Source organism: Chaetodon auriga, chromosome 22 (genome assembly GCF_051107435.1).
Source record: "Chaetodon auriga isolate fChaAug3 chromosome 22, fChaAug3.hap1, whole genome shotgun sequence".
NCBI lineage: Eukaryota > Metazoa > Chordata > Actinopteri > Chaetodontiformes > Chaetodontidae > Chaetodon > Chaetodon auriga.
Genome location: NC_135095.1, coordinates 6,925,966 through 7,040,657, shown reverse-complemented (window position 1 = coordinate 7,040,657; position 114,692 = coordinate 6,925,966). Strand labels below are relative to the sequence as shown.

General features: G+C 42.4%; 5 protein-coding genes and 2 non-coding genes across 8 annotated transcripts; 5 read left to right on the top strand and 2 right to left on the bottom strand.

Annotated features, from left to right (window-relative positions):
- Positions 1–874: 874 nt before the first annotated feature.
- mapk12b (mitogen-activated protein kinase 12b) lies at positions 875–4,709 on the top strand. Its single transcript, XM_076722054.1, has 12 exons — positions 875–1,096; positions 1,802–1,931; positions 2,025–2,083; positions 2,161–2,272; positions 2,446–2,475; positions 3,043–3,090; positions 3,183–3,297; positions 3,391–3,462; positions 3,720–3,799; positions 3,902–3,980; positions 4,072–4,245; positions 4,583–4,709. Exons 1-12 carry the CDS (start codon positions 978–980, stop codon positions 4,645–4,647), a joined length of 1,083 nt encoding a protein of 360 aa, XP_076578169.1. The 5' UTR covers positions 875–977; the 3' UTR covers positions 4,648–4,709.
- A 12,448-nt stretch (positions 4,710–17,157) lies between these two features.
- Positions 17,158–22,453, bottom strand: rpap3 (RNA polymerase II associated protein 3). The gene is made up of 17 exons (XM_076722910.1): positions 22,317–22,453; positions 21,939–22,099; positions 21,680–21,844; positions 21,480–21,590; positions 21,262–21,389; positions 21,025–21,146; positions 20,874–20,944; positions 20,652–20,786; positions 20,364–20,491; positions 20,152–20,273; positions 19,917–19,987; positions 19,672–19,764; positions 19,013–19,212; positions 18,722–18,902; positions 18,268–18,365; positions 18,068–18,168; positions 17,158–17,979 (listed from the first exon to the last, which is right to left on the bottom strand). Exons 2-17 carry the CDS (start codon positions 22,089–22,091, stop codon positions 17,894–17,896), a joined length of 1,965 nt encoding a protein of 654 aa, XP_076579025.1. The 5' UTR covers positions 22,092–22,099; positions 22,317–22,453; the 3' UTR covers positions 17,158–17,893.
- Positions 22,454–23,095: 642 nt separating this feature from the next.
- On the top strand, positions 23,096–26,191 carry atp23 (ATP23 metallopeptidase and ATP synthase assembly factor homolog). Of its 2 annotated transcripts, none has more exons than XM_076721723.1 (6): positions 23,096–23,351; positions 24,028–24,335; positions 24,936–25,017; positions 25,117–25,254; positions 25,343–25,426; positions 25,512–26,191. In XM_076721723.1, the coding sequence occupies exons 2-6, from the start codon at positions 24,319–24,321 to the stop codon at positions 25,713–25,715; spliced, it is 525 nt and encodes a 174-aa protein (XP_076577838.1). In that variant the 5' UTR covers positions 23,096–23,351; positions 24,028–24,318; the 3' UTR covers positions 25,716–26,191. The 2 variants fall into 2 exon arrangements, with proteins under 2 accessions (XP_076577838.1, XP_076577837.1); XM_076721722.1 differs by having other exon boundaries at positions 23,111–23,347; positions 24,290–24,335.
- A 23,398-nt stretch (positions 26,192–49,589) lies between these two features.
- On the bottom strand, positions 49,590–70,764 carry lrig3 (leucine-rich repeats and immunoglobulin-like domains 3). Its single transcript, XM_076721719.1, has 19 exons — positions 70,336–70,764; positions 65,826–65,897; positions 65,646–65,720; positions 58,536–58,670; positions 58,121–58,264; positions 57,812–57,955; positions 57,550–57,693; positions 56,432–56,575; positions 54,347–54,427; positions 54,189–54,260; positions 53,607–53,678; positions 52,995–53,158; positions 52,254–52,589; positions 51,871–52,152; positions 51,226–51,702; positions 50,976–51,134; positions 50,745–50,882; positions 50,316–50,570; positions 49,590–50,228 (listed from the first exon to the last, which is right to left on the bottom strand). The coding sequence occupies exons 1-19, from the start codon at positions 70,524–70,526 to the stop codon at positions 49,984–49,986; spliced, it is 3,330 nt and encodes a 1,109-aa protein (XP_076577834.1). The 5' UTR covers positions 70,527–70,764; the 3' UTR covers positions 49,590–49,983.
- An 11,830-nt stretch (positions 70,765–82,594) lies between these two features.
- trnak-cuu (transfer RNA lysine (anticodon CUU)) lies at positions 82,595–82,667 on the top strand. Its single transcript has one exon. It is a non-coding gene; the product is annotated as a tRNA-Lys (tRNA).
- A 378-nt stretch (positions 82,668–83,045) lies between these two features.
- On the top strand, positions 83,046–83,118 carry trnak-cuu (transfer RNA lysine (anticodon CUU)). Its single transcript has one exon. It is a non-coding gene; the product is annotated as a tRNA-Lys (tRNA).
- A 3,009-nt stretch (positions 83,119–86,127) lies between these two features.
- On the top strand, positions 86,128–109,962 carry LOC143314838 (monocarboxylate transporter 2). The gene is made up of 5 exons (XM_076722067.1): positions 86,128–86,370; positions 95,846–96,091; positions 102,654–102,797; positions 103,292–104,095; positions 104,383–109,962. The coding sequence occupies exons 2-5, from the start codon at positions 95,875–95,877 to the stop codon at positions 104,661–104,663; spliced, it is 1,446 nt and encodes a 481-aa protein (XP_076578182.1). The 5' UTR covers positions 86,128–86,370; positions 95,846–95,874; the 3' UTR covers positions 104,664–109,962.
- Positions 109,963–114,692: the final 4,730 nt, after the last annotated feature.

Sequence of the window (114,692 nt, the reverse complement as noted above, 5' to 3'; positions counted from 1 at the left end):
TAGAAAAGAAAAGCACAATATAGAATAGAAAGGTAGCATAGTACAGTAGCATAGTATAGTATTACAGAGTAGATTAGATTAGATTAGATTCAACTTTATTATCATTGTCAGAGTGCAACACAGAGACAACGAAATGCAGATTAGCATCTAACCAGAAGTGCAAATAGTCATAATATCCAAAAAATATAAATACAAGTAAGTAGTGCAAGTGGCATGAAGTAAAACCAGTATAAACAGTATGAGGTAGGTGCAGGTAGTGCAAGTAATTTCTATGAAACCAGAAAAACAAGCAGTATAGTCAAGCATTGTATACTATGGTCTAAAATAGTAAATTGTAGTATAGTGTAGTATAGAAAGTAGCATAGTACAGTACTATAGTATAGTTTAGATAGAATAGCATAGTCTAATAGTAAATTATAGTAGTATAATATGGAAAGATAGAACAGTACACTGTAGTACAGCATATCACACTACAAACCAGAATAGTATAGTGTAGAATAGACGAGTGTAGTACAACATAGCATAGTCTAATAGTGTGGCAACATTGGAATGACACCAAAGGACAGTAAAACAAATATGATACTGAAGATCAATATAAAAAAAACTTTTTATGATGACCATTCAGTAAAAGATAGAGGAAACTACAGGAACTTTAAAGGCATAGCATGAGTGTTAAAGGGCTAAAAGCTCAGGATGGGCAGATGTTTTGCAGCTTTTCCCCCCACATTGTAGACACACCCATAGACTGCCCTGGGCGACCACGACCCACGCCTAACAATGTGTGTGTGTTTGGGAGTGTGTTGGGGGGGTGGACCCGGCGACCCTGCAAAGCGCTCAAGTGGTCCGCTGGTTCATCTGGAGGAATTTCCGCGACAAAACACACGGACTGCGCGTCGTCAAATAACGCCTCAGTGTGTTCACATGAGAGGACGAAGCGGACCCTCATCCTGACCTCAGCCCCGTCGAGTCGGTGCGGTATGGCTGTGCGGTCCAGGACGGGATTCTACCGGCAGGAGGTCAACAGAACCGCGTGGGAGGTTCCAGAGAGATACCGGGACCTGAAGCAGGTCGGAACAGGAGCCTACGGGACAGTGTGGTGAGTTGGGACGGAAAACATCACCTTTACAGCTCAGGGAGGAATTTACTGAATGTTGTGATCAGCTGATTGAGAGCCAGGATCAGATGCATTCTCATCCAAAACCACTTCTTCATGTCTGTGAGAGATAAACAGCTCAGAGCACAAAACCAGCAAAGAAGATACTCTCCTTTGTGTTTGCAGTATTTTAATTTGCATCCACTAACAATGAGCCAGTGTGATCATATTTTACTCAGGGAAATTTTCCCTCTGCTTGAGAATCTACTGCAATATTCCTGCAGCAGCAGACGCGCTTGTGTGGGGTATTTTGGTCTGGTCCCTGCACAGCTGGCTCTGCAGGGCCTCTCATTGCATTGTGTTGTGTGGATGAGGGTCAACAAAGAAACCCACCCCCCCAGTCTCATTGTTGGAAGAAGTCAAAGACCCTGAGTTAAGTGCATAGAATGCGCCACTACTTTGTCTTCAGGAATAGAGCAGACACAGTGGCTTGTCATAGCAGGACAGGCTCAGGTGTAATTAATATCACTAATGAGGCACTGTTCCAGTTAGGTGTCCCAGATGCTTTAAATTACACCTGTGGGTTTTCTAATAGACACGTTAAAATGCCTGCTGCAAAAAATGGCTGCAGGGATGAAAGTTTTGCTCCAAAAAGAGTGTTTTTTAGATTATGCTTAAATAATACACCTATGTATCTGTCTATTTCAGTTCAGCATGGGATCGCCGGGCGGGGATGCAGGTGGCCATCAAGAAACTTCATCGGCCCTTCCAGTCCAAACTTTTTGCCAAAAGGGCTTACAGAGAGCTGCGACTCCTCAAACACATGAAGCACGAGAATGTAAGAACGCTCTCGACAGACAAAAGAGAAAAGATGGAAACGAAAGCTGCACAATGTCTGTGATCTTTATTTTTGTGTGTTTCTCCCCTTTAGGTAATTGGGCTCCTGGACGTTTTCACTGCTGAAATCTCATTGGACCGCTTACGTGACTTGTAAGTTGCCATCCTCTCCTGAATTCTGACTGTAAAACCTGTTTTTGTCCCACTGGAGTGACTCCTTTTGTCCACAGTTACCTGGTGATGCCGTTCATGGGCACTGACCTCGGCAAGCTGATGAAGCTGGAGAGACTAACAGAAGACAGAATACAGTTCCTTGTCTATCAGATGCTGAAAGGACTCAAGGTGATAACAAACACGCATATATGCATGTTAGTCATTACCAGCATCCATACAGTACCTGTTAGAGTGGTGTCACAAGTAATGTGATTACAGTTTGTACTATGTTCCCGCACCGTCCACTTGTTTGAGAGTTCAGCTGAAGACGGTGATGTTGTCTGTATCTCCTCTCTCCTCAGTATATCCACTCTGCAGGGATCATCCACAGGGTGCGTGACCTTTGACCTTTCAGCCTATGAGCTTTGGGGGTGGGGTTCGTACTGGTTTTCACACTTGATCCCATTCATCCAGATTCCCACACTGGGAGCCATCTAAAGACAGAATGATGTGCTGTCTATTCAACTTTGTGATTGAAATGTTCCACATCTGTTTACATCTTTCATTGACGTTACCCACCGAGTTAATGAATTATTGCAAAGATAAGGTTTTAGAATTTGAAATACTAAAGAGATTGTATGAAATAAGTCTAATATATATACTGAATGGCTGGATTTCACTCATTGTTGCCAGCCCTGCAGGAGGCAGCAGCCTTTTAGTCAAAGTTCAGGGATCCAAAGTTCCCATATACCCTTAAAATGTGTCTCAGGAAGCAAAAATCTTAATTAACATGATTAAATTTAAGTATTTCATCATAAAATTATGTTTCCATATACTTAGATACTAAAATATAACTGATTCTTTCTTTAAAACATGAGAAAATTACAAACGTGTTCTGATGACACATCACCTACTGTATAACGATTATCTTCTTTGTCTCACATTTCTGTATCCCCCAGGACCTTAAACCTGGAAATTTAGCCATTAACCCGGACTGTGAGCTTAAGGTACTCTTAACTTTACAGAAAGCCATTTTAATATGAACATCCCATACATCTATGCATTTTAATGCTACATTTCTGCTTTTTCTCTGCTTCAGATTCTTGATTTTGGCCTGGCGAGGCAGGCTGACTCAGAAATGACCGGTTATGTCGTGACACGCTGGTACCGAGCGCCAGAGGTTATCCTCAACTGGATGCACTACACACAAACTGGTAAACTCTCACCCAGGAGTGCAGAGAAAGGCACAGAGACCTGTTTCATAACCCTGATTCGACAAGAAAGCTGACGTTTGTTCTCTGTTGCAGTGGATATCTGGTCGGCGGGTTGTATTATGGCCGAGATGCTGCTGGGAAAGCCGCTGTTCAAAGGAAGTGATCGTATCCTTAACTGTCATCAATGCCGGCTTGGTTTTATCTTGCGCAGACTGAGCCAAACCTGCAAGAAGTAACTGGCTGGATGCTGGCCAGCTGGCCTTTTAAACTAACCAATGAAATCCTTCCATAATAAAGAGAAGTAGCTATAATTTAATTTTCTACTATCAGCATTATAAACTGAATAGAAAGCTTGTATTTGGTTTAAAAAAAAAAAAAAAAAAAATCCATGCATGATGATACTTGACCATAGCTACTGCCAGACCTGGACCAGCTCAGAGAAATCATGAAGATTACAGGAACCCCAGCTGCTGACTTTGTTGTGAAGCTGCAGAGCCAAGATGTAAGTCATACCCTGAGATTCAACTCACATATCAAAGATACACTCAATCAGTTTGCTCACAAAAGCCTTTGTCATCCCTCATCCCACTTCCTCTCTCAACAGGCCAAAAACTACATCAGAAGTCTGCCAAAAGTGCCAAAAAAAGACTTGCATTCTATTTTCTCCAAAGCTAGCTCAAATGGTACGTATAGATCTCTGCTCTTCAGTTTATCCAGGTGTTGATGCACTGAACCCTGTCATTGCTAACATTGATATGTGCATCTGTAACACAGCAGTGAGTGTCTTAGAAAAGATGCTGCTTCTGGACCCTGAGCAGAGGGTGAGCGCTTCGGAGGCGCTCGACCTGCCCTTTTTCAGTGAGTTCAGAGATGCAGAGGAGGAGACTGAAGCGCTGCCTTACGATCAGACCATGGACAACACGGACCTGCCGCTGGACCAGTGGAAACGTAAGAGAGCAGAGAGGCCGAATTTAGATCTAAAGCTGCCCTCGCCAATATTTTTGGCCGCAGAAGCCTGCAGAACATTAGCACCAGAGGTCTTCTTTCAGTGTTACCATACCTGCTGTTTGCCAGAGGAGGTCACTGAAGATCTCACTCTGTGCTGCTTTGAACTCTTAATAATACACAGAAGGTGCCATTTTCTACAGGTGCGACAGGAGAGGTGACAGAACAAACAACAGTTTTGTCGGAGAAAAGGTGGAGGGGTGGAAGCTGGATCTGAAAGTAGGACACTGACATGATTTGGAATGGCTGATGCATAATCCTCCCTTCTGTGTTTGTGCAGGTCACACTTTCACAGAAATACTGACCTTCAGGCCGCCAAGGGACTCCAGAGAGACGTCACTTTAAGAGCACACACACACAAATTGTGCACACATACCCCAGCACACTTTCTCACACACACATACACACCTGCACCCAAAAATATTATTTTCTTGAAGACTTTGTTTTGTTCTTGTAGGAGTATTGGATATTATTAGATTGTTTGCTTTCAATAAATGTGATTTTTCTCAAATATTGAGAGGCTCAGTTGTCATTTGTTTTGTGTGCCACATTATTTTGTCCATCATCCACAAACATGTTTAGATTCACGCTAACTGCTCCAGCTTCCTTAAAGTCAGAGTTTCATTGTGTGGCAGTTCTGACTGTTTGCATTTTGATCATTTATTCTGATAATGTATTTCTGGAGCTAAGGGCAGTGTGGCCTATTGTACAGGACCAAGGTGAATGCTGGGATTGTAGAAGTGAATAATGTGGTCACACACATCATATTAATCGCTGCAGTTTTGTAGCATGTTCACTTTTACAGTGAGCAGACCTGTGGCATTCCCCTATTTGGGCCACTCTCCAAACAATTACACCATCCTACAATCTCCAAAGCAGTCCCTGAGCCAGACACCCAAAGAATGGAGCACTGCTGCACAGTCGTCCTCCACTCTGACTGCACAAGCGAGCTCTCCCATAGGCTCCCTCCTGGAAAACCAGGAATCACTAGCAAATAAAGATAAATCGAAATCCATTAGATGCTGAAGGCAAACGGCAAAAAGTCAGGGTGAAACCTTTCTAAGACCAGTGTGAATCACATTCGACAGAGTTTGATCTGCCATCATCTAAAAGTAATGGATTTTCCATTCGAGTGACTAACAAGGCAGATATGTTTCAGTTCCAGCTTTCCCTGATAAGAGCTCGTTCCCTGCTGGTGTTGACTGACTGTGCATTGCCAGTTGTCTATTTCCTGGTGGCTGCACACTTCAGAGTCTTTCGGGACAATGGATAATATCTATCTATCTAAACACAACGGAGGACACTCAGATCTCAGCAGACTTTTGTTGCTGCTGTTTCTGGCAGGTAATACAAGAATTTTCCTTTTGAAAAACAAAAATACCAGTCAAGTTTTAGTTGTGGTGCTTTGGAACAGCGTTTGAATGCTGCCAAACTGATTCTAATGGCTGCTGGGAAAACTCCTCTCACTGTGTTTCGAGGAAAAATTACCTATAAATGTGATAGATCATAAACTTCAGTACAATTTCATTATACTTCTGCTTTCCTTGAGTTTTTCCATTTCAAGTGACTTAAAGCTTCTAGTCCTTTCCACTTACTGAAGTACTTTATCCTCCACAACACATATTTGAAAGCTGCTGTTCTTAGTTTCTTTGCAGCTACAACAGAAAATGTGACTTCCGCCAGTAATTCAATATATGCTACACACTGCATAATGAGTGCTATTAGTTTTGATGCATAAAGTAGACTATATATAATAACATTACTGTATTCTTTCACTAAGATTTTGAATGCTGGATTTTGCATTGTTCCCATTGCAAGATTGCGTAGCATTAACTTACCAGTGGCCAGTATAGCCACAAGGGACAATTATGAGATGATGATAAATGCTAAAACATATTTCACTGGTGGCATGAATATAAAAGAGTCTTAAAGTTAGCAATTGACTCAAAAATGTTTGCTAGCTATCATTAAAATATGGTGGACCAAGGATGTACAGCAGCAAAATGACTGAGTATATTAAAGTGAGCAAAGGTGCAAAGGCGTTTATGTATTTAACTTTTCATTGGTGTCAGTTAAGCCTGGCTTAATAATTAATCAAAAGTGTGTTTCGAAGGCAAAGAACAAACCTTGATGCCTATTACCAGATAGTGTTTTAGAAAACAATAAAATACTGTTTTCATTGACTGTGTAGGCCTTCAGCCTGTACTCTCAACAGATGGAGAGACCCCTGGACTCGATTACAGTGAAACGAGTGAGTGATTTGAAAGTTATATTCCAAATCAAACTTATATTAAAGGTGCTATTGGTGTAACTGTAAAGACCCATTGGTTTCAGAAGGACTGGGCTACAGCTGTACAGTTAACAGCCCAGACTACGTGACTGTCGGCGTGCCGAGCAGCGCCGCGTGTAACTGCAGCTGCCCTATGTGCACCTATTCTATATCGCTGGATGGACAGAGCGCCCAGGGTCAGGGCGATGTGCTGGCCTTCACTGTTAAAAAGTGGATGGAGGCTTTAACGGTGACGTGTACAGCCACAGATGATGCTACACAGCAGACTGTCACGGCAACAAAGCAACTGCAAGTGTTAGGTAAGGGACAGAATAATTCACATTGTCTGTGCTCTGCGAATGTCTTTCCCTTCTAAAGACTCATATATTTGTGTTTCCCACCTTAGCTGGACCTGCCAATGTTTCCATCATAGGCCCTGATTTGATGAACCCGGCAGTGAGCCACACCTACAGCTGCCACGCCTACTGTCGGCCATCTTGTGTCTACATCTGGAGCACAAATACAGACCCATGGATTGGCGGTCAAGGCAATGTTATTTCTATCACCCCTCAGGAGAGGGACAGCTTCAAAATGCTCACCTGCAAAGCCATCAATAGCGTGTCTAGGTTGTTTGTCTCTGCGACTCGAAACCTGTCTGTGACATGTAAGTGAAGAGCTGCACGACGGCGGCCACACAGCCCTGCATGCTGATGTTTAATCAAGTACAGCTGACGAGCATTTTCTCAGTAACGATCTGTCCTAACTTTCTTTCTTTCAGCCGGTCCATCAGAGATTCAGATCAAAGGCCCCGACGTAATAGATATTGCCCAACACTATAAGTTTGTGTGCACGTCTGAATGTCTGCCTTCTTGTCGCTACGTGTCGTCCGTGAACAGTCAGACTGTGAGGGGCAATGTGATTGAGATGAGAGTGGATCGTCCGCTTAAATCTGTCACTCTCAAGTGCGAGGCACAAAACACTGCTTCGAGGAAGACAGCGGCAGCTGTAAAAACTGTCCAGATAACAGGTAGATAAGCCAGAAAATGGTTTAATGAATTTTGATCTTACAACGTCACAAAAAAAAAAAAAAAAACTTTGAAATGGGATCCCTGAGGAAAATAACAGACCTCAGATCTGCCATCATCTGCTGCTGGTTTATTGGAGGTTTCCAGCAACAGCCAAAAGAAAATTGGGGATGACCTTTGTCTAATACGCCCAAAAGCTTTGGAACACCTACAGATATCAGGAAAGCAGCTCGCTGAGTATTTTAACTTTCCTCTTCACTTTAGCCTTTAACTAACAGCCTTTAACTTCCTGATACAGGCCTGAAACCTCTGTGCTTTGCCTCACATTGATGCACTGCTGCACTTGATTCTATTCCTTCTGTGTACTCATTTTATTCTGTGGTTTTATTTTACATCTCATGTTATGCATTGTCTTCATTTTTATTGATTCCATCTTACTTTTTTTTTTTTTATCTTTATCAAGTAGGTTTTACTCTCCATCTTATTTCACATTCATTTTTTAAATCCCCGTTTTTATGTCCATTCTGTCTTTTCTATGTGAAGCACTAACCCCTTCTTTTTTCTAACTAATTTCTTTGTTGTAAAGCACTTCGAGCTGCAATTCCTGTTTGAAAGGTGCTATAAAAATAAAGTTTATTATTGTTATTGTCATATGAACTCTGTCTGCTGTTATTTGACCTGCGTTTGTTTCTTTTTTCTTGTGTTCAGGGTCAGATTCTAACCTGTCAACTCGTCCTGAAGAGACTTCAGCTCTGCTGCTGCTGGCCTTCATCATTTCTGCTGCTTACTGCTGTAGGGCTCACTTACTGTAGCATGTAGCATGTAGCCTGTAGCACTTATGACCCCAGAAACATGCTTCTTTTATTTGTTTTTTAATCGTATTCTTCATTTATGTCACTGTTATCAGTATTTTTTTTCATCATCTGGTGCAGATAGTGTTGCTGGGATAGCAGGTACAGGTTCATTGTTCTTGGCATCCTAAAAATCATTTCCCTCTTTGTCTCTCTGTCTCTGTCAGGTCTTTCCACATGAATTTGTGATGAGGAACGGCAGCTGAGTTGTGGAGAAGTAATGACTCATGTGCCAGTGATCTCATGCTGCGTTTGTTTCACATGTTGACAGTGGGCTGAACTCTGTTTGCACTTTTTAGTAGGCGTGGAGGAGCCATTACACATCAACGTGTGCAGGAGAGAGTGCGCACATGTAATGTCAGAGGTTCTTCCACGCTCCTACATTTGAAATGGTGAAAATTTGATGCCTACACGTAAATAAAATGCACTGATGACTCTTAACTGCGTGACTCGCTTTTTCTTCCGTTGCCAAATGTGTACAAATCACACCTTCTCACACTCATGTCAGTGTAGTGTTTTCCACATGGGTCTTGGAGCATTAGCCAATCACTTGAATGGGTCAAATAATGACAATAGGACCAGTTTAATAAGAAAATGACGTATGCTAGCATGTTGCCATCAAAGATTTGAAAGTAGATAGAAGCCAATGCCTGCCATGTCTTACTGTTCGAGATGGCAGCCACAATGACACTTTGCTGTCTGTGAGACGATTAGTCCTGAAACCATTTACAGGACTCAGAGTCAGAAGCAGTCTCACAAAGCCTCTGTGGGAGCGCAGCATGATCAACGGCATCAAATGCTTTTGTTAAATCTACAAATAGGGCAGCACAATTTCCCTTTGTCAGGAGCAGATACAATATCATTTGGAACCAAAGCAATAGCAGTGACAGTACTATGTTTAGCTCTGAAAACAAGTTGGTGTGGACTTGACACAGAATTTCTTGGGAGAAATTAGTTGAGCTGATTATTAACAAATGACTCCAGTGCTGTGATTGAATAGTGTTTTTTTGCTTCAGAAGGTTCCTTACTGAGTGAAATGACCCAGAAGTATCCAAGTGGCAGCTGTTCAAATAGCCTAAATGCTCAGGAAAGGTGTTTCAGTGCTTCCCGTCATATCTCCTCTATCGTAAGATACACAGGTCTATCCTTTATGAAGGGAAAGCAGATAATACTGTTCCACAATTCATTGAGGAGGCAACATTTAAAGTGGCCCACCATTCGGCTGTTCACAAAAACAAACCATCAACATGTCACATTACACATCCACAGAGTGTATGAGCCATAACATCTTCAAAGCACAATCAAGTCAACATTTCAAGGTGTTTGCTGAGTGGTGGTTCTTAGGCTGTTAATCAGATCATAATCAGCATATCAGCCATAACACAGAAGCCTGTCTGTCATTAAAAAGGCCATATGAGATGTTTGTAGCCAGATGATGCCTTTAAATCCACCATTAAATCCACAATTATTCTAATAAAATCATACTAATTTGTTAAACTTGATCACCAACATTCTGGATGTCAGAGCAGCCACGCAGTCAACAACATTGAACTAATGCATGAGAACCTGTAGCGGCTGGAATTGTGACCCCTGACTGGTTCATCACAGTGAGGATACAGGACGCATAGAGAAGGCAAGCAAAGCTGGATCTGTCTGTTTATCACTGTTAATACTCTACAGTGAGGTTCATAGGCTTCACTGCTAAACCACAGATCTGTAGAGTAACATTCAGCCTCACGATCAAAGAAAGTTTTTATATCGTCTGTCTGTGCCACACTTTTTTTTTTAACTTTTTTTTTTTTTTTTTTTTTAGCAGTTGAGGCTTTTTATAAAGCCTGGTGTGAGAGGGTGCTGCAGCCACCTCACCAGCCAATGGGCTGCTTCGCCAGTACGCCTCTCTGGAGCTCAGGCTTTGTCCCTTGCCTTGAACCAGATTGATAATTCTGTGGAGAACTATGGGCTTGAACTATCGATTTAACCCTCAGCTTTTTTAAAAGGTGCATGTCTACCAATGAAAGCAAGGGATCGCTTGAGGGCTTGAGAACTAAATGCAGTTGTTTTCAGTTAGACTTCTGCTCAGGCTGTCGGGTGAGGCTATGCTGGAAAAGACCAAAGATCATTAAATCTAATGAACCAATAAAAACCATAAAGCTGTCTTTAGATCCACTATAACAAGCGTGATTAAATGGGCATGTGTAGGGGCTTTACACTCCTCCAGAAGTCTTGTGAGGACATAAAATTGATCTGGTGGTCTTGATTCAGCCTTGGCTCCACCTGCAGGTTGGATGGTGATGGTGCACCCCTGAGGATCTGTATTTAAGTGGTGTGATGCCGAGGATTATACATCATGTCGCATGTTTGCTGTAATCTTATGTCGGCAAATAGCACTGACAGTTAAAGGACACACCCAGGGTTCATATCAGTTCATTGACAAACACTTTCTGAGAAATGTTTCAGTGTGGCATGAACTCCTTTTTGCACTGATGAAAAAAAAAAAAAAGAAAAAAAGATGGCCCCCAGAGATGTTATTCTAAGCTTTAATTCATCACTGGCACTACATCTGTTGATATATGATAGTAGAGATGGACAGACTCTCAAGAATGTTTGAGAAAAATGAAAAAAATCTTTTTCAACAGAATATAAAGAACAGTTCAGACAAAATTAATCCAACCTGTAGCTTCATGAAAAATCTAAAGCTCACAAACAAGCAAACAGGTGAGAGTATGAAAACAAAGAAAAAAAAGTGCTTGTTATACTCCTTTATTTGAGGTGACAACACACAAATATTGACATTCAATTTACTATTAGCTTAGCTTTGACTTCCCGCAGAGGCAGCACGCAGCAGAGGTATTAATAAAAAGGTAAATACATTAACAGAATCCCAAAGGTAACACCAAAAACATATCAGATCTTGCGGACAGCTGGAGTTGTATTCTATCAAGATGCTGTGATAAATTCTGTTTAAAGTCTTACATCTGTAACCACCGACAGATATGAAAAAGAGAGAGAGCGTCATTATCTGCCCTGGATTAACACTACAGGTACAAAAGAAACAACCACAACCCACAGAAGACAAAACCACGCAGCGCACCGGCTGCTTGCATGCACACCCTCTGCAGAGAATAAACCCAGCTGATAACTGTGCTGCACTCCGTCACCAGGAACACTGGGTCTTTTATTGTCTGTGTTTTGCATAAGTGGGTGATAACAGTGGGCAAGGCCTTTTCCCCCACGCATTATAAGAGTGCGGATAGTTACATGAGTGTGTATAGTTGTTCAGAGTGTCTGCGGCACCATGGTTCATCACATTGCCTGCCTGCTGCTGATCACCTGCCTGGCAGGTAAGAGGCTTCTGGCTCATCGTGCACTTGCGTCATTCGGTATTTTAACACATTTTTAGTCTTTATTATACTGATGTGGGTCATCTATCTAATACTTTCCAAGGTTTTTCTGCCGGTGAAATGGGGAAGCATGTAACCATGTTGGAAACCACATGTAAGATCCTTTTAATTCTGATGACCTTCTAGTGTTGCTCATAGGCTTCACTTCCTTTTTGTGAGTTGAATAATTGGAAAAACTTCTATCTGTCCCTGCAGACGGGCCGTCCTCAGTGGTGATCAATGGGGTCGATGTAGTGACAGTTGGAATCTCTTATGGCTTCCAGTGCTCGGCCAGTTGCTCCCCTGGCTGCCAGTATAGCTGGAGCAGGGGTAATGTGACCTCTCAGGGGCCCACGCTGAGACTGCAGCTCCAGCACATCGTGCCAACACAGACACTGACCTGCACCGTGGTCAACCCTGCAACAGGGAAGTCAGTCACTGTCCAGAAGATGCTGCAAGTGACGGGTATGAAAGACCAGAGTGAATTCAAACTCATGACTTCCATCGGCAACGCTACCTTCAACCAAATCTATCTCCAACCTTTTCAGCTGGGCCATCAAACCTACAGATCAGCGGTCCACCCATGCTCACTGTCGGCGCTGCAGCCACCTACACCTGCTCGGCTGACTGCTACCCCTCCTGCACTTTCTCCTGGAAAGTCATCTTGGATGAGGAGACGTTCAGCACCGCGCAAGGCAACACAATCTCTGTCACTCCGCCTGCAAGTACTGTCACCTCGGAAGCTCTGATCTGCGAGGCTCAGGACACCGTCTCACACCTCTACGTCTCTTCGACTCTGTTTCTGTGGGTGCCAAGTATGTAAACGACCTTAACCTCAAATGAGAATAAACAAGCAGTAAGTTTAACAGAAAGCAACAAACATTCAGTTAAGTCAGCTCCATTGGGTATATTGGATGAGAGACGTGTGTGACTGCTGTTAAAGCAGTTTGGTTATACATGATAGAAGCGAGTGAGAAATGTATTGGTTGATTCATATTTCATCTCTGTGGCTGGTGCATTGGTTGCTGATGAAGACTGAGATGTAATAAGCTTCCATACTTGGGCAAATTGCACCTTAGCACGAGGTCGATTCAAGCTTCTTGTTTCATTCATGGATAATAATATTTAATAATGTTTTTTTATATGTCCCTCTTTAGGTTTATCCAATATCGTCATTGGTGGTGATAGCACAGTGGTAATGGGCAACCAGTACACGTTCGTATGCTCTGCCATATGCATTCCATCCTGTGTGTTCACTTGGACGTACATGGGCAAGACTTTTAATGGTGACCAAATCCAGATTCCTATCCTGACACAGGAGGACAAGCCAAAGTTTGCCAGTCACTTTGAGATCACTTTCAGTGACTACTCTCAAATTCAGCCTCTGACCTGTGAGGCATCAAACACTCTATCTCACGCGTTTCTCACCACCACCATGGACCTCACTGTCCTTGGTGAGTCTGTGATATTGCTCCCACCGTTTGAATGAAAATTGCTATCAAGAAACTAATCACATCATGTCTTTCATGTTCATGCTTGGTATTTTGAATGTTCTCCCTGCACAGACCCCATCTCAGTGCATCCCAGCTCCCAGGCCCTGCCAGTGTCAGGCAAGCCTTTCTCTCTGCAATGTGTCGGCTCTCAGAACCAAGCATCCATAAGATGGCGGAAGAACCAACTCCCAATGCCAGTGTCTGAAAGAGTGTATTTATCTCCTGACAACATCACCATGACCTTCAGTCCTGTCCTGCAGGCAGAAGATGGTTTATACCAATGTGTGGTGGCAGAGGGGGGAGCCTCCATCCAGTCTGTTGGCTACTATATGCAAGTAAACTGTGAGTATACGAGGATCATCGCAGTGATGTCACTATACAGTAAGACAGTGATGTCAGACATGTTAAAGAAGTGGGCCGAGAAGTGAGGTGGTTACAAAAAAGTTTGAACAAGGAAAGAAAGAAAGAAATATTTTCTGCTTTGTTATTAACTAACATGGTAGTGCCCTTAAGCACAGCGGCACTCAGCCACGGTTTTATGAGTATCCTTACACCTGTCCCTCACCATAAAGAGCTCTGGAAAAAGAAGAGACTCCTTATTTGGGAGTTATATTTTACAGCAGTGCTACATATGGAATGGAGTCCAATTATATCTACTGACCTCCCACATTAGCTCTAGCTTCTTCACATTAATGTAAACTTGTGCGCAACTGACTCATGATTAATGGCTTTCATTCAAACTTGTCACTACTTATTGGCAAAAGATTTCTCCTTGTTGAATAAAAAAATTATCTGTTTATCTATCAACCTCCAACTGCAGACGGGCCATCCTCAGTGGTGATCAGTGGGGTCGACATAGTGACAGTGGGAGTACTGTATGGTTTCCAGTGCTCGGCCAGTTGCTACCCAACATGCCAGTTCACCTGGACCAGGGGTAATATCATTTCTCAGGGTCCAGAGCTGAGCTTGAAGCCAAAGGAGCTACAGCCAACACTAAACCTGATCTGCACAGCAGTCAATCCTGCTACAGGAGCATCAGTCGCTGTCCAGAAGATGCTGCAAATGACAGGTAATAAGGAAAACAATTAATTTGAGTTCATACGTTTTTTTTTTCTAGGAGCAATAGCTTCAACCAAATCTATTTCCAACATTTCAGCTGGACCATCAAATATGCAGATCAGTGGTCCAGCCTTTCTGACTGCAGGAGTCGCATCCAACTTCACCTGCTCAGCTGACTGCTACCCCTCTTGCATCTACACCTGGACTGTTGTTTCAGACAAGGGGACGTACAGCACGACACAAGATGACACCATTTCAGTTTCTCTACCTGCTGGTGCTGAAACTCTGATCTGTGAGGCTGAGGACACTGTCTCACATCTCAACATCTCCAAGTCTCTGGTTGTGCGGGTGTCAGGTATGTGAACGAAATGACCTCTGAGTTGTATTCAGTAGAGTTGTGATGTGGGATGAACTATTTCCAACACCCCTGATTCCAGAAATAAACAATGTTGTTTGACCCACAGTTGGAGCATTTCTATGCCTTTAACACAATGATGAAACGCTCATCAGACTTTGATACAAAGTCAAAGGTAGAAGCCTGTACATACAAATATTTTGAGATAACTACGACTCACAAGGTGGATTTTGGCAAGAAACATCCAATCACTGAGCTTAAAATGCTGCACCATTAATGCAGATCTTTGTGTTGACAACTGACAACAGAATCTGCACCTTGCATCAATTCACTTTTAAATTCTGGGTCAATTGTGGGTAAATTCAGCATCTGTGACACCATGTTTTGTTCAGAAATTCAAATGTCTTTTTATATGTCCCTCTTTAGGTCTATCCAACATCATGATCACTGGTGACAGTGCAGTGGTAATGGGCAAACAGTACACATACACATGCTCTGCCACATGCATTCCATCCTGTACATTCACATGGAAGTCCATGGGCAGGACTTTCCAGGGTGACCAAGTGCAGACATCCACTGTGCATCAGGGGGACGGGTCAAAGTTTGCCAGTCGTCTGGAGATCACTTTTAGTGATTACTCTCAAATTGAACTTCTGACCTGCGAGGTCACTAACATGGTATCTAACGCCACTATCGCTGTCACTAAGAACATCACTGCCATCGGTGAGTTTTGCTCCCAAATGATGTTGAACAAATTTTGCATTGGTTTCATGTGTTATGGTGTAGGAGCCTTGTATGCTCATCAGTTTTGATGTCACTTGGTTTTTTTCTTCACAGATCCATTCTCAGTGCGTCCCGCCTCACGGACCCTGCCAATTGCAGGTGGGTCTTTCTCTCTGCGGTGTGTTGGCCTTGAGGACCCAGCCTCCATTACATGGCTCAAGAACAAACAGCCAATTGTGGCATCTAAAAGAGTGCATTTCTCCCCTGACAACACCTCAGTGACCTTCAGTCCTCTCTTGCAAGCGGACGGAGGGGTGTACCAGTGTTCGGTACTGCAGAGTTCAAACCATACACTCTACTACAACTCATTAGTAGATGATGGTGGTAGTCCCATCACGTCTGTTGGCTACCTGATGCAAGTAAACTGTGAGTAGACCATGTCTTAGTCTAAAATGGCAAGCTATAAGGCTGGTAATTTAAAGTCCTAACAACCAATCAGAGCTGAGTATCCAAACAAGGTGTCTTACATTTTCCAGACGGCCCAGATGAGGTGCTTATTGTGAAACCCAACAAAGGGCCTGTGGGTGAGCAGACGTTCGCTCTGCCTGGATCTACCACAGAGCTACAGTGTCTGGCTGACTGCTTCCCTGTCTGCTCCATCACCTGGTTTTACCACAGCACGCTTCTGGCTACCAGTCCCTCCATCCTCTTCACACCTGTAACACCTCCGTACGAGGCCAACCTCACCTGTGTGGCTTTTAACTCAGTGACAAAGAAGAACAGAACAGCTGAGACCACAGTGGTGGTGCCTGGTAAGCCAATATCAGGGGTTAAAGGAAGGAATGATGCCTCTTACCACCTGTTTGAGTTTTAGTGGGTTGTATTTGTGCTGCTTCTCCTGCAGATGGGCCAAAGAATGTGATCATCTCAGGACCAGATGCCCTTGAAATAGGGGTCACGGCGAGCTTTACGTGCTCGGCTGAGTGCAGTCCTCCCTGCAGCTTCACATGGACCTTGTATGGGAAAACAGTGACGGGTAGCGTGATTGACATCACCGTGAACCGCTACCTCTCCAAAGACTCCTTCAGCTGCCAAGCTGAGAACACATTCACCGGACAGACGGCGATGGTCAGCGAGACACTGAGTGTCTCAGGTATGCTGCTGTCAGAGTGTATTTAGACACAGGTCATAGCTATTATCTGTCTTAACTCTAATTTATGTGCCGCAGATCCAAACTGGTGTGGATGTTGAGACCCTGGGAGAACCTGACCTACAAACACTCTGGTAATCTTTTTACTAATGACACTTAACTGTATGTGTAGGGCTGTATTTGCTCAGGCATTGCGTGCACTGTGATGGACTGGTGACCTGAAAAGGGTGTTTCCCTGCCTTTAGTGCAGTGCACTCTGGGACAGGTTCCTACTTCTTTGTGACCCTGAGCAAGATTAAAGATGTATAGAAAAAGGACTTATGGATTGTATGTTTAAGTAAAACATTTTTGGGCTTTAAGAAAATCCTTCCATGACATATTCCCATTTGTCTTGGCACACAATATACACTATTATACTTAATAAACAATGAGCTGCTGCATGCTTACTGATTACAGTGTTAATTCATCACCCCTGTGACACATTTGAGTTATAAACAATCTCCTTCTGTTGTTACTGAGTCAACAACAACTGAGTCAGCACACACGCAAGTTACAAAATACACCTTTATTTGCATTTAAGCATCTGGAAAAAGACCAAGCATCGCTCACAGTTTTCTATTGTCTAATCTGGTTTGGCCAACGCAGTGTCGGGATTTATTTGGTAGGCTTAAGAATGGGAGGAACTCTCAAACAGGGCAAAGTACTCACAGAGACTAATCCATACCTTTATGCTGCATTCAAGATGAATTGGAAAGTTGGTAATTCACACTTTCCTCTCATAGACCATTCCGTCTGGTGAAGGTTCTCTCTCAACTAAGCAGCATATTTGTGATGTTCAAACGTCACTTAGTACCAAGTGCAACATCTGTCTCTCATTGCATGTTCATATATTTATGCGAACAGTTGTGCAGTAAATGGTTAAACATACACATTTACACAGGAAGTATTTATGACGTTAGCTGTTGCACAAAGAACAGGATGCCACACTGGAAGTCTCTCTTTTCATCATCTCAACCACTAAAATGCACCAAGGTCAGAATCACAATCAACAATTTGTGAATTTCCAACTTCCAGCTTCCAATAAACAGTGTGATGACAAGAAAAAGACGCTGACATTGCATTTCCACAGGTGAAGGGCCGTAACACAGCAGTCCAATTTACTGAAAATCAATTGAAGTTTATTCGGTATTATACTGTAACTTAATTGTTTTGTTGGCTTTGAAAACAATGCAGCACTGCGTGTTGAAAAGTCCATTAAACTTGTAGATTTTCTTTCAATCCAAGCGTCACAGCCCGTACTTCTTCTGTAAGGCTGTGACAGACGATTCTTCCAGCTCGGCTTGGTGGAGGAAGTCAAACACTTCTTTCAGCACTGGGGGACAGAAAAGTCACACAATTATCAACATGATGGAGAGAGTGTTTGAAAAGTCATCTGCTTCAGCACATTAAAGTGACTCAACCTTTCTTCTCCGGGGACGACATGAACATGACGGCCATGTCGAAGCGCCTCACGCTTGCAACGCTCTTGAGGACCTCCATTGTGACGCCCGGTGCTTCATTCCTGCACAAGGCTGACGTTAATGTACAGTACAACACTAAACATGTGACCATGCTGAACAGAACACTGGATTCTTTCCTCTGAGAATCTTTAAAAACTCACTTGATGTAGAAACCATGGAGAGTCCTCAAGACCTGATTGAGAATGTCAGGTTCAAGGGAGTTGTGGAAAATGTTTGCGTACGCGTCAGGCTTGATTTGCTGCAAGACGAGAACAAAAACAAGGCTTCAGTTGAAACAAAGGGGTAATCTTGATATTCAGGTGGTTCTCCAATTCATTGGAGATACTGAATTTTGTAAAAGTCTCTCAGAAATCAAGAAATTCAATCTAGCTTCTCCATCAGATTTCAGATTTGCTGGTGATTGAAAATGAGATTCAAGTGACGTCTTTGGAAATCAGTGCAGGCTGACATGGCAGTGAGAAAACACATTGTGAAAAATCAGAAACAAATCAACAATAAATGTTCTTTGTCCATTCCACAGCAGTGCTGACAGCATATAATTACACTGTCTGAACACACAAATACGATCTTGTCACCAGTAATCAGTCAGCTCACACTCAGATATCTGTAAATGACTTCGGGCTGGTTTCCTATCTTGCGGAGGTCGGCCTCCAGCTGGAAGCTGTTAGCGGGTGGAGGAGGCAGGTCTGTTACGGTCGGGGAGGGGTCAGTTGACGGTTCGGGAGGATGAGTGACTTCCTGCACTGGTTGTTTGCTCTGTCTGCTAGAAGGAACCCTTGGAAACAGAGGCAGAACATGTGTTTATTAAGTGAGAATAACAGATAGCACATTCTACACATGAATGCAGCATTTAGTGCATGAAATAGAAGATTTAACGCCACTAACTGCTCAGAGGAGGGTGAAGGGACCTCTGCTATCTCTTCGATCTTGATCATTTTGGCGCTGGGTGATGTGGACAGCGGAGAGGACTCGTCCTCAGCCTCCCTCGCCACTTCCTGGACGAAGGACTTGGACCCACCTGACTCCACCTCAGACACCGACACCTTCCCACTCACCTCTTCGATATCAATCCTCCTCAGTGGTTTCTGAAGAGCGACAGATGTTCAGCATCAGTCAATGCGACGGCAAAGTTTGTCGATCTTTTTACAAAAAGCATCAGATGGTTGATTGAATTGAATTCTAATAAAGATTAATCATCAGTCATGCCTATCCTGCCACCTGCTGGAAAAATGATGTTAACGCATGATGAAGAAGAAGAAGCACGATTTGTATGTTACTTGAATTAATTTATCTGCTTTTCACAAGTACAAATTGTATAAAGATAAAAAAGTCACTCTGACATTACTTTTATTGTTACATGTGTTTATGTTAATTATTTAATCTTTTAACCTCTAAAACACTTGTGCAAAGTCTTCAAATATGCTATGTTTACTGCACTTTTAATTCATTAACACAGTGACAAAAATACCGACTAGACTGTCTTCGGTGTAGCAAAGTTCAGAGACAGTGTTTTCATCAAAAAGACAAAACAACAAAACACTTACAGTTGAGCGCAGATGTGCTGGTTTGTCTATTGGCTGAACTGTTCTCCTCTGTGTGCTGTCTGGTGCTTGAAGCAGGCCGCTGGAGCCCAAGGCCTAACACGAGACATTGACATTAACAAGAGGCGAGTGAGGTCTGTGGAAAGTCGAAGCTGAAGAAGTCTGATGTGTCCATTAGTCATCTGTACATTAGGATGGATTATACTAGCTCAGTTCACTTGAACTAATAACTGAATTTTGGAACATACAATCTGGAGTTTCTGCAGCTCATTCAGTGCCTGCTTGTTCCCCGGTTCCAGTTTCAGCACCTCCTGGAAATCTGTAACACACACAAACCCACACACAAACAATATCAGTGCAATTTCATTTTCATTTCATCACTTATGACCCACGAGCAGTGTGTGCTGGTGTATTTATCTGCAGAGACCCTGCTCTCATTGATTTCATTGCTGCTGTTTGTTCCAGTGTTGCTCTATACATCACCTTGTTTGGCCTTCTGCAGTTCCCCTAAAGCCACTCTGGCTGTGGCACGACGGGCGAAAGCCTTGGAGTACGTCTTGTCCAGAGAAATGGCTTTGGTGCAGTCCTCCTCTGCCTCCTTATACCTGCAGCACATGTTTTATCTTTTTTTAAACAGACCCCTTTGCCGCTCTCAAAAAAAGAAAAAGTGCTGGATATATAAATGTTATGATTACCTCTCCAGCTTGAGGAAGGCCATGGCTCTGTTGGCAGGCAGTAGGACATTCATGCTGTCCGCCTCCATGCCTCTGCTGTAGCACTCAACAGCCGCTTCATACTTCCCCTCTTTGAAATAAGCATTCCCCTGAAAGGCACATTCAGAAAATGTCACAGCTTAGGAAAACCGCTTCCAAATAAACACGGCTTGAACTCTTCAGGGAACATCAGGATCTGAAAATGTCCCTGTGTGCCAAACAGTGCTGCAACTTGCCTTTAGGAGATCTATCTGGCTGCTTCTCACTTACTCTGTCTTTCTGTATCGCCGCCTCCTGTCGTCTCTGCTGCTCCTCCATCAGTCTCTGCTGCTCAGGGTCCGCTGGGGGAGCCTCCTGTGCCTGTGTGGCTTCAGTTGAGGGGGTTGGGGCCTCATGTTCGAGGCTCTGAAACCAACCAGGAAAAGAGAGTAAATAAAAAGGAAGAAGACTTGAGAAATGAGGCTCATCCCAGAATGATAGTTTCACTCTTACCTCTTTGATTTTTTTGACTTCGTTCTGTGCTTCCACGTTCCCCGGGTCAAGCTTGAGAACCATCTCATAATCTGTTCAGAAACAGATTCATATTGTCATCTCACTGCTCTGAAGTTAAACAGCTAATCTCATCCTTTTAAGAGTTTATCACCTTCTAATGCAGACTGATATTTCTTCAGTGCAAACCGTGCCGCTCCTCTTCGCGCATACGCTTTGAAGTAGTTGCTGTCCAGAGCAATCGCCAAGTTGCAGTCAGACTCTGCCACAGCATACCTGCAGAGATCAAAGTGGCAGTGATTTACAGGGGAACAAAGCCAACACAGTAAGACGTCATTCACATCCACTGAAAAATCCTTTAAACTGCAGTGATATGATACATGCTCTTTACTTTTTGAGTCTGAAGAAGGAGGTGGCTCGGTTTGTGGGGAGCACGGGGTTGTAAGGATCTGCACCCATCCCTTTTGTGTAACACTCAACAGCTTCGTTGTACTTCCCATCTTTGAAAAATGCGTTGCCCTAAAATCAAAAGTATAATCTGCTTTAGCAAAAGGCAAATCCTTCGTCTCTTCTGTGCATTTCTTGCATCACTTGCCACACAGTATTTACCTTTTCCTTCTCAGTCAACGCTTTCTCCTTATCGACCACAGCTTCCTCAGAGTCGGACTCATTTGACTCTGCGAGACTTTCCTCCTTATCCATCTCTGACAGAACCTTGTCCTGCGAGCAAGGAAGCATTTCTCTTCAATCAACTACTCTATGAAGCCACCAATCCTATTAAGTAGAATTTATAAGAAAACAATAGCTACCGCGTCAAATTTGTCCCATGCACGGTAGTCATAGGCTTTTATCCTCGAGGCTTGCGTGCACTCAGCTCTCTTTGCGTCTCCATTGCCTGTTGGCTCCTTCTTCTTCTTCTTCTTTTCCCTCATCTTTGTTTTGTAGTCTTTGTTGCGCACAGGTGGGAGCGTCGTCTGCAACACAGAGACAACAAGCTGTTGACGCCCGAAGATCCTACAGTACATTACCTGTTACTGAGATGGATGCTTATCCACAGTAGGGACAAACCTGGACCTCCTGAAGTCCTCCCGTCCTCAGCTCCTCGTCCTTCTTCTTTATGTCTCTCTCCCAGTTCTCCAGCTCCTTCATGAAGCCATGCATATCCTCGGCATTTTGCCGCATTTGAAGCTGTAACTCAATGGCTTTGTTTCCCCCGGACATGCTATTTCCTGTGAAACAGACATTTGTTTTGGACAATTTCTCAACAGTTGTTGTAGCAGTTGTTGTCTTGAGGTTGGTGCTGCAGCCAAGAGGAAAGCACGAGAATCACGCTGTCATGCTTTTGCGGCTAGCAGCTAACTAGGTAGTTAGCAGAAATACCAAACATTAAAGGAAAATAAAGTTAGCGTAAGTGACTATTGTAGCTATTTAATTTTTGTAAAGTACCTGGCACTTCTTTTTCCGACTGATAATTACAGTTAAAGTGCAGCTCCAGTTAATATGGCTAAATACTTCAAATGTTTCGTTATTCAAGGGTTTCTGTTTATGTTCGGAGCCATGACAGCCGAGTACCAGCAGCCTTTGCGCTGCTGAGTATGCGTTGTGCGTAACCAAAGATCGTCTATGCTACGACAGATATCTTCCTCCAAAAAACTCAAACCTTTCTTGACTTGCAAATTCGTGAAAGCCCGCAAATAACACATCTATAAAAGAAACTAGACATCGCACAAGACTTGACAAATTTGTTCTTTTACAACCCACAGGGTTCTCTGATGTCGTTACTAATTACAACCTATGCGTTTGTAAAGAAGTGGGCTGTCTATCTCCTACAAAACAAACAAGAAAATACAACAAACTATATGCAAAATATAAACTAAAATGTCTACATAAAAGGTGTCTGCTGGGTCCGTTTGCCTTGTCCTATAAAAAATGTTACGCACACAGCTGGCTGTTAGTGAAATTGCACTGGTAACTGTCTCTCTCTGTTTGGTTTTGGTCCACACATCGCTGTCCGAGTTGGCGACTTCCCTTTACATTATGAATAGACGATCTATACAGTACACTTATCTCTTACAAAACGCATTTCATAGATTTTCAATATATGTATATATATGAACGTTATATTAAAGAGAACTGTATTTGTTGACTGTTTTTTAGAAGAACGATGTCAATCCAATTACAAAACAATTACAAATAAAAATCCCTGTTCATTACCTCTGACCTATGGCTACCACGTGATCCACAAAACAGTATGACCTCTCTTGCTAGCTAGCGGTATTTTACCAGGAGAACTTATGCCAACATTTCCAAATCGTAGACAACATTTGATTCAATGGGCCAGACTAAACAAGAGGAGGAATATGGATACAACTTATTCCCGGAGAGGAAAAAGGGAACGCTCAGGAATTCAATCGAGCAGAGCTTGTTCACTTTCAACCACAAGTGTCAGGTCATGTTGCAGTTTGCAATGGAAACTAGTGAGTATGGGTCGACAGACGGGGACTCCCAACTGAGTTCGCTCACGGACGCGTAGCCCCAGGTGGTTTAGACGATCTATCCCGCCGGATTATATTTCACGTATTATCATATATATACACTGCCCCCTGATTATATTTCACGTATTCGTGTCATTTATAGCATATATTATGTATTGGCACACGTATTATTTCTTAACACACCACTCCAGTAAGATTTCACGTATTATCATAGCATTGTATTTGGGAATACTTTTAGATGTATCTTTGCCCATCCCTGATTACTAGGCCTACAACAACAACAACAACTACTACTACTACTACAACTACTACCACAGATACTGAACGAAGGATACAGTACATCGTACTACCAAACCAGAGGCATGGCGAACTCAAGAGTATCTGTGATGTGACGTTAACTGACCGGAAACGGAAAGAGGATTTATCCACCACTTGTTAAAACGTAACGACAAAGTCAATTCATAGGCTAATGGTCATACTGTAGGTGTATTTGAAACAATATGTCACTAATTATATGTCAAATACACTTGTACGTAACAAAAAACTAACATAAAAAAGATAACTAGCTCCGTTATATGTCGGTGGGCTCGATAGTCTGGCTAGCGGGAGAGTGCCGACCGGGGATAGTCCCGCGTTGGGGTCGACAATCAGGGAATCGTGAGTATGCTAGCTAGCTAGTGTTAGTTGCCTTAATAAATGGAATGGCATCTCCACAGCGAAGACTGGATATCTTGTTTGATTATGATTTCTCTCAGATGTGTTTGTTCTTTAGCTACCGTTAACGTTAACGTTAAGGTTAACGTTGTAACCTCGCTGTCACAGTAGCAGCATGCAGCGTTAGCTAACTTAGCTAGCAGTAGCTCCTGTCAGTGAATGCTAACGACTGTGTATTCAGCTCCACTTGGTTTCTGTGCTTCCTCCCAGGTCCGTACGCCAAACTCCTCCTCAGTGCCATGAAAAGTTCAGGATGGTACGTATCATTTTAAGACAAAACCACTCTCACATTGCTGCAAACAACCTTGGACTGGTTATTTGTTTACATTGAACAGATGACAGTTTTTCAAATGCTACTACTGCTAGTTCTACTTCATAATAAGTATCCGGATACCTACATTAACAGTTTTTAAAAGAAACAAAAGTATTGACCTGAATTTATCAAAAGAGTTTATTGAAGCACAGCCTTGATATTGCTTTTTGGATTGTGCAAATGCGCTTCATCTCAAATTGAATGTGTCCTTTTATTGTTTGCTAGTATAGGCATTCTGCAAAATGAAAATTTCTAGTTAACATTCCAGTTGCCCAAATATTTCTGTGCCATGTCTCTAATGTTGTGACCATTTCAAGCTGTTCTTCCTTCCACTGCTTCATTGGCACTTAATAATGTTAGTATCTGTGGGTTATCATCTTGGGCTTTGGAAGACACTGCTCCACATTTTTCATCATTTTCTGACATTTTTTAGGCCAAACTAACTGCTTAACTGAGAAAGTAATTGACAGATTAATCGATGATGAAATAATCAGTAGTTGCAGCCCTCCTTTAGCATCACTTTACTTTCTCCTCTCAACCCAGCAAAGTGTTTAAAGACCGACATTTCTCCTGTGAAGACTGTGATGGGACGGTCAGCGGTGGCTTTGATGCGACTACTTCTCAAGTAAGGAAGCGATCTCGGCAGTAACAAAGACAAAGCAGGTTTGGATGGCTTAAAAGAATTTGACTGTTCAGCATTAATGAGATTTGCATGTGTTTGCAGATCGTTTTGTGTCAGAACAACATCCACCAGCAGTCCCATATGAACCGGGTGGTCACACATGAGCTCATTCATGCCTTTGACCACTGTCGGGCCCATGTGGACTGGTTTAATAACTACAGACATCTGGCTTGTTCTGAGGTGAGTCCAAGTGTATTATCAATCATGCTTTTGAGTTAAGTCTTGTCTCTGAAGCTTTTGCAGCCTTTTTTGTCCTTTTTTTTTTTAGATTCGGGCAGCTAACCTCAGTGGAGACTGCTCCTTTACCAATGAAGCCACCAGATTTAACTTTGGCCTGAAGCAGCATCATCAGGTACCTTTGTGGGGATAAATCTGACTTTCACTGACAGGCTTCAGGTTTGTGTCGCTCACACTTAGATCCTCTCTTTCCCGGACAGGAGTGTGTCAGAGGCCGCGCCCTTCGCTCCATCCTGGCCGTGAGGAACATTAGCCGGAAGGAGGCGGAGAAAATAGTGGATGAGGTCTTCGACACGTGTTTCAACGACCACGCACCGTTTGGACGCATTCCGCACAGCAAGAAGGATGCTAAGTTTGCCTACAGAGATTATGAGAGCAGAGATCGATATTATGCAAACCTTTAGTGTCATTGCATTCTCATTTAACTCAAGGGTGCTGGGAGTGGCGGTGACGCTGACAAGAGCTTGGCAGCGTCAGCGCAAACGCCTCCACAGAATGACAGTGTGTCGACAATGATCGTACCCCTTCAGGAGGGATTTTAAGAGAATGATTCGTCCTTGGAGCAGCAAAGCAAAGGAAGGAGCTACAGGATGTGTTATTTTCTTCCTTTTGGACAATGATTCTGTATAAAGGGATTGTCAGGAGTGATTTTGCTGTGGAAGTAAGCATTAGATGAGGCCTCAGTGATTTATTTGTCATTTGTTTTTAGGTGATCTATGGGTGCTTTTAAGGAAATACAGGATTTCCTTTTTGACTTTCTGCTCGTCATCTTGTTGCCACATTGACCTCCACTAATGTCTTGTAAATAGAGCTGATTGTGCTTAAATTAAACAGAATCAACTTGTGTTTGAATTAAAGTTGGATTCCTCTGAAAAAGTAAGAGTTGTTAGTGGTTTGTGAGGAAAAGAGCAGGTGACACGTCCGACCTTGACGCGAAATGTTTGAATGAATGGCTTTCTAAAGAAGCACAAATAAGCGCATTGCTGCTTATGACACGTTCATGATTAAAAATCCCAAGAGAGGATTCTTCAAATTAACATGTGTGACAAGGAATGTGAGTAAAGTGAGAAAAGTTCTCCCACAACAACACAGCAAACTTTGTTCACATCTGTGCCGCCACTGTAAAATGTCACTGCTGACATCTTTATTGGACATTAGCATTTAAAGAATCTCGTATCCCTCCGCAGAGATTAATGAGGAGAAAGTTATAAGGGAATTAGCCTCATAATCCCCCCTCCCCCTTCCCCCTCCTCCTCCACATGCTGCCTATCTCAAAGACAACACCCTCTGCATCATAATCACAAACTCACTTGTCTGCTGTTTGAGTGTAATATGCCACTTATCTCAACATTCTGCTCCTAGAAAAAAAGACGAGATGAGCGAGTGGGCTCGAACAACAGGGCGAGTGGGCGGGATGGGACGAGCAAAGAAGATTAGGTTAATTTTAGAAGCTTAACAGAGAAAATGATGAAAACCGCTTCAAGGCAGTGGGATTAATGTGAGACAAAACACAAGAAACAAAAGAAGGGAATGATATTTGGATTTGTGCAATGTCATACACGCAAGGAGGCTAAATAAAGAAATCATGCGAGACAATAGAATTACTGCTGGAATTGTGCACATATCAAATGCCAGCTAATAAACACATTTGATACAATTAGACATGCAGAACAAGGTTATGAATTTATAAATGGACTTATTCATGCTCTAGTACTGAGTTCAGGACCGTAGCCAGGATTTAAGAAATACTGAGGTCATGAGTCAAAGTCCTCACAACCAATGCAGACCCACATGCAAGTCTGATATCCAGTCTAAAAAATAGCTTCCGTCTGCACCAACTCCCGAGAAAAGTATTTGGCCCTTGTGTTGCACAGTGTTAACCAGCTTTGCTAACTTTGTCTGCCATTTGGTGCTGATCAGGTAGCAGTTTATTTTCACTCAAAACAGGCGCTTGCTGTCTTGAGAAACACATTTAATGAGAGCGTTAAAAATGAACCAAAAGCGTCAACCAAGAAGCTGAGAGGTGATAAGGGGCTTCAGAGAGCAGAGGGGAACTCCAACCAGGTCATCACTCTCTGTGGGTTTCACATCATATGCAATCAGTTGATTAATCTTTAACAAAAATTTATTGATTAGTGCAAATTTAAAGTCAAATAAAAATGCATTAATGCTTTATGCAGATATTGTTGAGAAAGAAACAGCATGTGCTTGTAGGAGGAAACACATTAGAAGCATTTCTGTGTTTGTTCAAGCAGAGAATTGTAGCTACAGTGAAGCTGTTGCAATATTTCTCTGCAACATCCATTTCACAACATGACCAATGCCCCAGGTGCTCCTTTGTGGTCATTTTGTGTAGAGTTGCAGCAATAATCTAATCTCAAACCCTCAATCATGCCTGCAGTACTATGTCACACCTTTAGATGGCAGTTTTGCCCTCTAATCCTCATCATCAGAGCAAGTCCAATCCACATTTCACAAGTGCTGTTGTATTGACGCACTGAATCCATTTTCACTGAGCGCTGTTCCAGGTGAATGTTGATCCTTTTCCTGAGCAGAGATACGGCGCGGTAATCAAGTTGCCACTGCGAAGAGTGACGACTTTCATTATTCCATCTGTTTAAGCAGGCAGCACCCACTGTGATCCAATTAGGATGCTCCAGCAACACTGGAGCAATCCCTCCACTAATCTGCTGTAGGACAACACATTAACCCTGAGAGCACTAATGAACTTGTCTCATTAATTAGAATAATGCCAGATTTGGTTGTACCGCGGAGAGGCGATGGAGTGTGAGGACACCCACATGCCTTTGTGAAGTTTTGAGGTGTCTGCTCTTCAGGGGGTGGAGTTGATAATGAGAGACTGCTTAATTATTTAGCTGAGAGTACTGCGATATTGGTATTTCTGGCCTTTTTTTTACGAGACAACACGTGTTTCTGCATATTATATCTTTTTAAAATGTGTAATGAGCTTTAGGGAAATAATGTTTGACACACACACATCTGCATCTCTTGACTTTGAAATGAACCCGACAGGAAATAAGGAAGCAGAGGACAGACCGGGGGAAATGTTGGTCGATGTGGCATCCTTTGGCCGAGATGGTCATATTTCTGTCCCGTCTCCAGCACTCTGGGGAAACACTTGAACAAAGAAAATATATTGAGTCCAGTCACCTGCTCTTTAGCCTGAGGAGAACAATCATATTCAGCTGATTGAGGACAAGAGTGCATATCTAAAGATGGCCGCCGTGAACCTGGTATTATGAGCTGACATCATCATATCTTTCCCTGTTTTCAGTCTTTATGCTAAGCTAAGATAACTGGCTGCTGGTGAGATGTGAGTCGTGTAAAGTTTCTTATGTAACAAGGCTAGAGAGCAAACAAGTATACAGTATATTCCAAACATTTATTTATTGTCCTTCCTAATTTACATGGTAGAAGCTGTAGCGTTAGCCTTATTCATGGTAGTAATAACACAAAGAGTGGCAGCAGAGGTATTGCAGTAATGGCAGAGGTAATATCTGTATTGTTAATTTGAAGTGGTGCCAGCTCTTAGTGTAGAAATATGAAATATGAAACTATATCCCCATTTACATGATAAAGCATTTTCCTTGTTATACTTTATAACAAAGATGACTATGGCCATCCATTACTGGCAACAGCCTTGATACAGTATATATGGTACCTTGGGATGTAATATAATTCATTAGGCAGTTAACAGGCAACACAGACAGTGAAGGAAAAAGAGGAAATCATTATAATTCACAGCACAAATTCTCTGGAGGTGAACCGTCTAACCTGACAATTAACTTCCCCAGCGGGGAAGCACTGTTTGAGCCTGCAGTGGTGGTGGTGGGGGGACAGGCATGTATATCAATTAATTATGTGTGCAAGTTGAGGATTAATTAAGGAGATGTTTAAAGTTGGCAGAGATCATCTTTGTATGACTACAGTTTTATGTAATTGGAACACAACTTCCTGCCACGACTCTCTCAAAGCAAGGCCGTCGCCTGAATTAATGGTTGGTTGACCCCATTCTGATCCACAAATCTTAATACTTTTCCTTGGAACTACTTTTTACCAAAGAAATACTAAAACTTAAAAGTAGAAGTTTTTTTTTTTTTTTTGTTCAACCTTTTTGCAAGTTACAAAATAAGTCTCACTTCTTGAAAGTCCAGAGTTGTGTCCTGAGTCCCAAGACCTACACTTTGAACAAGTCCCAAAAAGGTGAACATGCACCCTTCCAATTAGGCAAAGGTTCTCTGAACAGGGAAAAGTTAGCCACAATACTATATTAATAAAATAATTTATATCTGCTCTGACTAGATTCGTTTTGTGTATTTCCTTCATTTAATTTATTTAATGGTGTAATAGTGAGGAAATGACCTTGCCTTGCATAAAAATATAGGCCACATATGTACATACATATGTTTGATAGGATCAAATTTATGGATGCAAAATAAACAGCTCAGAAGTAGAGTTGTTTATTTTAGTGAAAGAAAAAAGATCTTAGCATCAATTATTTATTATTAATTGTTTACAGTGATAAAAGAAAATAACATAAAATGCTTGACAAACACGTCCTTCCGCGTGGTCCCTAAACGCAACATGCACGTGACAGATACGCTAATGTCACATGACATGTATCATGGAGACTGTCAACAAAAATAACTGCAGAGTGTCGCACTTTTCTATCGAAAAAACGATATATATTTTTTGTTGTTGACATAAAAGGCAAACTAGTGTGTCTCACTTTGCGGGGACGCGCTGGCAATGATGAAAAGGCCAATATGGAGCATCGTTACGACTCAAAACATGCTAAAGTGAGCTATAAGGACAGATGTGCTTGGATAAAGTTAACACTCTTTGGCGGAGTTGCGGTGCCCAACAAGCAGCTTTCTCAAGACCATATTCTGAAAGAGACCTTTTTATGCAGGCAAATGTTGTGCGAAGCAAGTTAATAGCCAAGAAGCTGAAACCTCATTCAGACGAATTTGTGAATGAGTGCCTTGTTGCTGTCGTGGAACTGCTAGCTACCAGCTGCTAGCTGCTAGCCACTATCAGAAAAGTTGTGCAAAACTCCTTCAGGCTTTTGGCAGGACATGAAAAGTAAACAAATGGAACTGAACATACTTTCTGTGCCATTTAATGTGGAACCAGCTGATGTGCCTGACAACCAACAACATGGAATCGATGAGATCCTAAACAAGAGCAAGCTCAAAGCTAAGTACAACAACCTCCCTCTGCTCGAGCTTTATAAACTGAATGTACCTGAGGATTTTCCTATTCTGAGGAGACATGCACTGAAGTTGCATCTCAGTTTGGGATGACCACTGACCAATCCAAACCAGCTCATCATCATCATCATCATCATCATCATCATCATCATCACCGCCGTCCTCTGTCATCAGATGCCTCGACAAAGAGAAGCAGCTCCAGCCATCGCGTTAGAGGTTAGTGTGATATATGTGTTCGGTAATTCATTGTGGCCCTCAAAGGATATTCTAAAAACATGGCCCTTCAAAAAGAGAAAGGTCGATCTGCAATATGCCTGCATGCAGTACAGAGTTACTAATAAAATCAGTAAATCTGTGATTAGTTAAGTATTTACAAAATCATTGCTCTATAGAAAATATAAAAGTTATGAGATTTCAAGGTTTCTGTTGCCAGCCTGAGAGTCTTGTGTGGCCGTCATATTTTCTGTCTTTTAAAGTCGAACACAAAAGGAAGGAGGTGGTGAGTTAGTTAAGTGGCCTTTTCCCATGTTATCTCAAAAACAACAATAAGTCGAGGGATTTGAGGCACACTGAATGAGGTTTATTAGGAATGAAAGGACTGGAGATTATATCAGGAAATCCCCCTGAACCACACACTCAGACACACATGCACGCACACACACACACACACACACACACACACAGAGTAGATCATCTTGACACTCCTAAACATCCTGAATAAGAGCAAAGTACAGGTTTTGATGGACAGCCAAGCAGCAAAAGCACCGCAATGTACATGAAATCTCTGAAACACATGTACTACAAAGCTGCTCTCTTTGTTATAAAATATATATGTTTTCTCCTGGTCCTGTCCATTATTTATGATAGCTTATACATCGTGTTATTTTCTTATTTTCTAGCATAGATGAGAGGGGTTCAAAAAAATTAGCAGTAGGCAGTTAACATTCACTGCAGAAATATAGATGACTTCTACAACGGTAATTAACGCATGCTGGCATTTGGATCTTCATTTTGCTAATGATATGCATGGTATTAATTAGGCCTAAGTGATTAACATAACAACCGCTGGACAATGTCCTGGGGTAAGAGCAAGGCTGTTTTTCCTTTTATTAATTCTCCCCAAAGCCACAGGCTCGTTAATGAATCCTAACAGCCAGCTCTGCTAACCTTGACAAGTATTGAGAGTCATGTTGAAAGTAATTTAGTAAACTCTGTCGACTGAATTGAAAGTTGAGGAATGACCAAGAAAGTGAGGACACAACAGAAGAAAAGAGCATTTTAACAACAAAACTGAAACAAATGATGCTAAAAAACCGTCGAGTTGAGGGGAAAATGCAGCGTTTTGGGGAGAATTTTCTGTGGGTTTCATAGATCAGCACAGATCTGTTCTAAAACCGCAACCTTTCTTCTAAGAATGAGCTCGGTCATGTGCTGAGTTTGCCGATGCCGTAGCGCGAGTCCAAGCAACACCAGAAGCTAATTACATTCGAGATGAAAGAGTCTTGAAGTTCAATGAAGATGTTGTTTTGTCTGCAAGTCATTTCTGTACTAAACCCAGCAACAAACATCAAATTTTGACTGTGATTGCGGTTGGGGAAAAACGAACCACACATCGCAAGAATGAACTTGTTCTTGATTGTCCGAGAAGAGCTCTGTAGCCCTGTGAAGTGAGCTAAGACAGAAGTCTCTTCTGCCCTTGAATTCTTTGTCATTCCAAACACCAAGGACATTGACAGATCACCTCGTTTTCCTATTCGCCCCATTTGTGAGATGTGGTCGGCCCTCTCAGAGCCAAGCGGGTGGCCGCAGGGACTTCCAATTCATTGAAGGGAGGAGCAGGAGATTGCCTGAAGGGTCGACTCCCCTCTCTGGTGAGCCAATTTAGTTTGACCTCTTGTATCGTCTCCTGTGTCGCGAGTCCAGATAACTGTCCCCCAATCTGGGGGCTTTGTCACGGTTGAGCTCTGGCAGCGGCGGAGCAGCTGAACCTGAACATCCACAACCTGAGGGATTACCGTGTCTCCAGTGAGGACCTGTGTGAGGATTGACACCTTTTTTGTTAACATTTGCCTGTCTCTGAAATAGCAGGGAAGAATTGGGGCAGCGCAGTGTGCTTGAGAGTGGAGATACTCTCAATGGATGCCTACTGTCCTGTAACTGGGAGGTCATGGGTTTGATCCCTTGCACTTTGATTTTCTCTTGTCAAAACCAATCTGGGAACATTTAATTTGCTGCATTTTTGGTTCTTTCAGGTTGCCCACTCATAAACAGACCAGGGGTTATATACAAAGGTCACATGACTCAAAGCACTTGATTAACTAGACTGAATAGAGATTTTGATCAAGCCATATTTAATTCCCAGAACAAATGTTTGGGTCTTGAGGAAAGCAAGAACATTAAACAAGTGCCGCAGCGTTGCCATTGATCATCACAGCAACTTGAAATCTAAATGAGAGCACGTCTTGGACTCTTGCAACATTCTGTCTAATTATCATTTGCCTGAGTTAACCTGCGCCGGCTGCACCTCAGCATGGGGTTCATTATTCAGAAGGGTAAAGATGGCTCTGACCCCCGTATCTCCACCGCATATCACTGTCATTAGTCACCGTCGGGTGAGGCAGGATCAGCCCGCTATCCTGCTTTTAACATTGCACCCGACGCTATTCATCAGCTGCAGGCTCGGGCACTTTTCACCGCCAGAGCCAGCACGCAATTAAAGAGTAAACACACACAGAATTTAACGTGAACACACTTTGGTTATCTCACATAGTCAAGAAGGAGATCTATCAATGACTTGACTAAAGAGAAGAATCAAAGAGAAGTGAGTTATTTGCAAAGATGACAGAAGCATTCAGTTCAACCAGACTTTTTTCAAATCACCAAATTCACCACTATAAATATGCACAAACGTGTATGGTAATCCGTTTGCTGCAGACCAGTAAAACACCTTTCTGTTGTGTATTTTTGCCAGTGCAGGTCGTTGCAGCTGTACCTCAAAGCTTAATATTCTGTGACTAGAATTAAAATAAATACCTTTTAAGCCTCCTATATGAAGCAGAAATATTGGTCTTTTATTAGATAAGTAATAATGATAATCATGTCAATACAAAGACTTTTTTCTATGCAATAACAAATAGAATCTGTAAAATCCAGCAATAAAACTGGATTTTTAGACATACATTTCCTTAATTTGTAGTTTAATGAAGTTTAATTTGATTTGTGAAGTCAACTGAACTATTGCACCCTTGAACATGGTTAATTTTACAAATGCTGAAATCAGTAGATATTTGTTACCAGTCTTGTTGTTTAACTATACACTCAAAAAACCCCTCTGCATTCTTAAATTCCAGCTGTGATCGTGTCCATGAGAGTGACTTTGGTTGCTCAAGGGCAGCTCAACAATATCTAATGAAAAAGGGGAAAACATTTTGATTTTCCCCTTTGATGATACAATCACACAAAAACTGTCAGGCTTTCAGCAGTTACAGTGATGCATCAAATTTTTTTTCATTAGTTCTGTTTAGTTAGTCTGAGTTTAATTAGATTTAATTTGACGAGCTTAGAAAATATATTGCATTTTTTCAGTGAACAACATGCTTCGTGGCATGCCAAGAAAACTGAACTTTGGCATGTTAACACAGTGTCTGTCACAGCAGATTTTTCATGTGAGATTTGGCTTGCTTTGGTGCTTTACATTGGAAAAACTTCCTGTCTCTAAATCCAAATTGGATGTGTACATGGAACCACTAGATGTCGCTCTGATGCTGCTTCCTGTTCCACACAAGGAGCCCTCTGGATAAAACTTCAATGTAAACTGGCCTTAATTCAGTTTATTAACCTGTGAATTAACCTCGGGAACAGTATCACAATACAAATACACATTCAATCCTGTATTTACATACGTGTGCATGTGTGAATACACACACAGTATGGTGGAGGTACGGCAGCACATTAGAATGAATGATATACGGTGTTTTTTCTCTTTAAATCCCTGCATTAAGTGAACAAGTTTAAAGCTGAACCTGAAGTCAGAACAAGGCACATTTCTCACCAAAAAGTCATTCCTTTAATGTGAGTTTAAGTGACTCATCTCACAGTTCATTAGTTAAGAAAACACTCTGATTGGGTTTTGCCTCACAGGCCATGGTGACCTTCTTCAAGTTGTCTCCACCAGCAGTAAATCTTAGTCTACGTGATTCAAGACTTTGTTGCTAATAAACTTGTGCATGCACCGTACCGCCGAGTACGAGGCACATCTCGCTTTTATCTGCGGCCCTGCCCCCTAATCCCCCTGATTCTGACTCTCCCCTCTCCCCCCCTCTGGAAGACAGGAAAAAAAAAAAAACACATCTCCAGAAACCACTTCTGATGGAAAACGCAGCTGTTTGCAAGTTTGCTCGCTGAGAGAGCATGGAAACGGCTTGTAAGGCACGCTCCGACAGTACTGTAGGCCTCCTGGCAGACTAACACAAGGGGCACAGAGCTGTGGTTTCACATGGTTCAACATGCTGCATGAGTCACTGACCAGAAACATGTCTCTCCCATACAGCATGGTGAGGGTGGGTGACTTACACTATGGTGGGTGAAGGCCAAAGACAATAAGCCAGGGGCTGAACAATAACATATGTGAATTATGCCCTGCAAAAAAAAATGCATGTCAAATCCATGTGAATACCAGGAAAATCCCTCCACAAACTTTATAAGGGATGAAACGGCGAATGTTAAAGTGACAGTCTTCTACTGCTGTGTGGTAGCACTTTCCTGTTGCACAGGAAGTGATTAGTTTCACATTTTCTGTTCTGTTTGCAAAAAACAAAGCAAAAAGCCGATTCGGGTCGCCAGCAAATCCAAAAACAGTACTGGATTTTGGTGTTTCTAAACATGATATTAATGTTGAAGAAGAAGAGAAGAAGAAGAAGAATCGGGGGGAGACATTCCCCACACATGGTCGGAAACACGGCACACGGAGGTGAAATTTGACTTCCGCTTTTGACCCATCCTGGTCGTCCCTCCTCCGCGGCAGACCAGGAGCGGTGGGCAGCCAGACCGGCGCCCGGGGACCCATTCTGTTGCGTCAACATTGGTCAGGTGATGATCTTCTTGTATGTTTTTAGTGGGGGTATATTTTTACGGAGGATACCCCAGGTGAACACGGGGAGAACATGCAAACTCCACACAGAAAGGCCCTCCTCGAGCAGCAGGCACCGAAGCATGGTGGAGGACACACCCGGTGTGCCGTGTTTTCGACCATGTGTGTGTGAGCAAGATGGCCACCGTGCCACCGTGCCACCTGAAGAAGAGCAAATTTTTTTAAATGTCTGTGGGGAACCAGAAGGAGGCTAGTTGGCGAAGCAAGAAAATTACTCTAATGTTCATTCTTTATTATGCGGAAGCCTGGAAAACAGTTATGGTTTATATGTCTGGTGAGCAACTTAAATGGATGGTAGTTAGCATTGAAGGAAACATCACAGTCCTGCCCCCACCGTTTGATTGACAGGAGACATGTCACACAGAAACACCACCAGACTGTTTACAGATTAACAGAGGTTGAAAACCATTTATGTCTGAGAATGCAGAGGGTGTTTTCTCATTTCATAGAACAATAAGAGCTGCTGACTGTCATTTGGGCCTTTTCTTTGAAGAATGTATTTTTTAATATCCCACTTTTCCTCTTTCAGTCATTTAGCTCTAAGCTATTTTGTGGGTGTCAAAGCCATCGCTGGAGCCATGGCGAGGTGATTAAAATCAGGTGTTACTGTATGATTGATGCAGTATGCGCCACATATGTGCTGCTTACACACTGGTAATTACAACACTTTCAAAAGATGTGGAATTCGCCTTTTGATGTATGTTCGCCTGCGAGGACTTTAAAGAACTCAGTGAAGGACCATCTGGGACTGAGAAGAAAGTCGCTAGTGGGAAAAAAGGAGGAACTAATGTCTGAGAAAGGAATGCAGCATGCAGCAAGTACCTTGAAGAGGAAGCGTTTCTGAATGAAGATGGTGGATGAGGCTGTGCTGGGTGACCACTGTATAGTCCTGTGGGCTAACTGCTAGGAAATACCCACACTGAACATTTCTCTGGCCTTTTCATGAAGGAATTATCACAGCAGTTTGTTTAATTCCATTTAAAGGCAAACATTTTCACAACAAAATTGGCATCATAACTATTCCACCAGTTGACTTTTTGTTTGCTGAAAGCAAAAACGTGATTAAAGCCGCGCTAATCAATGTTCAATGGCTCAAATGACTATGTGTTCCCTCCTCTCAAACCAACTCAACAGTTCCTCACAGCTTTATGGAGCATTTTAGCATCTTTCAGCTCATTTTTCTGGATTCTTGCTAATCGCTATCATCTGCGTTGTTTTTGGCCACAGCGGGCAGCTGTTTCCAGTGAATTAAGATCTCAGAAACCCACTGTACACTTTTAAAGTTAGCCATTAGCTTGTGAACATAGGGGGGCATTTATATATTTATTAGGCAATAATATGACAGTGTTTACAGCTTGCTCCGCTGCTCCCAAGTGGCAGAATACATCACTTGATTAAACTTTAATATATTTATCCACTCTGAATTTGACAGTTGTTAACAAATTTGCTGTTAGACTGATTTTGTTCATTTTTCGGTCTGACATGAGTTAAGCCTTTAAAGTGAGAATGCATTGCAGTTATTTATTTTGTGTATTTAGTGGCATCTAGCTGTGAGGTTGCACATTGCAAACAACTGAATAACCCTCGACCAACAGACGACAGTGGACAGTCTGTTCTCACTCCCAACGCATCCAATTCATTTGTATAAAGAGAGAAAAGTCCACATTTTGAGTGAGGTACTTTCACCCAGGACATCAGGGTTTGCCTCCCACGTCCAGCCAAAGTTAAAGTTTGATTTCTTTCGTAGCTAATTACATAGCTTAATATATGTAACTAACACTTATTTTAGGTGAAACCATGATCTTAAATCAAACCATTTAGTTTTATTTCCTAAACCCAAACAAGAGGTTTTGTTGCCTAAACCTAACCAAAGTGTGACCATTTCATGACGTTGGGCATGTGTTCATTATTGTTCTCGGCAAGCTTTATTTTGAAAGTGTATCTGGTCTTTGCTAACTGGACATTGTGTATTTATTATTGCAGACTTCACTGCAGATCCCTACATGTTGATTCCCTGAAAGAGGATCTGATCCCTCTGTACGTATAAAGAGCTCATTGTAAGGTAACAAAAACACAAAATTCTTAAATTCAGGTAACTTTACACTAATGAAAATATAATTATTAATATGATATTCCATTTCTGCCAATAGATCCCCCTAAATCCAACACACTTGTCCTTTTACACCATATAATATCATACATATCACACAAATAACAGTAGTTCTTTTTCATGCAGATCAGAGTAAAGTTAGTGTGTTTTTTCAATACATTTTTCTTATTAACATAATAACTGGCCAATCAAAGTAATAACCAAATATTTCCGGCAGCCTGAGGTCGATTGTGGAAAAGGATTCATTAATCGTGAACATAGACATTGAATGTCGCTACCTTGGAATCAAAACTGAAGGCTTCTCTCTAAACCCACCAAATTGCAGATTTTATGCAATCATGCAGTGACAAATGTATTGCAGAAGAAGCACAGAGGCCAATTTGTACAACTGCGGTCACATAAAATGGACTAAAACGCAGTGAAAGTGGAATTCTGAGTGAGGAGGCGTGACAGTAAGCTTTTTCTTTTTAACTTGAAATCTTCCTCTGCTGATGTGTGTAGTGCAGCTGTTATCATTTTCTCCTCCTCCTCCTTAAACTGCTGAAAACGTCAAGTCCAGACATGTTCTCTGGGGGGGGTAGTTTCAGGGTATTCTGGGAAATGTAGGAACACTTCAAGCAAAGTACACAGGCATGTTGAGGATGATAAAAAGGCAATACTTTATTAGAAAAAGTGGAATCCTTCACTGTTCCCAGCAAAACAATAAACCGTTTTTTCCCATTATTTCATGAATTAGATTAGTTGACTGAGATATAATTTGCTTGTAGCTTAAATAGAGAAATATCATCCTACTTCTTACCTAACAATGAAAATCGTCTCACAACGCCAAACTAAGTTGAATCAACTCTGCGAGTTGCTGTCATGAAGCCGCCTAGGAATCCCAGACTTAAAGCAACATCTGGCCAGTTTTAAGAGTCATGGACAGTTTGCCGCAGGTGGTGTTGGGCGGGGGTTCATATGGGTTATATGGACCGTGGAAGTTTAAAAGGGTCAATACATGTGGATACAACACAACTCTGGCTCATGTGGAGAACGGCGGGAAGGGGAAAATGCCAGATTTTCAAGAAAAGCCTGCATTCCTTCCATATTCCTTGAAATGAAAGATCTTAAACTATTCTGTTGTAGATTTCAGAAAAATACAGTGCAGGTATATTATCAGACTTTTACTGTAGAAGACAAAGTTGAGGTTTTACGGGACAGCGACATTTAACAGACCTTTTTTGTGCTTAAAAATGTGGCTTTGTTGATCATAGTTTGGTGAGCACAATGGCCACAAATGCCAACAGTTGGACTGCAAGAGGGAAACATCCTGTTTGAAGCCTGGATGGTGGAAATGATTATGTTCCCTTCGCTATTGTGGAAAGTAGTGCTCGGCAGCAATTTGTCCACCTGCACCTCTGAACAGCGGGCTTGGTAACAATTACTGGTCCAGGAAAGAAAACATTACAGAGTCATTACAATAATGATAGTAATTCAGGCCAGGAGAGACGTAGCCTCTACAGGCCTTCTCTCCTCCTTCTCTTTCTGCCCCTCTTTCCCTTTCCCACCTATACTTTCCATCTTTTTACATTAATTTCTCCTTTTGCCCTCCTGTAAAGTTAACATTTAAAATCACTATTCATTTCCCTTTGAGTGTCTCTTTTATGCTCTGCAATCATGCATGTATTGGATGACCCTTTTCATTAATGCATTGCTGTGATTGGAGTTTGTAGCCGCATGAATGACTGGCTGTCAGTCTGCACAGAAATATCATAGGAATATTATCTGCCCATAAGGCTCAGCTTTAAAACTTTAAATGAAGCCACACCTTCGAAATATCTGCCCATTTTCAGCAAAGAACGGTATGTAAATGCGTTCTGACCAAGGGAGGGGGCACCATAGACGACAGAGGAGGAGGCCTGCTGGAGCCCCCGCCTGCCAGCCAGAGCTTATAACGACCTTATTTATGTTTCAGACTGAACTGATGGTGCCAAGACGTTATCCAAGACGCTGATGGAGTCGCCACACAGCGGCTGCTGCCATCCAGTCTGGAAAACATTTGAAAATCTTTGTTTTGAATAGAGCGCAAAGATGCCCATCCTCGCGCTGGCGGAGGGATGGCTCCGTTTTCCATCTGGGGCTCGCTGAGTCAGTGTGGGAGGAGGACGTGTGCACGTTTTCAGCACAACCGAGCAGATGATAAAATAGCTCACGAAAAAAGACAAATGGCTGCAGCCACCCTTCTGGGTGGGCCCGCGAGCGCATGACATATTAAGCCTGTGAGGGATTATTTTTGTATTTCTCAGCAGTTTTTTGTAGTCGAGTTAGACTGATATATAGGGCCATTAAATATCAGCCATGATGTTCTGCTTTGATATGAGGTTTCTCTATGCCTGAAGTCTTTATTAGTTTGTGCATTTATTTCAACTGTTTTCAATCATGTGCGCTTAAGAAGTGGAATTCATCCCAACTGTCCAACGACTGAGTGTATGCACACGTTATTTGTGTCTTTTGCTTTCCTCAAATAGTATTCTTCATGCTGTTTTGTAGATGCGGAAATGTGATTTGAAAAGAAATGAATCTCATGAGATGAAACTGAATTGCATTCAAACAGGTGGCACTCGAAACTTGGTGACTACACGCAGGGGTAGCTGGCGAAGTGGTTGATGAGCTAACCGCTAACAGCCTAGCCAGCTGGAAAGGTGCAAGGGCTTGTCAATCACAGTTCTCTGAGCTAGCTGGCTAAGCTTGCTTACCAGCAGTAACATTACGTGCACACAGTTTATTCAAAAAAGTTTTATTTACTCCCATCTAATTGTCTGTGAACTATGTGTCTTATGTGGAGCCGTTTATAATCTTACATTGGGAGGTTAAATAAAAGTGGATGGTATAACACAGCTAATAACCTACAATAACTCCCTCTGTTGGACTCTCCAGCACTTGCTACAAGTTGAGTCCATTAATGAGCAAGTATTATTTCATCAGCCTGATCCCTGTCGAGACATTAGTGTCCAGTCATCATCTAAATGGTGTTTCATAGGCTTTACCAGTCTGACAAGAACAAAACTCTGGCAATAAAACTCTTGTAAAGCTCAAAATATCAGCTATCAGCAAGTCCAAAATATCAGGATAGCGTTCAAAAGCCTGTTACAGTCAAACCATTTTCTTTATGGTTGAGTTTCAAAGAGAATAAGCCAAAGACAAAGTATCCTTCAACACGCCGGCAGTCTTTCTGGACAGATCTGTGCAGTGATCAGGCTCAGACGGCGCTGGTCTGAGAAAGTGGGAAATCCCCCCCTCGCTGAGCTGTTACTATACCACCAACTGATGTCGTAATTTCGCAGTGAAACCTTAACCAAACAATAAATATTCAGCAGCTCAGTTGTTCTAAAAAGCAGTGCTGTTGGCACAACACTGCTTGCCGGAACATGCTCGCAGGGCTCACAGTGTGCGATGATGTTGGGTTTTGATAGTCAGACACCAGGTCAGAAATGCAGAAGCCTATAGACTACTTTTTACTTCCAGTAATGCAGAACGTGGCGTTGTCATTGCTAATAAACACACAAAATGCCTTTACGTTTACACATGACCATTTTCATGTCTGTCTCCAACTTGGTTGGAGTCGAAATCGCCAGAATCCTGGATCCACATGAGGAAAAAGCACAAGCCATCAAGCCAAGACTGAATTCACTGCATGTGGAAGGGACTGGCCATATTGTACTCATTAATGACTGGCACACATGAAGAAAGTATGGAAGTATGAGTTAATTGCTCTGACATTCCAGCCAACATATAAACTCTGGCGGTCCAAACGTTCCTTCCCAAAAAAAAAAAAGTTATTGAAAATCCACTTGGGATGAAACCGTTGTTTGGACGTGTTGGTGTCCTCAGTGAGACTAAATGTAGCGCGGCAGGTTTCACAAACACCATTTGGCGGCTCTGGGTCTCAGTAAACAGTGGAGAGGTTAACTTATGAAAACACTCACACCCTGTTATCAGATTAGGTTCCTACAAAGAGCTCTCAGCATCAACAAAGGGGGAAGATATTTCTTCTTTTTAAAGAAAGAGGCTCGATTAGTGCTGTGTCACGTTAGTCTTTCTCTTCTTCTCCACGCCCCCCCCCCACCGCCCTCCTGTTCCCATTCCTTTATTTGCTTTCATTTGTTCGAGCTGTCGACAGCAGGCTTGGCCTGAAATTAAAAACCTTTCGTGTTTGTTTGCTCGTTGTCAGCGCGAGGCTTTTCCCATCATTCTCAGGGACGGCATCACTCAAGCCTTTTTGAAACTGCATTTGGTGGGATGAGCCGGGGGGTGGCCGGTAGGCGGGGAGCTCCAGAAATTCAAAAAATGCATCAAAATCCTTTTTAACCCTTGAACAGACGCTAAATTTTCACTTTGATTTGTAAAATAATGCATCAGGCTTTTTGATAATCTGGTTTCATCTTTCGTGTTCTAAAAGCCTTGAAAGGTTATTTTCTGTCTATTTTTGACATGAAAAGGATGAAATCTACAAGAGAAAACAGTTTATGGTTGCACCCTGGTACAAATAAAGACAGCTTTGTGTTTGTTTGTGGGTGTGTGTCATTTGGCCCATAGTCAGGGGTCAAGCACACACTCGGCCGCTGTGCTTGACCCAGGAGTGTCTGAAGTGTTGATTCTCCAAGAGGTCAAAGGTCAGATGGAGACTGATGACTGAGTCTAATAGCTTTTTTTAGGCTGGTTTTAAAAATCTGGCTGTTGTGAAAGGTGCATTTTTAAACTTTTTCATACTTTACATGTGTCGCCTTCTCATCAGTGCAGTTTGTGCAAACTTCTGAATCCAGCTTTCACCAGCTGCTGCCAGAAATGTGGAATATCTGTTGATATTGGCTGTGAGTCATTTACTAAAAGCTACTTCTTTGGATTAAATGAAGAAAAACAACATTTAAAGTGACCGTGTAAGTTTTAAATAAAATAGAGAACACATTTTAAGGAAGTTTAGGTGGATATTTCTGTAAAGCTCACCTTAAAGTGCCACTTTGGTGACTTTATCAGTCGCTACTTGCACTTTTGTTACACATTGTTTACCATTATCCCACAACTGTCAAGTGGTAACACACTTTACACAGCACATCGGTGTCTCTTGTTGATAGCACTAAACTATTGCACACCTTTAACAAATTCATTTGCAGGTAGAAAGTTGCTGCTGTATAGCACAATGATCCACATTTTTGAAGGTGCATCAGTGATCTGGTTACAACAACTTAGCGGTGAAGCTGCTCTGATATTACACAAGTTTTCAGGGTGAGGAAATCATCAGGGGTTGACCCAGTTTTTTTTAGTTTTTTTTTAGCTTTTTTAGAGCAGAGAGCAGCTATCAGGTGAACCCACCAATCAAATGCAAATTTCCTGTAGCCAATAAGAGAAATGAGAGACCATGACGGCCAATCAGTATACAGCACAGGGAGTGCAGAGAGAGCAAGATGTAGATTTGAGTCACAGTGCAGGTTTTGGACATGTTTAGACAGAGCACTTTGCATTAGTGAAAATAAAATGAAGTTCATAGTCATTCACACTTCTGTCTACCTGTCTGTTTGCATGTAATATATTTTCACTCGTGTTTTCATAATTCACTGATCTGTGCATGTCTTTATTCATCTCCTCTGACAGGGCTTTCCAGACACTGCCAACAGGCTCAAACAAAGTGAAAAGATAATTGCAGGCTGCCAGCAGCAACAGCCACCAGCCACCGTGTCACAGCTCTCTTTGGATACAGTGAAGGAATGCAACAAGGCTGCAGCATCAGGTAGTGTTGACAGGATGAGCGGAAACCACCTGGAGTTTAAACCAAACTCGCAAGGTCACCTTTCCTCATTTTTCTCCTCCCGTGGCTCGTAAAAAATCCTCAGGGGTCAACCCTCCACCAGCCTGGACTCATCCAGGCCGAGTGTTTCACTGGTGCTCAACACAGACAACAAATACTGCCTCATTGGCAATTTGTTTGGGATTATTTTTGAAGTATTTGGTTCTCTAGATTTAGCTTTAATGTCACTGCTGTACTGTCAAAAACAGGTATTGGCTACATCATCAGATTTTTAATTTTCAGGTAGTTCTGGACCAACTTGCCAGTTTGTTCTTTCACCTAGGATATACTCTGATCTGTAATCAAAATACATTCTTTTAGTGAGTTTGTATTCAAGGAAAACAAATTAAGAACAATATCCTTGATGGTTTGCTATGTAGCATACATTGTGCTGCTCCCAGCTCTCATTAGTATGCATTCCTGAAAATAAGTATAAGACTAGTAAGTAGAACTGTAACCATAAAACAAAGAATGGCTAAGTTCCCCAGGTGCAGGGAAGCAGCTTAGCCTCTGGCAGTTTGTTGTCTGTGCTCATAAATCTCTACTGTCATCACTACAAGCCCTCACACCTAACTCATACCCTTCAACATACACACACAAACACACACGCACACACAGAAAATGTGTATGTATCAGTATGAACTCAGTATGTATGTACCCTCGACACTCTCCACGTGGTTAGACAGCATTGTTAAAGCTGTGCAGATCATTTTTATGATGACCAGTTGGTTCAGATGACACACGTGAAAATGGGGTTTAGTGGGGACAAATACAGAGCGGCTGAAAAGGACAGGGATATATTGAACTTACATTTGTCTGCTGGCCAGAAACACATCTCTATATAAATGCTTATGTTGCTGCTGAATTTGTAAATAGGCAGCTATTCTTGTTAGCCAAATCAACGTTAAAGGTGGTATTAGTGTTGTGTTGATAGATTGTTTTTGCTCAAGATTGCAGGTCCTTCCAGTTCGACACTAGAGGTAGCTTAGCTTAGCATAAAGAGTGAACACGGGTAAACAGCTAGCCTGACCTTGTCCAAAGTTTAAAAAAATCACTAATTTTTGCACATTTCTTGTTTGTTTAATTTGGCCACAAACTGTAAAGTTAAACAGGTACATTTATATATCCCCTACATACTGAATACAAGGTTTTTGCCGCTCATTTACCCATTCATGCACAGTCTTGCAAAACCAATGGCAGCAAGCTACCGTGCAGGATGCTGGCCTGACCATCGGGAGCATCTTGGGGTTCAGGATATTTTGACATGGCGACAGAAGGGAGTGGGGCTCAAACCACCAACTCTGTGATCATTGGATGGTCCACTCTACCTCCTCAGCCGCAGCCTTTTAAAATGACAACTTGTGTTAATTACTGAGCTTAAGAGGTGCCATTTTCTTTTTAAAGTTTCTTTTTAAACTTTGGATGAGCCAGGCAAGCTACGGTCCAGCTCTAATTGGCTTTACCTCTTCACACTATCAGTGTAAAACCTAAAAATAGCAGGATGGGGTGAATATTTGAGCTTTGAAACCGCCTACAGAAAGCATCTTTCTCCAACGCCTCAGAGACTGTGATTCACAGCTAGCTCTCCCTCTCAGTCATTATGGTTGTGTCTTTTACAGGCGAGGGGGTGTCGGTTACTGCCGTCCACAGCCACATAGACAGCCTGACTGATTTAGCTCTTTAGATTTGTGTGGAATTAGTCACAGTGGAGGGCTGGCTGGGACAGCGGGGAGTTTAAGACATTGTTGGGAAAGAGAAAGCCTTGAGTGGGCGGCCTTTTTTTCTTTCTGGTTTTACGACCCCTCAGGTTTCCACCTGTGCTGACATGGCTGAGACTTTACAATAGTCCTGAAAGAGTTACAAGCAGCCGGGTAGAAATTCCAGGCTTTTTTTTTCTTTCTCTTTTACCCCCTTTTTTTTCTCTTTTACTGGAAGGGTGGGGTGGGGGCCACAGTTATTGTGGAACATTTGTCAAGCAGCCAGTTGCAGAGGCAGGGCCAACCGGTGATTTATGGCAACATCTGCAAGATGCAAAGCCCTTGTATATGCTTTTAATCATACAAAGAGCCCTGGCTGGACTGGAGATTGAAAAGAGATGGTCTGATGGGGTCTGATGGGGTTTTATGGCGTCCGTGCTGGGATTCACACTGATGGCAACTTGTACGAACATATTATATGACCGTGGGATTTCTGCAGCTCAGTGTTTCCAAGCTGAAGTTGGCTTGAGCTGGTGTTTGCACCAAGCGAATGCTGTTTCTGTGATTCGATATGGTCAAAAGATTCTCACCAAGCCTGAAGATAATCTGCGAATGATCGAAATGTTTCGTCACATAAGAGGGAAACCCAAACCATCAGCCAGGGAGAGCGAAAACCATCCGTGAAAGCAACACAACACAAATCTTGCTGGATTTGTCTGTCAGCACTTGGAAAGCCGGATCCAAAGTGAGTGTGACCTCACATACCAAAAGCTGGGGTCTCCTCATTTTTTAAATCTGTGTTCGTACTGACAAAGCATATCTAATGTTAAAACTAGCTCCGTGGTCACAAAAGTCAGACAGAAATCCTTCAGCAGATTTCCTGAGCTTCATAACAGAGGAATAATAATTTCTGCGAGCCGCCTTTAGCTATTTAATATAATAAACATCTGTCTGCATGTCACCACATCTGGGAATAATGAAAGCAAATTAGCTACAAAATTCTGAGTGTCTGGCAATGAGATAAGGCCGTGGCATGCTAATTCATTTTCTTGGCTCAGTCTCTGGGGTGTGGAGAGCAGAGATAGCCTGAGGAGCTGACCCTGGATCAGTGTTGTCAGTGTGTAACATGAACACTGCCGGGTCAGAGAATGGAGATCAGATCAGATCTGAGACCAGGGGGTAGAGGGCTCCATCAGTCGTCTGCCAGTCATTGGTGGTCTGGAGGAATAGTCAACTTCCTGTCTCATTTCTCTGGACGCAGAATCAAAGAGGGGAAATTATTCTGCAATCTGGCCGGTGTTTTCTTTTTCCCCCCGGCTGGAAATGTGAAGGTTGTCGCTGGCTGCAGACTCTGCAGGAGATCCACAGTGCCTTTTAAAAGTGGAAACCTTCAAGGCCTCACTCACTTGTTATGCCGCAAATTGTTTTTTGGTTGAAGCAATTTCAGAGACTTTCCTTTAGGAGTAAATAAACCATTCTGAGGGGAATTACATCCACCCGCTTAATTGTAACATGCATAGTTTAGTGAAGTGTAAAACCTTGCGTATAAGGAGGGGGTCACGTTTTGTCGAGAAGAGGGTTTGAACCAGACCAGCTGCTAAACTCTGAAAGGGGAGGAAACTCTCTTCCCACAGTTGCTATTACGTGACCTTGAGCATGGCAGTTCAAGGCAAAATCCCACTTAGATCCTCTTATATGGTTAAAAATCACCTATGGCTGTAGAAAGCGTAATACTGTGTAACAATGAATGTTGAGTTGATAAAGAGCAGCAGCCTACACTCAAAAATGCATAATAATCTATAAAAAATAAAAGAGCCTTTTGTCTTTGATTCTGCTCTACTAATATTCCAACCTAATGTACTTTTTGAATGCTTAATGTGCCAGTTTGTAGGATTTAGGAGGATCTAGTGGCAGAGTATGGCAGAAATCAAATATAATATTTTGAAATTTGTTTTCATTAGTCATTTCATTTAGTCACCTAAAAAAATGAATCATGTTTTCATTACCTTAGAATGAGCTCTTTATATCTACAGAGGTAGAAGGCCATGTTGCAGCGCCTTGTTAGCCCAGAAGAGAATATTATGCCTACATTCATCAGATGCTCATCTGTGACTCAAACTAGACTTCCTGGATCCTATTTCATGAATCAGTAAACCCCCCACCAAAACAGCCCCTTGCGTTGTATTAATGTCATTGTCCATGTTCATTCAGTCATCAGCAGGGACAAGTAATTCCACAAAACTAAATGCAAAATACATGGCCAAAGAGTGTTTCAGCTATTTCAGGTTGGCTTCCTCTTTAAATGCCCACCACTGCTCCAGTAGAGGCCAAACGCTGCGACCACAACTACTAAAAGTTGCCCTTTTTGTTCTGATCTGACATCTGTTTATACACGTCTTAAAACATCACCAGCTCATCATACATCATGCTGCCCACACGAAGGTTTGAAGATTTACTTCCAAACAATACAACGTGTCAGTCCTATAAACATAATCACATTGTGTTCAGCAAGAAGAACAATCGGAGTCCACTGAGTTTATCATTAATCACTCCAAGGCCTCACTTATCCACCCTGATGGATCAGGTTTGGTGTAGACACAGTTTCTGCTCTAACCTGACACGACTTCGCACTGAGATAAGGTTATTAGCCAGAAGTGGACTGGTCTTTGAATGTTGCCTCAGCAGCAGCAGCTGTTCCCCAGGTGTTTGGATGTGTGTGGCTCCACCATCTTGTCTTAATCGCAGCCTCCTCAAAGAACTGGCAAGACTTCCAACAAACCCCCTCATTCCTTTACAGTGGGGTAAAGCATAGAAACCAGCGCAGCATAGCCAACAGCCAGGTGTACTTAAACATTAGTCAGCCAAAAGGATGGGAGCGAAATAACATATCCAATGAAAGCAAATCTCATCATCAGCATTTCCATACACGGACCGAGTGAGAGTGAGAATCCAAACACAGGCGTTTCGGGTGCATTTGATTTCAACAAAAAGAAGTCCATTTTACTACTTTTCACTCCAGTTCTTTTCACACTGCCAGATGAAACGGAAGATTGAAACAACTGCCCTTGAATAGGGGATCTGACTAAATCCCCCTCCAAACTGCTGGCACCACCATTGTGAATCTGCCATTTCGTAAACACAACTCCACTGTGGCAGGCCGGGAGCCGCAAGACACTTTCCAAGTGCAAGTTTCAACAGCTAGCCTGGTGCACAAGCACACCTTTTTCCCTCATGTTGAAGAGGAGAGGCCTGAAACAACAAACCGCCAAGCGAGAAGGGATGGGGGATGAGGGTGGGAGGGAGGCAGATGGGATGAGTCACCCAGCAAACAGAGTCTAGTTTAGGTTAAGCTATACTGTGCCATACTGTCCTAACAGCGATTTGTAGATTTAACGTAAATGACAAATTATTATTTTAAACAGTAATTAATTATGAGCAGAATTATTAATACAGTCATTATTAATGAAAGTGGTTGCAGCAAAAAATGCATTATGAAGTTGCACATGTCTTTCATACATTTTGCTACGAAGCCATTACTGCAAGTCCACTGTGAACAGGAGGAATGTGACCAGTAATTCTTTCGCTGTTCAAATGGGCATGAGAGCACAGTGTTAAGACAGACCTGAAAAAATGCTAAATGACTTGCTCTTAAACTCAATCAGTTGTAGTAATAGTAAAATGAATAGTACCAGTATTAGTAATGGCAGCAGTAGCAATAGTAGCAGTATACTGGATCAGTTAGCTTATATGCTAACAGTTCATTCCTGGACCTCTAGCTGAGGCTCACCACGACATTCTATCAAAGACCAAAATAGATTGAACTATAGTGGAGCCAGGCCATATGGTTGATACATTGTCAGAGTATTATTATCATTATGTTATTATATATGTATTTATGTTGTTAGGCTTTCAGGTACGTATTTAAATTACAAATTGGAGTCTTCCTCTTGCTGAAATCATTCATTTAGACAACAGTAAATTTGTAGAACAATAATCATATCATTACAGCATTTCCACTGAAAGTCGATAATCTGTTATTTGTACTGATCTCCCAGCCTTACGTGAAGTCAGGTTGTGATACCAAATAGTTAAACAACCTCTCTGTCTCTGTCTCTCACTTGGTGGTGGGGCTGACTGATGACAGACCTGAGGCGTCCTTGGCGGTCTGTGGTTCTGCTCTAAAAGGCCAGCCACGTCCTCTAAATCTCTAATACATGTTTGGCACGATAAAGACAGCAACAACTCTGAAGACTTGTAGCACTTCAGTGAATGTAGCAGCACACATCAAGGTGTTTTTTATTGTATACATATGTGCAAAACACTGCTTCATTCAAAGCTGGAATAACTGAATAGGCAGGGCTGCAAAATTCTCATACACAAAAGGTAAGCAAAAATAATGGAATCTGTTTATATACAATTTACAAAATATAATAAACTTTATATAAAAATGTATATAATCATCTATATTATTTAACTGAAGCTGTGTCCTTAAAGAACAGCCGCTAATATGCTCCTTTTTCTTTTCTCTAGGAACATTAAATTGTCCTTTACATTCACTTGTTGCACATTTGAGGAGTCCTTTATTGCAAAAGTGTCCATTCAGTGAGGTAGAAATGTTCATTTTTGGGTCTTCCTCTTCATGAAAAACAAGAGTCACTCAGCTAAGTGCTCGTTCTGCGCTGTGTGATGGGATCAGTCCTGCTGCCGTCAAACGGCTGTTCATAAACACTGTTGCTCTGCTCTGACTCAGAGTCCTTGGTGAGACCATTCTCTTCCTGGTCTGACTCGATGTCAGGAGCGGCGTATGGATTCTCGTGCAGAGTTATTCCGTTATGTGTCACTGACGGTAGGCCGAAGTCTGTGTACAGGTCCTTATGTGGCCTCCAGGGAGCTTTCCCAAATGTTCCTGAGTGAGAAAGGTGCGAGAAGAGGTCAGACCAACTTACAGACAAAATCGGTACAAGTTTGGAAAACTGGTCATCTTAAAACCTACCCATGAAGGTGTTGCAGGGGGAAAGACACTCATGAGCTCTCCCATAGTCATTGGCTTCTCCCTCCTCCATGGGTGGTCGGTGGTCACTCTGCTGTTGGGAGGGGCCATGATGGAGACTCGCATTGGGAAGCTGCATCAAGACAGTGGAGGAGCAGAGGTCATAATGCTCTGACAGGAAGTAGTCCCTCCTTTTAGAGTTCGTGAGGCTGCCGCTGTAGGAGTCAATGCATATGGGCCTTTGGTCGATGGAACAACCTGAAGGTGAAAAAAATGGGAATTACTGATTCCACGTGAGTCTGAAAGACAAATTCCAGAGATACTGAATGTACTTCAGGAATACTTGGACATAATGTTCCTGACCAACAACAGTCTTGTTGTAGGATAATGATCTAAAGAATCTTTTCCATTTGACTGACAAGTTGTACACACCTGTGAAGACTTCTGATGGGTCAGTGGAGTACATATCTCGGCGAAGCAGTGAGCTGATTGGACCTTGATAATGACAGAGTAGAGGGTCGATGGCTGCCTCCATATCTGCTTCACTTCCTGTATCCAGCTGACAAAGACCTGCGTGGGTAAAGCAACAGTATTGTTTAGGAACAATGTGATGCTGCAGAAGGATTCAATTTTAGGACAAAGAAGAAAAGGCAGGTGTATTACCATTCATGTCTTTCGGCTGCAGGTAGAAGCCGCTAATTGACGAAGCCATGTACTGATGGCTGCTGCCGCTCTCTGAGGGGATGTAGCCGTCCTGTCGGTCCGCAAGTGTGCCCTGGGAGGACAGGTAGCTGGGAATGTCGGCAGGCAGGTTGGTCTCATCTGAAGCACAAAGACATCATGTTATACACTTCCAGTTTTACTTTAAGGATCAAAGTAAAATTCGAACCGCGAAGAGGTGCCATTAACCAACCTGTGTTGGTGACGCTGCAGTCCTCGTTGCGTCGCCGAGTGTGGTAGATGATGACCACCCAAACCAGTGATGTGCCCACCACGCAGCACACCACAGCTATGATGACGATTCCCACTGTGGTCCATCCATCATCGTCCGACCCTGCCCCGCCCACCATGCCGACTCCCACGCCGCCTTGCACTCCAGAATCACAGTTGGGATTTGGTATGACTGCCAGCCTAACGTTACCCCTTTCGGTGCCAAGTGCGTTTGACATCTCGCAAGTGTACTTCCCAGCGTCAGCCTCTGCAGCATCAACGATGATGAGAAGCTGGTTGGCAGCTGCGAAGAAGTGGCGCTCGGTCACTAGCAGTGGGCTGTCATCTTTGGTCCAGTTTAGCCTTGGGGGAGGGCTGCCACCAGCTATGCACTGGAGGACAGCGGTTTCGCCCTTTGCCACAGTGCGATCCATAAGGGGCCGCAAGAACGAGGGTGTTTCTGTAGAAGGTTTACAGCAGTAGAATAGGTTAGAATGACAAGGAAGCAACAATGTTGGAGTGATTCATCAGTGTGAAGTTTGTCTATCCTTCATACAAGCCTCTGAACTGAAAACTGGGGCTCTAAATGTGGAGTGTGACTTTCTGCTCCAACAATGCTGTTTCTCACCTAGAACAGTTAGTGTAGCATTTGCTGAAATGGCTCCAGCTGTGTTCTGAGCAGTGCAGCTATAAACGCCTATGTCCTCAGTCTTGACGTCCACTATGAAAAACACATCATCCTCCGGCATGACGTGCATACGGCGTTCACGGGCAGCGGGGAAGTCAGTGCCTCCATCTTTCTGCCAGGCTATCTGAGGGGAAGGGTGACCGATGGCAGCACATTCCAGTCTGGCTGTTGCTCCAGCACGAATACTCAGGTCCATCGGCATCTTGGTGAAGGAAGGTAACACTGGAAATGACAAAAAAGATTTGGATCATTTAAGACTTTCACATGCACCTTGTGGATTGAGACACATCCTAAACAATTGGTTAATCCCATCTCAAACTTACTGTTGACAGTGAGCCTGGCCTTGGTGGAATAGGACGATCCAAAGTGGTTGGAGATGACGCATTGGTACTTTCCCTCACTGGAAAACTCCACATTACGCAGCTGCAGGGTGGTCGTATACTCTGTCACCTCTGTCTCGCCTCCTGCGCCTCCCTGCACACGTAGGTGGGCCTGGTTGTGGATCTCTGCGTCATTGAGGACCTCGTTGTCTTTCTTCCAGGCGAAGGTCATAGGCGAGTCACTGGAGCTGGCCGCCGAGCAGACAAACGTCACGTTGGTGCCCTTGAGGGCTGACTGGGTCTCCGGCTGCACTGTGATTTGAGGCTTTGGGAAGTCATCTGGGAAGAAAACAAAAAGGAGAATTTGAAATTGCCATTTAACAATTTCTAAGAGTGGGTCTGGAATATTTAGAGATGTTTTGTACATTCTTTGGCATTTTGGTGGCAGATGAGGGTCTGAAAGGGGAAAAACTGAACTCAAATATTTCCTCAGTCATTGGTATCTCAGTGTCTGATGGTAACCAGGAAAGCTGACACATTAGTAAATTTCCGTACCAGTCCCTTCATGACACTCATTAGCTTGTCCACGAGTTGAGGAGGAAAATATTGAACAATCTGGGTCAGTTTGTAAATGGAAAACCTGCATGGATAAATGGCTGTTTTTAAGGCATTACAGTGTGTGTGTGTGTGTGTGTGTGTGTGTGTGTGTGTAAAGGTGTAACACTGAGTGAATGCATCACTCACCGCATACAAACTCCTCCTGGCTGACAGCGAACACGCTCCTGCCCTTCAGCATTTGTGGGTGGGCGCAGCTGGCGTTGACGCAGGGCAGGAAGGTTTGTTCTGCCACCCAGACGGGAAGCCACTTCAGCTGGCAGTCGCACAGCAGGCTGGAGGTGTTCAGACGTCTGCCAGGAGAGAAGATACCCAAAAAAATTCACATTGCAGTAACATTTTAAATGTTTTCTGTGATTTTTCTCTTGCATAGTTTGTGAAAAATGCTTGAAGCAATACACAAGTAAAGTGTATACAACGCACATGACAGTGTAATACGACATTTTAATGCTGCTTTGCTTACTGGCAGGATTACTAAATAGACTGCTTTTTTTTAAAACTGTGTGAGAAATTTGTCCAACATCCATTAAATCACAATAACAAAAATGAAAAATTCCCTTGCACAGTTTTTACTGGAAGTTATGGGGGAAGGAGACAAAGGAAAATGTGGGCCTGGTATTAACATTGAAGTAAGCACTGTTTGCTGCTGACTTTCCCAGCACACCATAATGAGTTTCACCTGGTGTTCTGTCCCACATCAACACTGAAACACTAACAAAAGCCGCCCGTGATCATACTCACAGCTCCTGCAGGTTCTTCATCTGAGAAAAGGCGTTTGCTTGGACAGACATGATAGCGTTATTACTCAAATCTCTGTGGAGAAAAGAGAAAAGAAATTAAGACTGGTGAGATCCTCACAGAAAGAGGGCAGCATTTTCGGCCAACATCAGCCGCACAGAGTGAAAGCTACAAAAACTTCAATCGAGGGGAGAAAAAAGTCTGGGCTCCAGAACAATAAAACTCTGGGCAGCAGTTTGCTGTGTTAATCAAGAGAGGCCCAACTCTGGGCTGCTTTGAGCTCTGGCAACGGCTGGGAAAAAACTCTAATTAGAATCAAATGCAGCTGTTGTACACTCATACACACACATCCACAGACACACAGAGTTCCCTCCACTTGCCTCGGTGATCGATATAGTCTGGCGCACATGTAAAGATACTAATGGCAGAGTTTTTTCTCGATTCCACATCAAAGTGGAGGAATGGGAGAAGACAGTATGGGTGTACAGCTCTAACAAACAGCCTCTGTGTCTCAGTGTGATTCACCCTGCTTAGTTTACAGCTCAGGCTTTTGGAAACAATCAGTGAAACACGAGGCCGACTCACAGGTGCTGCAGTGCGTCCAGGCCCGAGAAAGACTTCTTGGTCACTGAGCGGATCTGGTTCCCCTGCAGAAATCTGGGAAAATGACAAACTGATCAGTTTCACACCTCACTTTTACTCACTGGCCTTAATGTGTTCTATGATTTCCACCATGAACTCACAGTTTCTTCAGCTTGTCCAATGCAGAAAAAGGACCGTTCATGTCTTCAATGGTCCAAGAGATTTCATTCTTTTGGAGATCCCTTTCCGAGGAAACAAAGACAGACCGCATTGTAAAAAATCCACACCCAGAAAACAACTGCAGTGGCGATGTTAATAAAACTTTATGCGGCTTTACATTTCGTGTGAGGGGGAAAATGTTTGAGACTTTAAATTATATTCAAAGTGGCTCCATGCCTTACAGGAAGTTCCTTCCCGGCCTTTGCGGCACTTTTAAAAGTCTGGAATGGCTTTTCTGTGTTGTATAGAAAAAGAAGTTTTACAAGGAAGCAGTGCAGTATAATGTGTGCTACATTGTAAACATTCAAGGGCATAAATATACTCTGCATGCATTGCAAATATCTGTGCAACTCAGCCTCAAAGGAAATGTTGCCACATCTCCATCCACCATTAAATACATTGTGGGTTTATGATATTTAACACATTCTGTGGGTTCATCTGTGACCAACACTTTTATTTTTGTTTCGCAAAACCCTGTCAGAAGCCGAAGTGCCTGTTAGCTGTGTTGCATTCAGGAGCTGCTGCACCAGCTGGTCATAAGCCCAAATTAGCCTCGTTATATCTTAACTGTTAATAGTGTAACTGTATATATTTTTCCCACTCATCAAAATAACTCTGAAACACAATATTTCTCCACACATGCATATTTGATTTTGTGGCCCTAACCAACATTAATTAATGTTGTCTAACATCTTTTTTGGGGGAATTTATATCATCATTAAACTGATCAAGTGTCAGACCAGATGTGTCAGCCAAATGCCATCAACTCTTTTTCTCTTCAATCTATGCCAAACTACTAACAAACTAACGTTTGTTAGTTGGTTCAGTTAGCTACATAATGGTCACATCTGGAAGACAAACTGTGGTGCAAACTGTTTTAATTCAGAGTTGTGTAAATCTCCACTTTGTAAATACTTACATTATAACGAGGCAAAGTTTAAAGTTAAGAATAGCTGCTGTAACCGGCTTCTGGTCTAGTTCCCACTGCTGTGGGTACAGAAATTGGTCTCTTTGCCTTCACTTCAATGGATTTCTCCTTGTATGATCTCTGAACTTCAGGGCAAAATACAAAGCTCAGCAAAAAAAAAAAAAAAAAGCCCATGCTCTTTGATTCTGAGGGAATGACACCAAAATCTGACGATTAACGTTAATGTTCCCTAAAACATTTTCTGCTATCAAACTGGAACTGTGACAGCTGAAAAAATACCCACAGAGAGAAAAAAACACCAAACAACTACATACGCAGCATTAGAGTACGAATATCACTAAAAGCTAAGATTTTGCCAGAGAAATTGCCTCCTTTGATGCCTCAGCTCCTCTAATGCTTTCAAACTGTTATTTTCCTCCTCAACGTGTCTGGTTATGGCTGATTGAGATTAAGGAAGGGTGTGTGTGTGTGTGTGTGTGTGTGTGTGTGTGTGTGTGTGAATGGGAGGGGGCGGCAGATTTGAAGCCCTGAAGCAATCCATGTCCACCTAGCTGCACACCTGCCCTACAGTGACCTCAGCAGCACAACTCACATTTGGTTCCAGTTAAAAAAAACCTCAACCAAGGGAAATGTTACGGAGCCACTCTGTGGGAAAGGGGGGAAGGGTGGATGTTGATGTGGGGAGGGGTCGGGTGGAGGAAGGGAAGAGGTGGGGGGGTTGTTGAGGTCGGGTTTAGCCTCTTGGAGGGTTTTATGTGTGTGGAGAGACCTCAACACAGTAATCTATTTCACATCCCCAAAACAAATCAGGCAGGATATTTCCACTCAGGCAGAGAATTGATGGTGGAGGTGGGTTTTAACGAGGGTGGGGGGGGCAGCATGTGAAGTGTTTTTAGGGACCTGTGCATATATTTAATGTTCGTGTTAGCTGAAACACCGAATCACACACCGTACTATCGACTTAAAGGGAAGGTTTGACACTTTGGAAATAGCACTTCTTCCCTTTTCAAATCAGTGATATTCTGATCGCATAGCCTACACAAGATCACATTTTGAGGAAACTTTTGTGTTTTGTTTAAGATTTTTGAGTTTAACTCACAGCATCTGCAGGTTGGAGAGGCCACGAAAAGCTCCGTCCGCTATAAAGCTCACACGGTTGTTTCCGATGTGCAGCTCGTCCAGCAGGCTGAGGCCTACGAAGCTGGACTCCTCCAGTCTGGACAGATGATTGGAGGAGAGGTTGCTGTGGGACAGACGACAAAAACAACATGAGAACAAGAAAACTGGCTCATAGAACAAAAAACAATAATCTTTTGTTATAGTTTCCCTTTAATTTATGACATTTTGCATATGCATCACTTGGTTTGTCTTGAACCTGTTCCAGGATCATCCCACATGATTTGGCAGGTGTGGCAATAACTAAATTATCTGTTATATTTCCTTGAGTTACCTACAGTCAAAAATATTTTAATTCAATTTCACGATCATTTTCATTCTGTATGAGCAAGAGGAGACCAAATCAGAAAACTTGAAACAAATAATTCTGAGAGGCCAGTTTTTAAGTAAACTCAGATGAGGACAGATCAGATAGCCGGGCACGTTCCCAGCCAGCAGGCGACTTGTTTACTCCCAGGTTCAAGCGATAAGAGCGAGAGAAGCGGGGGGGGTGAAGAACAACAACCTATCTGTGAAAAAGGCTCCAGACACGGCAAACACTGAAATGACCGCTGCTGTAAACAAACAGCCACAAAAAAAGGAAATTCAGTCTGCTTCCAGGAATGTGTGTTGATGAGTGGGAAATCACTCAAGGTTGTGGGTAATGTAGTACTTCCCCAGCAAAGAAACTGCAACTAATAATGGACTTCGATAGGAGGAATAAGTGGGACTTCCGGAGGGTGATGTTTTTGGCTGAAGCAACAGCAGAACAGAGAAGAGGCAGAGGGGTGTGTAATATGCTGGCAGTGCTTTAATGTTGGCACTGGCTGGCGGAGCATAAGAGACGCTGCTTTGTCTGTGTGTGTGTTGGTGTGTGTGTGTGTACGTGGGGCTTGGCGACGGGAGGAACTGGAGTGTGAGGAAGGGCAGACAGGAGGGCCAGAGAGGAGGAGAGGGCAACACAGAGAAGTGTTGGGAGTTCAGAGTGTGAGTGGAAAGTGAGGAGGGAATAACGAGAGGGAGGGGGGGGAAGAAGAGAAAAAAAAAAAAAGGTGGACTCACAGCTCGCTGAGTTTCTGGCAGAACTCCCAGGCGTCAGGTCGGATCCTGCTGATGGCGTTGTGGCCAAGGTGGAGCTGCTGCAGAGTCAGCAGGCCGTACAGCCAGCCCTTGCTCACCTCCGTCAGGTTGTTGTAGTCCAGCTGCCTGCGGGCCCACACACACACACACACACACACACACACACACAATGAGACTTTATACTGCGTTTAACTCATGATGGAGAAGCAAGACCTTAATGCAGATCTCTTGGAAATTTGCTTACAGGACTTCCATGTTGCTGAGGCCCCAGAAGGCTCCGTCCATCAGGCGGCTGAGGCCATTCCTCTGCATCTTCAAGGAGCGAAGAGCATGCAGACCGTGGAACGTCAGGCCCTCCACCCTGCGAACCCGGTTCCTGCTCAGCTCCCTGAAACACACACAGAGGTATTTTGCAACTTATTTTTAAGCGTTACAGTTGCCTAAAGTGGCTCACTTTTTCAGTTATTCAATGTTTTCTGTTGAACTGTACTGAGTTCAGGGTGGAAAGGTCTCAAAAACCATCTCACAATCCCAATGGTCACCAAAAGCTTACAGATGCTGGAGGTGGGGCAGCTGGAAGATCTTAGCTGGGATGGTGGAGAGACGGTTGCGGTTCAGCCGCAGAACCTGCAGACTGTTAGACAGGTTGGTGAAGCAGCCTGTCTCCAGCGACGAGATCCGATTGTTGTTCAGGAACCTGAAAGAGAAAGATTTCAAAACAAGGCTTGGTTAAAATGCAAAAATATGGATGAAAAACTGTTTTACAACAGAAACACAGGCTTGGTTTTTCACATACCCTGCAGAAATTACACATTTTGGGCTTTTCCCAGAATTTAGTGAAAATACTACTGTATAATATGATTTCACTGGCGCATTAGGACCCACTAATATATTCTGATTTAAATTAAACATTTCCCTCAGCGGCATGAAATACACAATCAGACATTAACAGGACTGGTGACACTCACAGGTTCTTGAGAGGCAGAGCGGGGAAGGAGCTGGCCTTTACATCCACAATGTTGTTGTTGCTGAGATCGAGCGTTTCCAGGGCGAGGAAGGGCCTGAGCTGCTCCACAGAGATCCTGGTGATCCTGTTGTTTGCTCTGAAAATACAGACACCATCGCTCCAATAAATGACAAAAATACTGTGTATTTGACTAGTGGCGCACACCAGTTTCATGTTTCCTGACACACAAACAGTCAAGTCCCTCAATTAGCTTGTGGTATTAAAAAATGACAAACTCTCACACTTGAAAAGCAAAAACTTACCACCCAACATGAGACGCTGTCATAGTTTTTTGGGGTTTTTTTTGCCGATGTTGCATGCCTGCAGTATTTGAAGCATGCCAACAAATTGCTCAGTATGATCAATGGCTGCTGCTCTTCATGCCAGCTCCAAGCAACCTTTGGGTTTATTGATGTGTTATTTTGTTTATAAGGTAATTACCAACAAGGTATTTAAAAAAGTAACCTGCCAATTACTTGGCTGATGAATACCATTCCCTCAGTGAAAGCATGCCTCGGCAGAGGCCAGCAATTTCCTGAGCTGCACGCCTCCTAAATTGCAGTGCAGGGACTGCTTAGTTATAAACAGAGCCTGTACAGTGCCCTCTTTGTGTATGAGACCCGGCACTAGAGAGAGAGTGAGGGGGGGAAGCAGGAATTCCCTCCAATGCACCAGACTACAGGCCTCGTTTTCAGTATTCATTGCGATGGTTACAGTCCCCCCTCCAGCTACACCTTACTGACCAGAGAGCTGTTGGTTTTTCTGCTTTTTTCCAACAGCCCTCGAAAAAATAAAATTTATGATGTCGGTTTAATTTGGGATGTTGGGTGATTAATATTTAATTTTTGAATCTGTCATTCAGTTGGCTCACGGCACAGACTGCTCGGTGAGACGGGCTGCTGCTGAATAGAGCTGAAACTTTCAGATGATTAATTGATTAGTTGATTGATAGATTATTTATGGTCAGCTATTTCATTAATCTCTCATGCAAAAAGATGCCCAAGTTTCAGCTTCTCAGCTGCGCTCGCCTTACGGCTGGAAGACATGGGGCACAGACACGACGCATTAGGTAGGCGGGAGTAGCGTTTTTTTTTTTTTTTACTTGCTACACAGACTCTGTCTTTGTAGCATGTGGTTGCGTGCCAGCTGTGTTTTCTGAGCAGAATTAAAGTGACTCTACCCTCACCTGATAATCGTGGCCAAGGCGGCTTCACTGTGTGCATACAGAGTTTTGCGAAGTCATACTGCAGTTGGTTAGGCGGGGTTTGGAAGCACAAACTATATTAGGCAATATCAACTGCTGCTGAAGTAATTAACTAGATCATTTTAACTATAGCATCATGGATACGCTTTGATTTGATGGATTTTAATATGCAATGTAAACACCCACAAAGATGCTCTGCTGCGTCACATTGCCTCTGCTACAATTAGGTATTTATTTCAATCATATTTAAAAGAGAAAAAATAATGTAAATAGACCAGCTGCGTAAAAATAGAGGTGAGCAGTGCGATGTCTGTGCAGGTGCAGACAGCTTCCATCATCAGTGCAGCAGCTTCAGTTAGGCAAATTGAGAAAACCATGGCCAGATTAATTAAGAAGGAAAATAATCATCAGATGCAGCTCTGGTCACAAAAGTGCCTCCATCACTTTGTCACAGGTGCAAGGAAAAAGATGCATGTAACACTCGGGCTGCAAATCAGGTATTATGGCCTGTCTGTTCTCACCCTGCTCGCCCGGACCCTGCTGGTTAGTCTAATCTTGATCTCAGATTTTATTCTCATTTCGTCCACCTCAGGCAGAGAGACAGTGTGGCACCACGCTGCTGTGAAACTGAGATATCGCACCGATTGAAAACACTGTGTGGTAACACTGGGAGAACTCTGACCTATTTTCCACATGTGTTGATGTTGATATTTCCATGGAAACAGGGTTCTCCATCTGGAAAGTGTAGCACCTTTCGGATATCTTATGATTCAAATACACAGAAGGGAGGACTCGACCGTCAACAAAGATTCAAGATGGATGGCAGCCCGGACTGTGAGACATTGCTGGAATAAAAGCTGCCAGACCTGACTGCTTGAGTCAACCCTGGTCCTGTGGCAGGGACAGACTGAAGGCTGGGCGCGGGGGGGGGGGCAGAAACTGCTATAAGCAGCAACACACAAAAACGACTTTATGATGCTCTGAAACTGCTGAAAGAAGTTAAATCAAATCATTGCTGGCTTTAAATTGTTATAGTTTGGTGCATGAACGCATGCCAGCAAGCATGCCTGTGCACAATGGAAAGCGGAAGGCCAACGTGAAACTTTCTTCACATCATTCTGAAAATAAATCACTGGCCTTCACTCAGAGGTTCTTTTGGTTTCACTCAGGTTTGTGCGTGAACCCACTCACTCCTGTCTGTCCCCAGAATTAAAGAGCTGGCTGCAGACCTCCTCCCTATGGAATAACCTCCCTGCTAACATCATCGGATTTTAAAACCCCTTTCAGGCGAATTTGTGATATAGAATTGACCTGACTTGTTTGTAACAGCCTAAACTGTCACAAATGGTTTCTGATGTGCAGCAACTACACGGCTGTAGTGAAATACAGATCATTGTCTGCCATAAAAGCGGCACAGGCAGCTCTTTTGTTTGGAGATTTGCAGTGGGCTTTCCACGCACCACGGCCCCCCGGTCCCAAACAAAAGTGCCGCACACCACCTGTGTCTCAGTTTTCATGTTCCCCTGACTGGTCGCTGAGAGAAGGAGGGCCGCCTAGTGAGAAAGAACCAGTCTTTCCAGTTTCTCTCAGGGGGGAAAGTAGAGCTATGGAGAGGGGCTGGAGCACGCTTCAAGAGGACAAGAAGATGGACCCTCAAGGAGTAGAAATCTGGCTTATTATTTCATATATATAACCCTATTCAGACTCTGTGTGATTGCACGGCTGGACAGTCGTGCTTGCACGCAGCAAACAATGCTGTTTTCCTTTTCAGTTTCAACATCAGCACTGCCACTCAATGAGCACTCCTCCGTCTTCTCCGCACACAAACAAGCCGAGCATTGTACGCTTTAATTACACACCCATCAAATTTGTTCATCCACTTTGCTGTCAGATAACATGATTATAGAGCCATTACAACTGCGGTTGCAGGGCTTTGCTGCTGTCAGTGGAAGTCGATAGAAGGCCAGCCTCGTGTCAATAAGAGCTCGCGGAATCTTGAGTATTGATCAAATATGCAGCCGTTATTAAACCGAGGCGAGCGGCAGATAAGAGCAGCACTACATCGATGCTGCAGTGCCACTGCGATTACAACCACACAAAGTGTTTACTATGCATATAAAGTCAGTACAACACTTTTCTGGATAACTTTAACAAATATGGTCCCAGAATCTTCATCTGCACATGCTTCAAGGCTTTCCAAACCGTGTGAGACACGCGAGGGTTAGAAGTGTGGGTAAAGCCCGTTTTATTATAGGCTTGTCACACCAGCACGATGTGGGTTTCACACAAGCATATACCTGCCAGCACGCTTGACGAAACCCCATAGTATTTTTGGCCTCCGCCACCATCAAACTGACCACATTTACTCACTGAAAAGTTATGTAAAATTCAAGGGTCCTTGATGAAGGGTTTTTTGCTGTTGTTGTTGTTGTTGTTGTTGATTTGTGCTTCAACAAAGCTTTGTCCACTGAGTGGCAGCTAATTCTTTTAATGGGGGAAGCCATTTGAATGGAAAGTCGCTTTTTTCTAAAACCATCTCACTTGTAGTGTGTGTGTGTGTGTGTGTGTGTGTGTGTGTGTGTGTGTGTGTGTGGTATTTCCTATTGGAAAAAGAACAGAGTTTTGAGAAGCCATCTGATGACTCCCTCTCTCTGCAGTGGCGCCTGTAATGAAAACCAGGGCTGCGTTTGCTGTTGAGACGGCATATTAAACTCTGCACATATCTCATTCAGATGGCTGATCATCTTAACACGTCGGCTCCCAGTCGGAGTGGAGGGAAACAGGGATCGTATTAACATGTGAACCGAAGGACTTTTACATAAGATGACAGGGGAGCTGTAAAATTCTTAATGTAGGAATGCATTTCTCCATTGCCTGCAGGACTAAAAAAAACCCAAATTAAACATGTAACATAGGTTTGTGAATGCATTATTAAGATTGTAAAACTTTTCATTAGTTGCAGCCCAAGTAGAATCCCTATTGCTTGTATATATTATGAAACTGTCATGGATTATTACTATAATCGCTACTGTTTTGGTTTGTAAATCTCATCCTCAACAAGGTTCCTCATTTCCATGGACATACCAGGAGGTTCACCTAATCAGACCTGGAATCTCCAGGTCATTTGTTGAACCCCCCCTGAACAGGCAGAGGGATTTAGTGGCAGTGGGGTTTACCCCCTCCATAAATTCCTGGGAAATTGTTCAATTAATTAAGATGATCACGACTCAATTACTACCAGCTGCAGGGTTATTGCCGTTTGTTTTTACTCGGAGCTGCGAGGTCAAAGAAGTCGGCGAGAGCTGCCGCTATGTCTGACTGGCTGTTTGAATAAGTGGTATCCGATACCCCGGGGTCTTTACTACCCTCCCAGCTCGGAGAAACTGAAGGAGGAAGAAAAATTCTGGAAAATCACCTAATCTGACGGAGGAGGGCGACAGCCAACACAGGCAGAGCGAGTGTGAGAGCAAGTGTGAAGCTCAGTTTCTTCTTGCTCTTCTTGTTCTTCATCTTCTTCTTCTTCTGTGCGTGCTCTCGTTCTCCCTATTGTTTTTGACAAATTTGAAATGACTTATGGTCCTGACGGCAACAGTTTAATGGATTCACAATGTGGTGTCTTTTTTGGGGGTTGACAAATGACGGAGTTTTTGAGGCAAACATATTAAAACCAAAGCAGATAATAACCATCTCTCTTTATATTTGCATTTGATCTTTTTAATGCAAAACAGGCCGTGTTGACTATGGCATTAGCGGTTTTGTTGGGTTAGCATGATATACTGTAGCTTAGTAGCTTGTAGCTATTAGCTAAAATTAGCATTAGCTACGAAGCAAACCACTAGGATTCCTGCTATTATCTACCTCTTGTATGTCCTGTTTTGTTTTGTTTTTTTTTGTTACCTGCTCAAACCTATGTGTTTTTAGCTCTAAAAGCATAAAATGCATCAGAAAAAAGTTCAGTTTTAATTCTTGAGGTATTTTGTTTATTCACACGAGATAAAAACTGCATCCTTCCTTAGTTCAGTACACTCAGAGGTTTTGCTGCTACTATTGTACTTTGTCTGGTATGACCAGTGGTTAATGGTGGCTAATGTTAGCTAATTTTAGTAACGTTTAGGTAGATACTTCTGTATAATTTACATTACTGGGCCACATGTTACGGGTCTTCTCTACTTGTCTAATGACATGCATTATGATTATACTGCTTAGGATTCCGAGCTAATAAAAATTCAGGAACAACAGGTAGCAAATGTAAATTAGCATTGGCTATGACCTACTTCCTCGTACAGCCCGCTTCAAGTCTTTTCCACTGAGCATTAGTGTCACTTGGTCAGATATGTGAATGTAAATGTAGTTCATGAGCTACATAAAGCAACACATTTCTCTGATTAATGCTTGTAATACGTATACCACTCATTTATGTTAAAATAAGAGGTCTTATTTTAAGATAAATCTCTGTGTCTCATATTATTCTTTAACTCTTTTTAGTTTTCTATTTTAAAAAATAGAATATTAAAAGAAAATCTGAAGCTGTTGAATTTATCTGGAATCAATAAAGGCATGGATGACATGACATTGGGTAAACCAAACTGAACAACATCCTCAAATCAAATAAAGAAATTATGGTTTGGACAAAGTCTGGAATTTTTAAAGTGACTCTGTGCAGGAACTCTGCACTTTCATCCAGAGCTGCTCATGGGTACTTGGACAGCAAACACAGCAGATGAACCTGCGACCTCTTTCTAACCATTAAGGAAACAATGCAGCCAGTCACACCAGGTGGTGTTTGTATGTGAAACAAATATTCAGGACAGCAAATCCATTTAGAATCAAATCCAAATCTGATTTAGGAGGAAATCTCGCAAAAATCCCCCTCAAATAATGCAGTGAAATGTGACATCTTAGGTGTAAAGAGTTCGCCTTAAACAAAAAAAAAACACCCCGCCTGTCTTCCTCTGCTGAAACTTATAGCTGGAGGGGACGCTCCTGCGCTAAACGTGCAAACAAATTGTCGATGGCTGACAGCTGAACACCCTGCGGCTGCCGCAGAGCATCGTGTTGGGGCTTGATGAGGAATACGCCTCATCAAGCCTGGAGACAGATACATTCTTCCACAATAACTTCACGTCGGTTGGTTTTGGAGAGACATGCCACAGAAAGCAAATAAAATTGTTGAGGTTTCACACACTAATATCTGGTGTTCTTTTGAAAGCACGTATTGCACAACAATATTCCAAAGGATCCTCTGGTTTAAGTCTGAACAGGATTAAATCTGACAAGTCAAATGCATTTTCATTGAATGCATCAGCGGGAGTGTGCTCAGTCTCACAGTATCAGTCTCACACTTTAAGGCACTGTTGGTTTATGCTGCATACATAAAACTGTGATTAATTGACTAATTTTCAGACACTCAGCGAACTGTCTTGTTTCCAAATAAACCAAAATTCATTTCCCATAACAGGCCACACAGAAACATGTAATACACCCACTGAAACTTAAACATAAAAATCCCCAAATTTGTCATTTTCACATGACAGATTTTCTTTCTTTCCAGCGTCACGTCACTGCCTCCAGGTTAAAAATACACCAACAGCAGCAACAGCCACCAGACAAAACATTTCCATTTCTGTTGATGGCATTTGTCTTCCACCACGTGACCCGTCTAGGGCTGGGTGCCATGTCTCCGACTGCCCCGTCTGGGAACTGGCTCAGCCAAAAAGGTTGCTCTCTAGAGGGAAGGCGAGGGGGAGGAACCACTTCCCAGCTCAGTCTTTAACCAGAAATGGCAACTCTGGCAGAGAATTACCCTCCAGGCCAGAGCGAAGTGAGAGCACAGAGGTGTTTAATGCTTAAAGAAAAAGTTTTACTTACAGAGTGAGTGTTGTGATGTTTGAAGCATAAGGGCCCAGATCAGGTATTGCCTCCCATTCATTGTGGTTCAGCTTTCTGTGGAGAAAAAGAATAGTTTTTCACAAGCAGGCCAGTGATGGAGGCTGTTTGGAAAATCCTGTGCTTACACGAGAAAGTGCTGAGAACACAACTCATACTTACATTTCACTTAGATGTTGTAGTTTGGAAAACAAAGTGCTGTCAAGCACCTGCAATTTGTTATGGCTCAGGTCCCTGTGAAGGCAAAAAGGCAAAAAATTAAGGGAAAAGTATACACCATGAGCAGTGTTTCTCAGCTGCTGCAGTCTGCACAGCAAACATAATTACACACAAATTCTCTGCGTTATTGTGCCTAAACACTGTGAACAGAGGAAATGGATCAAAGGAGAGTCACTGTAATTAAACTGTATGAAGGTGCAAAAGTGACTGACTGAAAAATACGAAAGAACAAGATGTACTGCTTCTCATTCAGACTCTCCAAAAAAAGGCTTACGAGTCAGAGGCCTCGCGTTGGCTATTCATTCCTTCTTTACAACAGAGGAGAACATCCATGCCAAAACAGCTCACTTCATATCCAGGCCTCTGCTGAGAGGCAGAGCCAAAACAGACAAGCTGATAAGTTATTGAGGAAAGACATTCTGTTTGTGCTGAAAAGGAGGCCGAAACCTAGTGAGAGAAGTCAATAAAATGCTGGAGTCGAGGTTTCAGTGCTGGCTGAGGCTTGGTCCAAACCTCTGTTCTGGTGTCTGGACTAGTGTTAACCACATTCCTATTTTGACTTTAATGTTTAGAAACCTTCAAACCAAATCTAACACTATTCTCATTGATACTTGGTTTATTTTCTGCCTTGCGCCTTGCATGTTTTAGAGCAAGTTCACCTGGAGAAGCCAGAGTGTGGACAGGGCCCCAAACCTCGAGCGTGTGTGGACTGATTAGTCAGGGTTTATATCAGAACTCCACTAGAATTTTGCACGTTTTTGGAAAGTTCTTTATTGTTGTTTGTACACGAAGAAGGGTGTGTACATCGGTTGCTTCTTGCCTATTGTAGTCTTGGGTTGTGCTCGATTAGCTCTGGTTTATGTCTTGATTTTGTCTGAACCCCCTTTGGATCTGGGCCTGGCACAAACCCGACTGAGCCTGGTCTTGGACTCAGCTGAAGCAGTCTTGGCTGCAGCTCACTGGGGGTGAGACTCTTGTTTTTGCTGCCTGTTTTGAAAAGGAGCCTGAAAACCAGCTCAAGGAGTCTGGCAAGCGGAGCCTCGTGCACCATAAAGTGGTGGAGTTATTGACGCTGCTGCGCACGATCAACGCTGTGGTGCCAGACACTTTTTTTTTTACACCCCCTCACCCTCCACCCCTCCTCACCTCCCTCATCTGGAATCCATCAAGGAGCTCTGGGAGGAGGGGAAGAACCTATCAACTGGTAATGTATTCACAATGCCGGGAAAAGCGAGAGGGACGCCTTTCAAATGTCTGAAACACCCCTGTTGAATTTTCTGGGGCCTGTTTTTGTTCTTTGGTGGAAAGTTTCACGAACCACTCAACCAGAGTTTTACTTGCCTCGCTTAAGCTAGCCCCCCCAATCCTCCTCCTTTTCTTTCCAAGCATGCAGTTGTATGTTGTTGTTGTTGTTGTAGTTCCAGTGCTGGGGGCCATATGGGAAAGGTGTCCTATCATACTCCCTAGATAAACCTTAAGTAGCACTGACACTTCCACTTCCCTCACAAAGCAGGCTCTGAGCAGAGCAAGATAACGCTCAGTGCTGCGTACAGGCTTCGGCCTGTATCTGCTGGTCTGCTGAAAATGTACTGCACCACGTTCTTATCAAAGGCTGCGGTGATTAAATGAGCCTCTCTTTAAGTTCCAAGAGCTGCCAGTAATGTTTTAGATCACAAGAATGGGATATAGCGGCAGATTTCTAATTTAGTTCCATAAATGTTTCTAGGAGGCAGAAAAGCTCTCATTGGTTGGGTTACACCTTTGTGGATGAATCCAAAGTCGACTTCTTCCTCTTTCCGTTGCTCCCCATTAGGGGTTGCTGCTGTGGATCATCTGTTCCCATCTAGCTGGCCTTGGCCGATATGGTATGGAAATCTGATTTTTATGATTTGCATGTTTGATTTGGCATTGGTTTTTATGTCAGGCCTTCCTGATGCAGCCCTCCCCATTTATCCAGACTTTGGACTGGCACTTGGGAATGGACTGGCCTGTGCATCTCCAGCGACTGGGGAGCAATTTGGGGTTCAGTGTCTTGCCCAGGGACACTTCAACATGTGGACAGGAGAGGGAGGTGGGGATCAAACCACCAACTCTGTGATCAGTAGACGATTCCTTTACCTCCTGAGCCACAGGTTAAGATGAAGACATAAGCTTTTAAAGACCACATGTTAGCCAAACAGCAAATCTGAATGCCAGACCTTGGTGAAAATAATTGTAAGTGATGGTTGTTTGTTTGTTTGCTGTTTTTTTCATTAATTACCATGGTATTATTGTTTTTTTTTTTGGTCAGTATGGTATCTTACTAGCTTACAGCTATTAGCTAGACTAGCTGGTTAAAGTGGTGAAGTAGGTAATTTGGCATTCATTGGTACTGATGATGTTATCCACTGCCTCTTGTGCTTCTTGTATGTCTCCCAGGCCATTAGTGTTACCAGGCCAAATAAATGACCCTTGTGGGAGTTCTTATACTCCTCCAGGGGTGTATGCTTTAACTTATAATAGGACATTTCGTGTCATTCTGTGACTCGGGATTCTCTATTTATTAAAAAATTACATGGGGTAGAATTTTGCCCTTAATGCACATATTGTTTAATGACACTGGGATTCCTAATTCCTTGGATCAATAGCTAGTTCAAAGTCAGGAACAATAGGAGAGTAGCTAATGTCCTGGTAAGTTAGCATTAGCTATGACACAGACCTCATCGACCTCCTCATGTGTGTCTTGGCTGTATTGTTACCTGACCAAACAAATGAAGCTCCTTTGCTCCAAAAACCATCAGATTCCTCTGATAAATGTTTGTAAAGCTCTCATGGGAGTCTCCCATCCTGAGAAAAATTGGTATTTCATGTCATTCTGTGACTCAAGAGTTCTCCATATATTCAAACTTTAAATGGCAGTTTGGCCTTAATGCACATTTTGCTTTCAAGTTGAAAGAATGTTGTGCCCTTTATGAAGACTAAGGCTTTAAATCTGGAGCCTATTTCCCCCCCAACAACCTCGCAGATATTCGTGGCTTAATCCTACTTCTTCATGCTCTTCTCCTCTGCTCCCTCCTACTTTCTCCCTCCCCCCTTTTCTTTCTGCGAGTTTGTTTCAAACTAATCCTACACGCTCCTCCTTAATCAGTACCATCGCTGGCTCTGGAGCTGCTAATTCAGCAGAAATAATGGGGTGCTGGAAAACAAAGGGTCGGTCGGTTTAAGGGGTTTAAGATGTGCTGGAGAGCCACTCGTAAATTAGCATGCCAGAGTGAAAAGAATTTTTCCCCCCATGTGGAACTTTTTTTTTTTTTTTCTCATTTTCTTTGGAAGGCCGGCCTTGGTTATGAGGCTCAGGCTGGGTCTGTTTTCTCTGGCAACGTCAAGTTTCCAGAGCAGCACATTTTAGACAGAGAAAAACTAAATTCAACAGCAGGGCATCAGCCTCGCACAGGAGAGTAAAAATCAAGCACTGCAGCTGAACGCAGGGCGGTAAAATCCCAGTAAGAATAATTATCTGTAAAACAGCATTAAGGTTGTGTTTGGTACTCGGGCTCCAGCAGGCTTCAGGCCGAGCTCAGCCTCGTCTCAACTTCTGGAGCCAGCGGACAAACAGGAGAGTAATGGAGGTATTGCTTTAGGAAGCAGTCCAGGGCTGCACACACACACACACTGTAGCTGATTTATGCTCTTACGGCTTTGAAGGCCCTCGAGGTCTGTGAAGCTGAAACCTGAAGACTGACCCAACACTGAAACACACACCAATCGCTGCAAACAAAAAGGTGGATGCTGTCAGACCACGATAAACATTACGGACGGCTTTGAATTGTATGTGCTGGTGGGAGATTGGAGTCTAACAACTACTAACAGTACAACTGCTTTCACCCTGTAATGATACACCAGAAAGGCTGATTTTAAAACACTGCCTGCAAGCATTGAGACGACTTGTTCTCAGTTATTTACACTTCAATTAAGAGGATTGGAGGGCCTGACAATAGCACATTGATGTGTAAAAACGCACTAAAGTCTGCATGTGCTTCCCTGCTGGCCTCCAGCAGCCCAGTGTGCTGCTGTGAGGGCCAAAACATTAAATAAAACCCATTGAGACCCATAGATCAATGACTAGACTGGACAACGTCTGAGGTGAAGCTTGTTGCCAGAAAAGTTTGCAGAAAGTTTTACTGACAGAACCAGATGTGGACTAAAATAAGAGCCAGCTTCGGTCAAATTAAAGCAAAGTCACCCAAGTGATTTTCCTCTGCAACACCAGATTCTTTTTGTGGTTTACAACCCATTCTGTTTTCACTCCAGCAGGAATGTGGATCATCCCATCGCTGCTGGAGGAAAAAAAAAACCCCAAACCTATTTAGAGCGAATGTGTGAAAAGATGTTAAAATAATTAACCAGTGAGTGGAAATCAAATAAGTATCCGTGTCAGTAATAAGCCACACAAAGGCTCTTTAACTGGACTCACAGTTGAACTGTCCATTCCGGGATCGTGTCTGGAATTTGGCCCCTTTTCAGCCGACTGCAGTCCAAGAGCTCCCCAGAACACGCACAGGGAGGGGGACACGTCCGAGCGTCAGATCCACGCTGCAGCCTCAAAAACACGAGAAAAAACACGGCAAACCCCGCAAAACTGCGAGGCTGCGAGGACGACCGCATTTTCTCTGGCCACACGAGAGAGCAACCCTCTAACTGGAGCTTTCTTCAGAAGAAGCGCAACCAATCCAAAGAGCGACAAATCACCAACCAGAATAAGAAAATCCCAAATCTGGTGCTGATCCTTAAATCCAATCCCGCGTGGACGTGAAATGGAAAAGAAAAGCGTTCTTCTGAAACTTGGCCATTCCTGTGGAGAAACTTTTGTGCCGTGCGCCTCTCTGCCGCTGCTGCTGCTGCTGTGCAGGATCCCCACAGCGCCGCGTGAGCGCACACCAGAGGTATGCGGGGGGAGGGACCGCGGGGGCGCCTGGGAGATGTAGTCCGCCCTGCTGCTCCCACGACGCATGTTTGCATCAGGCAGGACAACTTTAATGAAAAAAAAAAGAGGGTTTTTTTTTGTGTGTGTTTGTTCCTTAAGTGTGTATCCTCCTTTATTTGGGCCCAGTGTGTGTGTTTCGTTTGTTTTGTGTGTGTCGGACATCATAATACAGTAGTTATACTACTAGTAGTTATAACTACTGTAGTAATATAGTTATTATTACTATATATGACTGTACCATTATTACTATGTATATTATAATATTGTTGTCTTGGTATTAATGGTAAAGTTATATTATTAGTATTAGCAGTAGTATTCTATTATTCTTGATACTTTGTTATACAACAGGTATATTTCTATAGACGTCATTATTTATAGTAGTATAATACACACAGTGTACATATTTACATATTTTATGTTGTTTGTTGTTTATGGTTGGTTTATATTGTTGTATAGTGTACATATGTTTACATTTTTCATACATGTTTCTACATCCCCTAAGATATTTCGTAGTTCCTTTTTCTGTTTTATCACTGTTGTACAGTGAGAGCAACTGACCCAGTTCAGGGATTAGTAAATTATTCTGGTTCTGATTCTGATTACTGCAAGTCATGCGATCCTACAGAGCAGTTCCCAACACCTGTAGACTTCCTCAATGTTTCAAAAACCACATGTGGACGTTCAGTTAATATAACAAGTGTGACTTATTCCTTCAACCTTTGCAGTTTTACAGATGTGGGAAGTTCCTTGACTCGAGTATAAAATGTTGTACTTTTAACTCTGGGACATTTAGATGATGGCTGAAGTTACAGTTTTCTTTCCAGATTCAGATTTGACACTAAACATGACATGAGCTCATCCATATTGTGAAATATTGAAACAGTGTGACTTATGGCAACTTTCCTTACATGTGTTCAGAATCAGCTTCAGCATTGTTTGTTTAAATACGCCACTACTCTATGTCACTTTCATGCATTTTTTTTTTTTATTTTTTATAACACTTGAGGTATAAATAATCTGAGAACTCCTTCCATCACTGGTCTTGTTTGTCTGTTTTGGTTGTTGTTCCAGACTTCTTGGTGCGTTGATTAATTAAACCCAGCAGGGACATTTGTATGTATGTTTATTTAAAATAGACAAACTTCAGAGGAAGTCCAGAAAGTGGCTGAAACAAAAAGCTTTTGCATGTCATAATAGATTAATAGGATAATAGTTTAAGTGATCTTTCCCTCACACCAGGAATCAGTGTGCACATAATTCATGGAAAGTGCTAATTAGATAGAGGGCCAGTTTTCACCTTGTTGCAGGACACAAAGCAACCTTAAAGGGAAAGTCACTAACAAAGGCTTTCATTAACATTTTACACTTGAAAGCCAGCTGATATTTTCTCATTTGCAATTTAAAAAGGTGTGTGTTCTTTTTTTCATTTCCACATTAAAAGGCCCTTCATGGGATATTCATGCCCGGGCAGATGTGTTAGGTTCCCCTCAGGCAAAGTGTTCAACAGTTTCCTGTTGACCAAGGTCATACTTTCAGTGTCCGCTGGCACTTCCTCTGCTTAGTGAGGACACAAGCTCATTCATCTGTTGACACGCAGATGAAAGTCGGACTGATCTGGATGATAACTGAATAAAAAATAAATGTCAGTGAGTCACTCTGTGGGCCATGTTTGAGAGATGCAAAGTGTACTTTAATAGAACAGGGAGCGTGTGCTGAAAACAACAAAGGGCTTAATCTTATGTTTAATATTCACCTTAAAAGATGGGATTCTGCCTCTTTCTCTGCAGCAGGTAAACATCAATCAGTGATTTGGATGGTTTACTAAATTGGGTCGTTAAAGACTTTTGGTATCATCATCTATGTCATGCACCATCCATCAGTACCAGGCATCACTTTGAGTAAATAGTCTCCAGTGGACTGAATTGTTTTGGCATGAGGTTGTTTTTTGCTCTTACAGCGCAGATGATTGGTGATAAGCAATTCTATTGTTTATGTGAAGGTTGGCTCATGAATGGTTTATTGCATCTGTAACAGCTGCTCAAAGGTGTGAGACTCATCCTTTGGTCAGGTAGCCGACTCCTTTGTATTCAAAAAGGGACAAATGGGGCAGCTACAAAAGGAGAAACCCCCACAAAAGCATTTGATGTAATAATGTCATCACGTGTTTATGTATTTTAATGTTGTTTATGCCCATTCCTTCAACAATTTTAGCAAATCATTGCATGCAACTATTCCTTCTGCTCCATTTACTTCTGTCTTTAGTCATTTTTAATTAAAAATTGTCAATAAATTGGATTGTACCAGAAAAAAAAACCCTGTTGGGCAGGGTATTGATTCTATACTTACTGTAAATCGCCACTGAAAATGAATGAAAACTTTAAATGCACTTACTGTTATAGTTTGTTACATCGCCAATATAAACGTATTCAAGCAAAGATTCAATCTGAACAAATGACTCAGTTTAACACAAAGAGCCTCGTTTTGTGATTACAACTGCTTCATTTCATATAAACTGACTGAAACGTAATGAAATCAAACCCTCATCTGCAGCTGAAGGACTCACCGTAGACAAATGTCCCACTAGACTCAGTTGATCAACACTACTGATAATAACTCACTTCTCCTCAAGGAATCTGCTGTTTTTTCCTCGCCTCGGTGTGCTGACTTCTCAGCGGGGAAAAAATCAAACAAAAACACAAACCTAGGCAGGAATGGCATGCTGGAATATTTTGCCCACTCAAAGTGATTGATTAGATCCCTGCAGACTCCTGCAGGATTTTGGTGAGAGCAGAGGGGGGATCGCACCGTCCCAACAGGCCCACTCATCGATGGGCTGATTGCTTCCTCATGGTCTCCTCTTGCTGAGGCCTCACACTGGTAACCAACACCAGACAGCAACAACACCTCCCTCCAGCTTGACAAGTCATTGAGAATAGAGCCTGAGGAGAAAATCTTACTTCTTCTTGAAGTTCGTGCCAAAAAAGCAGCAGCATTTTAAGATAATTTCACTTTTTTTTTCAGCGTCAAATGTGTTCATTACTTCTCTACCTTGAAAGTGGTGAACAACCTGAAATGCCACATCAAAGAGATATCTGTCCAGACCCCCCCCAAGCATGTGCAGGCTTTAGGCCCCGAGAATCATCCCCTGGGCCGACAGCACTGATCGTACCCTCTTTCTGCACAGCTCACAGCAGCCTCGCAGCCTCGCTTCAGCTCTCACATTCCTCTCCTGGTGAAATCATATTTTCTAGCCGCTGCTGATTTGTTTGGTCGCAGCGGCGCCTGCATGATAGATGTTTTTCTGGCCGTGAAGCACCTCCCGTGCCCCTCACTGCACACCCCCCCCCCACCCTCAGACAGTTTGGAGGTATGTGGAGCTGTGGGTCCGTCCATCAGTGGAGTGACGGTGCCAGAACCTCTGCAGTCTGTGTGAAGCTCGTACAGATGTTGGCAGTCGGCTCGCCGAGCTGCTAATGCTGCGTGTGGCTGGCGGCCAGACATTATACTCAGAATAGTAACGGTGCTGAAAAATGCCTACCCAGCATGCCTAGCTCCAGGTATCGCTCTGTGCCAGCAACAACATACAGTAAAGGAATGGAATGGCAGGGAAGGTATGTCTGTGAGTGCATATGTGTTTGCAATGGATAAAGCTTATGTGAAAAGGCAGAATAGGAGACATTTTATGCATCAGATTAAAAATACTGTTACTTTCTAGAGGTGGTGCTCTTGAACTATAACTGTTAAAGCTGCTCTAAGCAGTATTTTATATTAACAATGGATCAAAAAACTATGTATAACATGAGACAGGTCATTTATAGTAACAATCCCACAAAAAAATAATCTCACCTGACTCAGCTTTATGGAGGGTTTTAGCGCCTCTTAGCTTATTGTTTTGGTTTTACAGCCCACAGCTTTACTGTTCGGTTCAGCCCCACAACTCGCATCAACTTCATGTTACAGGCACAGCCGGCAGCCGCTGTCAGCGACAAACCTCTGATAAAGCCACTGTACACGGCCTGCGCGGCACCACATAACAGACGGACTAAGTTAGCAACTGGAGTGGAACATGGAGCAGCTAAACAGCCAGATATTTAGATTTATTGGCTGTGCGCAGCCAGTTCAAAACAGAGAAACACACAAGCACACAACACAGTTTGTTCCATGCTGCAGTGGCAGAGGGGACACGAAAGTGAGCTCTCCTCCCGCAAAAATGGAGTCAATATTGGACTTACTTTGGTTGGATGACCAGAAACACTGCTCCAAAACAATGTCAATGTTGTTCTGTCTCTGGTGGATGTGTAAATAAGCAACTTTTTCGCTAACACATTCAACTTATCAACCAAAAAATCAGGTAACTGTCAGGTCAATTTGTTCCACTAATCACATGTGTTCTGTCTGCTGCTACACCAGCATCACAGAGGAGGTCTAGAGAAAATCCTGTCAAGGAATTTGGTCAATGAGACCTCTGGGACTTCTGGGGTGGCCATTTTGTTGTCAGCAAGTATGAGAGCAGCACCACTGGCTGTTTTTTTTTTTTTTTTTTTTTTTGGTTGCAAAACTTCTGTTGCATCATTTCATTATAACAATCTGCTGTCGCTGCTTTTTTCCCCCCATAACTGACTGTTGAATTTCTCCAAAGCTCCATATGTTAAGGGTGTTGGCCATTAATTTAAAACAAACAAGACACATAAAAAACCATCACCTAACTTGCAGGAGGTCAGATAAGCTCCCAGGCTCAACATCAGTGTCACACCACAGCAGTCATTCATTTATTTGCATGAAAACATTTCAGGTTGCTACTTTAAGTGCATGCACATCATGTCTGATGAGGAGAGGATCTTTGGACCGTGCTGCATTAAGTCTCATTCCAGGTGTCGAGCCATGTCGCCCAACACAGCAGCATTTAAACATCAGAACAGTGTATGTGTTGTCAAGGCCGAGCCTGTGTGAGGTTGATGTAGACGGGTGGCTGAGAGGCTCCAAAGTGGCCCGTGTTAAGGTCTGCGTTGTGTGGCCGCCGCCAATTACAAGTCTCAGAGCTTGAAACAAAATGTCTGCTGTGTAAACTGGTCAGCGGGGACAAATGAGGCAGTGTGTGGAGCTCGGTAAGGATGCCTGCCCCTTCTAATTAATGGGATGACTGACTTTTGCATGGAGTGTGGTGGCCCAGACTGATGGCCATTTGATTTGTCAACATGCGTCCTTTCACCTCATAATCCCCCCCCCCCCCCCAAAAAAAAACAAAAAAACAAAAAAAAAAACACGCACACTGTTTTTCTAGACAGCTTTGCCTCTGAGCACGTTCGTGATCTAAACTTGACTGTCTTGCTCTTGACAGCAGCATAAAGGAAATTTCTCCCCTAATATGGACATCATTACTGATATTTACTGATATCAATATCAGTTAACTAAATGTGAAAAACACCAGCAAGCGCAGCACAGATGCGTTCACCTTGGACTCAAGGTTAGAGCATATAGGACTTTTGCCTGAGGTTAGAATTGACTGTAATTATCTTTCACCCTGAGGTGAAATTGCACCTCGTTTGTAACCCAATTTTCATGTATTTGTTCGCTCTTGTTAGACTGCCGTGCTTTTTATCCAATAATAACCCAGCCGCACGCAGACACACTGACCGAAATGCGGACGAGTCAGTTCAATATCCAATTTAACTCCCCAATCAACCTTTTGCACTTTCCCTCACTGACATTTACTTCACAACGTACTGTGGTGCTCGACTTAATTAGTGTGCATGCGTGTTTCACATGTTGATACACGCGAACAGATGTGCTAAACGGGCCAGGCGCACTGCAGTAGATGACAACAAAAGGCTGCAAACTTCATTTTACTATGTATACACAGTGGACTCCTGTTAACCTTGGTTTCTGTGAGGTGGTTTTGTTTTCCACCTTCCTAAATGGTCCACTTGAGTGATTCTTTGTCTTGCTCAAGGAGACTAAATCAGATCCTCTAGTCGAAGATGGCATGCTTTTGTGTCTCTTGTCACATTTTTCTATTTCCACCTATTATATCTCAGGCATTTCTGCTGTCTTAGCATCACGATTATCAAGCTGCTGCAGACCTGATCTCTTGAGACAGACACATAACGCTTCTTTAATCGGACTCTTGCAGGACTGGAAGCCTCTCTCTTGACTCCGGCTGTGTTCTGCCAGACAAGGCAGTAGTCACACCAGATGCCCTCCCTGCTGAGAGCCGCCAACCCCGGGACCCCCCACCTTCACATGCTCACCTCACTTACCCCTCCCACCAGGAAGAATCAGCGGTGGGTCCACAACAGTGATAAAGAAAGCTCAGCTGTTCAAACAGTTGGAGGGAACACAGTGGGGGCGGTTGGAGGGATACATCAGCATATTTACTTTATAGAAATCAAACTCCATCCACATCAACACAGCAGCAAAGGAGCAGAGCACAAACCAAATGTCAGGGATAAGACAGTCGAAATTAAAAGTGGAAAATTCTGCAGTGAAACTGGATTGTTAGCTGCTCGTGAGCCTTTATGTATTTTATTCCCAAAACACTTTTTTATCTACCAAACTCTGATAACATATTTAGACATATTTATTTATTTAGCAAATGTTTTAAAAATCAATGGAAATATGTTCGACCTCGGTACTGCAAACACGAGATAAGGCCCTAAAACTTTCATTAAAAGAGGCACATATTAGATTGCATAAATATTGATTAGATCTTTATTTACACAAGTTAATTGAAGCATAGCTGCAGTGAAGAAGGCACTGAAGGGAGGCTGACTTAAAATGAGGTTTTGTTTGATAGATATTGCACAAGAAAGAAGCTAATTCTGCTTTGGGCTAAGACAAACTTCATCTTTGAAAGAAGAAATCCATCATGACCAAACCAAAAGTTGAATAAATCAAACATGAATGCAGGTTTTTAAGCCTGCTGGGTGTAGCTGTGATCGGTAGGGAAACCTCTACCTGACCAATGTCAGCCTGGTGACTAAAAGTCAACAAAATACTCCAAAAGTCTGATCCTCTTCACCTGCTGGCTGGAGCAGAAAGAGGAACAGACGTACGCTTTGGTATGAATGTGCTGACAGGACTATGATGTTTGTGCATATGTGGGGGGGGGGCATCACATTTACATTTCAAAGAGCACTGTTAGATTAAAGCGCATAGCTGTCAGGTCAGTGATGGGTTAAAGGGGTCATTGCTCAAAACAATGTACTGTTAATAGGTGACTCATTTTTGAATAGACTAGAGGAAGTGAACATATCTGATAGGAGATAACGCCTGCAGGGAAATGTGTTTTCAGTTAGAGCGTGAACTGAACGCCGTCTGAATGTCACCACACGGCCTATTATTTTAATTCAGGCAAATCATGCTACTTTTACTTTACTTTAAAAAGCGACACAAACATCAATTGGTTGAGATTATCAGTTGTGATTGGGTAACTCCCTCCAACTATCAGCCTGATTATTTGTGGTGTTTGCTCAGGAGGGGAACAAAGCACCTTCACAGAACCTCAGGGACTCTGAAGGCTCAACCCAGCCCCCTACCCAACTTTTATCCTCCACTCACCTCCCGCTGCTCATGTACCTGAGTACATGCTCTCCTCTGTTTCTCCATCCTGACCTATTGTTTGGTGACTGCCGATGCATGGCATGCAGGCCTTATAACATCATAAACAGATGTTTTACTCTTTCTAGTGCTGAAAAATATGGGCGCAGTATGGAGGCAAGATGAAAACAAGGGAGACTTTCCGGGCAACACAACCCATCACGTTGTATTTTAGCCTCATCACGCATCTTGTATATTGCCGCATCAAGGCTATTCAGCACATCAAGCTGTCTACATTTTTTCCAAAGTACCTGCCAAACTTGTTTCTGCAGCTCCCACATACATAACCACTTTTAACCTGACAGAATACACCAAACAAAATGTCATGTTTACTAAACCAAAATAGCCCAAATGAAGCATGGCATGTGACTTTGACCTTTAAAGTTTGTGCAAAATTACTCAGCACAACTCATATTTGCATATGGCCCCATTAACCCATCATTAGCTGGTTTCAGCTATTTTATATCAATGCAAATACTTACCAATACCAATGGTTCCCCACTACTTTGCCTGCCATACCACAGCCCGATCAAATATCCTTTCATTGACACCAAACAGTTTGAAGAGACTGCTCTTGGTTGCAACCGCTGTGAACACACCCAAGTCATGTCACATGGTAGTACATGGAGGTTGGATGACATTACACCGAAGTGACAGAAACTCCAAATAGAATTAGAATAGCAGTTGAAGGGTGCAAAAAGTATTGAAATTGCTGCTACAGAGAGAACAGAGAAGAAGTGCTGCAGTATTCCCTTTGCTCAAAAGGTGGAAATCCTACAACAACCAGAATGCACTGCACTCGTTGCCCTCCACGGCCTCTCCCAGACTGCTCCTATTGGATAGGCTTAACCTGAGTTTCCAGACCACACCACACCATCACCTTCAACATAATAACACAAAGCATAATTAGAATAACAATATTAAAACAGAGCATTATAATAAGGCAACTCAGACTTCCACAGAGAGGAACATGTTAGTACGGAGCTCAGTCCTTTGCTGTCAGAGCAGCTGGATTATCACAGAAAATGTCCCGGAAAAAACCTGGAAAATGATCTCTAGAAAAGAGTGGGAGCTCTCAGATTAGATGTGTTTTGTCTTGTGCTAAGAATCTGTAGTCAGCTACTGTTTCCAAGGCAAAGGATTCACTTTCTCTTGTCTTGCGTGGAGCAATTGACACTTTTATGGAAAGAGGACTCAATAACAGACTGAATGACTCGTTAAACAGAGATTTGTGGCAGCGATGCAAAAAGCAGCATGAGACAGGTGGAGGGTGTCTCTGGATACAGCTGTTGGATGTCTCCTAACCCCTTCACTCCCACTGCAGAGGGAGGTGTTGAGGTGAGAATGTAGCCCTTCCCAGCTGTAGTCTCTCTGACCCAAACAGTCGGGGTCCTTGCTGCCTTTGTGGAAACAAGCTGACAGGAAAGGTAAACACCAAGGTGTGGAAAGATCCTCTTCCTTCGGTGGTCTCGTCAGTCACACAACCCTGCATGGTTTAAACGCACCTTTAAATCAGGACCACGGGCTGTAAACGTCAGCCGGCAGAGCTGAAAAATTACGACGTTAGAGGAGATGTGTTGATCTGAGAGCTGCTCTTCTTGTTGTGAGATTTCTGGTGCACAGTGACCTCTAGAGGCAGAGATGATTGTGAGGAATGGGATGGCTCACCCTGAGCTTAATGAGTGTCCCTGAAAAGTAGCACATGCACTGCAGATCTCTGAGAAAAATGAATGTGTCAGTGGTTTTAATTGAGGTTCCATCAACAGAGAGGTGGACCCAAACAAGTTTCCAGCATGCAGTGATTTAAGGCTTCTAGATTAGAATTTTTTCAAATAGCATGCTAAAAAATATCCAAATTTGTCCCAATTTCACAGAAAAGAAGGAAAAGACTAAAACAAAAAAACAAAAAAAAAGTTTTTTGGCTTTTTTTTTCCATTTATTTTCATTTCGTGCTGCAGTTATTTTGCAGCACGCTCCCACAAGCACCCTCAAAAATACTTTCTTTGCAATATTAAGGCATATTAATAATAATTTTAATGCACATGATATTATTCAATGATATTCAAACAAAAGCAAGGTGAGGTTCAGATCTGATGGGAGAGTCTGCTTGGAAATCCAAGATGAGCAGGCGACTATTTTACTCTCTGACTCCAAAGAAAAGAAAGCAGATAAGTACAGCCATGAGAATGAGCTGACGCAGAGGAAGGATCTCAGAAAGACCAGCATGATGCTGTGGAAAGCTCAGAGTGACCTTGAGCGGCAGACTTCTAAGAGTCAAACTGGAGGAAGAATGAGGTACTGCAAAATCAAATGGATGCAATGGCTGGAGCTGATTCACAGCGAAGACACAGTAAAGCTTGAGCTCTCTCAAAAGCACAACAGTTGGAGGAACATCTTTTATTTGAGAGGGCTCAAGCTCAGAAGAAACTGAGCAAGATGGAGGAAGCGCTTCCAGCGAGAGAAAACCTCCCTGCTGAAAGAGATGGAGAAATCCAGAGCTTTCTATGGTCTGCATGGTGAGCTGACACACTGCTCAAGTACACACATTTGAGGCAATTTACTATTTCCATTTTATGCTTTACAGTTGTACTTCATTTGACAGCCATAGCTATAGCCAGTGTTGTGCAAGTAACAGAAAATTGACAATTAGTTACTGTAATTAGGAATAAAAATAATTAGTTACAAGGGAAAGTAACTCTTACAATGCTTAGTTATCTTATTAATGCAGACATAGCTGTTTTTTTAGCATTGCTGTGGCACAGTGTGGGACAAGTCAACTGTCTTCATCATGTCCCCATTATGACTGCTGTGATAGGAGTTATTAATACTCCCAACCACTAGAGGGCAGCAACTACAAGTGTTCCTACCTGTAAGGTACACTTGCATTGTCATGGTGAGACACTACGATTTGGGAGAAGAACACTGGGGAATAGGCTGCGTTTGTCTGCTGTCCTCTGTAGTAGTAGGACAAAAGTCTTTGTAATTCCATTCTGTATTTATTATTATTATTCCAGCTTGAGAGATATTCAAGCGATTTTTGTTTAGTAGTTTTCTGATGATTTTGAAGAAGCTGGGAAGAAGTGTGAAAAAAGAAACACAAATGTTCATACAAAAAATAGCAACGTGTGGATTCTAATACATTTTTATTTTCTCTCGTGGATCATGTTCACTCTACATGCTCCCTCCCTCTCCTCTCAACTACACACCCTTTTTTCTTGGCTTCCCCTGCGAGCCACACCTTTACCTCAACAGCGAACGCTTGTCTGAAATTTCTGTTTGGCTTTTGGGAGCGCCATGCTTCCATAATCTGAACCCTTGTGTTTGTATTTTTATCCATGACCTGAACGCTTATTATTTACACTTTCAAACAGTGAGGATCATGTGAATTCTCTCAGACTACAGCACATGGTTTTGTTGAGATGACAGCACCAACTTGAAGGCAGGGCTTTGTAGCCCAAATGGCTTCATTTGGTACTGGAGAACTTGTACTGTATTTGTACTGTGTATTGAAAGTAGTCATTAGACAGAGGGTTATATTCCCTTTACACCACCTACTTTCAGTACAACTGGGAATTTTACAAAAAAAAGCATGGCTGTTTCATGGGCTCGCCACTATCTCCCATTGTGGCCAATCTCTACATGCAAGAAGCAAAAGGCAGAGCCATGAACTGCTTCATAGGAACATCACAGAGACACTGGTTTAAATACTTATGTGGGATGGTGTAAAAGCTAATTAAACTCTACCTATGAAGTCCTTGAAGCCTGACTGTAAACTGCATTTTTGTGGCGGCAATACTTGTTTTACAATTTTATAACGTCAGGGTGCAGTCCTTGCCATGTTGAACTCAATGGACTGTTTGGTATGATAAGTGGGTTACAGGTTACACAATCCTCAAAACAGTTGCTGCCACCTTGAAAATGAAAAACATTACGTATAGTCCCATATCAATTAGAAGCATAGTAGATGATGGTTATGTGTCACTCGAACAAATAAACTGTGAATAAAAGAGTAGATACCAAAATTCAATTCAGCTCTTCTATTAATCTCTTATTTTACTTTGAACCTCATGTTGGCTGACGGTGTTTTGGACTGCCCTGTCCGCTCAGAGTTGACGTGGCCCTGAAATCTGACCCACTTTTGTTGCCTTGTGCAGCCCGGCTAGCTCAGTCGGTAGAGCATGAGACTCTTAATCTCAGGGTCGTGGGTTCGAGCCCCACGTTGGGCGATGGTGTTTTGGACTACCCTGTCCACTCATCCTCTCACTTTCCCTCACATGTGTTGGACAAATGATGGAACCATGATGGACACTGGACATTTGTGGTTGTTCTTAACTGAACTCTAGCTTTCTGTTGTCAGGATGGCTTAGTGGTCTAAAAGCACCAGACTTAAGGATGGACACCTTCCTGAGCAAAGGAACTTCCCCCAGTCTCCAGTCAGTTGAGCACAAGACTCTTAATCTCATGGTCATGATTTGAGCCCCACATTGGTCTGCTGTAGTCTTCGTAATCTATACATTTATGGTCTGTGGTATGAGAGAAGGCCGATCCAGATCCAACAGAGCCGACGCAGCCATGAAATCTGACCAACTTTTTTGCCTTATGTGGCCCGGCTAGCTCAGTCGGTAGAGCATGAGACTCTTAATCTCAGGGTCGTGGGTTCGAGCCCCACGTTGGGCGATGGTGTTTTGGACTTCTCTGTCCACTAATCATATGACTCATGATGGATGGACAGAATGGTTAAAGCACACCATCGCTGTGAATGCTACTTAAACCCAAGTGGTTGTTGTCTGTGAATTAGCATAATTAACTACACAGTGTGAAATTCGATCTTGACCGTCATCATTCAGTTAGTGCAGCCCTGAAATCCAACCTTTTTTCCCTCACCCAATCTGTCCAGCTGAGCTGATAAGAGCATGAAACGCTCAGTCTCAGGGTTGTGGGTTCAAGCCACACATTGGTGACGTGGCTTTGGACAGCTCTGTCCACTCATCAGATAACTTTACCATGGATGTCTTTGACTTGTGATGGATGGACACACTTACGGCTCCTCTCATTTGTCTGCTTGTGCCTCCTCAACTCCTCCTTCCTCCTGCCTAGGACCCAGAAATCAATAATTGGTGTGCCATCTTGAAGAATGCCTCATTTCCTAAAAAGCATCTTGAGGAGAGAGGAGGATTCCTTTGCAGAAGTCTTTTCGACACCCGTGATGTATAAACACACAGCTGGACTACACAAACCATGGCAGGAGCAGGACCCTACAAATGTGAGTGTTTTGCTTTTAGAGCCCCCACATGCGGCACTGCTTACTGAACTACGCACTCAGTCTTTAGCTACTTTAAAATCTCCCCTTAAAACCTTTCTTTTTCTGAAATCTTTTGGAAATGTTTGATACATTTTTATTCATACTGATCTCAGTAGAATACATGCTGTAAGTGAATTGAGAAAATGTACAAAGAGAGCATCACCCCCAAGTTCTATTCAGAAACTTTGCTCCTGAAAATGAAATGACTGAACTGAAAATGATGTCATTCACCACAGATGCCTGAAAATGACCCCTAAACACACGGTATTATGGGTAAAAGAGGCAAACACAAAGAAGCCAGCAGCCAAACAACACAACAGTGTTCAGACTGAGCCCCTGCCACAGTTACAGGAAGGACAATCACAGTTATTTCGTCTATAAGATCCTGAACCTACACAAGCTTACAGACAAAATAACTGTGGCCATCTAGAAAACTGTCAGCAATGCAAGAAGCAGCAGCTTATGTGGGCTTTATTCTGCTGGATGTCAGTTTTTGCTCTTGATCCAGGCTTACACAAACAGCAGACTGCTGCATGAGATTGAAAACAGGGAAATGAAGAAATGACTCAGCGACTGTTTGGCTGATTATCTTGCAAATCCTCCAGAAAAATGAATTATCATTGTTATCAGTGACATGAGTGAGTCACTCCCCAAACAGGACTCAACCTCAGAGCAAAGACGAAGCGCAGTGGTGGAGGAAGATCCAAGTAAAAGTAGAGAGAGGATGCTCTGAAAATCCTCCAGTACAAGAAAAAGTCCTGAATTCATAATGTATTATCAGCAAATCAATATTCATTTTTAGCATGTGCATCCATTATATAAGCATATCGTGTGTCTTATATAAAAAGAAGCCAGTAACTTTAAGTGTTAAATAAATATTTCCCTCTGAAATGTAATGGAGCAGAAGTATAAAGCAGCACATAATGAAAATACTCTGAATCGTAGGCTACCTCAGCACAGTCGTTCGGTTCATGTACTTCAGTTCTACTCCCAACACATGATGCTGGTGTTCCTCAGAGAAAGAGCTTTGTTCTGGTGACTTCTGCCAGAGGGATGATGAGTCGAATCATCCTGTTAAAGAAATCCTTCATGGATCTTCAGAAATGTATTTTCAAGGCTAATGAAGCACAGATTAACAGTAGCCTCATTGGCAAAAAGTGTTCGCTTTAAATCAAATTATTCAACACTTAATCTCTTTAATTCCTGTTTCTATCACTATGTTGTTGCTTTAAAATAACAGATAAGGCTACGACATTGCTACCGAATGTCTGTTTCTTCATCTAAGTGCTTTTGTCATGATCAGTTGTTCTTAAATGTCGTCTTCACATTTGGCAAGTGACTCTCACCATATGCACAGGCTTCACTGTGACCCATTCGCATTAATCCAGCGGATTGAGCTCAAATGACCCAGATTGAGTTTGCCGCTTGTGATGCCAGCAGCTTTATGCACGCGAACAACATTTAGGAGAAGGACTACATCCAAAATAACGTTGAAGAAAGGTCGGCCGGCAGAAAATCAATGTACAGGTGCTTTCATCTCCTGCTCGGCTCACACTTTGACTGCTTTTATCGCTCAGTTCAACTGCTTTTAGGCGTTAAATGTTTATCTGAGTCGTCGTTCACTATTTAAATGGCAGTTCAACTCCTTCCTTTCAGTTCTTAAAACTCAACCAAAGGAGCTTCCTCTCAGTGCTATTGTTATTTTAAGTATGTTTGATGTGTACTTTTAAAAAGTGCACTACATTACAAATACTTTTAAGCGTAGGAACGTGTACTTATGAGGAGTATACTTATTTTCAAGTCCTTTTTCATGCACTTTTTTGTGTACTTTGATTTCACTTCATTGAAAGAATACTTAAGTATATTTCCAACACATTGGTGATAGAACTGCAACTGAACTGAACTGAACTGAACTGCGGGTGTTTTGAACGCTCATGAATCCTGATTTTCACCTGCGTACTTCAGTACACTTAAAGTCTAAAAAGTTGTGTCAATTTAGCAACTATTTGCACTTCAAGTATACTCAAGGATTACTACCACTGCTCTTCTTAAGTATACATGAAGGCGACAAAAATAATTATTCAGATAATAATCATACAAAATTAAATAACTATTGTTTTCCCTTTTTTTCAAGCAAAAATATCAAACATGTCGTTGTTTAAGCTGCTCACTTGCTGTTCTGTCTCTCTCTCATATACCTGAAATATCTTTGACTTCTGGGAAATTGAGCCGTTTGGCATCAGTTTTTGACCTGTCATGAACCAGACTATTAACTGAGAGAGGGAACAATCACACAGGTGCAGCCCTCGTGAGTTCCCCCTGCTCCATCAGCTCTTCTCAGGTAACTCCCAGCGTCTTCCCCTGCCTGCGTGGCCCATCGGAGCGCAGAGACGGAGGAGCGGTGGATGTGAAGGCTGATGAATGGCTGAGTCAATCCTCTGCTCCAAATAGAAACGGAGGCAGGCAGCGCCGCCCTCTGCAGCCCGTGGCAGCTCCACGTCAGGCAGCGGCTCACTCAGGAAATTTAAACACGGAGCCGATCACTACACAGACACACGCACCTTTCCGCTCCAAGGTCACCGAGCCGGCAGCCTGCACGGACACACACGCACCTCCATCCCCGAAAGGTAAAGTAACATTTCATGCCTGTTTATCGCTGACGGACGCTGAAAGACGAGCTGCCGGTGATCGGGGGGGAGGATTAAGCGAGCTCTCGGCGTGTTTCGGGACGCTATGCAGAGATGAGCATGTGCCGCGATGAATGAGAAACATGAAGAGCAAAAGGTCTAGGATGCGTGAGTGGATGTTTGAGTGCATTTTGTGATGCGTTCGGGAGCATTTGGAGAGAAGTGGAAAGCGCAGCTACGCGGTCGGTGCCTGTAGGGAAATGATGAGGATAAAACCTTTTTTTTCTTTTTTTCTTTGAGCTACTTTGACTCAGAGCGCCTGCTTTAGTCCATGCAGGCCCTGGGCATTTAGACTGGCTTTATCCGGTCCCTATCCTTACATCAGCAGCATCATACGATTAGGCTGCAGTGCTGAGGAATCGTCCTGCTGTTGCATCACCCTGCGAGCTCCACTTTTCCCGAGCCAACGTTTACAGGTTTTCTCAGAATGACAGATCACAGAGAGGCTATTCTTATCCAGGGCTGTGATGAGTTTTTCCCTCAGTAGGTTTGGCACAAGAAGAGGACATTTTTGTCCTGGTCAGCTGGTGAGCTGTAAAAATAACTTCACTGTCACATTGTGCTGGTTTCCTCTGGGAAGTGCATCACCAGGCTTTTTTTTATTTACACCAGGCAGTTCAACACCAAGCAGGCCCGTGCTCGGAGTCAGATGCTGGATTTGACAGTGAAATGAACCCTCAGTTTGTATTTTCCTCTCTTGCAACCAGTTTGTTGTGGAGGAGCATCACAATCATGCAACATAAAGGCCTGCAGGCTGAGTGTGAGAGGCTACAATGCTCAAATATAGTGTAGAGAAGAGGCATAACGTCAGAGAGCTGACTCAGTAGTGTCAGTTAAACAGTGCGACCTGCCTAACATCAGCCTCCATAGTCTAATAGTCATACCAGACCAGAGGGCTGTGTCAGCAAAAACCCCTCGAGTGGATTGAACGAGTCAGGGTTTGTTTGACTTCCTAGGAATTTAGCTTTTCATTTGAAAGAGGAAGATTTTTTTTCTTAAAACTTTCTGTACATAGTCCCACTTTAAAAGAAGTCTGAACACTTATTTCTCTTTCATCATTCTAAACGTGAGTTCATTTATTCTCAGTTGTAGTAGTTGTAAAGGAACTTCATAAACAATAAAGGCTCGCGAGAAGCTTTATTTGAAGAGAAACTGATGTAGAGGCCGGTTGGTTGGGATGGAGAGACTGTTTTCTACTCTAATCACATTGCAATTGAAAAAATGGTTTGGCATTTTTGGAAATACTCTCATTATATCTAAGTATAAATATTTCTAGCTAGCAACACCTAAGCTCACAGATGCTGCTTTTACAGCAAAATTAGAGCACATATGCAGGTTTTTACACCGTGTGCAACCTGCTGGTATGTCACGTTCAATGACACGCACACACCAAAAAACAGGCAACAGTAGCAGCAGCACGGAGGCCAGTGACAATGCTATGATGGTTACTTTTTATGTCATTTTCGAAATGATGATGATGAGATGGAAACAGAGTGTGACGAGTTGACAGCTCTTTGATATCAGGCAATATGTGCATGCCAATGTCCGGCACATACCTGTCAACATTATGATTTGAAAATAAGGAACATTTTCCAGCACCCCGCTGTGGGCCTGGAGGGGAATGTAGCAAACGCGGCTAACACATCACATGTGGGAGATTTACGGGAAAATATTTGAATGGGAGGACAGTAGGAAAGAAGGGCAAAATACATAAATTCCTGGGAAAACAGTAGTGTTGACAGGTCTGGTGTGGAGCTTCCATACATGTCATCATCAGAAAAGGGGTGAAAGGTGTTTCCACCACTGCTGATCAGAGCTGGAGCTGATAAATACGCCAAACTACTGCAGAGTCATTTGACCTGGGAATGAATGCCAATTGTAACTTTTCCCACTGAAGATAAAAGCCAGATAGCGGGTGTTAGTGGGTTTTTTGTCCAGCGTGGAAAAGGCATAATGAACACATTATATCTCATTTATTTAATTTGCACACATACTGAACTATATAAACATCACTTTGTGGTTTTGTGGAGGGGGGTGTGCCGGACTATTTCTTGTTCAGGTGCAGTCACTTCCTGGAGCTAAGCCTGCCTGTGGCTAGTGGAGGCTTATATTTACCGTACAAACATGGGAGGTATATCAATCTTTTCATCTGACTCTCAGCAAGAAAGTGAATCAGCATAGCTTCCATAAACTTCAACTATTCCTTTAAAATATAATCATTTGTAGGATCAACACAGAGTTTGTATGAGCCTTCTATTAAAGTGAACATCTGCTCTTAACAGGTCCAAAAGTGCAAAAGTTACCCCATTATCTAACTTCCTTCAGTGATCTGGTGGGAGTGTTCTTGTTAGAATGATAGAGTGTGTCCTAGGACATAGGTTTGTCATTGCTGAGGACAGTGTAGAAGATATATTACATGATTCTGTTGGTATTTGAAGACTTTGCTCTAGAACCACAGATGAAGCAGCGTTTGGTGGCTGTGTCAACCCTGATTCTTGGTTTTGTGTTGCTTTCTAGCAAAAGTTAGCATTGGCCTACAGTTTTTCTGGTTCCTTCCCTTTGGCTGAAAGGTGAGATGCTTTGCCTTTTTCCCCTGTTTTGTTTCAGTCTCTATGTTTTTTCACATGTAGCTTCAGTCTGTAGGTAACCTAAACATTCTTTAGTTGTCATTGTCCACACTGTTTGTTTCCCTCAAAAGCAGTGGCCTCTCAGATGCAGGCAGGAACATTGCTGTCAACATTTTCTGGACTGTCATTGTTTCATTATGACTAATGGTTGACATCATAATTAACTGCTGGTGAGGTTGTGCCCAGACTTGTTTATATGACCCTCACGGCTGACTGACAGGGTCATGCTCCTGTGTTGCTTGAGGACATGAATACATTTCTGTAGGTGTTTTGTAGGTTTGGATCAGGTTTCAAGATCAGGAGCTCTTTCCATGTTCTCCGGGGACGTTTATTGTGGACACAAACCTGCTGTGTGCAAACAATACCACCTGATACAGACCAAGGCATTGTACTCCGTTGTCCAGGGTTGGAATGATTCGCAACCTTTAGTACACCCACACAGGTTTTACTACAAACTGTGTAATTTGTTTGTTCTGGAAGAACAGCACCGTCTTCCTGTGTAAAGATGTATTCAACAGATTTCCCTCCAGGTCTGACCTCAATTTGAGCAAGGATAATAAATCAAATAAAATAAGTAAATACAGAAACTGATAGAAGCTGCTCAATGGATTAAGTTTATTTTTTTTTTATCATTAAACTAATGTCTTAAAATAGAGATGTTTGAACAGGATAATTATTATGATGAGGGTGCTGTAAATCTGTCAGCATATCGGGGATTTCCAAGGATGAGTAGTTAAACCTGAAATTTCTCCTGTATCTCCTGTTTTAAATTAGGTCATGTAGAAATAGTGTCATCATCACACTGCACCAGTGAGACCTGACAAGTTGATTTTGATGTATCTATCACCCAAAAGAATCAGATTAAAAAACATAACATACTGTCAAGGTGTAATGAGAAATCATGATTATTGTGAAAAATTATAAATCAAACCACTTTAAAAACAGGGGGAAGTTGCTAATTAGTACTTGACAGGGTTTTAATTAAGTACTTTACCATCCAGAGATCACATGTCAATCAAACCGTGTGGGTGAATTTAAGAAGTCGTCTTCCTTGGAATGAGCTGCTGCCTATGTTTTCTGGCAGGAGGTAAAATTACATCTATTCCTAAGCCTAATTCTAAAAATCAAAGCATCGGTGTCACTCATTTTGTTCTGCATATACTGACTTTATAACCTGGCTGCAGCTGGATGGCTGTTACTGGTTGTGCCATTCAGCACTTTGATATAATCCCCACAGTCTGAAGATGCTCTGTCAAATGCTATTCCCTAAATAAGCAGTTGCCCGTGCTTTTTGTCTGAATGAAAGCTGAAGGCTCAAACTGTTGAAACAAAGAGGTAACAGACATCAGTGTCTCTGACCTCCATGGCATGTTAAAGGTGTGGCGCAGAGCGGCAGCGTTGGATTGGATGCTGAATGTGGGCGTTGGCAGCCCACATGGAAAGGTGAAATGGAAGGATTTCCCAGCATGATGTTGTGTCCACAGAAGTGTGTGCAGGTGATGACTGACTGATCCTGTCATGCTGCAATGGTCCTTTTTACAAATGGCATGTCTTGATGTCAGACTGCCAACAGAACTTCATACATGTGCTTTTCCTTTGACAGTTTTTAACCAAGGTTCATCCTCCTGAATTTGCTTGAGGGCTTCAAAGTGCTAAGGCTGGCATTTGGGTTCTAGTTCAAGTACTGTATATTTTTTGGGCAGACGCCCCTGGCCTGTTGGCCTTTTTTGACGAGAAAGCCACTTTCAGAAGGACGCCATTGTTTGTGTGGTATTTCTCCCATTTGTAGGTGCACAAGACCAAGGGCAAGTGCATTTACTGCATCGTGTTTTGAGATTAGATGTCAAGGTGATAAGAGGAATGAAATGTGTGGTTCAGTCAACATTTAGAGAGTTGCTGACTGGGTTAATGATGAACTATTTCTAAAACAGAGTAGTCTTACTCGAAGGTTACCTTTGAGCTAATCTTGCGTTGACACAACTGTAAGTCCCATGATACTTGGGTGGGGGAAGGTGTGGTGAGGATCACGCTTGCAGCCACTGACTATGGAGGTGAAGTTTCTTTGAGTTTGACAGGACTGACAGCACCTAATTATCTGAATGACATTTAACAGAAACTACTGAATACTTAAGGTTTCATCAAATTAGTATGCTTTAGAAACAGATCCTGTATTTTCAAAGATATACATTGTTTATCTTTTAAAGGGCATGTAGGAATGTCTTCTTGCCCCCTAACTCTGATATAGTCATGTTACCACCGGCACCTCAATCAGCTAACCTTATGATGTCCTTCACGGTAGTTCAAGTCCTACAGCGCTTCAGAAAAGCCCACATTCAGAAACCATTATTAAGTGATTGCTGCCTGACCTTTGACTATCAGTGAAAGCAGAATAAAGTAATCATTCTTCCTCTGAATGGTACCTTTGCAGTTCTTTTCTTCCTGTTTTAATGACCACTGAAGGCTGGTTTCCAGAAAGTTTTTACTGTATTGAATTCTGTCTAAAATTCCCAGTTTCTCTCAAAGTTATCTTCCCACCCCTAGAATTTATAATTAACCATCATATAAAAATTATAATTAAATTTACAAATGTATGTGTTTGAGAACGATTGCTTCAGTGAAAGAAATATTGAGGCTAGTTAAAGTGTATTTTTACTGTATTTAAACCTGGACCCTAACTTTATACATTTTGTGGTTTAAATGATGAAGAGGTACAAAAAGTTTTGGAACTGGTCCAATAGATTGGACAGAATCATGACTCCAAATGAATGCCAGTGTTGCTCCGCGTCTGCTGGGTATGGAAACAAGAAAGTGTTTGCCAACATGTTCACCATGTCAACATTATAAGATGCTAAAATGTCAGAGTTCTGTTTACAATTTGTTGTTCAGCCCCTAAGTTGCCATAAAAATCAACTAATGCAGTATTAAAGCCTTAAGTGCAACACACACCAGCTGTGTTGCATAGCGCCATGTGCTTGTAGCACACACAGGAAGTGTCGTACAACTCCTGTCGTACAGGAGCCAACTAAAGTAGCTGGGATGTACCAATTCAGGGAACAGAGAAATAGCATTAGCGAGTTTATTCTGAGGCAAGTTTCCCAAACCTACCAGTCTCTACACGCAGGAGTTGTGGTTGCCTCGAGCCTCTCACCTTGATAACCACACCCACCCACCTTCTTCCCTGAACCTCAGCTGAAATACAACACTGGGGTCTCAGCTTGGCTTTCTTTGTGAATTAAACCTGAGACCCTGTGTCTGTCCATGCTACAAAGAAGGCAGTCTTTAAGGCTTTCTGCCAGGGTACAAAGTAAGGTCCTTGAGGACATACAGAAACACACACACACACACACACGCACACACACACACACACACACACACACACACACACACAGTTGCACTCTTGCACTCAGGTACTATGTAACCCAATCTGATGAGCTTTTGCCAGTTGGATGTTTTGATTATAGAAACAGTCTTTTGGTTTCTGAACTCCCATTTTCTCTTTGTTGCTCACTTATTCATGCCTATTCAAACAAAATAGGCGCACCAAGGTGAAGGCAACAACCCATCTCAAGTGCATGCAGGGGACAGTGAGCAAAACACATTGTGTTTGTGTGAGTGTGTCTCCATGGTTCACGTGGTTTGAACTGTGGTTAAACGATTCCCCCCAGCTTCTAAAATAGGATGATTTTGTGCTCTTCTTCGTTCAGTGAATTACCGTTGGTCAGACCTGACTTTGTATTCTTGTTAAAAGAGACTGAAATTACAACTGCTAAGCGTCAGCATGTTAGCATTGTCATTGTGAGCATGTCAGCATGCTTATGCTAGCATTTAACTCAAAGCACAGTCAAGCTGAAGTGCAGCCTCTCAGATCTTATTGTTTCATGAAGTGTAGTTTCATGCTTCAACTCTGTTTTCTCCCACATGTAGCTACAGTGATTGTGTATTGGACTCTGCCAAAACGCAGGTGACCTACAGTCAGCATTGCGCCTGAAGGCATCCTGTGTAGACACAGATGGAGCACTGAGGCTGTGGCTGCTGCTCTGCTAATGCTGTGTAGACACTGTGTAAGATGGAAAAATAGAATCAAGGCTTAATATCTTTAATTACATTTTCTGATGAAAATGGAAAGCTGGCCCTTTTTAATTATTGCAGGAAGTGACACACCAGCTACCTACTGGTCAATGAGGGATGGAAATAAAGGTATGCCGGCATGTAGCTGCTGACCTTTAACCATCACGTGGAGACAAAGAAGACAAACCAACAAACCAAACCACAGATGGACCTTCAAGGTCAATTGACTTGGTCCTCACCTGTGCTTTAATAGCTGCTGAGAACACGTCGGCTGTCAGTGCAGCCTGTCAGTCACTCCTCTGTCAGCTGCTCTTTAGTCAGTGGAGTCAAGTGAAGGACACAGCAGAGACGGCACATAATGAGGATCTGGGCTTCTAAAGCAAAGAGGAAGTGTTGACATTGTAGTGACTCAGCAGTGACTTTGCTTTGTTTGACTTCTTATGTACTTAAATGGCTGATCGTAAACCAAATTCATCAAGTTTGTTTGAAACTCTGCTTTTTTCCCCTCTCATTAGCTGCTCCTTTATGGTCAGTCAGTTTGGAGCTTCATATTCGAACCCATCAACTTAAGCTGCTTACGGATTCTGAGGCTCGTTCGTGCATTGTCATCACGTTCAATCAATCAAAACCAGTATCTGCATTGAGTGCTGCTGCGGACAGCCTGTAATCTGATTAGTGTGGATTAGATCCACTGTATGGAACTCTGGAAAAAAAAGGCGTAATCTCTAACTTTGATTAATGGGGACAATACAAGGGATATACACATAGGATTACTGTATATTTCCATTCAGCAGGCCGGTTTTAGCAGTCAAATTAGAGATGTTTTGTCAGTATTCAGTCATCCACCTGCTTGAAATCAAGTGTAACTGCCAATACTAACACTCCAGTGCTCCACCTATAATGTACAGGCAAGCACTATTGAAATGAAAGACCCGAATAATCAGAGTCAGAATCATCAATTGTCTTTATTGATTTAACTCAGCCAATCTGATATATTTCATATTGCCACCATAAGTATAATAGGATTAGCACTTAGAGTACACACACGGAAATAAACAGAATTGTTAAAAAGTGATCAGAATCATCAGTAAAGTAAGTGAGTAACAATGAATTTTTGATTCAAACTCACAAACAAACGACACTCTCTGGCCCCCACACAGGCCAGCAGCTACTCCTTATTTTGTGCATTTCTTCAACCTGTGTAAAACTCTCTGGTGACAAAGTAATTTATGTTTTGAAAAACTTGGCAAGTATTCTTAGCAGCAAAACAGTGACTCATCTCACTAATGGTTTGCTGTTGACACTTAGCGTACAACTCAGCATGTGTGAGCGTCTACAACACCGCAACCTGATCTGGCGAGAGCGGCAACCAGGGAAGAGCGTGACATCATTTATTGATGTTGGTAGCTGATGTTCATGTGTCATCCACAGGCACTCTGAAAAGTGACGTGTCCATTTCCCTGTAAGGATGTGGCCCAGAAAAGGAGCTGAGTTATGGCTGGCACAGAGATGCTACTGAATGCAGTTGCAGTGGGAGAGGCTGGGTTTTTTTTTTATATAGTTTTATTAGTGGGACAGTGTTGTAAACGAGGCTGTCAGAGCTGTCCAGAGCATTATTGGAGCACATGAATGGCAGGGCCACAGAATATATTCTACTATACTGTATTTACTGTTTTTATAGCCTGGGTAATAAACCACATGGCGTTTCCCTTTGACTCGTCTCTGTTCTAGTGGCTGTTGCAATCACTGGTGGGAATTATTTCACAGCCACTGGGTGAACCACGTCTAGCTTGGTTAATCTGAAATAATAGCTGCAATGCAAACATGAGGAAACATGTTGATTCTTCCTGATTTCTGTGAAACCAAAGTGGCTGCCGTCATCTCTTTATGCCCCGCGTTAGATTATTCCTGCCTGATTAGAAAGGTGAAGCTAATGAGGTCAGACAGAGTTACCACATGCAGCTGCCGAGTGTGCGTTTTGATGCGTCTGTGAACGTGTGTGTGTGTGTTTCTCCGTGTCAGTCGGTGTAAAACATCAACAGAGTGAAGTGTGGTTGCAGACGAATGCCGCTCTTGAGTTAGGTGGTATGAGGGCGTGTTTGCTTTGCACACCAGCAGCACCTGGTTTTACTACTATGCTTTTCTCAGATGACAGCCTTCGCTCTGTTTCTTTAATGCGTGAGGGCTGGGCTCAAGGTGAGTACTGGGTGGGACAGATCTGGTAACTCAGGAAGAGTGAGTGCATGCCTTCTGAATGTTTGATTGACACTGTGTGTATATGTTTGTGTTGCACACGTCTTCTCCAGGATATAAAGCTCTTGTATGTCCTCCATCACGTGTCACATTACTGCTGGCAATTGTTCATGCAGATGATGGAGAGGACAAAACTTTTGACCTCCTTTCTAATCCCACAGCCGTCTGTATACTGTCAATAAGAGCCAGAGCTGGTGGTCTGATTTATGTATATATTGTCAGTAATGATCTGTGACATTTTCCGATAAACAACTGCTCAGGTTCAGGTTAATTTATTTCTCACTTCAAAGTCCTGAAGGACTTCAGAGGGAAGAGGAAAGAGCCTGCAGAGATCTGACTAATCAATAATCAATCACAGGACAAAATGAAGCAGAAAAACAGGGAGGGAAAATAGCCACAGAGCACTGGTGGTAAGTTTTCTCTGCTGAATTTAAATTCCCTCTCTCCCCTCTTTTCTGTCTTTGCAGTGAGTAGTCAGCGTTGAGGTGGGCCAGCGATGCCACCCCCAGCCACAAGTCCCCCCGCCGTGCCCCCACCGGACGGCGGTTGGGGGTGGCCTGTGGTGTTCGGATCTTTCATCTCCATCGGCTTCTCGTACGCTTTCCCCAAGGCCATCACCGTCTACTTCAAAGACATCCAGGTCATCTTCGGCGCCTCCTACAGTCAGATTGCGTGGATCTCCTCCATCATGCTTGCGGTCATGTATGCTGCAGGTGAGTCATTGGTGGATTTGACCTCTATCTCAATTTAAGCACACACTCATATTTGAATTCTCTGTACCTCTTGTTGAAGGAAATCCAAAGTATAATGCAATAGTAATAATAAGTTTGTATCACATGAGTCGAGCCACCAATGGAATCGAATTCTGCAAATAGTGCAATACTAGTAATATCAGTGCAGCCTAATCTCCATCTGCTGTACAGTAAGAGGGAGAAAAGCTGCACAGAATTGCAATGTTAATGTTATGAATGAAGCTTCGATCTACTCTCCGCAGCTCTAGAGAGTGTGAGAGAAAATATGGAGGCACACTGCGTTCATCTTAGTGATTTATTGAATTGTTTGGTCCTGTGGAGCTCTCACTGGATACACTCTGTGGTTTGCTTTTTTTTTTTCTGCCTCAAGATGCAGAAGGAAATAATAGGATAGAGAGTGAAGTCGGTTGTGTCAACAGATCACGACCTGGATTTGAAACCACAGCATCACAGGATGCAGGCTCAGCGTCACATGCTGAGCCTCAGGACAACCAGAAAACTAGTGTTCTCTGCCAAGCTGAAGCAACAAATGAGAATTCACTGGAGTACCAGCCACAGGTTTATAATCTGCATGTTGATTTTTAGGAAATAATTAACCAGGAGCCTGTGGAAACATTTATTATAAAGGCATGTGTAAATTCAAAAGGCATTGTAAATGATTTGTTATTGCTGCATAGTTACACAAATGATATCGAGGAGCTCAAATCACTAATATTTTATCATATGAAATAGGCTACCTACACAATGCTACAGCTGGTCTTGCGTTGCTCCTTGAAAAAAGGAACCCTTGAAGGGTCAGAATGTGTTTTCAGCAGGTCATTTTCTGCACCGTATTGCTCTGATCACCTGCTGTATTTCCCACTTTGGCTTCAGCCCTGCAGCCTCCTGCTTGGCAGTGCCACGGCTGCCATCTGTCCTCGCTGTAATCCTCCTGTCACTCGAGCCACTGCTGTTGTCACCATCTGTACTGGTCAACAGCAGGCCTGGAAAGCTCATTTCCTGTGTCGTATGATGCTGCTTCCACCAAGAGAATTTAGCGAATGCTTCATCTTCGTATAAATTACTACAAAGGCAAAGTAAAATACTGTGGTCATGGTTTTAAGAATTTTAATTCGGTTTTGTGGTGTGGGCGCAGTGTCTGTCAAAAATAAGATTACAGCTGCAAGCGCCAGTGAACAAATACATTTCTACACATACACTCCAAACAAAGGAGCTCATTATCAAACCCATTAAATCTCTCCAGCTAATATTGGCTTGTTGAAGATATTTGGATATCAGCATATGCGTCAACGGATATATCAGTAAATAAACGAGATACAACGTGCTTTAGGTCATTTTCAGACATCTGGCCTCGTGAAAGCCCCACCTGTATGAACAGATCCGTTCATACGCTGTCGCATTCGTCGGTTTTCTCGTCTTTGTCCACACTGACTCTGATCCTCTCTGTGACCGCATTCACCCTGTTTCAACAAGACGTTTGTTGATGTGTTTATGTCTACAAAAAGCATATTGACAGTATTCCTGTACCAGCATCAGACGGGCTTTAGCTCTGAGGCGTAATACAATTCTCTCTTAATGAAGCTGTTGATGTCTCATTAGGATTTATTTTTCAAGATGCTTCCTTATGAACATAATGACATACAGCGCTTGTAATGAAGCAATTAAGTCAAAGTGTTTGTTATTGTAATATTTAATTTGATTTTGTATTGTCTGTTTATTTTACGGTGCTGCTGTGCAAAAAAACAGTGCTGAAAAGGAAGAAGGGAAACATTTCCCTGAATATTATTGCGATTTTTTTTTTTTTTTTCTCATTTGGAACAAAATATTCTGTTTTTGGAGAAGAGCGTTTTGGCTAACGTCTGACCTCACTGAGTGAACAACACCTACCCACTGAAGTGTGTGTGTTGGCGGCCGTCGCAGCTCTTACAGATTGCCGCATTAGCTTAACAGTGACATGTGTGTGTCATCATCATGCGGTGATGTCGTCAATATGTGCAGTTACTAAGCGATCGGCTCTTGTTACTCATTCATTCATATTGATTGCCCTCATCAGCTATTCATTAAACATCTGCTCTCTTGTTCTGCCTCTCACGCTGAAGAAGCAATCATTGTTTGAATGTTTAACACCTTTCTAATTTCCCCACCGCTGTGTGTGAGCGTGTACACGTGTGTGTGTGTGTGTGTGTGTGTGTGTTGGTGTTGACACAGCTCGGTCATTACTGAGAGGCTGCCTGATAATGAGCGACAGACACCCAGAAATATTAATCCAATCACTCCAAATTGAGCTTGAGAAATTGAGAAATTAGCTTTTATTTGTCACTTCTGTCCAGTGCCAAACTCAAACGGCCAACCTTTTACACACTAAAAATAACAAGCAGGCTTGTTTTTAGCTTGATGGAGTTTGATAAGCCGAAGAGCTTGGATCAGTGAAGGACTATTTAATCCTTCAATTTTAATAATATCATGAGAATCATCCAAAACAGAGATGCAAGGTTTTCACAACAAACATGAAGTTTAATATAAAATTAAAGGGCCCTAAACATTTCCATGTGGAGAAACATGCTGCTGCTTCAGAAACGATACCAATTCTAAAACACAGAAAAATTCAAAGTGAGTACAACAATGAAAATGTGCTGCGAATGAGAAAAACAGATACATTAGCAGCAAACATGCTGCAAATACTTGCAGCAGCACTGTGTCTAAGAACAACCTTGCAGTTGTTTGACTTGGTATTTTATAGAATAAATGATCAGATTATGAAAGAATGTGGGTCCATTTATCAATAATGAATATAATCATGACGCTCCTGTAGAGCTGGTTCAGTTTCTGGATAAGAGTCATCCCAGCTGCTCAGTGATGATGCAGCGTTAGCGTTTGTGTGTCACAGCACTATAGAAAGCCATGTAGTGCATCCCTGCAAGTCAGTGTGAACTGGGAACGTGGAAATTAGCTTTCTACTGTAATAACTTTATAATGTGTTGCTGCAAAGACATCGCTCAGCCTGCTGTCAACGTACTTTTCTGGCTTCAGTCTGCAGTACAGTGTCACCTGCAAGCGTGAGCATGTTCCCACAAACAAGAAACGTTGGCAGGATGACAACCTTCCCCTCTCTGAAGATTTGCATTGTCAGTCGCTAAACATGTTTAAAATGGAAAATCCATAATAAGTATATTGCTTTATTGTAATTATAATTCACTGTTACTATTTTGAAAGAAGGGAAAGCTAGTGCCCTATTTTCTGGGTGAGGTATAAGCTTATAAGTGGAAGCAGGTGTGGTCGAAAGGTTTAAAGTCTCAGTGGGAAATTTCTGACAAGTTTATAGAGAAAATTACATCACTAACTTAGTTTCACTGTCACGCGTAAAAAAAAGAAAAAAAAACAGGCTTGGCCACTTTTCAGCTCTATGGTGTGATCCTAGGCAGCACTGCTTGAGATAGCTGTGGAGCAACACGTCTCTCATTCCCTCCGCACAGCGAGCGGCGCTCCGTGATGATGATGTGTTTAAGCTGTAGGCTGTGTGTCCGTGTTGGATCAGTGTCACTAATCCAGAGACTTGACCTTGGGGGAGGCAGCATGGAGGCAGTGCACACCGTGTTGCATTCACTGTCAGTCATAAGGGCATGTAGATGAGAGGATGCCAAATAAACAGAAGAGCAAACATTCTTTTTCAGGTTGTTCCAGGTGTCATTAGTTTTTATTTCCACCCTGATGAAAAACCAGTCTGTGCTACAAGCTGCTATTCTCCACTAAATAAAGGCTCCTAACTGAATTTTTCTCTTTGATCTGCCTAAAAACCCTCATCATTTTTTCTTTTAGTATTTTCCCACTTCAAGAGCACCTTGAGGTTCCTTCATGAAACCCATGGAGCGCTCAGGCCCTGCAGTCTTTTGGTGTGCATGTTACAGTAGATCAGATAATCTACAGAGCATACTGAGAACTGTTTGCAAAGGGACTATATCTTAAGTAGAAAGTCACTCAAATGAAAAATGTTGGCAGTGAGTTCTGTGAATTGGAGTTATTATTCTCGGAAAAACATTTAAAGTTGCATTTATGGAGGCTCTTTCAGCTCAGTATCAAAACAGTGATGTTGTGATTCACTCTGGTCGTTCTCATTAGTGTCGTTTTGGGCTGCAGGATGCTGCAGCATTCAGTGAAAAAGCTCTGAAAACTCTACCTGCCCACCACCAAAACCAACAAAGGTATCGACTAGCTTGTGAAAAAAGTGGAACATTATGCAGCTAGACAGACTTTTTCCCTCCAGAGAGAAAAAAAATTTAACTAAAAGGAGAGTGACTGTTGGGCTTAGATTCCAACATGACTGCGAATGAATGCTAATGTTGCTCTGTGGATGTGCAAATAAGCCGCTGTTGGCTAACAAGTCTGTCATATCAGCTGTGTCAGGTGTTGTTTGCAGCTTGTTTTCATTGCCTCCAAGCAGACAGAAAGTCTATTAATGCAAGTTTGAATAGAATTTTTCCAAAAACAAAAACTATGCATTGAGATAACAGAGATATGAAACATTATTTCTTTGTTTTTTTTGGGGGGGGGACAGTGAAATTTTGATGTGCTGGTGTGCAGTTTCCTCTTGTTACTAGCATTGGAACATTGCCATCCTGAGACATAATGAATGCTTACAACTCATAACCACTGGGAATCCTTTAATGCAGCATTAGCAAGACAGAGAGTGTTCACCACTTTATTTATTCTCAGATGTTTTGCTGAGAGCTGTTTTAGGAACGCCCTATCTGCATTCATTTAATTGCACACATTCACACTTGGAAACTGCCCAGTACAGCCACAGTCTAATCTGCTGGCCACTGATCAGCTCCACTGGAAAGGGCCCTGCCCAAGCGGCCCTCAGTGGTGGCAACATTTCCAACCCATATTCATCTCACCATTCTGCAATGGGAACCTTCCTGTCACTCACCTTCTTCTCTAACCTTCAGGCCACAATGTGGCCCCCACCCTTGTGCCAACCCAAATAGATAAACTGGTTTTCGGCAGGTTTACTTTGCATTGTCTCCCTGTAAATATCCATGTAATGGGGCAGCAACCAGACACACAGTCACTTCTAGAAACCATATCTGTGCCCTCTTACAGCAGAACAGCTTTTAAAAGTTGTTTGTTTCCATTTCTGTCAGCTTCATCCTGTTTGAAGTGTGATGGATAGCCGGCATCCTCATCTCATGAGCTGTACCAACCTCTTCGCCGCAGCTCACACTAAAGGGCCGTGGAAAAAACTATTAGACACATTTCTATATGTGTCATTCCCTTTTGGGATCTAGGTGGTTATATTTAGTTTGGGGTTTTGTCCACTGTGTAATGAAGTCCATGCCGCGTCTGGCCAGGAGATGATAAGCCTTTTTCAAGGGAGGTAATGTGCAGGCTCAGGGGCTTCCTCATCTCGGCCGATTCGGGTCCCGCCGAGCCCCTGAGAATACTGATCACTGCTGTGGATGCAAATGAGGGGAACTTTCCTCAAGGTCGAAAAAAGATTCATGCGGAGCAAATTAAGTCAGATGACTCCTTGCCCGTTGTGGCTTTTTACATTACACTGGACCTGGCAGAAATATTATACATCTTCTGGCTGGTAATGAGAGCATTATTTCAAAAAAATACATCTTTCATTACTTTTCTCTCTCCCTATTCAATCCATACGTCCTGTACTTAAAATTCAGCAAAGGGATCGGGGAAGGTGTCAATTATAAGATGCACAGATTCCTAAAAAGTGCTTTGAGCAGCCACAGTATGGACCAAGACATTAAAATGCGTGCACAACTATTGTACTGTAAAAATAGTCTCAAAGTGGAACCGGGAAGATGCTGTGCAGGGCCTAATGGACATTTACTATGGACAGTTTGGGTTATAATATTATGGTTGACCTTTGTTGTAATGTGGAATTAAGTCGTTTAGATCAAATGGTTAAACTGGGGATTTGTTTTCAACCTAATTAACCTAATTTTGGACTTTTCCTAGCAGCTCTCAGTGACAAAGAGATTGGCCAAAACATCTCTGGCACATGTAACATGTAGGCTATGTTAACCTAGATCACACAGAGCTTTGCAACTGCTTAAATACCTAAATATAAACACTCCATGCTCAGGAAATTATAGAAATAGGAAAGTGCTTTGTCATTTGGTTTTTCTGGCCTGTGGATAAAATGTCTTTTGATTCTGCTTTGCACATTGTACAGCTGAAAACACAGGCTGGAGAATAACATATTATTAGATGCACCTTTAACATTGCATGTTAAAAAGCACTATATAGAATAGAAAATGACTCTTAAATGCAAGTCTTTTCTCATTCTACACAGTTGCTTCTCTGGAACTGACTTGACAAGATGTGATGGGAGTGCCGTGTTTAAAAATTGAAACAGCCCAGTTGCTGCTATTAATAGAAGATGGGCTCCCGCTGGCGTGCAGCACTAACCAGATTAAATCATTATGCATTCACTTGCAGTGATCCTGACAACTGTAAACATCCAACATGTGTGGGCTGATTTTATGTTTTATCTTCGTTCCAGGTCCCATCAGCAGTATATTGGTCAACACATATGGCTGCAGGCCCATCGTCATGATGGGGGGCTGCCTCTGTGCCACTGGCATGATCTTGGCTTCCTTCTGCAACAGCGTAGTGCAGCTTTACCTCTGCATAGGAGTTATCGGTGGTAAGTCCGTCTAAATCCACTCAAGTCCATTTTGAGTTAATTTGATTAGCCTCTACTTGTAAGTAGCAGGTTAAAAATAAAACTGTTGTTGTTGTTGTTTGCAGGAAGAACATTTGTTTTATTTATTCATTCTATATGGTTCTTGCTTTAATTTTATTATGCTGTGTTTTAAGATAATTTTATATGCTGGCCTGCAGTTTACTTGTAGTAGGGTTTGACAAATGGCTTCAACAAATCTTTTACGCATATTTTACATATTTCTATTGTAAATATAGTAGCCCCTGAGCAAACCAATCTGTGATTTCAGTAGTAGTAGTAGTAGTAGTAGCTCAAGCTACTCCATTTTGTTGAACAAAATGTCTTTTTTTTAAATGGTTTCTTGTGTAGTTGAGTAAGAAGTAAAGTAGATCTTTTTTTCTTTACTGCTATTCCTTTGCACTAGCAGGTGTAGCATGACTGTTACAAGTCTATTGTATCTCTGTCTTTCCTCATAGGACTTGGCCTAGCCTTCAACCTGCAGCCAGCGCTGACTATGATTGGCAAATACTTCTATAAGAAGCGTCCCATTGCTAATGGGCTGGCGATGGCAGGCAGTCCGGTGTTCCTCAGCACCCTGGCTCCTCTCAACCAATACCTCTTCAATAAGTACGGCTGGAGAGGCAGCTTCCTCATCCTGGGTGGCCTGCTGCTGAACTGCTGTGTTGCTGGCTCCCTCATGAGGCCTCTGGGACCGCCGCCTGGCAAGATCAAGAAGGACGAAGAATTAGCTGCCATTGCTACCACAACAAAAGAGAAGCGCACTGCCTGGCAGACGCTCAACAAGTACCTGGACCTGACACTTTTCAAGCACCGTGGCTTCCTCATTTACCTGTCAGGAAATGTCATCATGTTCTTGGGCTTCTTTGCACCGATTGTCTTCCTTGCAGCCTACGCAAAGGACATGGGGGTGGACGAGTACTCAGCTGCCTTCCTGCTCTCAATTCTTGCTTTTGTCGACATGTTTGCCAGGCCGTCAATGGGGCTATTGGCCAACTCACGCTGGGTACGGCCCAAGATCCAGTACTTCTTCAGCTTTGCTGTGCTATACAATGGGGTGTGCCACATCCTCTGTCCACTGGCGGACAGTTACACAGGTCTGGTGGTGTATGCAGTATTCTTTGGCTTTGCCTTTGGCATGGTCAGCTCAGTGCTCTTTGAAACACTGATGGACCTGGTTGGGGCTCAGAGGTTCTCCAGTGCTGTGGGACTCACCACCATTGTGGAGTGTTGCCCAGTCCTCATTGGTCCACCTCTAGCAGGTAAGATTTGTCTGTCTGACAGCACATTTCATTCACTTACAAACTGACTGACTTACAGGTAGCTGTAAAAGATTTGCATGGATTTTCTTCAGTCCCTGTGAGAGATTGAGTTGATTGTGGTGATTTCATTGAAATTAATTGATCTCGCAACTAAATTTATGACCAGGCCTTTACTGAAATGGGTAGAGTTTATAATAGTTGACATTTTTCAACTTACTAAGTTCTACTTGGTAATTTTATGACCATGCAGATACTTAAATATTTAAAAATCTGTTGCTGTCTTGCAGGAAAACTTGTTGACATCACAAAAAACTACAAGTACATGTATTTTTGCTGTGGAGCTGTCGTGATTTTGGCAAGTATTTGGCTCTTCATTGGAAACTTCATTAACTACAGACTTTTGGAGCGTGAGCGCAAGTGTGCAGAGATGTACAAAAGGACTGAGACAGAAGATCCAGACCAAGTTCAGGAACAGAAGGAAGCTGATGGGGAAGCACAGGCATCGGAGGAGCTGGTTGACAAATGCAAAAAAGATGAGGAACCTATGCAGCGGGAAACCAACATCTAGATCCTTCTTCTCTGCCAACAGCTTACCCTCATCTCATTGGCATCCTCACAACACCCTCCACTACGATCAAACTGAGCTCCAAGCCAAGAGGTGCCTCTCGGTGTTCCACCAGGCTCTATTATGGGTCCTCTGCATTTCTCTAAAACTGACTGCCAAAGCAACAGCTATTTTGTAGGAAGCTGTGAGGCGTTATGTCTGTTATGTCTTCAACAGAAATACTAACCAGAGAGAAAAATGTGAGATACTGTATGCATGTGAACAGGCTAAAAGTCAGAAAATTGGAAGGGAAATGGGAAATAGTGTACTACTAACATTTTCTTTTTTTTTGCCACATTCACCTCGGTATCACCTAACATAAGATTCACTGTAAATACAAGACTGCAACTGGGAAAAAGGTTATTCACGACACCTAGAGGCAGTTCTAATCAAAATGTGGGATTATTGTGGGTATGTAAAATGTATCCAAAATTGTGGCAACTGAGAGCAAACATAGCTGCAAATCCACTGCTGTTTGCAGATAATTAGAAAAATAGTTAAATTCACAATCAGACAATCAGCTTCTCTTAAAAAAACATCTTTAAATCTGTTGCAGTTTGTTTGTGGTTGATGTTAGTTATCTTTGTTTCAGCAAGTTAAAGTATTCCAAGCTGAGGCAACAAGCATCATTCCATTCTTCCTACTGTGTCTTCCAATGTGACACAAATGCAGCGCCAGCGTGTTGTCACAGCACCAGCAAACTGCATTTGAACTGAAAAAAAAAGTCTTAATAAATGAGGAAAGACTCAATTCACAAGTGAAGGCTGTGAAAGGATCTAGATCAGATGTGCTATAATCGGAGACGCTAATTTGTTAGCATAGAAAAGTAACCAGTAAGTTACCATTGGCCATGAGGATGAATATATTAATTCTCCAGGTATTGACTGATTGAAATGCCTCCTCAAGTTGTCTTTGATATCAAAGTTGGGGAGAACTGAGCACATTTGAAAGGCTGGAATCAACTGCTCCTATTTCATGCTAATCTTCATGAAATCATGTCAGAAAGGAAAAAAGAGGAGCTGAAATGTGGCAGCTGTTCAAGCCTAAAAGCCAAAAGTTTGGCTGATTTTCCTCAATTGGTCAGCTCTATGGGACACAAAAACTCCTGATGACTTGTTGATTGTGTTGCGTGTGGTGTGAAAGCAACATTGGCAGTCCCAGTACACTGGAAATAGTTGATCCATCTGGTGATATGTGTCAAGAAAGAACGCTAAATCCTAATTGCACTGTGTTTAATATGGCAATTGGGTGCCCTAAAATTCCTACTTCCATAAATACAGAACAGATGTGTTCACAGCCGGTGACACTGGTGTATTATGCTGTAGCACTTAAATGTTGTGTAATAAAAGTTGCACAAATCTCCCCCTTTAATACTTTTGATCAAGTCATAAAATGCTTCCTGTAAGTCATCTATTGTTCCATATTGCACTCATATACAGTATGCTGCACTAACAACAGAAATGACCAACATCTGTATAAATCTGCTGCAAATCGATGAATTTCATTATGGTGGAATGTAATGTTCTCTGTGGGCCTTAATACGGTATTAATGACCAAAAACCATCTGCATAATAGTGGTTTTTCTACACATAGAGCCCATGAGCAATATAATCTCTCATATTTTAATGCAGGCGTACAATGAAATCTATGTTTCGTTGACAGTGTGTGACAGTCCATTCTATTATACATTGCCTTAAATGTGATGTAATGAAAGCAGGGGAGTACAGTGAATACTTGATAGTATTATATGAAGCTGATAAACCTTTGTGTTAAATGTGACACACTGTTTTGCTGTAATTTAATGTAAAACTCACGAGAAATCACTTTAATCTGCTCGATTCATCTCCTAACATATCTGTATTGACGTGTAAAAGATTAAGTCATGTTGTTCTGTCCCGTCTCTAGAACTAACTCACTAACAGCATCAATGCCAGTATGAACATCTCAAGGAACACTGCTGATACTATTTATTGAATGCTAACCGAGTCGACCACGCGTGTCACAAACAAGTGTACTGGCCGAACATATCACGTAACAGTCTTAATGTTGCTGTACATGTCAGTGTTGTCCAATATTCTATCCATTCCACGTGTTAGTTTTCATAAATGTTGTCCTGCTGTGCTGTTGATCAGTTTTCACCTCAAGCTTCGGTCTCAAACGCAGACCAAATGGTGTCCTGTCTCGGATGTCCTTGCAAAGCCAAACACATTTTCATAACAAATGTCATTTTTCAAAGCAATCATGAACAAAGAACAATGTTATTGTCCCTTTTTTTCCCCCCCTGTGCTTTGAATAGTTGAATGCGTATTCAGAATCATGAAAATGGATGTCCAGCTGTGCAGCGGTGGCTCTCAACCGTGTACCGTCTTCACCTCAGACTCGATGCAGGCGAACACTGCGTTACTGTGAACTGCGGAATCAGCCGTTGTTGTGTTTGCCTGGATAAATTCTGAGGGTTTCAGCGGAGCATTGTTGAGAGTGTCTGCTACACCATTTCCTGTAGATGAGATTGTTTTGACAGATTTGCACACTTGTGTTCACTTGACTGCTTTGAGCTTGCATTTGGACCATTTTGAGATGAACTAGTCTAGCGTTGGGGTTAACTCTAAGAGTTGGTCTGTTTCAGATTCAGTCTCCCATAATGCTCTTAGTTCACCAGCATTTCATCCCGATATTAGACAGTATTTTTATATTGCTTCTTTATAGCTTTGATTAAGGAAAAATATCAACATCTTGTGAATGTTAACTCATCCTGCTTGCACCTAATTAATGGAAAGAGGGACTACTTTCACTCACTCAAATCAGATGTTTCTATGCTCACTGTACATGATGACTCTCAATGAGAGAATTTGACTGCTGTACAATCACTTTCTACCAAATAACACTGCCCCCTACTGGTTTCAAACCACCTAGACCAGAAGGTGGAGAAAGCCAAGCTTCTCTTCACACTCACTGTCATGAATTACTATTTGAAATGGCCAAGCAGGGTTTCCGTTTCATGGTGATGTCGATACTTTTTCTTGTTTTTTTTGGTGGAGGTTTTGTCTATACTTTCTTTATATTTGTATGTTAAAGCATCCAAAATAGAACAAAACACAACCTTGTAATAGTTTGATGGACCTAAGGGGAATACCACTGAATTTGCATTTTTTCCCCCATCCATGTGGAGTTTCTGAATTATGCTGCATGTTCTTTATAAACAGTAGAAACAGTGGGTTGTTCATCTTGTAAATGGAGCAGAAATAACAGCAGTAGTGCAGGAAAGCATGCCATGAGATGAGAACGTGATGAGAAAGAATCAAAAATGTGATGTATCTATTTTTTGAAATTTCTACAGTTGTTTTGTGAAATCCTGCAGAGTTGTTTCCATTGAAGCCCCCAAAATATTCAAATTTAAAAATATGAGACGGAGAAATGGCTAGCTTTAGCCCATAAGTTGATATTGTTTCATTTGAAGGGAGCTGCTGGTTTAGAGGTTCCTCTCACAGGGATGCTTGTCACAACATAAAGCAAACAACACAGGTTTGAAATGTTATGGTGTTCTCCTTACTGTACTGTACAACCATGACATTAGCTATTCAAATTTAAGCAATACTTTTCTATATATTTTGGTTAATAATGTTTAATCTAAGGAAATAAGTTATAATTATTTAACCCTAATAGAGATAATTGATTGAACTGCACCGATAGCCTTATCAATTATAATGGTTAGCATCTCATGTATTTTGTGTTTCTTTCTTTTTATGTGTGCGTTATCCGTAGAGACAGAGATTCATTTTGATGTTTGCTTAAGACCAAATTTAGCAGAGAGGTTCAGTGAATATTAAATCCTTTCACCTAACTTGTATTATTTCTGTAAGCGCACATAACTACTGTTCACTTTAGTAAAATGAGCTGGCTGAAAAGTGTTTTATTAACTACGGTATAGCTTTTTTTTTCTGACTTGTGGAATCAACATGCAGAATTTGAAGGCTTTTAAGTGTATGGGAGTCTGAAAGCGCTTAGTTTGTCACTTAGTTTCCTTTCAAATAACATGCAGTTGTCACGTAAATCATATTTAGCAGCTCAGTGTTCAGCTGATAGACATGACAGCAGATTGGAGTTTCAGACATGCATACAGTTTCAGCCATGAAGCAGAACTTGGGTGAAGGAATCATTCCAGGACAGTCACGAAAATGTAATTTTTGTCGCTGCGGAGTGAAACTCGGTGGAAGTGTGGTACCTAGCCACGAGCCAAATGAATCTTTACTATGTGCTCTGAATTTCAGTTTTGTTTTGACTCTGAATTCTGCACTCAGGACCTGAATGTACTTTCATTAAGCCAAAATGTCTTTATTTGTAACAAATTCTTTTTTTGAAAATTCAATTTTCACATTCAAAACTCCATTTAGAAAACTCTGATTTTTAAATAAGTACATCTCTGCCCACTGAGCCAATGGGCTTCTGCCTCCATTAAGTGTTTTATAACTTAACAAAATTCCAGTCATCAGAACCAAATCTTGCAACTTCTTGACCAAACTTCAATTTATTTTATTTTATGTTTTATTTGAAATTGATGTGGTAGGAAGATCAGCATGTGTTGGTGTTGACTACACACAAGGTGGTTTGCTACTGGAAGGCTGAAGTGCTCTGGCTGTTACGCTAACTGTGCCTTATTGTGCTATACTGATGGTTATTAATGGCTTTCTGTGAACACAGTGAAAATGATATTGTGTTGCTCAAACCTTTTTGGTTCAATTTCTGTCCTTGCTCCTACTTGTTGTATGTTTACAAATCATTGCAGTCTTTTCTCATCCAAAATTCACTCCTTTCTGCATTTTACACCATATCAACATATGAACAAGTAAGCTGTAACACCAGAAATAGTCTAAATGCTTAGACATGATTTTTATCTTTGTCAGTATTTGCTGCATATTGTGTTTCAGGGCTTTGTTGTGAAGGAAGCAAATATTTCTGTGTCTGAACACATTTGGGGACAGTTGTGTTCGTGTGTTTGGACCTCAGCTCTGTAGTTTATCTCAGCAGTGAACTCAGTCCTTCTTGTCCTTCCAGTAGCAGACACACTGTGTGCTTTCTCATCAGGGCAACTCGACTGTATGGCATTAAACCACTTTTCAGATTTTGTCTTTTCACTACCTCTGCAGCCGGGGAGTCAGAGTGAGGAAAAGTACCACACGGGTATTGAAAACTGATTTATGTTTTGTAATTCTAATAGAATGTTATCACCTCTCACAGTCACAAAATAAAGTATCTATCCGAATAAGCCATGTGACTCTGTGTATAATTTTATGCTTTGACTGACGGCAGTGTGACTTTACTGTGTGTTTCACCAAAGCTGTGCTGTCAGAGGGGAAAAGCTGCTGCTGCTATTATTATTAGTGAGATTAAGTGGAAAATTAAGTGAGTAAAATGCCCAGAGAGAAACAAATGAGCTGTGATTGTTCCTATTTTTTTCCCCAGTCAAGGAGAAGCAATTACAATATTGATCACATGTTTGATCAATAAATGATTTTTAATTAAAGAAGAACATGGGCAGATCAATAGTTCCCATTCACTTAAACTCAGTTACCTTTTAGGCATGCCAGGCTTCCTTATCTTCTTTAGCTACACTGTGTTATCACTTATGTAAGACTCAAAGTGTCTTTGAGTACCCTCAAAAGCACTCAATAAATAATTTGTATTATTTTATTATCATAAGGTAACATCTGATATGCTTACCAAGGCTTATTATAGATAGTCATGCGACGTGGCGGCTGGAAATGGTGACGATGAGAAGATTGAATCAAAACAGTGAAGTTGAAAGAAGCTCCACAGAGCTGAGGAGAGCTGCAGAGCAGAGTTACGGTTACGTGGTGATAATCATTTGTGCGTCTGTCACAGCGAGCAAACCCTTTAACATGACTCATAGTCATTACAGCTGCTGTTTGTACAAAAGTATTGATTCATGCACCTTTAATTTTAGGTTAATTGGTTTCAATCAAGATTCTTTTAAAGCCACAATAAGTAGAATTGACATTTTTTAACTATTATTTTTCTGTTTTATATTCTGGCTGCCTTGTCCTCATAGAACCACAAGGTGGCACCAAAGTTGGACATTTTCAAATCCTACACTTAGTTGCTTTAATGAAGATTGAGTTTAAAGATTTTTAAATGCCAGAGCGGGACTTCACGACCACACAGAAAACACAGCTTCGACCAAAACATATACAGCTCTATTCAAGCAAATGATTATTCTGGGTAATACAGAGTACACAACACTACACCGTGGATTACTGTGGGTACAGTGTGTGCCCAGGTTAATTTCACCACCACAAAGATTGGGACTGTAGAGGCTGACCTACCTACCGAATTTCAAGTCTGACAGATTTTTCAGATATCCTGCTGCCAGAGAAACAAACAAACAAACTGCCAGGTGAAAACAGAACTTCCATGGTGCAGGTAATAATCCTTTAGAAAGTCAGTACAATGAATAATATCTGTATGTGCTTGCATGTGCGTGTGTTTCCATTAACAGTCAGCACACGAGATCACCTCGATGGGACCGGCAGCTCGCATTCCACTCTCAGTGCAACCCCTCCTGCTCTCCTCCTGCATCAAACCCACTAATAATCATGCACAAGCCTGTCATTAATTCTGCCCGGTAACCAATCCCAACCCACATTTTAAAGATGCAAAACCCACCACTCCCAAACCCCCTCCCCTCTGTGTCATTAGTATGCAACGCTTTGGCAGGGCTGCGCGTGCCGATGATGGCTGGAGACCCTCAGGCAGAGTTTCAGGCTACATTTTAATGGGGCGGTAAGGGTCAACAGGAGAGGAGAGAACAATAAGCCTCTCCAGTTTCCTGTGATAGGCATTTCAGCAGGACCGGGCACCCCAGGGGGGGACCTGTTGGGGTTTGAATGAAGAAGAAGTTGACCTTCAAAACAGAGTCAAACTCTGTTCCTGTAAAGCTGCAGAGTTTCAGGTCGGCTGCCTTTGATTCCTGGCGGTTGGCAATTAGCTGTCATACCGGCGTACAGGCCATCCACACTTCACTGACAATGTTGTGATAATAGGTTAAATACTGAAGGGATGCAAGCGTCCCAGTGGAGATGTTACTGTTCTTTTCATGTGGCTTTGAGCTGATAATGGCATTACATCTACCTGCTTCCCAATCACTCTTCTGCCTCTGATTTCCTTCCCTTTTGCTTTTACGCAGGCTCCGTAAACATGAGAACAGAAGTATTCCACTTGTTTTTATATTTATATTCTATTTCTATTTTGCAGCTTAAGATATTTCCCTGCTGCACTTAACTGTTACAGAGTGGGTAGGAGCAGCAGCCAAATGTGAAAAGATGGGAGAATAAAATGGCTGATTTGTATTTATAGTTTCTGACCTTTAAAGTCTTATGCAAACACTTTTAGGTTCTGTCACATTTGACGTGTTTTCCAAACTGTGTGTTTTTTGCTAATACTGGAGAAGCTTTGCCTGATAAATGCAATGAATGTAGCATAGTTGTTGTTTTTTTCATCTGTCGTTAGCTGGTTGGAATCAGCTGTTCCATTCATGCCTCACAATCACTGGCTCATTCACAGCTGCGTGGGGATCAGCCACAGGTGTTGAGAGCACCACCTCGACCTCAACTGCCTCCTTGCATGCTATATTTTCTGGTATTGTTGATTTAAGTGGGATCTAATGTCCGGGTATTTGTTGGGCTTAATTCATCAGCACACTTCAAGAGAAGCTCATGGCAGATTGTCTCACAGCATCTTTCAAACTTTCAATTCAGGTGAGAAGCATCTGGCTGTTTTTGTAACCTGTCAAAATCCACCGTTTGTCAAGGCTCACCTCTCTCTATGAGACTTTTCACCCGATCTCAGAGTGTAGCTGTTCACAAGAGCTACAGACAATTTCAGACGTGGTCAGACAACACTTCACATGGGGGACGAGCACATTTCAAACATTCTCTACCCTTTAATTTGGCTGGAAAATGAATATTTATGATGCATTTTTGACCTGCTACACATTGAAATATATGCAAATTATTTGTGTCTGTTTGTGTGTGTGTGTTAAATGTCTCAACTTGCTTTCTTGCTGAGAGTTGGAAGAGAAGATTGGTCCTCCTCACATAAAGCCACAGCCAGCAGCAGCTGGAAACTGCTAGCTTCTCTTCACTTCGTCCGCAGGGTGCAATGAATTACCCTTGACAAGAAAAGCAAATAAATTTCTCCAAAAATGTTGAGCTCCTAGGTTAAGCTGCAAATCAATCCTTACATTTCCTCAAAGGCAAAACACTTGCATTGTGTAACAAACTGGAACCAATGAAAGATTTAAGAAATGAAGCTTTTTCTGCAGCATTTTCTTTTTTACCAGCAACTCTGATCATTTCAGAGGTAGATGATTCCGACTGCCTGGTTTCCAACATGTGCAAAGCCGATATTGTCTGCCTCTAGTATTACATGCACTGAAGCTATAACAGAGGAAACTTGCAAGAAAAATGCTCTGCAAGCATCAGTGGAAAACCCCGTCGTTGCACTGCATACAGAGACTGTGTGAATGAGACCAATAAACGGCGGCCCCAAGGCGTTCTGACCCAAAGTGGACCTCAAACCTTCATGCCCAAAAGCTACAAGCTGCTCTGGTGTCTCAACAAGACACACATTAACCTTTCCTGCGTTATTTTTTTGTGGAGATCTCCCACTTTGAAGTGCTTCCATTTAACCTTCATTTAACTTTTGTGTCATGCACTCCCAGGCGCCCCACTTTGACAGCAGAAGCCTTTAGAAGTCAGAAAAGGCCTGCGGCTATAGATGGCATATCAGCACATCTGTCTGCTCCAGCGCCAGGTTGTGCAGTGAAGAACTGGCTGTTCATTCTCCTGCGAGTGTCCTGCCTCTCACTGACTGGATCTCACTGTAGCTCAGCGTCAGGAAGATATTATCCTGATCTTAAAGGCGCAGTAAGTCTGATTATGTCCAACATTTTCACACAAATGTATTTAAACTTGCAGTGATTGGCTTTTTTTGACACGTGTTAGCAAGCAATTGCCTATTTGCACATCATTCAGACACAGAGCAACATTAGCATTAATCTGAGTAACGTCCACTATGTTCACCGCCAGCTGCTAACTATATCTGTCTGCTGTTTGGTGCTGGGCTGGGAGCTTACAGTGGGTTTATCAATGTTTTTTTGATGATACAGCTGAAATTATGCAAGGAAACTAAAACAGGGAAGATATTAAAACCAAAAACAATGAGCTGAAAGATGCTAAAATGTCCTCTGAGGGGAAGCTGCAGGGTTGAGAGACCCTCCTCACAGTGAAGGTAGTCATTTCATCCATTGATGATATATGCATATTGATTGGTGCGGCTTTAAAAATTTAAAGAATATTAATTTCTATGAAGATGTGTAAAACTTTGCAGATTTGCTCAGCTGCACATTTCTCAACCTCAAGCCAAAAGCACGTGACTGTGACTTCTATACTTACATCAGCTATGGGCCACTGACTGATGTGTCCATTCACAACTTTAAAATTGGTCTTACAATTTCCATTCACACTGGCTCTCCAAAGATTTTAACAAGAAAATTCCTCCTAGGTGGCCTTCCTTTGCTTCATTAGTAATTACAAATTTCCTTTGGTGTGTTTTTTTGTCCACACTCAGGTTGCTGCATCTCTTTCATGTCTGCAACAGTTTTACTTTTCATATATTTATATTCCTATTTTTTTATATTTCCTTCTACAAATTAATAAAAATATTATAAATAAATGTGAGTTGAAACATGCAGCAGTCTGACTGCATAGATCCTGATCTATCCTATGTCCTATCTCACATGTGCTCATGTATATACATGCCTGTGTTCGTATGTCAATGTAGCACTTTTCCCATGATATTTATAATTTCATATGCTTTGACTGTAAAATCATTCAGCTTACCAGGTGACAAACCCTGTCTTTGCGTAATCTGATTGGAGGGGTTCAGCTGGGATTTTGACACTGACTCCAGATTTTC

Coding starts and splice junctions, on each gene's coding strand:
- mapk12b (XM_076722054.1), top strand. CDS start 978: ATGGCTGTGCGGTCCAGGACGGGATTCTACCGGCAGGAGGTCAACAGA. Junction 2,273..2,445: donor AGATGCTGAAAGGACTCAAG/GTGATAACAAAC, acceptor CTCTCTCCTCAG/TATATCCACTCTGCAGGGAT. Junction 3,298..3,390: donor GATGCACTACACACAAACTG/GTAAACTCTCAC, acceptor TCTCTGTTGCAG/TGGATATCTGGTCGGCGGGT.
- rpap3 (XM_076722910.1), bottom strand. CDS start 22,091: ATGTCCGGGGGAAACAAAGCCATTGAGTTACAGCTTCAAATGCGGCAA. Junction 20,274..20,363: donor GCCTTCCTCAAGCTGGAGAG/GTAATCATAACA, acceptor CATGTGCTGCAG/GTATAAGGAGGCAGAGGAGG. Junction 19,213..19,671: donor CAGCACATCTGCGCTCAACT/GTAAGTGTTTTG, acceptor GTCGCTCTTCAG/AAACCACTGAGGAGGATTGA.
- atp23 (XM_076721722.1), top strand. CDS start 23,203: ATGGGCCAGACTAAACAAGAGGAGGAATATGGATACAACTTATTCCCG. Junction 23,348..24,289: donor GCAGTTTGCAATGGAAACTA/GTGAGTATGGGT, acceptor GCTTCCTCCCAG/GTCCGTACGCCAAACTCCTC. Junction 25,427..25,511: donor GCCTGAAGCAGCATCATCAG/GTACCTTTGTGG, acceptor TTTCCCGGACAG/GAGTGTGTCAGAGGCCGCGC.
- lrig3 (XM_076721719.1), bottom strand. CDS start 70,526: ATGCGGTCGTCCTCGCAGCCTCGCAGTTTTGCGGGGTTTGCCGTGTTT. Junction 58,265..58,535: donor GCTCTGCCTCTCAAGAACCT/GTGAGTGTCACC, acceptor TTTCTCTTTCAG/GTTCCTGAACAACAATCGGA. Junction 52,590..52,994: donor CCAGGAGGAGTTTGTATGCG/GTGAGTGATGCA, acceptor TTTTCTTCCCAG/ATGACTTCCCAAAGCCTCAA.
- LOC143314838 (XM_076722067.1), top strand. CDS start 95,875: ATGCCACCCCCAGCCACAAGTCCCCCCGCCGTGCCCCCACCGGACGGC. Junction 102,798..103,291: donor CTGCATAGGAGTTATCGGTG/GTAAGTCCGTCT, acceptor CTTTCCTCATAG/GACTTGGCCTAGCCTTCAAC. Junction 104,096..104,382: donor CATTGGTCCACCTCTAGCAG/GTAAGATTTGTC, acceptor GCTGTCTTGCAG/GAAAACTTGTTGACATCACA.